The sequence below is a fragment of the Hippoglossus stenolepis genome, chromosome 19 (genome assembly GCF_022539355.2).
Source record: "Hippoglossus stenolepis isolate QCI-W04-F060 chromosome 19, HSTE1.2, whole genome shotgun sequence".
NCBI classification, from domain to species: domain Eukaryota; kingdom Metazoa; phylum Chordata; class Actinopteri; order Pleuronectiformes; family Pleuronectidae; genus Hippoglossus; species Hippoglossus stenolepis.
In genome coordinates this window covers 16,159,536-16,303,714 of record NC_061501.1, presented here as the reverse complement: position 1 = coordinate 16,303,714, position 144,179 = coordinate 16,159,536, and the positions used below count along the sequence as shown (strand labels likewise).

The 144,179-nt window shown below is 43.0% G+C and overlaps 1 protein-coding gene across 1 annotated transcript; it reads left to right on the top strand.

Moving 5' to 3' along the window:
- The first annotated feature begins 43,526 nt into the window (after positions 1 to 43,526).
- Positions 43,527 to 133,868, top strand: cdh7a (cadherin 7a). Its single transcript, XM_035142856.2, has 12 exons — positions 43,527 to 43,767; positions 48,655 to 49,252; positions 79,766 to 80,060; positions 90,267 to 90,386; positions 101,076 to 101,243; positions 103,033 to 103,220; positions 105,784 to 106,037; positions 107,033 to 107,169; positions 109,532 to 109,653; positions 121,959 to 122,076; positions 125,197 to 125,445; positions 132,545 to 133,868. The coding sequence occupies exons 2-12, from the start codon at positions 49,016 to 49,018 to the stop codon at positions 133,057 to 133,059; spliced, it is 2,403 nt and encodes an 800-aa protein (XP_034998747.1). The 5' UTR covers positions 43,527 to 43,767; positions 48,655 to 49,015; the 3' UTR covers positions 133,060 to 133,868.
- Positions 133,869 to 144,179: the final 10,311 nt, after the last annotated feature.

Here is a 144,179-nt window from a genome sequence, read left to right as displayed (position 1 = left end):
CCAATATCAGCAGGGATTTGACATCATGAGCTGTGTTCTTACTCTTCTAGTTCAAAGTCCAAATCCATTTCACTGTCTTTGATTCATTGCAAAAACTCCACCTGACAAGTTCACTTTTATTACAAGTATTTCAGACTTTAAATGAACTTCTCTCTGTAGCCTAAATGTCTTTCAGAGTTTCTACAGTGATATTTACTGAGTTTTACTCAGAAAAAGAAAAAAATCAATATCAAGTGTGGCTGCCTCCCAACGCAAATGCTGTAATGGGCACTGTCTCCTCCGCCATTAGGCCAAGTCAGTAATTTGTTGGTGTTTTGATTGCCCGACTGAAGCTGCAGTTTGAGTGCAGGTGATTTTCAGCTCCTCTCAGGTCCCGTCGGATCCAATCAGCATCTTGGACGACTCCCAGACCCGGAGCAGTCCCACCAAATAAATGCAACTCACTCAGCAGCGCATTCTCACATTTTGAGAGGCATGAATGATTAATAGTGCAGCATGTGACCAATTCATTAATTGACCGAGCATTTCAGCTCGACTCTCCATGCATCAGTGTTGCAGTTGTCTCTGCGTGGAGGCTGGTGACAAATAAGGAGCAACTCAGTTTGTGGAGCCTCCTCCATCATTTTTCGTTTCAGTGGTCGCGGGTAGTGTGCCGGTGGTTTTTTAAAGAGGGTGACGCGGCAAAACATAGAAGAGGTAGAGGGGTGGTGGCAGAGGAGGGAGCTCGCCATTGGTCAAAACGCAGGCTGTAGCATGTAGACGACAAAAACAAATTTCTTTAATTTCACCCATGTCGCATTCATTATCATCGAAGAGGCAGGATTCATGACTTATGCTGCAGCCAGCCACCAGGGGGTGTCCAGATGTTTTGGCTTCACTTTAGGGCATTGTCATGTCGTCCATCTTTATCATAGACTGAAAAATAAAGATGGACGAGTCTCCACTTCCTCTGGTTTAAAAAAAATTATGTGTTTTGACGCCGTTTGGAGCCGAAGTGATGGAGGAGCGGCGCCGCAGTGCATCACACGTACGTTCTCGACTAATGTAACAAATGAACCAGGGGCTCATCAAGATCCTTTGGCTTCACTTTTGAGGAGCTGTCATGTCGTCCATCTTTCTGTGCACGACCCCAAATAACAATTGGGCTTTGCTTATTTTCTAATCAATTGTTATATGGGCCATGCTGCAGTTATTGTGCAGGGATGAATCATTTTTAATAATATATGGAGGACGGAGGAAGTTGTCATTCGTCAAAACGTTCGTTAACAGAGGCTGCAGCATGGAAATACAAATAAAAGCATGAAAACAGAAAATGGATGCAATAATATGAGAAAAGGAAAATAATTTTCATTTACATTGAAAGTGCGGAAAGTGATAATATCTCATTCATGGTGGTAAGAACAGGCATTATATCAGATTCTGTAGATTTCTTTTGGGGAAAAACTACTCTGAGAGCTTTAGTCTATTATTCAATCATTCAATCTGTAAGAATGCTACATGATGCTACATGATTATAATAAACATATATATATATATATAGCAATCAATAGTGCAGAGTATATATATACTCTTAAATCGATAGTGCTGCGAGGAGAACAGAGCAGAGCAATGGTTTAAGACAGAGTTGCTGCTTGATTTCCTAATTGAACACAGAGAAAAGAGAGATAAAGCCCCCCACCCAGAAAAGCCCCCCAGGATATCCACTAAGAGCCCACCTTTTCTGCTTCACTAGAGCCAGAAACAAAGCACGATGCAGGAGACTGAGTCTGCAGATCCTGTGGGTCCGGCACAAAACCACAGCAAACAGCAATCGCCATAATCAAAATGGAAAAAGCACGAAGCCTTTAATTTGCAGTTATTACCATTAGCTGTCATCATTAGGTAACAGGGACCAGACGGTGATTTACATTCAGGACAACAACTCCGTAACTCCAGTTACATTAGACGTGAACTGTGGAGAATGTCTCTGGAGAATATGTCCGAGCATTTCCAGGTGAGACTCGTTCACAACAACAGTTGGGTAAAAAACATAGTGTGTTTATTTACAACACATTGGCAATGGTGACATCCTCGATCACCAACAGCTCTCCTATCGTGACGTCTTTCCAAATTGATGTTATCTTTGACATCTTCCACGTGTAGGTTTTTATCTTCTCCTCTTTTTTATCCTGAGACGTTTGTATAGATCCGGATATCCAGCCCGAGTCTATTGAAACTCGGGTCAGATTATTCTACCCTACGTGACTGTCTGTGCCTGTGATTGGGGAAAGACTTCAGTGTTACGCATCCGTCACATGTTGGAAATGTCACTTTTCCCTCCTGAATCCTCACATGGGCTCACTCAAAAAGTTTTCAGGACATTTTACGAGGCGGCTGGCAGAAGAAGGTCCGGGGAAATTTCCATAGCAACTGATTCTGACATTTCTGTTCTCACATCCAGCCCCTCCAGAAATGTCCGGACAATGTCTGGAGTTCAGTGCATGTTTGAAAGCAGCTCTTCACCCTTTCAGTGGTTTGCAGGGATCATTACCACAGAGCTCGACTTCCATTGCTTCCCCTGTCTGTGCTCTTCCCTCCGACTTTTCTTTGTCAGTCAGCTCGAGTCATGTTATGCAAAACATCTGATGCAAAGCCAAAGAAATTAGCTCGTCCTGGCCGGCGGCCATATTGACTCCCAGTCCCAGTTGTTTTTGATGCACTATTACGCTATTAAAAAAGTTGTGACACGTTTCATCAGGGCTGAACTTATGCGTTTGTACCCGGAGCCGATCGATGTCCATAACCCTCCTTGAGGAAATGAGGGAACAGTCCGGACACTAATGAAACCCGGAGCTGAAAGTTTTACGAGACGCGGCGTGTGAGTGGGTGTCTATCAGAAGCTGCTCACAAGCGGTTAATCAATAGGGATATTAACGTCAAACCCGCACACAGATATAGACAAAATCAATGGCGATAATCCTAAGTAATAGCTCTCGAAAGCCTTTCTTACATTATTCCAACAGATTTTTTTTGGTCCCTGCGAGGTTTCCCCTGACGTATTAATTGCTCGGCTAAGTGCTCCCTTTTCTGAGCACTTTGATTAATCTTCTTTGTCTTCTCTGTCCATCATTATTGATTTGTTAAACACACACTTAATCTTTGCTTTTTTAAAACCCCAGATTTAATTACATCTGCTGACGCCGGAGTTTTCGTCTAAGCGAGCACATTTTCTCGCCCCCCTCTCCGTCGGCGCGAACAACTTGTCACCTGTCCACACGTGTTACAGCCCCGGCAGTTCTTCTTTCCACTTAAGTGCGAGTGCAGCAGTATGTGCGTCGCATGTACGTGCATCCTCTCAGTAAATCCCCCCCCCCTCCTCCAGCTGTGTGCCGCCCCGCGATGTGCAGGTCGGGCAGGTCGGGCCGCTCGCTGGCTCCTCGGTGTCATTCGAGATGTTTGAGATGCGAGGACGAGGAATCGATAGCACTGCCTGCTGCCTGTGAAGGCATCAGCAATTAGCACTTACGGCTGTAGACCAGTGACAGATGGATCAAACAGCAGTGGGGGGGTTCGTATTAGCTGCTAATTTGACAAATAATGTGCAAAGAAGAACCGACCTCACCTTGCACTTTGAAACTTTTTAATTGACACCAAAAGATCTGGACTAATTAAATGCTGTCGAGGAGTTAAAGGGGGAAGTTACTTTCTAATATTTGTTACTGAAAAGCTACAATGAATTAAAACAGCTAATAATAACTGTGCAGCCAAACCTGATATCACTCTTATGATAGTTATGACACTATAGTAAAATCCTCTTAGACTGTTTTTAAAGAAGGACGACATGACAGCACCCCCAAAGTGAAGCCGAATAATCTAGATCGCCCCCTGGTGGCTGGCTGCAGGATAGGTCATAATCCCCACCTCCTCTATGATGGCATTAGGGACATGGAGAAAGGTTTATTATTCCTCAAATACATTTTTTCTCAAAGATGATTTGCGTATTTTCAGGTTTTTATCACACTGATGTTCGAGTGTTCACTTTTCTGCTAAGTTTGATTTTAATTTGTTATTTGATGTTATAATAATGGAGTGAAACGCTATGATTGACAAACCAGAGAATTATTTTTAAAAATAATAAAAAGGGGACACATGTTTTTTGGGGGGGTTTATTATTGTTGATGTGTTCTGAAAAGCTCAAGGGGGAAAGGCACGATTGCTCCAAAGTTTTATACAGTCCAGATTTTCGGATCCTCTTCTCTTCAATGAATCTGTCTCTGAATTTCAAAACCAGTCGGTCACCCAGAGATAATTCATATTTGGAATAATAAACATCGTGACGGTGCATTCACAGGGTCAGGGTCGGATTTTAGCTTTGTTATTTAAACCAATTCAATACGCCGTGACAAACCACGACATATACTTGGTGACAGACACAAATTATTTCATGTCACATTTTAATTTCCAATCCATTGTTGTGAAAGCCTTGACAACAGGAGAAGCAGGGAGCACCCGTTCATCCGTTCACCCGTTCACCTCTGGATGTGGTGGGTGGTCTGCTGCAGGGCCACCGGCGAGACCGTGTCACCCTGTGTCACCCATGTGTCACCCGACAGTCACCGCTTTCCCCCGACTCCGGAGAGGGAACGCAGCACGGGGTGGGGGGGAGGTTATTACGCACGGGGAGTGACCGCGGCTCGGCAGCGGGGCGACCCCCGAAGGCAAAGCATTCATGCATTTGAATAATCTACAGCACCAACTCACACATTTGCATATCTGGGCACTTCCAAGTCACAGGGGCACAGTGATTCACTTCCGGTGCCAGGCTGTGTTGTTACTAGTATGAAACAGGATGGGTATTAAGCTTGTTTGAATCCGAGGTCCCTCATGAATCTTGAAGGCCTCCGTGTAATAAAGAAAAAAAACCAGAAAGCGACGCCGCCAGACTGCGGAATTACTTTGCTGTTTCATTCCGAGACGTCAGAGACTGCTGGGAAGTTTTGTCCACGAGGAGTTACCTGGCTCGGCTCTAAATTGTGAGGAAGACTGACATGACTGTGAATTCAACAATTGCCAGTTAGAGTGTATAGAGAGGCGGTGTGGTGTGCAGTGAGGCAGCCCCTCCATGCTCGCTGCCTCTTACCCACCTCTCATGGATCCTGTAATGGATACAGCCTCTGAAGGATTTAGAGGATATCCAGCTACTCACCTGTTAAAACAGAGCGTGGATGTAAGTCTATCCACCGGCAAACTTTGACAACGCGCGTTTTTTCCGGCTGCAAGCAAATGATCTCTGGGTTTTTTTGTTGTCATACCACCGGTGCACGGCGCACGATAAAAAAAAAAATTATTAAATCTGTATTCACCTTTTGTGGTGTTTTGACTGCAGCTCTCTGCCGTGTATTCAACACATTTTCTTTAATGAATGTGGAGTGTGTCGGGCGCCGATACCCACCAGTGCACTGCTCTGAATCAACAGCAACACTGTGTAGCCGTGCACTCACCAGTGAGGTTAATGTGGGGATTGTCGAGGAAGAGGAGCACAGAGGAGCTGCAGGAATGAAAGATGTTCGTCTGCCAGTTTGTCACAAAAGCAGTGTGCTCCTGTGTGATAGACTGGCAGACCGTGCTCGCTCAGTATCCTTGGGAACACAGGCTACTGTCATACAGTCACTTTTTATTTTTTTTGGAGCAGCTCCTCTCATTTTCCTGAGCAGACGGAGAGAGAGGGGCTGGTTTCGGCGTCTCGGCGCAGACCCGGTTAAGTCTTGTTAGGCTGCTTGTGTCTGTGAAGGTTTATGGCCTGTGTCGAGCAGAGAGTCCACAATCAACTATCATGAAACAGAGGATAACAAGAAAATGTTTCACTGGATGGATCCACTCAGCGGCGTCTGAGTGTGTTTGAGGAGCCGCCTCGAAACTTTGGTATAATGACATGGAGGAAAGCGTCAGGAGGTGTGAACAGGAACTGGGCCACAGTTCCATGAGTGTAAAGACTCCACCTGCACATACGTGTGATTAGCAAACATCTCTGTGGAACCTTCAGCTTGCTTTACGCTCGCTGTTCCTGTCTTTGCACGTAGAGTCAGAAGTTACGTCTTTTCCTCGAGCACGCAGCGTTTCTTCGACTGGTTTTTGCACCTTCCAACTTTTTTTGACTTGCCTTGCGTGGCTTTCACAACATGGCCGAGCTGGAGGCCAGAGTCTGAGAATGGGTCCGTCTCTACGGAAATCTGTATGACCCCTAAATAATGAGCTTGCATAGAAATGGCTCCTGGGGGGAGACTGTTGGTAAAGACGAGACATTCTGCAGGAAACAAGTAAAACTTTTCTGTTTGAGTCTCTTCTTCTCGTTTGCATGTTTTCCGGCGGTTTTATTTTTCTCCACTGCAGCAAGATGTCAGTAGGAAAAAGGAAAAGACATATCCCAGAAAATGAACAGTCGGCAATGGATGTAAACGTACTCACAATCGTCCAATGTTAACATTCTTCTCTGATGATAGGTGTGTGTATCGGCCTCCGCTCGACTGGCTTCAGGCTCCTCATCGTTTAAGAACCTCGCTGCAGGGATTTGCTCCCGTTCGCACACAAGAGCATTTGTGAGGTCGACCGCCGAGGTCAGAGGTGGTTGATGAGGCCTGGTTTAGAGTCGGCGTTCCAGTTCATCCCAGAGGGGTCGGATGGGTTTGAGGTCAGGACTCTGGGTCAGACTCGTTCTTCCACACCAACCTGGGGAATCTGTTTCTTTATTGGCTCGGCTTTAAGCACAAAGGTTTTATCACAGAGGAATAAGAACATGTTCCTCAAACTGTTGACATAAAGAAGTTGGAAGCAGTTTTGTCTTAAAACATTAAACTGCCCTGGACCAAAAATACATAAATATACAGTATATATGCATAGACATCTTCTTTTCATTTTATAGTTGTAGAGTCATATATTTACACTTTAAAAGAGGAAGAAGAGGAAAAGAGGGAAATATAAATATATAAACAAACACACACATTTATAAATTGGTAAGAATGTGTTTTTTTCCCTTTCCCCTACTTCCTTCCTCTTCCTCCTCTTCGTCACCTCCCACACTCTTCCGTCTCTGTGGAACAAATATTCACTTCCTCACTCACACACACACTCACACACACACACACACACACACACACACACACACACACACACACACACACACACACACACACACACACACACACACACACACACGGATGATACCTGTCATTACAGATCAAAATAACATCGTTACGTCAAACTGAGGAAAAAAGAAAAAGTGAAAATAATCCGACAACACAACAACAAAGCTGCTGGTTTGTCAAAGACGGGAAGAGAAGGAGATGGAAATGATATCGTTGGGTAATTTTTTTTTTTTCTCCCTCGCTTTACAAGACATAACAAGACAGAAGAGACGTGATGAGACAAGACGGACAAGACCAGACAAATCGGGCAGATGGGACAGGCTGCACATTGTGTTTTCCTGAAGGATTATTAGAGGAGAAGGAACAGAGGAATAAAGGAGGGAGAGACATTGAGAATATTAGTTCTCTTTAGCAAACGGCCCCAACATGTTGACGGGATTGGTTTCTTGTGACATATGAATCCCTGGTTCTCTGAAAGCACGTGTTTTGAGACAATTGTCGCTACAAAGCAGTTTAGATAAGGAGGAAACACTCAGCCATGGCCTTGACTGCTTGTAATATGTCTCGTATCATGCAACGAAAAACATTATTCAGGCATGTTCAGATTGAAAAGTTTAAATTAAAGTATTGCACAATCCCTCCCCTGGTGCGTATAGTACTTTTTTTTATATTTATACTTGCACAAATACACCACAGCAAATTCCTTGTATGTGTAAAAACCTGCTTGGCAATAAAACCCGATTCTGATTCATTAAGACTCGTAAATGTGTAAATGATGAGGTTCAGTATTTCGTAGCCTCTTAAATTATTATTATTATTATATAAATTTTTTTCCACTTGTACTTCTCCTGTGCGGGAAAAATTTTAACTTACAGAGAAATTAAATAATTTAATATTAGTGTGAAAAACAGCTAAGAGAGAGAGAGAGAGAGAATAAAACTGTGTTGTCATATCTTGTAGAGCTGTTCACACACTTCGCCCACACAACACATCCCTCTGTAGCATCGTGGTTACAGTCTCCGTACAGAAAAAAAGAAAAGTACTGTAGCCGTAAAAACCTGACGGGTGCAGAGTAAATGTTCAGGTCACAGGTCGAACACAGAGCCAACAGGAGCAGGATGCTTCCCCAATAAACAGCTAATTTCTCTCAGTGGCCTGTTACTGTTGCTTGGATACTGTGTGATTCTAATTAGGAGTTGTGATACATATGCGCTCCTGTTAACCTCGCTTTCTCACACTTTCTACGCTATTTCAGTTCACCAGCCACATTCTGTGTAGTGATGGACACTACGGATAAAACTCACTTCCTCAAATCACTGCCTTAAACCTGTTTTTCTTGTGGAGAGAAGCTTAGTTTGTGGGTGGATCTGCGTTTAAGGGTCATGGACTCACAACCTCTCTGTAGATACCTATCTCCTGCTTGTTATTTTTCAGATTATGGCACCACATGATTATATAAAATCACCACGGTGCATTATCCAACCACTTTTTTTTGCAAACAATAAAACTCCTTTATATTTCCTGAAAGCCTGAATGGCACCTCTGGGACCTGAGCTCTTTTAGCAATTAGGAAAGCTGAACTCCACCAGAGTCTGCTCTTTGAATTAAGTCCCCCTCCCCTCTCCAGCAGGCCTCTCACTGGGCTGATCCTGCCGGCTAATTGGCCTCTGGGTTGATGTGCAGTGTTTACCAGCGATCCTCTGGGAGCCGGATGAACCGGCGGAGGAGAAGGGGTTCTGTGGTTCCCCTACCATCAGCCCCGGCTCACGGCATGGACCGCTAGTCCTTATTAATGTCCCCCCCGCAGCGTCTGGTCAGGACCCCGGGCTTTAGCCTTTCAGAAACTAGAAATACTTCTGGGTTCATGCTAGGTTACTTGAACAACAGTGCGCCGAGAAAATTGAAGTAAACAAGCAAAAAACTCTGAACCACTGATTGCAGACCTCAGAAAATGAATTATGTGAAAATTGTGTTTCTTTGTGTGTGATTGTAGAGTCATGAGAAATACGGCGAGTGTGGAGAGGAGGACAAACACATAGAACAGGCTTCAAGGTTTGAGAACAGGCGGTTACTTGCAATTAAGAAGAAAAGGCAAAGCGAATTGTAAAACACATTTCATACACGAGAGCAATTAAAATGGAATTCTTCATAAAAACATTACAAAGAAAAACAAGGCGTCATGCGATCTCTTTGCCTCAACTAGAGAGCAAACTATCGGTAGCTAAACGGTAAATAGGAGCAGAAATTAAATCTATTTAAGAAATGTATTCGGATAATTTCTGTCTAAAAACGATACTTTGTTCAGGAGGCAGTTTACTCTCCGGCAGTGGGCGGTTCAAGTTTAAGGTCCAAGTTATCTCTATTTCCAGGTCAGGTCCCGTCAAGATTGAACCGTGAAATACATTAAAATAACGTGGTTTTAAATGCTGCATGTCCCCCCCCCCTACTTTTAAAGAACTTAGATGAGATATATTTGTTGATAAAGTGTTGATTCTGAAGCACCTTGAGTTTCTGTGCGTGAGAACAATAAAGAGATTAAGGAGCAGAACCCTGAGTGGTTAGCAGACATCTGTTTTATTTTGTTTTTCTCACACACACACAACTCAAGGCTGAAGGATTGTACTTCGAACTACTACAATTTGTTTATACTTATTTGCACGAAGTGGGAAATCAACAAAAGAATTATGGAAAACATCCTTTGTCACGATGGAACAGAAAGTAGAGAAAACAACAACTCCCTGATCCGCACCCGCTCCAAAATGGAATGGATTCTTGTTTGACCTATTCCACATCCTTCCACCAAATGTCGTGGTATACCGTTCATTTCTTTTTCCGTAATCTTGCTCACAAACAAACAAACAAACAAACAAACAAAACACAACCTCCTCTGCAGATGTAATAAGGTTATACTACTTTTAAACAGCATTTCACATTTCAGATTTACCATCTTTAGCTTAATTTGTTGTGCAAAGAAAGTTGTCGGACAAGATTTTAGTCACAGTTAAACAATTTCAACAAGTTCAAACTCAACTCACGTTAGAAAATAACCTGCAACTACAATCACAACAATCCCACCGACCCTCAATGTCAAACCACAGCTTGTTTATTTCACAAGCTTTTGCAGGAAAATTTACTTTTTCCCATAATTTACAGACAACTCCCCGTTTTATTTTATTTTTTCCATTTTGACACAAGTGCTCGTTTCACAACATTTCAGTCGACCGGAGTCCAATTAAAGCAAACGCATTCTGATCAGTGTTTTTCTGTTTATTTGTCAACTTCTCAAGAAGGGGGGAAAATCTCCATCTGTTACACGGTGCTCCCGTCTCTTCTCAAACTGGTTCTGAGTGCAGCTACATTGTTAGCGGTTATGAATGGGACACACCGAGGGAGAGTTGTTGCTTTAGAGTCGCGCTGTCTGTAAATTAAGCAGACACTCGGTTTCAAACGGGCATTTGTTTCAATTATCTAGATGCAGCGAGAAGCTCTGTGCGACTCTGTGCTTTCCTGGAATCTTCTCTGATTGGACGGGAGGCCAGATGGGAAGCACGGCAAGCAGAGAGAGGGAGGGAGGGAGGGAGGGAGGGAGGGAGAGGGGGGAGAGGAGAGGGAGGGAGGGAGAGGAGAGGAGGAGAGTTGACAAATGTGCTCATGGTGTATGGCATTCAGAGCGGCTGAGACAAATCAATTACACATAAATGCCATGTGCACCAAAAGAATGCAAAGGCTTTGGAGTCACTTTGGAGTCAACTGAAGAGCCATCGAGTCTCAGTGACCTTGTTCTGAGTAAATATCTGAAAAGCACCAAACAATGATCATTGAATTTGAATTTCATGTTCACACTCCGTTATCATTCTGGGTCACACGGTGAAGTTGGTGGTCAATTCTTGCTCCAGAATTGGCGAATATACAGTATGTGCAAAAATCCTTCCTTAAAAACAACTCCACAGAAGAAAGTCTGCAAGTTATTGAGATTATGTGGAGAAATTTGGATTATAATTATAGCAGGAGTTCGGGATTCCACCTTTTAATAATGTCCTGTCTGAAACGTGACTGACAGGTGTTTCCTTTTGGATCAATTGTTTAAGCAACAAAAAGCTCTGAATCTTTACTCTTGGCCTGTGAAGACTGCATTTGTTAAAAAGTATAAACCAACATAAAGACTGTCAATGGGAGAGAAACTAACATTTTTAAGCTGAGAAAAGGGTTTAACCAATTCAGCAATTTGGGATATATCTTGAAACGGAAATAAACTACTGCTGCACTGAGCAAGAAATATTGAACAAGTTGGTAAAGGATAACAAACAACAGTTAAGGACAGAAAGCTGAGGCCTGAAAAAACCCCAAAACACCAGACAATGACATGTCCGTTAACCCAGGGCAGGGATGAAGGTATCACAATCCAATGCTGGAAGAAATCATCAGGAGAGATGAAAACCACGAGATACAAACCAGTCATCAGCTGTAAGAGAAATTGGAAGGTGAAGAGGGAAGTTGAAAAAGCTCTGGATCGAGATTTTACGGAGTGATGACACCAAGGTGATGGAAATAAAACGTGCGGTCGTGATCCAGAACATAGAAGCTCATCCGTGAAGCTCGGTGGAAATGGTGTCGAGACTCCAACCTTGAATGGCGAAGAGAAGAAAGACTGAAAGACTCTGGATGCTAATACCAGGAAATGATTGTACCAACGAATTCCAAAGTCTCGTCTCGTGTTTATTATTTGATCTTAAACCAATTCCAACCTTGCCATTCCAATAGTTTTTAAGAGGGCTCTATTTCAGCTCAAATACCAAATCCTTAACAGGCATAACTCTGTTTTCAGATTAAAGGTATGAGAGCAAGCTTCGGATGAATAAGAGCCGAGACCCATCCGCCTCAAAACGCTGAATTTGAGCTTTTCTTTCCTTGTTTGTGTGACAAGTGAGTCCACTTTCTTGTTGCTAATACCCAATTAGGGAGATGATTATTGATTGAGGTGTTGAAAGTTGACCGCTAATCTCCCTTCTCTCAGGATGAGGCGATCAATAGGTGAGTATAATGAGCAGCCCACTTTCCCAGTTCTAATAAATAGAATTGGATTTAGACGTGGAACATGTTTGTAACACAATGGTTTCGGGGCTTTGAGATGCAAATATCAAAGTATTCTTTTGTTTCATAAAAACTGGAATTCCAGGGAAGTACAGGAGAGAACGCGGGCCGTCATTTTTTTGTCAATGACACAGAAAAAGTTTAGCCGTTTGCTAATGTAGGTAAAAGTGCACTTATTTCTGCCAAAAGCCGTTTCACAGCCCTCTGTTGTGTTGCCTTAAAATATTCCATACATATCCATCAAGCCACCTCTTAAGTTTCAGTCCTGTGCTTATATTTAAATTTTCCAGACCCTCGGGTGCTTATAAACAAGCTGTGATTAACAACGGAGGTAAGCTGACGCCACCAATAGCTGCAGAACAGCATGATTGTGTCTAATTACTTCCAGAAGGCAATTTGCTCCCCTCCACTTTGTTTTGCCAACTTTGTTCTTATGAAAGTAGCTCATGGGTGTTTGTTGCTGACCCATCAAGGGCAGTTAAACAATCAGACGGAGCCATTGTGGGGCCGTTAGAGTCAGAGCGAGAATTTGCTTCTCAAGGACAATTCAATTGTTCTTGACATTTGGGTCCATTCTTTCCTTGATTGGAGTTAATTCTTAATTGAGGCATTTCTTGTGATTTGTATTTGCTGCTTTGTCTCCATGCCTTCATACCATGCTCTCGCTGTGTCCTGTGAAACACACTTTATATGCAACCCAGTCAACATCACCTGTTTTAATGCAGAGGGAATGTCATGTTTTCCCCCTGGTTGTCACTTCCCTGTGAAAAGATGCTACACTGCTCCATGATGCAGTCTCTGTGGGCCATGTTCTGTTTTCAGGCACAATATTAAAATGCAGGGAAACTTTAGGAAACATGGCACATAACCCGGCACACTGTGCTGCTAGATTTATTATGAAATACAGGATTGTGTGGCAGTTGCAAATATAAAAGTTATCCTCAGTTCATCTAATGATAAACAAAGGACAGATAGTGCATCGTGGCTTAACTGCTAAATGTTTAAAATAATAAAATTAGAACATTAGAATCTACTTTGGGTTTTTATTCACCAAACCAGATTAATAATAAAACGCAGAGTGCACAATAAATTGCGGAAAGCGTAAATATATTTCGCCATAGTGAAATATATGTTTTCCTTGAAACTGCACTCTACAAGATTTTATAACTCTGGATCAAATGACTGTGTTATATGAAGAGATGTCACTAGTAGTGACATGTTCACAGAGAATTATCACCCGCCTCTGCAAAAGCCTCTCAGCTCCACAGAGCTTCTTTAATTTTATGGCCTGCAACTCTGCTGTTTTGGTTCCACACGGCTCTTATCGAGCTCGTAGCTGGTGAACTCACTGCAGCTTTTAGCAGCTACAGAGTCAGTTGCTCTGGTCACAACTAAGAGGAGAGAGAGATTCTATTGTTGCTTCATGTCTCTGTTTGCTAAAAACTGTGATCAGGTCACTGTTGTGTTTTTAAGTTGTTGCACTGTCCAAAAGTGGTTAATAAAAGCAGCTTTAAATATATTTTGATACAGGCATTAAAAACCTCGTCTCCAATTCCTCCCGTTGTACAAAAACAAAGACAAAATTGAAGGTGTTATCATGTTGCCCTGGTTAGGAGAGTCTGCGAGTAGTGATGGTAGAGTGGAGCAGTTGTATCGAGGTCCCGACAAAACACACGCTATACCAATCGCAAGTCAGTCTGAGCTGTCAATCATGATGTTTCTTTAGCATAAAATAACTAAATTAAACCAAACCTATCGGAAAGACAACATATCGCCTACTTTGACTTTTTGGTTTAGCTCATTTTCCTTCCACTAACATGGAGGAGGCGAGGTTAATGAGTTATACTGCCGCCATCCACCAGGGGTGATCAAGATCAACTGACTTCACTTTTCGGGGAGCTGACACTTCATCCATCTTTATAAACAAGTAGGAATCCAAACGCTTCAAATCAAATCTTTGCCCCTCTCTTTTGATTTTGCAACCGAGAAAGGGACGTTAATAAAATATATTCAGATCTTCCTGCTGTAAACAAATACTTACAAGTCAACACTTTCATCTGGGTTAGCTTTGCACTTTCCCTCCCTTTAAAGTTTGGACTTTCATCACTTCCCGACATCAGTGGAGAGTCGTCCCAGGTACACTGCTGCAAAAACTTTGCCTGCTCATTTGCAAAGCTAGGTTAAGCTTATGTAAAAGAGATGCATTCCGAGTACGTCGGAGGCCCCGGAAACAAACATTTCCCCCTCCTCCCCTCCCCTTGACAGGCGAGTGACAGTTATTTAAATGCAAACTGTCATTAACAAACACAACCCTGCGCGACACCTGCTTTAATCACGGCAACAAAGGCACAGCGAGTGGCCGAGTAGGAGCCCCCTCTCTGTGTGATATTCAAATGACGGGGCGGTGCAACATACAAAAACAACAACATCAAAGAATAGGCTGTGCACGGAGAGAGAGATCTGCTGCACGATGTGCCTCCTACCACCGCTGTTAATCAGCTTCATTTTGAAAGTGATTAAAGTAAGACGGGCTGAGAGTCGCTAAATCGCTTAGCCTCAGAATTCGTGTGGAATTGTAGCGCTTTGCTTCAAGTCTGTTTTTTTAAGAAGAATAAAACACTTTCACATTTAATGCAACGTTCACAGTAGCTCTGGGTAAAAGATCATCTTATGGGCAGAGATATTACTTTGCATAAGCACTATAAATTCTATCTAACCTACAGATCTGCACTGATATTAGTCGTGTTAACTGGAAAACAGGAATAATGTAGTGTGGCGGAGTTAAAAGCCGCGTGTCCTGAAATACCATGTTTCTGCTGTGCCTTGGACTATGGCCTGATTCGTCTTGGTTGTGGTCCTGTCTTGGTCTTTGCTGTTGTTTTGCCTGGTCATAATTTAAATGAGGAAGTCACTGGCCTGTAACATCCTGCATGCCCGCCAAGGCCCGGGCACTTGTAACTAATGCATGGCATTTGTTTTGATTAGTTTTTGTCTTTTGTTTTTTCAGACCAACCATTGCAGAACATCCAGCTGCAGCAAATCCACTTCCTCTGTTCTCCCATTACTGCACACAGCCCTTTCGTTCAGGGTATTCTGTCATTCATGTATTCCTCGGTGGTTGTGGATCTATTGTACAAACACTGGCGCCGAAAAAAATCCAGTCACAAATAATCAAGGAAGTGACTAGATAACCATGTGTTTCTGTGTTTTGTCTTCCTCTCGTACGAGCACCTATTAAAAATGAACATTTGGATCATATAATCCACCGAATGGTACATTGTGTACAACATGTTGACAAAATCTCATTTCAATTTGTGCACATCTGGTGAGAAAATAAGGACAAAATATAACAAAAAAGTCCACTTTTGTTCTATTACCCCTCTTCCTAATGCATTTCTCCGAATAATAGAACCTGCATCTGCACCAGTCACACTCGTTCCCCATCAAATGCTATTTTGGTGCATTTAGTTACTACCCCTATAAATTTCAATTACTATGTTCACAAACCGCAGGCTACAGATGCAGGCTTTATATATGGAGCACGGATCCACAATTGTCTCGGCAGCTATGTGCCACATTAAATTCCGATGCGTCGCTGATTAGATTCATTCCGGAAGTGAATCGTGCATCTGTGCAGCAGATCCAGGAACAGGAGATGTGCGCCTGGCTGTCGGTTGTTTCACAACAACTTTGAAACCAACGTTACTGCGATTATTAGACATCTGGTACAAGTGCTGGGGAGAATAAATCAGGAGCCACTCTGACTAATCAAATATAACGACATAACCAGCGTACTGGATATAATTAATGGACGCGGCATATACTATATGTCTACTTCAATCTGCTGCCAATTGTGCACCATCAATTTAATTATATGCAACACATGTCTCGTACAGATATGTAGAAACCATGCACCGAGACTGATTACCAAAATACATGTACAAGTACTACAAGTACTACATCCTTCAGTTTAGCAAACAACTCAATGTAAACGTTAAATGGGTCAAGCTGGAAGCAGATTAATCGAATATGAGAAGAGCTTGATGTCTGTCTGTCTATCTATCTATCTATCTATCTATCTATCTATCTATCTATCTATCTATCTATCTATCTATCTATCTATCTATCTATCTATCTATCTATCTGTCTATCTATCTATCTATCTATCTATCTATCTATAAAACCTTTCACTTTCACGAGGCACACAGAGTTCAGGAGGTCATCTCCCTCGTTTTCTTCCTCATCCTCCTTCAGTTTCTGAAACGTCCTTCATTTAAAACCCATGTAAACACAGCTGCACACTTGAGGATAGTTTATTATCAAAATAATCTTAATACCAACGAGTGAGTCAGAGCCTCGTCCTCGAATCATATATATACCATGTTGCGTACTTGTACAAAATACATTTCCAACTCAGGCTCACGCTGCAAAATGTGTACTCCTTTCTCACCACATCCGTTTTGTTTTGTTTTTTAATCAATCAAGAGGATTGATTGATAAAAAAATTGTATATACATAAAATCATTGCTACTTAGTGAGTAGTTCTGCTGTTTTTAATGTTATAAAGAATCTTGCCTGAGGCCGTGAATAGCAGCTGAAACTACACTTTCACATGTTTGCTGAGAAAAAGGCTTCACACTGGAAGATTAGACCTTTGGCGTGCACAGAATGCCCGAGCCATGACAGTGAATGATGGCTTTTATTTAAAATCATAATGCTTTTAATAAATGAAGTACAGGGTGCAGTGGGAACTCGTAAGACGTGATTAAATACTCTGGTCCCTTGTTAATTAGATTCCTTCAGGTGTTAACTGCAAATGCCAACCCTCCCAAAACGCACCGGTGGCGAAGTCTGAGCGAAGATGGGCGGACTGTGAAGGGGCCAGCTGCCATGTCACGAGCAACATTTATTTTTTATATCGTCCCGCGGAGCTTATGAAGCCTTGATCAGATAAGGCTTTGGGGGCTTTCGCTTCCGGCAGATGTACAGAAAAATATCCACGAAGTCAATCCGGGTGACATTTAGGAAGAGAACCTTTAGAAGTCACTTTCATATCAAGCCATCGATCTGTGCTCTGAGATTAACATTTCGTGACATTGAGCGAGAATCTGCAGCTGGAAACTTCGCGACCATTGTCGTTTTTTTATTACTTCATTTGTGACAATCTCATCAGACTGACAACGCAGCCCATCAGCAGCTGAGAGGAAATCTCCAGGGCTTAAGGGGATCACTGCGTCTTTCTGCGGCAGCAACTAACTTACAATTACAAAGGAAGACGTAGAATCTGTGACGTGATACAAACCTGTAAATTAAGATTTAAGATCTAGACATATCATCCCCCCCCCCTTGGGTACCATGCTGGATGATTTGCTTTTTTCTATTTTTTTTATCTGTGCGTTTCCATTTGACTTTGACGTGCGTGTGTACCTCACAGAAAGCAGAAAAATCCAGCGGTTACATTGTGCTGAGCTTGGACACAGGCGTCTGTGGGTTCAGTTTCCCCTCCTGGGTGCACATGAAATAATAAATAGATGCGTTCTTTGGGCTGGAAAGCGTCAAGTGACTCTGAATATTGAATAACAGCTCCTGCGAGAAGGCAGCTATTTTTTGCTGACTTTCACACGTGTCGTATTCTAACGTGTTCAAATCCTCCTCGATGCTCTTTATCCTCAACAACACCATGAACTGTATTTAACTCTGCTCCTCTAAGCCCGTCCCCCCCCCCTTCACTAAACCCCTTTGCACCTGCTTGAATGTTTGCACCACATCCGGCGCGGTGAGTGACGGCGCCCGTCTCTGTACGTGATGGCGAGCGACAGCGCGGTGCAATGAGGCGCCTTCGTTTAACCACCACGGGCTGATATGAAAACCCGCGCTGATGCAGTTTATTGTGTGTTTTAATATTAATGTTAAATTAATATTATATTATATTAATGGCTGAGCTGGCGAGGCCTTAAGTGACTGAGACAGCTCGGGCTTCTGCACGAGTAACGCTGCAGTTTGACATAAGTGGTGAAACAGAGCGGAGCGACAAACATCAGCTGGTCACGCTGCCGAGATGGGAGACTGTCCAATAACATTTCTTCATATTGATAGATGGAATTCTTTCTTTTTTTTTGGTCGAGATAAGTAAGAGAAAGAACCTTGAACAACAAATATTTCCTTCGCAATAGAATTTTTCTTCTTCGTTCCTCTGATGGGTCCCTGGTCGCAAACAGCTGTGTTTGTTTCCTGTCCCGCACGCCGGTCCTTGGTGCTTCGTGAAAAACCAGTCAGATGCAGCTGCTGATTGCAGGGAAGTGCGGCTACGTGTTAAGCACCTCAGGGCTGAAAGGAAATAATAGATTTTTTTTTTGCCTACAAGGTTGGAGAGAGTGAACTTTGAAAGCCTACAGAGGCCCAGCTGTCGACCAATTAAGGCTCTTGATTTGTTTGTTTACAGTCGCCTTAAATCAGCGGGCAGAATGCTTCAACCTTTCAACCTCTTTGTGTGAAAGTCTTTACACAATCAGAACATATATACGTCCTTTACAAACTGCACAGAACACAGATATTCTAGCGCCTCGCTCGTCTCTTACCTCGAAAGCAAAGTGCGACTTCTAGTGAAACCCGAGGAAGTTGTTATCTCCTGTGACTTCTATTTATACTGTTTAGCAACATATATTATTAAGCATCAAAGGCTTTTGTCAGCTTATTTAAAATAACTTTAATCATCGCGTCGGGCTGCGCATTTCAATTATTTTTCGAGGGGTGAGAGCAAAGTGGGAGTTTTCTTGTCTGGAAACATAAAAGAAAAATATTAATAACTGTCTCACTATTGGTCACTTTGCATGCTGTTATGGGCTTTAAAAGGGTCCCTCTAGGAATGAGCTAAGCCAAATGCAGCGGTAAGCGGATAAACACATCTCTTCCAACAGAATTTACTGCACTGAGAGACTTCCTCTAAGTGCTGCAGGTGAGGAACCTTTTACCTTTTAAGTTTTCATTCTCTGTGATGGATCAGCCTGTAAAAAAACGATGATTCACACATGAGGTAGAGGCAGCCGGCTCAGTAGGAATCCGCTCATCCGTCTTTTCCCCTCCGCTTTGTTTGCTCTGCGGAGCAGGGTTGCGTCGGGCGGCTTCAGGAAGCAATCAAGCGCATATCAATGAAATGTTGGTTTTATCCAAGCTCCTCCATCCATCAAATTTCCCGCTGTGCAAATAGAGGGGGGAATAGAGCCGGCAGTTTAAATGACATAAGTACCTTTGAATCAAGCACTTCACCTAAATCCACCCTAAACCTCCACTGTTTAATCTGTACTGTAAAAGTGGAATATTCTGAATTCAGCAGATGATAAAACTGTTGCTCCCCAGTTGTACGAACACGTTGAATAAGTGTATCAGACGGTGAAGTAATTCAATTTACAATCCCTCCATTCGATTTTGGTCTAATTGACTTCAGGCCTCCACTTGTTGTTGTGTTTTCATTCTTCTACGGATCATGAGTTCGGCAGCTGCCACAAGTGAAGCCAACACATCTGGATCGGTGGCTGGCTGCTGTACAGGTGAAAAACCTACCTCCTCCATGTTAGCGAATGGGACATGGACCACCCTAAAAAGTCAAATTACATGTAGAATATTTCTTTTTAATCCTCCAGATAAGTTTTATATTACCTCCGCTTTATATGTTGTCATCTGTGCTTGTGTAACGCAAAGATTCCTGAACAGATTAGAATGAAACCTGGTGGACGGATGTGGAATGGGCCAGAGAGGAACCCATTAAGACGCCTGTATCTGGCTTCATTTTTTTGAATAGTGGGAGTAAGTGGGAGACACGTCGTCCATCTTTAACTACGGCCATCGGGATCAGCTGATAGGAACACATCAGGTCCGGTTTGCGTGCAGACTCTTCTCCAGCTCCACCAACACATGCTGTGTTTAAGTGCTGGTGGAAAACTGGGACATCTTGGCTTTTGGTGAATTCATGTGTGAAGTGGGAAAGACGGAAAGCATACATTTATTCATTTTATTATTATTTTATCGTCTGATACGTTTTTCCCCTCTCGAATCGGCAGTTTTTGGGCGCCACGCCAATCGCACTGTGTGAGCTTAGAAAGCGGAGTCCAGGAAAAAGAAGCGGGAGTGAAATGTGCGATCATTGTCGGAAGCCGTTACTTCGGGGACATCGAGCCAGATTTATGTGAGATGATTTAGGAGATGAAACCGGGATGTGCTACATTTTGGCGTGTACATATCCATTTATGTAATTAACTAGGAGTGCTCCTGTTAGCGAGGACGGTTAATAAGCTCCAGTGGGAACATGGGGAGGCAGGTGAACCCGTGGCCCTGGAGATGTTAAACACAGATGAATAGATGCCATAGCACACACACCGCCCAGTAAATCAGACAAAATGAGCAGTGGAACATGACTCAAATGGGCTTCACGGTGAAAACTCAATATCACATAAATGGACAGGCCTCTCATAGATATTGGAAACTTGTAACCTTGCCACCGCCGCCTCACCTTTTCTATTGCTCACACGCCCACCGCACATTTACAGGGCGTACCTTTCTCCGCGTCCATTCCAGCCCTCGAAACCTTCGCGTGTGCAGCGCGGTCATTACGGGCCGTCGGCTAAATGAATGTGTAAATGTAATAGCCGCGGTAACAAGATAGTGAAAACAATATATTATGTCGTCTGCGGTTTTTCCTGCCACGTAGCTGACCGCGTTATTCGGTGTTATGAGTCACGGAGGCTGCGGAGGTCAGAAACTGAAGGAGGAGGAGGAGGAGGAGGAGGAGGAAGAAAACGGAGAGGCAATGACCTCCTGAACTCAATGTTTCTTGTGAAAATGAAAGGTTTAATAGATAGATAGATAGATAGATAGATAGATAGATAGATAGATAGATAGATAGATAGATAGATAGATAGATAGATAGATAGATAGATAGATAGATAGATGGATGGATAGATAGATAGATAGATAGATAGATAGATAGATAGATAGATAGATAGATAGATAGATAGATAGATAGATAGATAGATAGATAGATAGATGGATAGATAGATAGATAGATATAGATGGATGGATAGATAGATAGATAGATAGATAGATAGATAGATAGATAGATAGATAGATAGATAGATAGATGGATGGATGGATGGATGGATAGATGGATGGATAGATGGATGGATGGATGGATGATGGATGGATAGATGGATAGATAGAAGGATAGTTAGACATCAAGGTTTTCTCATATTTGATTAATCTGCTTCCAGCATGACCCATTTCACGTGTGTTTCGTGGTATATTCCTCTGAGACTCTCGACAGTCCTTTGCTGTTGCTTCCAGCTTTTGAATGAATCTCAAATGGCTTCTCCTACATACATCAAGTTAATATTGTTTCTTTCTTACCTTTTTTCTTTCCTTGATATATTGAAATGCCAAGAAAGAGGTTCCTTAACAACTGGCCCTTTTACAGTCTGAGGAAATAAACATTTCTTTCCTGACGCTGGCTCAGTGTCGACCCTCAGTCTCTCGATATTATACATATAATACAATTTATTTCCCAAATACACTTTTAAGGAAACGTATTTACAGTTTTTCAATATAACAAGGAGACACTTTAAATGAATCCATCTGCAAAACTCTCAATGAAAATATATTCCATTCTGTTTTTCTGCTTTTCCTACATCCCCCCCCCCGCATTACAATATCCATTCATAGAGTAGGGACACAGTACGAGCCCTCAGTTCAGGTGAGGCAAAGACTTGTGGTAATAAAGTTGTAAAAAGGTCGTACAAGTCATAAACGTTACAGTCTGCAGAACATACACATTCATTTCATGAGGTTGGCAAACGTTCCAGTCTTCCCTCGACCCCGTGTCCTGGAAAGTATTATCCCAGCCGCGTGGTTATGTTTTCACCCCCGTCTGTTTGTTTGTTTCGTCTGCAGGATTACTCAAAAACTACCGGATGGACATCCATGAAACTTGGGGGGGAGGATGGGACATGAGCCAAGAAAGAAGCCACTCAATTTTGGCCGTGGACCCTGACAAAGTGGAATAATTCACGGATCTTGCTTTTAAAAATCAGGCATTTTGATGGGACTGGTATCTGTGAGTGTTTCAATTTGGTGCAGCTCCAAATAAATATCTAGGGGGCGGGAATTTGATGCTTCCTTTCTTTAACATTGTGAGACAGGTCCCCTGGTGGAAGTGTGTATGAGCCATTTGGGTAATTATATACATAAGGTTGCTTCCTTAGAGCTCAGTAATAAAAACTCTCAAGAAGCCTTCGCTTAAAATATACACAGCGCTGATGAGGATGATGCGCTCTGGTTTAATAACTTGCGGGCTTCTTGTGTTCTCTCCCAACCACAACACTGTCATATATCATTAGCAAGTTATTCTAAACACACATGCACCAGAGAGAATAGGGAATAATTAAGCTGTTTGATGCCAGAAATATCCATTTAGATTCATAAGGCAGAGAAAACAGAGCAGAGGATGTAAAGAGAGCTGAGATGAAACGCAGCGTGACTGGGACCAGCAGCACAGGTCAGATCCCACTGAATTAAACTGCACATTTCAAACTGGAGCTTTACATTCATTTTGTCAGACTTTATCCAACAGGTTTTTTAAAATTTTTTATTCTCCCTTTGAGAACGTGTTTGTTCATCGCTAATCGTTTAAGATAAACACCATACGGGGAAGCGTTACCCGTCCCAGAATGCACTGTGGATGACAACGTGTACTTCCAGCCGACCCCCGTGATTACAAAATAACGGCTTTAACTTCTCCAACGCAACAGTCCTCGTTTAAAGCGTTGAATAAAAATCCTGTAATAAACTCATAACAATGCACTTATTGGAAAAGTGCCGCCCATTTAAGTTGGCTCTAATTGCCCGGAGTTATGGCGTATCGGATGGAGGTCGAGAATAGCAGCACTTGGCACTTTTATGAAGTGGGATAGATAAGATGGGGAGTGTGGGAAAGAATGCTTTTCTTGTGGTGTTTTCTATTTTATGAGCTCTTCAGTAACTCTGGGGCCAGACATCCTGCAGCTCTGCCCTTTTACCTTGTCTCCTCAGTCCTGTGATTTAAATAATGAAAGTGCCGTGTTTTGCCTCCTGGCCGTGCTCCCGCGCGCCACATAGCTGCACACGAAGAGTGGCTTGGATCACCAGTCGCTGTCACAAAGGGCTTTACTGCACAGCGGAGATGACGATAGATTTTTCTTTTTCTATTTTTTTTTTGGAGCAATGTCACCTTGATGGCATCACAGGAGCGGGGGGTTTCTCCAGGAGTCGCCGCGTTGTGTGTCGAACGCTTTGATGTGGCGTGTCGTGTAAGGTGTCAGTTAACAATACGACTTCTGAGTGGTAGAAAAAAGAAATATATTCCCTAAACCTCAGGTGCACAGAGGGAAACTGCCGGCACTCATCCTTTAAGCAGCAGTCATATGAGACCCTCTCCCCGATGGCCATTAATGTAGAACAAGAAATATCTTCCAAGTTATGTGCTTTTATTTTGGGAACACAGGGCTGATTTGCATATCCTCCCGCTGCACAAGTCCCTTCGGTGGCGTTTAGATGATTTGCACGCCGATACATTTTCCCGCAGATTCATTGCACTTGCGTCGGGATTCAATAAAGCGAGGGTCCAGTTGCTTCTCCGGAACTCCTCAGCCCCCCCTCACTCCCCCTCCGTCCTTCAGACCGCGAGTCTCCGGGCTCTGCAGCGGTAATTAACAGCAGCGTTACATCTGGGGAGAGACTGCGAGCTATGTCAGAAAATTAGGCTGTGGAATAATGAGGGTTGAGGGACGTGCACTGTACCGCCGGTCTGTGGTGCCGCATTAAAAATCAAAGGACTTTCACAGCTAATTGGAGAGAGGGGTTAAACTGCTTGGCAGCCTCACCCCTGTCCCAACCCCTCCGCCCACAAACCCGCCCCTCGGAGATCACTGCCTCCCCTTCGTGTTTCATTTCCATACCAAAGCTAGGACTTATTTACGGGGGGACCGGCCGTGGTGAGACCCGGTTCAGAATAGCTCCGGCAGTGTAGCTCTGGCAGTGTGTGCCTCCAATTTAAATTACAGGAAATTACCTTTTTTTCTTCTCCTCCCTGGGACCGTGATAGGCCACCCAGCTGGCTTGTTTTCTTGTGAATGGTCACCAATTACCTCAATGTCCTCGCAATTGACCGTAAGATGCGGGCAGCACAAATCAATGCAATGTCCGAGCGGTACATTCACTCGCCCAAGTGAAATTAGCACAGCACGAAAGGGGGAGACTCCCTCCCTCTCCCGCCTCCCCCCCTCCTGGTTACGATGATGGTATCAGCAGCATGACACTGTATAATGAGCACAGCCGCGGTCCGCTGCTCAGAAGAATACAGTAAATACACAGCATTGTGTTGGGGCGTGTGCAGAGCAGCTGTGTGGTGCCCCTGTGGACGGCTGCACAGCGGCTAATTACAAGCCAGCACTTGTATTTATGTATATCTTTAAGGGGGAATCAAACCAAATTGTGTTCTTTGCTATTTAGAGTCAAGAGATAGAAAAATCAACAGTGCATGGAGTCGGTCGAGCAAGTGTTTGTTTTCCACATAGGCTGCATCCAGAAAATGGCGTTTATGTTAAATTATCTTGAAGAGCAAGCGATGTATTTTAATTATAGTGACGCCTTTAGCTCCACTAATAAGAGTTATGTTAAATAAACTAACATTAAAGGGGGTATGGCAGGATCGTTGACCACATTAATAGACCACTAATTAAGCATAATGGCTTTAGAATAATATGATAATTATACAATAACAAGTCATAAATATAATTTTAGCAGATGAAAAATTTTGATTTTTACTACAAGTGACGTGTAACGACTATAGACTCAATGTAAAGATGGACGACGTGTCCCCACTTCCTCCCACTGTATAAAAATATATCTGAAATACCCTGGATACTGGTGCCGCCTATTTTCATAGCATCAAATAACAAATTTAAACCTGAATTCTATTGATAAAATTATGGTTATTTTACAAATAATTCTCACATTTTGATATCCACTGTTGAATATTGATTAAACTGTGTAAAGTCAGTGAGGTAGTGCTAATAAACATTAACAAAAATGCCTATATATAATTATAATATGCTATAATATTGTTTCTGTAAAGCTTTTCTTGCTGAATTTATGAATTTCTCATCACATCACGTCTCTCAATCTGTGTCTCATGGCTCCATAATCTTAGCGACACTTATTCACTATATGTGCAGAAGATGATTTCACATCCATGAACAAAACAAATTCAAGGTTTTTCCTCTTCAGTTTCCTTTTTTGTCCCTGATACAAAAAGTACATTTTTTAAAAAAACGCTAGCATCTTCCTTTTTAAGTGCTAAAATAAAAACACATTCACACACGGAGTCAGTCTCCTTGTGTTTCACTTGACCTTATATGTTGTTGTGCTGTTTTTTCTCCGCTGCGGTTTCTACTGTTTTTTAATTCTTGTCTGTGTTCGGATGAGAGCTTCTGCTTGTCACTCTCAGTCATTTGGGTCCTGACAGATGGAAAAAAAGCAAATGAATTCAAGACTGAGGTTAGAATTTCAAGTGTTACCATCTTGGCTCGAGTGTTGTTGGAATCTGCAGATTTCATTGGAAATGCAGCCAGAGCTGGAAGAGGAACAAATCCTCTCAAAGGAACAGCAGACCTGTGTTTTCAAATACTCCACAACATAAAATAACATCAAAATGTGCATCAAAGTATAGAGAAATGAAAATGTGTGATATCTAAATGGATAGTTTCAGATATTTCTCACTCAGACTCACATGGTCGTACATAACAATGAGGTTTTCTGAGTTGGACAGTCGGCCTCTATAGTCTGACACTATTTTTGGACCCAACTTATAAGTGACTAAAGATAAATAATACTTACGAGCTGGAAAGATCTTCTACAACACGAAGATAACCGATTTTCTCTTCATTGCTTGTTTTGATGGGTTGAGTGAATGGCCGTGTTGTTACTCAAATCTTAACTCAAGCCTATGGTGGCCCTGAGAGTCAAAACACAATTTTCCTTGTTGGGTTTTGAGTTGTTCAGGGTTGGGTTTTTTTTTCTTCTATAATGTTGTTGTGTTTTGTGAAATGTGTTTTGAGCCTCAGGGCCACCATACAAACCAGACAGACGGTTCAATCCGCCAAACTTTCGATACTGTAACTAACGAATTTTACTAAAAACTTCTAGTGCAGCGTCTTTGTTCCCTGGACGACACATAATAACGTTAAGAATCCAATACTAAAGTCCACCATGATGAACTCGATACGCTCGAGTGAATCAACAACACATTTCACTTCCACTTATGTTAGACACACAAAGCTATTGTTATACAGTGTTTGCCCTCCATACACATCAAGATGCACATATGTAGATCAGGGAAATCAATTTCTAAAACCCCGCTCATGGTCATGGAGACTCCATCTGTGTCACTAATACCCAGCAGCTTATTTGAAATTGACCCTGTTGGTATTAGAGCTCAGAGTAGGTGGGTGGAGGAGATTTGGAGAATGTTGTCCCCTGGCTATAATTCCTACAGGCTACACAGGACTTTGACAACATCATTTCATATTCAGATAAATAAATATCCTGATGAATTAATCATTTTTTTATTAACAATCCTGTTTGTAGAGGAAGAACAAGCGAAAGCATGTTTTTAATGTACTAATTCGTCAGGTCTCTTTATTTAAAATGTCATAAGACTGTGATATCCGCCTGAGTTTAGGCGTCGTCCCTCTCGCCTCTGCTTCCTGATCGTGTTCCCAGTCCAGGTGATGCGGTTGATATGGGAGAGAGGCCACAGCTTTGTTCCATCCCCGAAGGGAAACTGTTGTACACGGGCTGCAGCTGCCGTCTTCTCCTGTTGCAGTCGATTAAGGCAGTCAGGCGTGCACCTTTATTTATTTATCTTTTCATCAAAAGTCTAATAGTTTTGCATGGATTTATCACCCATTTAAACATTCACATATCTCTCACATTGTCTAGGACAGTATTATGAACTGTGAATCCCAAAAGACAGAATATAAAACTAGCAATACTCCGAGCGGTGATTTCATCAAGGCCCTAAAGCCTTTTGCAGATTCCTTTAGAAATGAATAGAAAAATTACTATAAAATAATTATACAGAGCTTTACTTTTAGTCTTTCGTACGAAATGTAAACTCAGAGGCTCAAAACTTTTCCTTTTGAAACAGTGAGTCTCTTGTAATTGTGGCGATCGATTGCATGAAACTGCTCCGGGATACTGAGGCGTTTTCTACGATTGTGGCGCTGCAAGAAAAGTTACCAAATTTTCATCAATATTTCTATGTCAACAAAGGGGAAGCTCTTAGTGAACAGTCCTCAACAAGCAGTTATTTCTGAGCTCAATGTTTAACACGAAACACGAGTTTGTGGCTGAAACACGTCTAAGAGCAGAGAATACTGGACTCACATTCAGCGAGATGGACATAAACCCAACTTTTTAAAAAAATCCATATGTTCACGATAAAGGCAGCAGTTTGTTAAAGTTGACTATTTAGCTTGGTAAAGTCAAAATTAGGTCAACGAATCACTTACTCCAGGTTTAAATCAGTCAGTTGTTATTTTACAGGAACATGGAAAGACTAATGTCGCTCGAGACAATAACTTAAACCAGCAAATAGCCTCAACCAGGGGGCAACAGCTGGCTGTGCTTTATCTGAAGGTGAAACAACTGCACGCCAGCACCAATAACGCCTACAAATTATACATCATCCAAATATATCAGACAAGAACTGAAATGTAAAATGATAAAGTTGTGATTTCATGCATTGTTGCCGGCTGGAATGGGATTTCTTATCTCAACGCTAAGCTAACTTGTAACTTACCACGCAGCTCGTAGCGAGAAAGCAAATAAGTGTGTTTCACAAGATATCTAACTAATCCTTTAAGACTTTATGATATCTGTGCTTTGCATTGCTGTTGCTATCGGCTAATCCCATATGCATCCCCCCCAAACAGAAAATGATTTTGGGGTCAGGCGGCCCGGGCAGACAACAATCATGTGAAATTATCACAGAGGCCATCAGAGTTTGTTTGCGAGTGCAGAATCGAAAACCTAAGTAATTGAGTGTATGGTGGGCACTGGATTATTTTTTATATATTTTTTCATAAATCCATTAAAATAGAGTGAAAAATGAAAACATAAATATATAATAAAAAAGCCTGGGAGCATCTGCAGTGACTCAAATCTGCATTTTGTCTCAATAATGAAATTTGAAAGAAAGCCCTTGAGAGATTAGGGATTCCCCTTTGCCAACAGATGTTTGTGAAATGAAAGAGTTTCAGAGCGAGGAGGCCGGGAGAGGGGCGGAGAGGCAGGGCGAAGGAAACAGCCGACGTGTAATCTTGAGATGGAGGCAAAATGTTTGGATTCTCTCTGCATTTGCGCAGTGGGGCAAGAGGACAATGGGTGAGGCTGATTTCTACATTGTAAATGTATTAGAGTGCAATCCCCCTGCAGAGGAGTGCTGCATCAGGATCAGGACTTAAACAATGTCGCCTCGCCTTTATCTCGCCGCCACACTCTCCGACGGACTTGCTGGAATTGACTCGCAGTCTGTTATTCCCAAAAGCCTGAATCGCAAACAGCTCCCTCTCATTCAAGTGCAACTTCATTACCGCCTGAATTATGCTCAGATTGGAGTATATATTGCTTATGTGTCGCTTGCATCATAATTTTGTTTACATAGCGCCGTGGCAATCTGTGTCTGCAGCAATAAAAAGCGTGTAAATTGAACTTTATGAGAACCTTTGACAGACATCTTTGACCTTCAGCCGTGATAGAGCAGCTCGGGGAATCTGAGAAAGAAATTGCTTCAAGATGGCGAGATACAATCTTACATTTGCCCTCTGCACAAATTCAACTAAAAGAACACTTGTTAAAGACCTCCACTTTATTGGACCAAAGCTGTCACATCTGATAAAGCTCACTGTAACCAAGTGGGTGACCCAGGTACATCAGGGGAGACTGGGAGATTGGTTTGAGCCAAACTCCTGTGACACTGAAATACACCTTTCACTCTGGAGGGGGAAAAATATTAAAAAAAAGATGTCACACCTTCGAAAGGCAGCAAAACCACAACTTTAACAATATTATAGCTGGTAAAAGAAAATAAGCCCCGAATGAAAAGCGCCACTGCAATCTGGCCACAACATTCGCTGGAACACCTTGGACTTTAATGATGGCCATGAAAGCACAAATGAGCAAGTGAAGACTTCCAGTGTGGAATCACAAATGAACACATTAGCGTGTGCTGACACATGAGTCTTAATTGTTACCTCTGGCAAATGGGGACTTCACACGCGAGAACAAAAGCTCTCCTCCCAGCGCCCTGTTTGATGCAATGTGACGATGACCTTGCTGCAGTGCACCCTCCGCAAGATCCTTAAGAGTTTATCTTGACAGACTCCCAACGACTGTCTCTCAGGTGTCGCACTGATAGACCAATTCATTTAACTCTGTCACGATCCGGGGCTTTAGAGGCTGCCGCTTGATGAATCCCTATTGCTGCTCTGCCTGTCTGTTTGCACTCCTTGAGGCGAGCTACATTACTGTTTCAATAGCCTGTGGACTATTACCACATGAGAAACCGCTGCTATTTTCCCAGAGCGTGGTCCTTTGTGTCCTGTGTGGGATTCCATGGTAACGATAACAGTGTGCACTCGTGGTTAAATGGATCAGGTTCAGCTCGAGATCTGAGTGAGTTTTGTTCACATGTTCCATCACCAGATTAAACACAGAAACCTGAACAGTGTTTTATATCATTACATTATTTTACCTTATTGCATTAAACTGAATTATATATCCAGATCTTCTCTTCATATCTCTTCATAAACTGCATTAATAAAAAAAGGGCTTATTGGTTTCCGTGCTTATACGAGAAGATTTTTACTCTTATTCCTGTTTCCAAAACATAAAGCTACAGACAGGAAACTGCTAGCTTAGTATAGCATTAGCACAGTAATTATATTTTGTCTAGTTAATTGTACAAAATCCAGAATATTGAAATTACATATTTTTGTACAATATTAGTTTGGACCTGTTTCTGATCTTTGAGCAAAGCCAGCCGTCAATTATCTGAGTGTAGCGTAGATTGTTTGCTAGTGGAAACAGCTCTGCTACAGCCAGGCTTTCTCCAAACATAAAAAGATGAACCTGCTGTAACCTTAACTGAACAAAAGCCTAACCATTATAATGAGTTGGAAACAAGAGTTAAGTGTGTACTTTTGTATAATGCTAGGTTCGCTCCATTGTCTTTATACTAAGACGGCTACAATTAGCTTATGGTTTAGAATATAGAAGCAGTTGCGAGGGGAAACAAGTAGCCTGGCTTTTAGAAATATACCCATCTACCAGCACCTCTTCAATTAAAGAATTATGTATAATGAATCTGTCATTTTGTTCCATGTATTCTTGTTGGCACAGCGAGCTTTATACTTACCCCACAGACATAGAGAGTGGTATTGATCTCCTCATCCAACTCAACAAGCGAGCGTATTTTCCAAAATGTTGAATTATTCCCTCGGGTAATTACTCAATCTCCTGCCTTTTCTACTATCTGCACAACCTTACTGTGGCTGTGTGGAGGGGTGAGTGTGTGTGTGTGTGGAATACAGGAGCATGACGGAGGAGAAGAAAAAAAAGGCTTGGTCTTGTTTTTGAAAGATTCCTGTAGCAGAAAAAACATTAGCTGATAAGAATGATTAAATATCCACGTTGAAAGGTCAAACCCAACATGCTTACAGATTTGAATTCTGTTTGAAATGTAATTTTGCATCTTGTTGTACAGTCGCCTCTCACCACCCTCGATGCCCTTTGCACACCTGTGCAAAGAAAAGGCGTGAGAGCCATTTTCTCTTTTTAAATATAAGACACAGTGTGTATCTCCTGCCGTCCTTGAAGAATCCGGCATCTTTAAGTAAACACAAGGCTTATTCCACCACTGTAGTGCTAAGTGAGTCAGATGCAGTGAGGTAAATAAAGCACTACCTGATTTGTGCTTGCATGATGTGAAAACTTTAACGTCAGTATCAGTAGATGAGCGTTGGGGTAAACACATTATTGCATCGTAAGAAAGGATCCAAGAGAAATGGGAGACATAGAAAAATCTAAACTCTGGTATTTGTTTTCCTGTCAAACCAGGCAGTCGCTGCTGTTTCTGAGATTTTTCACTTTAATCTGCTGCCTGGTCTCACTCATAGACTGTATCTGGAGATGGATGGCATCCTGGCTGCCCATCCATGTTGGTAGAGGGGACATGGAACAAACCGAAAAGTCAAAATATACCTGTAAATTCAGTTTTTAGTAATTTGATGCTATACAAACAAGATGAAACGTCATGATTGACAGGTGACACAGGTCCATGTATTGACCGGACCTCGATCTTCTGGCTCTAAATAACGTCAACTGCACAAAATGGCGACACCCATATCCAGAATATATTTTCGCTTCACTTTCTGGACAGTTGGAGGAAGTGGAAACAATTGTTTCTTGTTGCGGCTGATTGGTGCAGAAGTACAGAAGCGTGAGAGAGTCAACTTTCCTCATTTTGTCCCCAGCCCTCTTGTAATACATCAACAAATCTCCACAAGTGGCTGCATCTGGCTGTGCACACTCATCTCTGAGCCGCCAGACCGCCTCATTTCCAGGCAGGGAGTGTGTGAACGGTGTGAGTGGTCCTGCCTGGTTCAGCAGTGGGCATGCGGGTGTTAGATGAGCCATTGATCCTCCGCAGCAGGATCTTCCACCAGGCGATTCCTCCGCTCGCACGGGCCCCTCCCCCACGCCATTGACTTTCCGCCATGACGTGCCGCTGTCACGGCAGGACCTGACATTTAATGATCCTCTGATGGAGTAATGTCACATTTATCACTTGCCAGCAGATGTGACGGGGCGGAATCTGAGGGGCAAGCATGGGCCGAAGCAAAAAAATATATATAAACAATATAATCCAGGAAGAGGAGCTGCACTCTGACTGACAGTGGAAGTAATGCAGGATTAAGTCCTGAAATGACTGTGGAGAAATGTCTCTTCTGCAGGCACCACAAACAGGACACATCTACCAGGGCAGGCAGGAGTTGCCTTGAATGGGGAAAAAGTCAAGGCCAGGTACTGGAAACTTGTCTTAAACTCTATGGTTATACTTTATTGATTTATTTAGTTTTTTGTCCTGCTGACAGCAACAATTGACTTCTCACCAAACACCTCCCAGGGACAATTGTCCAGTCATAGTTTAGCAGGTGAATGTCTTGAATATCCGATTGGTCGACTGGTGTTTTCGTTACTGCACAAACTCCAAACTTCCAAATGAAGAAGATGGTGATATTTGTGTCCTGGACATTTTGGCTTCATATCTGGATAGTAGGAGGAAGTGGGGATGTGTCAAATTTGTCTTGGTGTAGTTTCAGCCGGCAAAATCAACATTTGTCAATTTGATTAGAAACCTGCTTGTTGTCAAATGACCAATCGGTATCCACTGTCTCATTTTCTCTCTGCTGTAGATCTGCCATCATCACTGTAAACTTTATTTCAACAATAAAGGATTGTGTTTAGTGATCGGTGATTTCAGGTCAAAGTTACACAATTTTAAAATGAGTTTTCACTGTTTTGACAGCTCAGGACCAAGCATGGCAGTATTTACAGCCGGATCGAGCCTCTCACTTCTCTGCTGTCTACGGAAATAGTAAAAGAGGAGATATTCAATAATAGATGTTAGAGAGCTCTGCTAAAGAAGATATCCGTGTCCCTGTGTGAGATGGTTAAAAGTAAACAGCAGAAATATTCAACTGAGACAAACTGATGCTTTTCCTGAACTGTCCAAAAAAAATGCAGCTTTTGTTCCCGGCCTGCAGTCTTCTTCTGAATACCAGAAATGAAAGTCTTCTACTCTGTATCTTGAAGTGGTTTTACATACTATTTAGTGAGAACAAAAACATCCCAAGTGTGGCTTCGCCTCAAGCAAACACTCTGACTTACATCTAAAGGGAGAAATCTGCACTGTAAGTTAAAATAGTGACTCTGAGGTCGAATAATTAAGCGTCCCTCCGTGTGGCATATCGATGCGCACGGTTCTGCCTAATTTTGGGGTAAAAAAAAGAAAAACAATGTCGGAGGACACTGAAAGAGATGTGTTAATTTACAAAAGGCTTGAGGAAGAGTTAATTAAAGCGGCTGCGGGAATGGGCGAAAGTGCTGAGTCCTGGAGACACAAAATATTTATTCATCAGCCCATTAATGTTTAATTCCTTTTTTTTTCCTCCTCCTATTTTTAAAATGGAGTGAGAGCGAAGGGAAAAGCTTTGAACATTTGACCTTATATGTAAAAGTGTAGGGTGAGTCTGAGGCGCCTCGGGGATTGTCTTAATCATTAGGAACCAGCAGGAAGAAAAAAGAAAAGAACTCGCTCAATGCTCTGTCGGAGCAAGCTGCCATTTTATTCAAATCAGATTGTCGCTGCGTTCCACTGTTTCCCTTTTTTTCCTTTTTATAAAATTGTGTCCTCGCCGGTGAGAGAACGGATCGTTTGACCAGGTGACGGGAGAATCAATACTCTGCTCCAGACAAATGAAAACATGACAGATTCGAGTTTAAAGCAACACGCACTAAACATTCATTATGTCACACATAACACTTGACTGTGCCGCAGGTAGCGCCCCTTCACTCTGGCGAGATGTGTCTGATTAAAGGATGGGGGGGGGCCGGCTGAGGAGGAAACGGTTATGTTCTGGATTTGTCTGCAGCCTAATTATGTGGCAACAAACGAGTTGCCAATCATGAGAATATATTGTCTGGTTTTATCTCAGGAACTCATCAAGTCAACCCAATTAAAAGCTGCAATGAGAAAGACATCGGCAACAGGGCTCTCATTCAGTTAATTCATGATTGCCAATTAAAATAGAATAGCGTGCAAAGTTGTAAAGCTGTCAGGAGGGCCAAGCTAAATTACCCTTTTCCACTTTGAATGATGGACGCGTTCATTGCTCTCCTTTATCTTATTTATTCTCTGGGTAGAAGGGAGTGTGTGTGTGGGGGGGGGGTGGCGGTGGTGCTACTGCTGCTGCTGCTGGGGGGTGGGGTGGGGGTGGGGGTGGTGGTGGTGCTGGTGCTGGTGGTGACAAAAGCAGGGAACAGTTTAAAGAGTGCGCCGCTAATGAAGAAGGTTCCTCTTTTCGGATATCCGCCCGGCAGAAGATTGTTTTGCTTTTTCTCCGGGAAAAAAAAGTTAATTAAATCACCTACAGTTTGCCAGATCCGTGCAGACGGCACCAATTTGCTCAAACAATCACTTATAAAGCTGAAATCCGGAGAGTGAGATCACACCGCAAGTCAGCATTGTTGATATTGCTATAGGTGGCTATAGGTATTCATATTGTGTCACTCTGACAGCGGTATTTCCTCATTTCAAAGAAAAACGTACCATTTGTGTCAAAACACTGCTTTAGATTCCATTTCAAACGTGTCCCCAACAGTTAATGCGAAGGCAACTTATCCTGGTTGTGTCTTCTGCACCATTAGCTGCTGTTGCCATACTATTGATGGCCTAATTAAAATGTGTCAGGCTGAAATATGTCACTTTTTTTTTTTAAAGGCTGAAATTGATAGCTCACATTAATTTTCACTTTCTCAAAATGACCTTTAATTTCGCGTGCCAAATGCGGGCTTGTGTCTACACCGGCACACCCTCCCGTTCCCCGACGCTGGAACAATATGTCAAACCGTTTTGACAACACGTGGAAGAAGCCGAGCGTGATTCTGGGATTCCACATGAGAAAATGATATGTCAACACCTCCCTGTAGCCTAATGGTTTCCAACTTTTTTTTTCTTCCTCCTGTTAATAACTCATCACTCACAACCTCCCCTTTAAACCCCACTCCCAGTTTTCCCACCTTCTGCTCGTTTTTCCGTGGAGCCCAGTTTTTCTTATTTCCCCCCCTCGGGATTCTCTCTTTGTGAAAAGCAAAACAACTTTCACATCAGAAGTGTCACCCGCGCCGAGGTTCTCCTTGGAACTGGCAGGGGGAAAGCGATAGTTTCCATTTGGGCGCCAGCCGCCGAGAGTTTGTTCGCATCCTCAGAAGACGTGCACCGCGGGTCAAGCTCTTTGCAACAGATTAAAAGACAGTGTCACTGATGTCACCCGGCGAGGGAATCAATGGCACAGAGTAGGAAATGAAAGCTGTGACGGACGCGGACGACCACATCAGCTCCTGTCGCCATGTGTCCACCGAGCAGTCTCTTCATCCTGGCAGCTGCCGGGGCCTGAGGGGGGTCCTGTCAGCTGAAGCCAGTGTGGCCCCTGCACACCATGAACCATGGAAAACCCCTGAGGGACCTTTCTTGAAAAAGGCTTACAGGGCTTCAGACACTCACACCATCGGCTCAATCAACTTGTGCCGCTCTGTTCTGAGCTCTGCTGCCGCACCAGTGGAGAACTTTTCTCATTTCGAATGCGGCCTTGTCCTCACATGAGAAATCAAAGAGTTCGAAAGAGAGAGGAGAATGAAATTTAAGAGAGAAACAATGAACTGACGCGGAGCTATTTGGTGACTTGTGAGACTTTTTCTCTCCGGTCACATTGATAATCAACAGAGCTCGTTGTTGCTTAATCTTTATTTCACATACTGATTGCAGCCATTTTTCAGACAATGGATTTAATCACCATTTGTCATCCTCCTCCTTTTATTTTTTATTTCCCTCTGTCTTTTTCTCTGTGTGAGCGGAATCTCATTTAGACGCAGACATTTGTCGTCAGTCTCAAACTGACAATATAAAGCTTTTGATTCTGCAGCACATGATTGTTGACGGTAGCTGGAGGCTAAAGAAAGAAAACTCGCTAATCGTCAAACTTGATTGAAACGCGTTTTTGTGAATGTGAGGCTCGACTTTCCAACATAGACCAGAACATAGTTAGATTAACACAACGTTCATTCTTGCTCTGACACTTTTTGCACTAGTTAGATTTTCGGGAAATACTCTTGGAGATATCCAAAGCTTGAGATGCCCAAGTTAAGGCTACTGGTGAAGTGGGCCACGTGCTGGGTGTGTGGTAATGCTGGTAATGCTGGTAATGCTGGTAATGCTGGTAATGCTGGTAATGCTGGTAATGCTTGTTGCATCTTTCTTGAACAGCAAATGTGACCAGCAGTAACTAAGCTACGATGAGCAACACATCTGCAAAGTTTAATGTAGATAGGATGAGCATGGGATGACTGGGATTCTCAGTAACTCAATAACTATTAGGTTGAGGTGTTGAGCAAACAGTCACTCAAAGCCAGTGGCCACCGGGGAAACCAACAGTTTGAAAAGTTTTGACATTTTCATCCTCGATTCCCCGGCAACACAAAAATAACATCTTATGCTTTTCCTTTTCTTAAAGTTCATTCCATTACGAGATGACATTAGAAAAGAAGCATCATCCTAACAAAGTATTTCACAGCTCACACAAAGCCATTACTTTGTGTGCCTTCCTAAAACAATACCTTACTTTAAATTCCCGTCCCGTGTTCAGGAGATGATACGAGTCCTGTTCTGTTTGCCCTCCACCCATTGACTCAGCAACTGTTCTTGGCTCCTGCAATCCCATTCACATAAAGACACAAAGCAAATTTAATGGGGAGAGTAGAAATTCAGGGAGTTAATGAGACAGGAAGAGGATCTGCTCTGTTTTTCAGGGCTTTCACAGCACAGTATCTCTACTCAGTCAAACCAGCCCCTAACGCGGGCCTGTGTATCCACATCTGACACTTGTCGGTTGATTGAGCCCATTAGATTATCTCTGTTCATTTCCTTTTCCTTGAGATGGGGAAGTCACTCCTGTCACCGGCAGGACGGCTCTGGCACAATGGGCACAGCCGAGTTGGCTCGGCGGGTCTGTATTTGATTTTCGGGATCAGGGCGCTTCGCCTGATGCAAACGCCACCTGGGCTTTTTGGGTGAGCTGTGTTGTGTTCACCTGTGTCTTTCAAGAAAAAATAAAAAATGCGCCTCTTGTTTCCTTGTTACTTGGTGGCCAGGAAACACGGGGGCTTGTTGAAGCAAACAGAATGCAGATGCTTGTGGTGTGGGGAAAATGGGATGTGGAAAGAAGCGGCGAAAGCAGATGAAGGGATGTCGGATAACAAGCTCTTTGCCAGCCAGGCAACCATGAGTGCTATTGCTCTGCTGGAGTGAATGCAACAGGCCCTGTGTTTTTCAGCCTGACTACTGGAGCATGTGAACACACATCTCCTCCACCATGGGGACTGTCATGACAAAGCCAGTGCCTTTTCCTCCTTTTCTTCTTTCACTGTCTTTTTACTGTCCCTCCTCATCTGTGTCTCTGTCTCATCCCGTCCTCATCTCTGTCGTGTTTGTGCTCGCTCTCCACTGGCTCTTTCGTTATTTCTCTCCCGGTGTACATAACACAAGGTGACATTATTTCCCCTCTTTTTTTTTCAAAATGGAAAGAAAAGTATCTTGGTGATATGTTGTCAAGGCTGTCGAGGCTCGGAATATGTGCCACCTTTCAAGGAAGTCCTAATTGAAAAGCCTGACTGTGCAGGTACAACACATAAACTAGAGGTGAATACATGAATACAGATGTGATCCAGTGTGAAACCAGATTTCTTAAAACACTGAAGAAGAAACAAAACAATATTTTTGGTTTTTGGTAAATTCAACAAACTTAGTTTGATCCTTCGTAGATTGTGTAGCGGCTTTTGTCGACTTGGATCTACAGCAGTTATAACACACAATGGGGATTTTTCTTTTTCTTTCAAAGGAAGTTGTCGTCTCATTCTTTTCAACAAGGAAAGGCTGCGACCTTTGATAGCGAGTTGGCTTTGTGCGTTGTTCGTGTTTACAGATTAAGCTACAAAGGTGTAGCTGTGCTGCTTCCTGTCCCATCTGCTTTTTCCAACAAGCTATTAGTTTTGCCAGGTCAGACATTTTCATTGAGAAACGCAGCTCAGGGTATAGCAGCATTTGTATAGAGCCAAATCATAACATCAGCTCAAGGCAATTTATGTAGTGAAAGTTATAGAGAAATCCAACAGTTCTTAGATAGTGTTTAAGGTCAAACTGACAATTCATATCTAGTAATGGAATAACAAGACATTTTTAAAGCAAATCTTGTTTCTTATTTAGACATGTAGCAGAAATGTACTCTTGTCTTCAGGCAGCTGATGAACTTAACCCTAATATTTTGTATTTATTTTGAATATATTCTGTTTTTTAGTTATCTGCCATATGCGAAAATTTAATTTATGGTGCTCAGTCGGTAATGTACAGAGGATTTTTAGAGATGTCTGCCAGGGCAAAAAACTACATTATCAGAAGAGTGAGAATTAAATAAAACTGTCAAGTTTGGGCCAAAATGCTAAACAATCTGAAAATCTGTGTAAAGTAGCGTAAAGCAGAGGTGTTAATGCAAAGTTAATGACTTTGATTACTTCGTTGTGATGAAAAATATTGCTTATAATTGCTATCATGGCAAAAAGCTTTAAAAAGTTGAAAATACTTATTTACACATTTCTGAAACTCAAGTTACTTTAGCTAACCTTAGCAATCAATTGGCTATTTGTGCATCTGGCAACGTTAGCATCCACTTCACAGTCTCCGTCCACCTGAGGCCAGTATAATGTTCTGATTCCCTCCTTTCGCCATAAAAAGGTCAGACCCCTGTTCTGTTAAATGCTTCGCTGTGTTCACCAGCAGCTCACTAACGTTGTCTGTCTGCTGTTGTGTAGTTTACGAGAGCTGGATCTGTGTGCAGTGAGCTAAAATAAATTAAAAGATGAATTCTCAGGTCGTGTTTTAGATGCTTCAAATATTTCATATTATTTTGGGCGAGTGAGAGAGGAGATCCTTCACCTCCAGGCAGTTTGTATAGCAGTATGCAGCGTGATGGTGGCTATATTGACAAGGAGGATCTCTTCTGGCTGCCTCATTTCCCTTTTGTAGGGATTTTGTCGGTGCAGGACTGAGAGGGAAAGGAGAGCACAGCCCGAGCTGTCGCTGCTGCTCTCTCTCTCTCTCCCTCTCTCGCTCTGTGACACACAGACCGCTGAATGCTCGCAAGTCGGTGTGTCATTAGGATTCGGATCAGGATGCTGTCTCAGTCGACACAAACTGAGGTGAATGAACATGACTGTCTGCAGTGAGATGTTTCTCTTTCAGAACCTGCTGTGACACGTCTGGAGGGAAATTGCTGAGGATGACCTCTGTACTCGTCGGTTACCTATACACCTATTCTCAATCTCAAGTATTTACCCAGATTTCTTTTCCCCTTTAAGGCTCCTCTGTCTCTTTCTCTTCTCGAGGAGAAACGAACGCAGCCGCACTCCCGCGTGCGCTTTGCAGAGGTGATATTAGTGACGTTCGTATGAAAGACGCCACGAGTTCATGATAAACTCTCGGCAACATTGATTATTCACACGCGTGCAGAAGACTGCCCTTGAAGAGGGACTGTCTCTGCAGCGTTGGCAGCCAGTGTCACCAACCACCAAGTCATAATTTTGCCTGTGTGCAAAATTGCAGCTGCAAGCATGTCAACATTTCCAACACACCGTATATCAATGAGGATTAAGGCAGTTTATATATGGAGGGTGAATATGCAGCAGCCCCCTGCTCTGCAGTATCTCCTCGTAAAGGGGAAAAAAAACCCAAAAAAGGGAAGTAGAGTTGATAAAAACCTGTTACAGTAAATTATTTGAAGTCGAACCCTCTGGAAGACAAGTTCTAAGCTGCAACTCAGCAACATTGCCATTCCTCCCCCGTAATCTATTTAACCCTCCGGGGAACACGGGAGGTGTACGGGCTGAATTAGTGTAATCTGAACGAGGGGTTTCTGGAATATGGTGGATTCAAGCGATGAGGGACTGTATCCTCCTCCGGCTCCCGCGGCCCGGTGGACAATGAGGATATGACCATCTGAATCGATACAGCCAATCCACCATGATTAGGTCATCCATTAGTTCACTTGATCTTTCGACCCTCTTACATTGCATCTGATGAAAATGTAATCACTCAATACTTGCCGGATGATTAGTCCAAATCCCTGCTCTCGAAGTTGAAGAGAAGGAATGTTTTGATGCAGCGTATGCAAATAAGCCGGGGCTTTTGTATTTTGGTCATGGTGGCGGAGTCGGGGGGGACGTCAACTCCCCGGCCTTGTCCCTTGAACATCAAGGCCCCTCCGCTGCCTCTGATCCCCGGCTCTCTGCAGCCCTATGAACTCCATGTAGTGAAATGCATGTTCACACTCTGGGTGCAATGTGAAACCCACACAGGCTGAGCCTCGCTCGCACAAACACTGCTCCCGATGTGTCTGGAAACAACAAGAATCAATCAACAAAAAAGGTTTAAAATTAAAATAAGACAATCAAGACGGGCATCCTCACTGGTGTGCAAATGTCTCTGTACAATTACGGAGGGGAGAAGGACTCAGAGATGAATTAGAACAACCACCAAATGGAATTCAGTTTGAGGATAAATCAGCATCACACTGTCAAGATCACGGTGTGAAAAAGGTCACTCGCTTTGAATCACGGCTCCAGCAGCACTAAAGAGCCGAGGGCCGACGCGGCGTACAGTGAATCCTATTTTCATAAACCTTTAAAAAAAAACTTGAATCAAAGCGAATTAAAGTGCGATGATATTCTCCATGTTTCACCGTGGATTTTCTCATCTGCGTGCACATAATGAGAAGAAAGCGGATCGTGTGCGTGGCCATTTCATCATCATTCTCCTCGCCGTGTTTGTGAAGCGGTGCCAGACTCTGCTTAGCGCTCTGCTGTCTGAGCCGTGATGTTCCCAAAACCTGGCATGTGTTATGGTGGCCCTTTAGCTGTGAGCACAGCAAACGTGTTTTCTTTAAACGTCCACTGGGGAAATCGATACCTTGTTTAGGCCTGAAATTGGCCAGTCAATGTTACAATCATCTGTTTCCAATTACAGTGAGAGGCAGTAACTGGAATTATAATGTCAACTGTCTGGTAGCAGGTTAGAGACTGACCAGCCATTAACACCAGTGATCAATGCATCCACTTATGTTTCTGTTATGAGCATCAGTCCACGTTTATCTGTGTCTGTTTGTTCCAGCAGCACAATCCGACCAGGGGGAGCGTGTGCGGGAGCTGAGCCGCAGCAGACGGTGGCAGGAGTCGGGTTGTTCTTGGAGGTCATATTTCATTAATGAGCTGCTACACTCTCCCAGCACTATTTATTTTTTCCTTGTGAGTTTGTGAACAAAAAGGCCGCATCAAGTGGCGTGTCGCAGGGGAGCAGATAACTCTGTGGTGCTGAGGTGAGCGGAGGTCACAGCATCCTGATGGGGCAGGTGGTAAGGAGGTGTAATGGAGGCGCCGGCGGTTAAATGCCGGGGCCGTGTGGGATCCCGGAGGGAGCGGGATGCGGGCCCCATCACCTCGGGCATCTCCTGACCGCGCCTGATTGATGGGGGAAGCGCTGACGAGCCGAGCTCCCAATGTCACTCTCCAATTAAATAACTCTCAGCTCTGAACCGCTGCACACCCCTCCCACCTCCCATCCTCACTCCCCCTCTCCTCCAGCGATAAACCGCCCCCTTCTCCTCCCTCTCACCTCTCCCTCTATCATCACACAGCCACTCTCCCTCTGCACTCTGTCTCCACACATCCTTTAAGTTGACTTCTCAGTTACAGTCCAGCTTTACATGCTCTCCTCCCATTTATCTTGACATTACCGTGCCCCCCCTTTAGCTGCCTTTCCCTCTGCCTCCTCCAAAAAAAAGCCCTCCTCCCCTTTAATCCACTCCAGCGTGTTTATACCTGTGCATTGTCCAATGTCAGTAATTTCAGCTTTGCTAACTGCTCTTCCAGGCATGACAGACAGAGGCTGCTCTTTCTATTAGTTTGGTTCAGTGCTCCCTTTTCCTCGATGACAAAGCAGGGGAGACAAAAAGAGCAGCGGCGGTGTAATGTATTCTGTCTCCAAAAATGCAAAGAGCACGGAGCAAGATACAAAGACTGCATAATGCATTTGTGACTAATGGCCTGGTTTTGTGTTTAGAGGGAAATGCAACGTGAGAACAGGTGTAGAGACGAAGTGAAAACCACCTGCGCCGAGAAAACAAACAAACTGTTGAGCCTGACGAGGCTGCAGGAGAATCATCTTTGAGACACTGGTGCACACTGTGTGTTTTCTGTCACTAATTAGGGATGTAACTAATTCTGTTTGGTTTGGACGGTGTGTGTGAGTGTGGAGGTGCAGCCTCCTCCTGCTTTCTTCTGTCACCACAGGAGCTCGGTCTGCAGCTAATTGGGTGAACAACAAAAAAAAAAAGTCAGGGTAGAGAAATTGTGTTTTAAAAAGTTGTATTTGGAAAGTGTGACGTTTGTATTAAAAAGAACAATTTAAGGCAAATGTCAATGAAGGAGAAGAAACGTATGTACTTATGTATCTGCAAAAAACATCAAATGTGTTTTTTTAACATTTCCTTGATACCTTTTAGGATTTCATTCATTCTCAAGGTGAACGCAGGAGGAGGGTGTGTGTGTGTGTGTGTGTGTGTGTGTGGGGTAAGGGGGGGTGGTGATGGTGGTAAGTTCCTCTCATTGGTCGAAGGTGTGAAGTATTTTCCTATTGATTTCCCTTTCACCATCGAGCCTATATCGCTTTACAGTGCGCGTCGAGCCATCTGCTGCCAAAAAACTTGGCAGGTTTTGGACATTAAAAAAAAACAAAATTCGGCTCGTTCCCTCCTTGTGCCAAATACTCGGCGTGCGTGTGAGTTTCTGGCGCCTTGTCGTCGCCAACTTATTCTGGTCAAACTCTTTGGATCCCTCTCTCTCCCTCCTCTCTTCCTCTCTCCCTCCTTCTCTCTCTCCATCTCCGCTCCAGTCAGTGAGGGTTTGGCTCAGATGTGAAGCTTCTCCTCCTCCTGTCTCGTCCGGCGCCCCGCTCCTCGCTGCTGCTCCTCGCTGCTGCTGCCGCCGCCGCCCCCTCTTGTTCCCAGTGTAAAAGAGAGAGAGAGATAAATGCCCAAAACCCCGCAGCTGGGGTTCCCTGCACAGAGGCAGCACTGCGCAGGATGCACGGAGGAAAGAGAGGAGAGAGGGAGTGAGTGAGAGAGAGAGAGAGAGAGAGAGAGAGAGAGAGAGAGAGAGAGAGAGAGAGGGAGGGAAGGGAGAGGGAGAGGGAGGGAGAGGGAGAGAGAGGGAGGGAGAGGGAGAGAGAGAGAGAGAGAGGAGAGGGAGGGAGAGGGAGAGGGAGAGAGAGGGAGGGAGAGGGAGAGAGAGAGAGAGAGAGTCTGACTTGCCACATCCCAGCCAAGGGTGAAGCATTTTTACGCGCGATCCAGTGGCCGCTCTCCCGCAGCTCCGCTCCGCCATCAGGACTAATTTCATCAAGAAAAAACTTTCAAACTCTTTATTCTCACACGAGCTGCTTTTCTGCGATTTGGTGCGTGGGGGGGAAAAAGGCTCAACTTTTGCGACGCCAGACACCATCTGGTGAAGTTATTCCATCTTCCTCCTGGTGAGTGATTCCTCCGGAGTCCACGTCTCCCCCCCTCACTCCCACGCTGCGAATGTATGTCGTGTTTTTCTGTGCATTTCTGTCTCGTCCCGTCGCTTACTGTGTCATTAGTATTCCGTGGACACGGGTTTTCCTGCGGCGGTCGCTCACAGAGATGTTTACTGTCTGCTTTTTTTTTTCTTCTCCTTCCTCCTCCTGCTGCCCATCATGTGCGTATTTGTGCTCCTCCGCTCCATTCCTCTGAAGTTCCTCAGATGTTTAATCGATGGTATTTATTTAACATCATCAGGAAAAAACCCGTCTCCCGTCGATGCAGGAACAGGTGATGCCCCTGCGAACTTTGCTTTTTCTTTGCCTCGGGGGGTTCGTGCAGGTGTTGGCAGCTAATGCGCAGTGATGGATCGTTAGGAGGAGGGTGGAAGCAGCCAGGTCACATCAGTGCGCAGGGCCGACCCGGAGGGGAGCCTCCTCTGATTTACACTGCGAAGAGCCCACGATGCCAACGAGCCTCTGTGAGAAACCCTCTGCTCGTTATTATCATTTCTGGGAAGAAGTAGGGGGAACTGCACCCAGGGTAGAATGTGGATTTTCCAAAGTTGGATAATCTGCCCCCCCCACCTACCACCACATGTTCCAGGACACTAATATCTGCAGAGATAACATGTGGAAGCATCAGAGGATAAAACAAAATGCCACTATGGATCAATGCACAATGAATTATCTTTAAAATGGGATATTTAATGCAAGTATAAGTTTATTTTTTTTAGCAACATGCATGAAATAATTCAGGATCTCAGGCTGTGTGGAATACTTTATTTGTGCTGCTTGTATTTTCCAGCATGTGAAGCCCCGTGCTGACCACAGCGAATGGGATTCTTGATTCATCATCATGTTGCTGCAAGGACAGGAAAGAAGGAAACGATTTTGTATCCTAGTCCCAGTTTAAGGACTTTTTTAACAAATTCAACAACTCCTAAAAAAAATAGATCTTATTTAAATAGACATTTCTTTTGCTTTTATCACATGAAAATGAATTCAAATTGAAAAAAAAACACCTTTTTCATTTATCAGTCATCGATGGCAGACGGTGTTTCATTCTGCAATTCTCCAGTATTCTCATGCAAGATTTCACTTAAAAAAAAAAAAATTAATTTTCAGTTTGAAGCTGAGGAATCACCCGGATTTCTGCACAGATTGTTTTTTTCTCTGTCCTCCCTGCAGCGAGAGACACGTACACAGTGTCAGTCAGCTCCAGACCTAATAGTGAAGGATGCCAGATGAATTCAAATGACTGTGAGGTGAGGCATTAGGAATCTGTGAGTGGTGAGACCACCCTTCAACCGGAGGACTCGGGTTCAAGCGCCTGCGTCAGCAAGAAGGTGCATCGGCATGCAGCCCGAGTGTCCTTGAGCCAAACGCTCGCAAAACCGACCCTGTCTTGTTATTGGGGCTGTGTTCAGCAGTTGACCCCTGTGCTCTCATCTCCACAAACAAGGAGGGAAGGACCCAGAAAAATCAATTTCATAGTAATTGAAATGAAAACTGCTCACATGCCGTCTCTTTATTTGTAATTACAGACCTTCACATGTCAGTCAAATAGGATTCTGATTTACAGGCTGGTTTTTCTTCAGCAAATGATTCAAAATTGATTTTTTTTTTTTTTAATTCTATATACTTAAGTAACTCTATTAAACTGCCTTTACAAAGTGTCTCAGGACATAATTAACTTTATTCCACAGCACTTTGTGTTGTGCATTCTGGCCCACGGGTGTCTGTGCGTTCACAATGATCGAGGAGAATATGGATCAGAGGAAGCATGTGATTGGTTACTGAGCTCCGTGGCACTGGTAATCCTGTTGTGAGACTGGCAAATGGGATTAAGACAGCGTGTGTAAGAGAAACAGAACCCGGGGGATGACTGCGAGGCTTTACATCCACGGCTTTATCTCACTTTTTTCACTTCATTTAGCGTCATCACTTCGACGCTGGCCAACAAATGAGTCTGTGCTTCCCCACAGGATCCCCAACGTGGACTTTGACCGTTTTGAAAGACTCATATTCTTCCACCGAATCAGCCAAATGGAGATCTTTTTTTTTTGGGTGCAGATAAATGGATGTTTTCGGATGCACACCAGGGCTTTTTTTCTCCTTCTCTGCAGGGGTGAAAACCCACTGAAGCACTTAGTCCATTTGGCACCAAAACATTGCCAGTGCTTTAAGGCAGTGTGACCCACCGCAGCTTCTCCACAGAGGAGTGAAGCTGCCTTTAAATGAAGAATTATAGACTGTTTGACATTTGGTAGTAAAAGCACATTGCCTGTGTTTTCTCACATCTGTGCCAACTGGAGTTTGACCCCCCGTCTTTACATTTATTCCATGTATTTGGCTGCAGAGTCACTCGGCACACTCAGAGACATCAGGCCTGGTTTGAACTCACTGTACAGTAGAAAAACACAACTCCCACCAAGTGAGATAATTCATCCCGGTGAACAGGACGCCTTCATGTGTGTGTTTCTTCCTCTTTTGTTGTCGCTTTGTTGTGCTGGAGCATTACGCTAACGCTCCGCTCACTGTCAATCACCTGACAGTGACGGGAAGAAGAAACGGGGACGTGGTCTCGCTCCCGTCACATCTGTCTCTTTGTTTTTCCGGTGGAGCAGCTCATTTCAAGCCAGATATGACGCTGCACGTTTTTTAATTTGCGAAATGATAAACCGTTAAAATGCATTGAGAGAATGGACTTTTCTCTGCAGCAGGAACTGCCCAGTAATCAACTCCACAATAAATCAGCGAGAACTCATTCGATAAAAAGCCGGCATCTGCCTTACTGAGCACACGACTGCACCCACATCGACGTCAGTGTGATCTGAGCTGTCTCTGTGCTCGTAGTGTTCAGGCCTCATAGTGAAATGAGAGGCATTAACTCGGCCGCTTGTCTCAAACTGACCCTGAGTCCCCCGATGGGATCTCCTCTACCCACAATGCCACTGCTGCAACCTGCCTTCACAACTCGCGCTGCCCTGCAGCCACATCTGCTCCACTTTCCACCTCTACCATTAAATTGTCATGCAGAGGCTGTGACTTTGAATCTGTGTGTACATGTGTTTGTGCGCCTTCATGTGTTGCAGCAGCAAACGGTTAATTTTATCATCGATTAATCTAATGATTATCTTGAAAATGGTCAAAAAAATGTCATTACACCTTCTCAGAGGTTGAATTCACGTCTCGACACATTCAAATACCTCAAGATGTTTACTTCACGATCATGTAGGACAAAAAAAACCAGGAAATCTATTTTTGATTGTGAAAATGGTTGCAGGTTGTTTATCGACTAATTGATTCATTGACAAATCATTAATGCTCAAAGCCAAATCAGATCAGGATGAGTGTTAACAGCTTCATGGCCTCGTGGATAAAGTTGTGTTTGCTTTTCACGCCTTGACTGGAAATCTAAAAAAAGATGTCTTCATTAAGGATGTGAATATCAGAGCTGCAGATCATTTATCCGAAATAAATTCTCACATGATCAGGATGCTCACAAACATGTCTGCGGAGGTGACACTCATGCTGGTGTTATTCATCTCCATGTTAATTATCAGCACATGGCTTGAGGACTTTGCCACGGAGAAGCGCGGCAGAATCACTTTTCACAGGATGTGTGTGGATGTTTTTATGTTTTGCTGGGGGGGGGGGACTAATGGAGGGGCTTGCAAGAACGAGAAACTGTAGAATCTGTGTGGGAAGAAGCAGGTCACTGTATGCCAAAGCAATTACCTTCCTCGTCAAGGACCCTGCCAATACTCTGCGATGAGGGGGGGAGAGAGAGAGAGGTCAGCGAGGAAATAAATATACGAGCGGTCAAGCTCTCAGTTGTCTGCTTCCAGAAGAACCTCCGAAGTTTACATGGCGTTTGTGAGTCAGTATCGTCCCAAGGTAGCGCATAAATTTGCAAGCGAACTCTGTGCTTTCACAATCCTCCTCCAAGATATGTTTTCTTTTTTGAGGGAGTTTGTGGAAATCGTTGTCAAATTATACAGATAATACCAGAAATATTATGAAGCCTGTGCGATTGTTTAACCGCCGAAGACTGGCAGGATGTGTTGTGACATGACGAACATTATCTGTCAGGAGCTGATGCTTTTCTCCGCGTTGACAAGTCTCCATGTTCTGGCATCTCTGGGGGAACTGTCACAGCACGACGGGCGGCGGCGGGGAGACAGATCCCCCGCACGTGTTTTCGGGGGCCGGCGAACAAACTGCTCGGAGTAGAGGTCAGGAGCGCTCGGGCCATCATGCTGCTGACAGCTCAGATTTATTTTTAATCCCGGTGATGAGAAGTCGCCACACAGATCGCGTGGCCTGTTAGTGTTGAGTGGCGCGCCCTGCCACCGTTACGCCGTGATCTTATACAAAGAAAATGTGACAAACTAATGACCTTGGTGAGGTAAAGCCCAGATAATTGGGAACCAGCTTGAATGGCGTCGGATTGTTATTCCGTGCAGCCGCTGTTGTTCCGTCCGCCGTGAAATCTCTCTGCTTATGCTCATTTGAAAAGCCGGGTCATCTCCCCCTCCATCTTACCCTTATTAACATTTTGACCCTCACCCGATTCCTCCGTTGGCGTGTGTGTGGGCGAGCGTGTGTTCGTGAAGGACGCCATGTTGATTGTATTTATTGTCTATTCATTTTTGAACAATTTCCTTATGATTGGGGCAAAAGTGTCATTATGTCTGCAGGCGCATCACTTGATGTGCAAAGTGACAGCGGTCACACAGGAAATGTTGCTGACGGTACTTTCTCTCCTCTCTCCTCTATGTCTTTGTCTCACCCTGCCTCCCTCCCTCCCTCCCTCCCTCCCTCTTTCTCTCTATCTCTCTGTTCTGATAGGTGCCAATTATCCAGCCTCTGGGTTGAAGCCTCCCTGCTCGCCATTGACCCTGTTAGCCAGCTTTAATGTCAACTCCTTGGCTCCAAAGTGGAGGGAATTACCCCACTTTTAGTCTCCAATGAGGAAAAGAGAGGAGCAACACAGCAAAATGCAGAGCTTGACTCTTCTTCAACCCATTTGCTCTTTCCAGTGTCTGACTCCTGCTGCTTTCTGGTGAAATACAGGGTCGGGACTGTGTGGATAAAACCCTGAGGGTTTTGACATTTCAGCTTTTCTGCCCTTTTTTGTTGTTGTTGTTGTATTTTTTTTTTTCATCTCTTGCTCCCCTTCTGGCCTCAGTGCTTTTTGGAGGCGGCCCAGATGATGGGGTGGTGTAGCTCAGGCATATGCAGAGCCCTGGCTCTCCTGGCACTCCTGCTCCCCTTGCGGCAGAGGGGCTGCTGGGGGCTGGATCCCAGCTCTGGGGACCTGGAGAAGTCCCCGCACTCTGATCCAGACCCCTGGGAGGTCCTGCACAGGGACAAGCGCAGCTGGGTGTGGAACCAGTTCTTCGTATTGGAGGAGTTCACAGGGAATGAACCACTCTACGTTGGCAAGGTAAGTGATCTGTGCAGCTGTTAATGGGTCAGCATTGTTACTTACACAAGAGAGTGCATTCACTTGACTCAAACTCTCTCGCTTGTGATAAACTGATCCCTATTTTTGCAGGTTTCTGCACCTGTACACTACACATATCAATAACCTGGCACCATAATGACCTGCAGAATCTGGGACAGCAGAGTTTTACAGAGTATACATTCCCAGTGCCCTATATAATGTTAAACAAATGAAAAGACAAAATGCAGACCGTGTGGGAAGCTCTTCTGTCTTTTAATTCCAGCCAGACTGAAGTATGGGCTCCTACAGATGTGCAGTTTTACTTTAGAGGCCTGTGCGAGACATGACAAGGTAATTTGCATCCTAATCAGTATCCTTGCAGGAGTGGTGTATATATATTACTCCTCTGTGTCTTTGTACAGTAGGTGTTCTGCCAAGGTGCGAGCGGATCGAGCAAAGTAATGCGTGTTTTGGCAGGTGTGTAAGTGTGCAACCCTCCCAATGACATTTAAGGCAAGAGGCACAAATGGCATAGTTAACGTGAGGGGACACTGACAAAGTGACTAATCATGCATTAATGAGATATGGTAACGCTGCTGCTCTATTATATATACATCACATCGCCTCAGGTAAAGACCAATGGTGAAAGAAGTATGTAGATACTTTTATGAAGTAGATTCAATTACAATGATAATAAACAGTGGACCTACCCCCCTACCTCTTGCCCAATGTCAGCTGGGATCTGCTCCAGCTCCCCCATGACCCTCAAAGGATAAGTGGTATGGATGGAATGATGGATGGATGGATGAAAGTCGAAACAAGACAATGAAAATATAAAAAAGACGTTTCTCTAAAGCCTAAAAAATGTAAATATGTCCTTTAAATAAATACAATAAAGGTTAAAAACTGCATATATTTGCTCACATTATGTTATAAATGCAAAATGGAGTAAAAAAAAGTGTTGAAAAACAGATTTAAGAGAATCATTTTACAAAGTAAGGCAAGTTATCCAAAATAGTTGTTTTAAGAATTCAATTAAACATTAGTCACATATCACTAAACTACTTTAAAGACATTGAGGCAGTTTAATGTACAGCACTGCCTCATATCTTATATTTTAAGGTGTTTGAGAGTGAAGCTGCTTTGAGAAACGTTATAAACTGTGGAGTAGTTTAATCTAACACAAGTAACTGTAGCTGTCAAATAAATATAAAGCAGAATAAAATGGAAATACACAAATGAAATAAAGGATCCTCACGTATCTCAAAAAGACAGCACCTGAATAAATGTACTTAGTAACATCCCATTACTGGAAATAACCATGGCTGTCAATCAAATGTAGTTTAAAAAGTAAATTGTATGTTTCTTTCTGAAATGGAATAGAGTAGAATGAAATGAAATAAGTCAAGTAAAAAGCATTTCAAAATGTACTTCAATAACTGCCTTGAATAAATGTACTTCATTATATCCCAGTACTGGAAGTAACCAGGAAACCATCAATGGCAAATATGTGTAGTCTAGTATGTAAAAAGTACAATTTTACCTCATAAAAGAAGGTAAGAAAGAAGGGTTAGAGTACAAAATAACATAAATTCAAGTAAAATACAGGAACAAGTACCTTGAAACCTTAATAGTTATACTTGTTTCATTCCAGTACTGAAAAAAGTAAGACACTATAGATTAAAAATATATTTATCAGTTCAATAAAAAGACCATTAGCAGAAGTATAAAGACTCAAGTAAGATCCAGGAAGTACCTAAAAAAATCTACTGTAGAATAAATCAAATCAGATCCATAACTTCTATTGTTTCTACATCAAACCCTCACATCAAAGTTGCCTGTTGTACTGTTTGGTTTGGTGTGCACGGACATTTCAGCACCACGGTGTGAGTGGACAGCTCCTGCAGGAACGTGTGCGGTCCAGATGTGCGTCGGATCTCGTTCTCTAGATCCCCCGTTATCTCGGAGAATTTTCTGGTCTTATTATTAAATTAGTTTTCCGCCTTTCCGCTCATCTGCTGGATAATCATTCTCATCTGCATGTATTTGCCGGGTCTGCGCTCACAAGCCCATTTCCTTGCTGTCTCTGAACTGGATTATCGTCTCCAGCTGGAATTAGGATACATTCGACTGTCCCATTGTTCTCCTCTCTATTTTTGCCAGAGGGATTTTGGAGGAAAGCATCTAAATCAGAAGGAGCGTGTTTGTGACACTGCCGGAGTTCAGCGAAAGGTCATCTCTCGTACGAGCGTCCGCGGCATCTGAAAATGCTTTCGGACGTCTCTCTTATCTGAGTGGCCGGGGCAGAGCTTTGTTTTCTGTTTTTTTTGGCTTGTTAACATCTGAGCTGTGTTTTCTGATTGAAATGTTTTGTCCTTGTCCTGTGTTGCACATCTGAAAGTTAAAGACGAGAGGCCGCCACAGTGGAATCTCGAGTGCTTCTTTTCTTTTACACATGCTTGTGTCTGATTGGTTTTCTTGTTAGAAAATCCCACCGGACGTTGAAGAGGCTGATTACTTATTCATAGATGTGTAGAGATCTGCTTATCCTCATGGAATATACACAAACTCATTTGCTAGCCCCTTCTTTTATTTTCTCCATATGTTGTGAAGCCACTTCCCCGTTCACATGAACATATATATAATGGTGTATAATGTGCATCTCTTTTATTTTCCTTGGTATTTGAGGCTTTACAGTTGTAGCAGTAGCAGTTTCGTGGCAGACAAAGCAGCGGCCGTGTAAAAAGTCCGACCGGCTACATCCTTACATCTGACCTGCTGCACGGTCTGAGTCTAACCCTTTCAGAAGTCTGAAAAATCAGATTCATTTACTCCCCGCGGGCTGAGCAGGCTGCCTGGGAGCCTGAGAAGCTGTCACGTTATTTGTTCCCTTAGATCATAGTTGTCACACAGTGTGTGTGTTTGTTTGGTGTCACGAGGCCACGCCGCCGCTGTAAAAAAGAGTCTGGGCGGGCCACCCTGACCTCACGATTCAGTGTGAGCGACACGGAAGGTCCCTCCATGTCAAGACAATGACCTTACCAGAAATGAGTTCTGTACGTAGCTTCAGAAAAACAAAATAACACATCTAGTTCTTCATGCTCGGCTCTGTAATTTCTAGGAGGTTATTGGCAAATCCGCAGTGACATGACCGGTAATGTTATTTTGTCGGATGTATCCAGGTGACAAATATGACAAACAATAGGAATCTGTGTCCAAACAAAACCAAAAAAGCGGCTGCACAATTTGGTCATTTGTTTGGCTGCAAGCAAAGGGACATATGATACAGTCAGTGGGAAATGGGAAGTCATCACTTTGGCCCGGCTGCTCCTTTTGCATCTGCAGTCTGCTTGGCTTTAATGCATTCTGTCAGATTCTGAATTTCACAACCAAATGTCTCATTATCCTTTGGCACTCTGCCTCGGGTAAGTGAACTGGCCTGGAATCAGCTGCAGTCACATCGTGCTGGTGGAAACGTACATGTCAGAACCATCCCGCAGATTGGTGACCAGATATTTAAAGAAGAGGAAACGCTGGAGCCACTCGAGCACTTAACAGACGTGACGAGATTAACGATTTCTGCCGGGTGTTCACGAGACTCAATATCAAAAAGTGTTGAGATGCCGCGATCTGCTTTGTTAACGTAACAGCTCTCCTTGCTTTACATTGGAATATACATCTTCATCTTCTATCCAGTATCTGTTGGTGAAGCTGCAGCCACTTGCTCTCAGGCTCCTTTTTGTAAACAGATCTGTTTATTTTCAAGTGACTGCAGAAATTCACAGCGTCAGAGGCAGAGTGCTGCTTCACATCACAGGAGGAGCGAGCCCACAGACGCGGCCCTTATGCTGAATCTCGCTTATTTATAGAGATGTCATCAAAATTGGCAATCAGACTAACCATCCGGGTAATGGATTGACTTATGTCACCTTATAATTCAGGCTGCTTTCAGGGGCTATTAGCCCAGGCTCTCCTGCCACAGTCACAAAGGGATTTCTTCCAGTGCAAATAGAAGAACCTCGATGAGGAGCGAGGGAATGGAGAACAACTCTCGATGGAAGAATCTGTTATAGCGTTCTGTCAAATCTTCAAGTGTCTGAGACAGAGGAGTTGTCTGTGTTTGATCGTATTTATTGCCGCACTCATGAGATTGAGTTCTTGTGCATGATGAGTCATTTCTGACCTGGCAGCAAGAACCTGGAATTGTGCTTGACAGTAATTCAGTTTGATAATGAAACAATCGTCATCGTGGGCATCAGGGATAGTCCCGCGTATAATTACAATGGAGCAAACGTAGCGCCGGACCCTTTCATTTGCATTCTATTAGATGTTCACTGTCAAATGAGTTAGAATCACGGAGCGCGGGGCGTTGCTGCAAAGGTCAGCCTCCATAGCATCTGCTCGCACTAGCTGGTGCCACAAACACGTCGCACGCGCAGCTGGGGAGTGGTGAGAGCGGCACGCCGAGCCGGAGAGGAGGGTTATTCGAGCTGACGGGGGGGACATCATACACACGGTACCCAGGGACGAGAGCTCACAGAGGGGAGAGCTCGTGAGGCGTCCTGGGGGCCTCTGGGATGGTGGGAAAGCCTTTATTTGAGCCAGGGAATCAAAGCGGATGAAAACAGCAGCATGAAGTGGACCAGAGGGGAGTTATCAGCAGGGACAAGAGGAGAGGACAGAATATTGTTTGCACTCTATCAGGCTCACGTAAAGAGCCAGGGCCGGTGTCCACATCCACAGGTCAGTGGTTAGATAAAGTCTGGGACCGTGCAGGGTTGAGTCCAGTGAGGAGGTCGGGGCAAAGTCAAGACTGAGGCGTAAACTGAGGCTGATTCAAGACAAGGCATGAAAACTATTTGTCCTTGATACTGTAGATTTGAAGGGTTTCAACCATTGAATGTAAATGGAAATAAATAAAGCATCTCCACTTCCTCCCGCTGTAGCAAAAATATCCCAAATGGTGCAGCCATCTTGCAGTTCTATCTTCATTTGGAGCCAGAGTCTGTGAAGTGGAGTGAAGCTGGAATATTGAGTTCCCGCTGATGCATGGGCTCGACCAATCGGGAGTCGGTCTCAGCTGTCAATCATGAGGATTCACCACATTTCTATAGCGTCAAATAACCAATTAAAACCAAATATACCGGAATAATTTACACTTAAACTTATACATCAGTGTGATAAGTTCTGCCTAAAAGAACGGAAGCTAAATTAGATGTAGAAGGCAGGATTTATGACTCATACTGCAGCCAGTCACCAGGTGGCGCTCAAGACGATGTGGCTTCACTTTTGGCGAGCTGTCATCTCGTCCATTGGTTAAAACTAAATACGTAGGTCTGTTTATACATCTGTAATCTATCATTCGTATTGTCACTACTCTAATTAAACTCTCCTAAAGCCCATTCATCTGACCAACGCTGTTTTGGTGCCAGATTTGTCCAGTGAACTCCAAGTTTGCTGCTAAAGCTCCAAGTTGTTTAGTTCTGACATGTCAACATATCTGGTGTTTGCAAATGGAGCCGAGTCCCATCATCCGGCTTCGAGCTGCAGTCTGACAGGGTATGAAATGTAGAAAAGCTCCAATAAACAGAAAATCGCTTCTTATTTGGCCCCATGTCAATTGGGCTGAAACTGTTTATTGATTAATCCGTTAGCTGATTGACAAAAAATCCTTTGAGTCATTTGTCAGAGAGAAAAAGTCCCAATATTTACAGGACCCCGTTTCTGCAGTGGAACAAACTATAAACGGAGTTAAATGGGAGTTTATTGATTAAATACTGAATAAGTGGATTGAAAATATATATAAGTCAGTAATTAAATTACTATATCTACTGTCTTACATGTCACAAAGGTGGGAAAGCTTCTTTCACGTGCAAATACGGCGTCTAATTATCCTCAGGTAAGAAACACCCACGCAGTTGTTTTCAATAACAGCAGCTGATTAGACCTGCAGTCAGGTGGAAGTTGGGCGGAGCTGTGCAGGGAATTACGTGACGATACCGAACTAATTTTCACTAAGAAGAAACATCGAGGAGTAATTTGCCTCAACGCCTGCAAAAAAAATAAAATAAAAACTAACGGGGGAGTGAGGGAGATGTCAATCAAGCCCAGTGAGCAGACGCCTGTAAGTGGGAAGATTGTGAAGCGGCAGCGGCTTCCAGCTGCTTCAACACGTCAATTCAAAAGCCAATATTCCTCTAAATAAACTTTGGAGTTGATAAATCTGTAAACTAAGATGTTGTTCCTCAGATAAGAGTAAATAAAAAAAAAACCTGCAGCCCATTATTTTATATGTGGCGTTGGCGAGGAACAAAGAGATCCAGGACATTTCGGAGAAGAAAATAGTCTTGTTGAGTTGCTGTTTGTCGTTTTTTTTCTGCCGAACGTAACTTATTATTTACTCACTCTCCCCTTTTTGTCTCGTCCCTCGGCGAGGTTCTTCAAATTGATGTCGGTGTGATGATGGCTCGGTGAAAACCGACGTTGATCATTTTGGCGTTTTGGGGCGTTTAGTATAAAATAAACCTTCTTGTCTTGTAGCCAGTAATAGTCCAGCTTGATTAAATATTAAGGGACGTGGTGAGCAAAGGGAGCAGAGGAGCGGTTTGAAGTGGTGTATTTTATGTTTTTTTCTGTTTTCCTCTTTTATGTGCCGTGTTTTGTCTGAATATTTGGTTTGCCGACGTTTCTTGAAGTGCTGATGTACTGAATTTCCGGCATCCCCAACAGGTCTGACGCTGAATAATTCAGCAGAGGTCCTCAGCCCGTGCTGAGAGTATAGACATGCTATGAATACACACAAAAAAAGTTTAGTTTTCAGATCTGTCTATTTTTTCCTCTACAAAGTGGATAACAGGTGGCCTGGAGGCTATTGTGTTTGGCGTAACCGTGGTATCAAGCATTCCTCTGCACTCCAGTGAAGCATGGCGGGGCTCGACTGCACGCACTTCATGTTTAACAAAGAAGTTGGTTAAATGTCTGTCTCTCTGCTCCTCCTCAAAGCTTTTGTGGTGCAGAGAAGAAGAAGAAGGAAGTCTGTAGTGTAGTCGGAGGGAGAACGACGTGATGCTGTGTGAGAGGCCTGGGAGTGAGATGTCGGTCACGCATCTGTATGCAGAAGCTACTTCTCCTCAAAATCTAATGAGGCCTTATAGAAGGTTGCTCGTTTTTCACAGGCTAATTGCGTTTCACATGGATATCATGGATGGAAATGAGAGCAGTGTGATCTCAGTGTTTCTCAGACGAGCTTCCATGCAGCCTGATACACCGGCAGACAAGAGATTTGAGGTATTACAAATGTTTCCTTAAGATTACCAAGATATTGAGTTTCCCCCGTCTCTATTATTTCTCCTGTACTCCAGGTGCCTTCGGAGAGCAGCTCGTCGTGTCAAGTGTGTTTTGAGATTGATTCATTATGTATTACCCTCTGCCGCTCGTGGGACCCCGAGTTCAAAGTCTGTCAAAACACCATTGAATTTGATTCTAATAAACACTGAAGCTGCACAGTAATCTGATTATCCCCCACTTTCAGCGGTAGTCTCATTTCAGAAATATCCATCCGAGTGAGAGAGCAGGTTTCCTTTTTCAGGGAAGAATAATCTGGTTATCGTGGCTAAGTTTGTGAAGGTGAAACCTGATTACTTAACCACGTATAGTAAAACCACATCCTGGTTTCTTGGCATTGTTGCATGTAACTGTAATCATTTTGGAAAGCAACCACCGGGCCAATGGTTCCAGATCAGGAGGGGATTCTGTAGTAATCAGATAATGCATGAAAAGATTGTAGAGTTGTTCAGACAGTTGGAAAATACTTGTTTGCAATATTATTACATATTTGTGATTAGAAGGAAAATACATGCAACAAATTGGGGTGAGGTTGGTCTTAAAGCCGTGTTCCATTACACCTCGGAGCTCGGAATGAGTTAATAGTGTTCCAGTTGCACAGGAACAATGTTTACGTTAGCAGGCCAGCCATTGTTTGCAGTTCATAGCAATGTATTAGCGGCATTTCATGCACACAAAGTAAAACTTCCACAGACAGTAAGTGGACAGTTCTATGTCTTGGATTTCGAAGTCGTGGGTGGTGAGGTTCCTTCCTCCCACCTTCTGACTCGGAGGTCAGACTCTCTGAGCTCTGAGGTTTAACAGAAAGCATCACAAGTATACTTGTTGTCACAGCAACCAGTCGACACCATCAAGATTTGGTGAAATTTGGTTAAACAGAGCAAACAGAGATGTTTTAATATCCAGTAAAAATGGATTGGTTGAAATTGAAAATGTCAACCTCATGGTGGCACCACGGTAAATATCAAGGGGTTCCCTAAACACTTTGGGCTTCATGCTCATGATGCCCATGAATGTGTGAACGGAAAAGAAACTGGAAAATAATCCTTGGTTTAATATAAAAACCGGTGCAGATGAAGAGGGGCTTGAGCTCATCAGTGCTTTGAAGGTACATCAGACATAAAAGGTTGTGGAACTCTACACTCTCCTCTAATTGGCTCTAATTATTGGCTCTAACAAAGAGATAATTGTGATTTATCGCTGATTGTAAGTCAGAGTTGTAATATCCAGGCACTTGTTTACAGTAGAGCAGAGGGATGTTTTAATGTCGGTTTTTAGAAACGGGTAAAAGGGAAATACAAAAACGAATTATCCGACTTTCTCACCTTAACCTGATTACGATCAGTAATCTACTTTGTGTGTGTGTGTCCATGTAAACGCTCCAAATTGCAGTTCTGCTAAAGTAACCTGAAGCCTTCCCCCTCCGCTCCATCCATCCGCACATACTGCCCCACCCCCACGCTCTCCTCCATCCAGCGGATGAAGGGACCCTGATATGCTAAGACCGGGGATGCATCGGCCACCTCTCTCTGTAATTAAATTCAGTCATAATGAATCATAGCCCCTAATCCTAAAACCAGCTATATTTCCACAGGGAGGAGAAGTGACCTACATGTACTGGAATAGCTCCGAGTGTAGTAGTGCTACTACACATTTCCCTTCTTGGCATCTGCTCTTTAAGTATGATACACTAAACTCACTGTGAGCCGCGTGAATGGAAATGACTTCATTAAAGGTGCTGTTATCAAATCAGGTGGCAGCGTCAAAAGATCCACAGCAAGTCACGTGACAGTTTGTGAGTTTTTCTTAAAGATGTGGTCAAGTTCTTCCTGGTTTCAGATAATCAGTGTTGCCAGATGCACGATAATTATCGGATTTGTACGATAATTTTGCCCTTTTCGATGATTCATGATTGTTTCTGTAACTAAATCGCTTCGGAATCTCGACACAGCTTCGAAACGTATCGAGCGTCCCGTCCCTACTCTGGTCTCTTACGATAACATATGATAATTTGAAGCTTTGGGTTCGATACTCTAACGTTTCCCATCGGGCAACGCTGCAGATAATGTTTGTGGCCTGATTAGCAATGTGATGCAACAGCTCCTTGCTATGTGGAGAAGAATCTGGGCACAGTAACTCAACGCAATTAGAGTAGTGTATGAGCCAGTCATCGGGCTAATGTTGGTGATTCACCACGGTGCCTCTGTACCTTTGCTCCTGGAGGTGTATTTTATCATGTGCAGGCCGTGTTGGTTGCAGCCCAAGATGCTGTCACCGGTTCATTGTGTAAAAAACCCACTTGGCAGCAGCAGAACACAGAGATAATGCCTACTTTGTTTTTTCTGTTTTGATTGGCCACAGACAGAGAAGAAGTAGTGCACTGGGTTGCAATGCGGGGAAGACGGTTAATTACGATTTCTATCTTTGTTTCCTGCGTTTGAATTATTGTGTTGAATTCATTACAGTCTTTTTTTTATTTTACTTAATTGAACGTACTCACTAATTGCATCAGAGAATGGAAATTTCAGCTTTCAATTCAAGCTTTTATTCCGGTCTAATAATGGGCCTCGTCTATCAATCACATGCTGGAAAATAGATTTTTCATCAGGATCTTTTGGTAAATAAAATGTTCCCCTCTGCTGCACATGAATAACAAGACTAAGACTCAATTTATACCTGATATCAGCATGAACACATGTGTTTTTGCATAAAGACAGTCAATCAATGGCTCTTTGTGTTAACACTTTGTATAAATAAGCATTTTCACCCCCATCTTTGTGAAAATCTTAATATGCAAGGTAGTTACACTGTGTGTCCCAGATCAAGGGAAACAATAAATCCCCTTTTACAAAGGAAGACTTTCGAGCTACTTCCACTACTTGTTGAGTACTTACAGGCTTAACCGAGCAGGAGGAGGCTGCGTCGGGCGACCCTCCGATCTCCTGGGCCTGGTGTAAATGGGGTTTAAGGCCATGTTCAAGAGCACTGCGTGGAACAAAGTGCATTTATTTAAATGGAGCTGGTTTCAGGGTGGGGGGGGGGGCTCCTGCAACACAACGGAACACGTGCAAGCACAAATCCCTGATACTGTAATGTGAAAGTGTTTCTCCTGTTTACCTTGGTATTGCTGTGACACAGGTAGTTCCCAAATTGGTGCCAGATGTTGTAAAAATCCTTGTGTGTGAGCATTGCAAAGATTTAAATGTCTTAATCTGGAGTTCCTGGATCTGTAAACATTTACTTCTCTCAGCATAGCTTCAAACAACTTCTCCTTCTCCTCCTTATTTCAGCTTGGTAGCTTGCTCACATTTGCTAATTAGCACTGGAAGCAAAGTGAAGCTGAGGACATTGGGAATCCTGTTGGTTTTTGTAGGTTTCACTAAAGTTATCGATAACGTTTTTGTAATTCATGCTGTCGGGGGGCATGGAAGTCTGAACCAAATTTGATCCATTGTTGAGACAGTTAACTCAAAAGCACACATATTAACCTCATGGTGGCGCTAGAGACTGAGTCGGGGATCACTGAAGTCATCAGGATTTATCCTTTGATAACCAGAAATGTCATTTAGTAGATGTAGAGATGTTGGATCTTAAAACGCTGGTGGTGCTCGACGAATCATCACCATCGTGAATATCTGTCAAAATTTCAAGGCAGTTCATCCAGTTCTTCTTGAACTTCATGTTGGTGCTAAAGGGAAAGTGAAACGATCACTGATGTCATTAGGATTTATCCTGTGGGTACCATGAATGTCTGTTTAATGTTTGTGCTTATCTCTCTTGAAGATCTATAGATATTGCACAGAATAGGTGTGTTGGTGCTGGATGAAAAATCACTGGATCACCAAAATTATTAGGATTCAGCCTCTGGACATCATGAATATCTGTCAACATTTCACGGCAGCCCATCCACTAGATGAGAATTCAGAGGATGAATAGTAAGATTCATCCTCTGGGAACAATGAAAGTGAGCAAAATTCATTGCAGTCCCTTTAGTAGCTGTTGAGATATTTCCGTCTGGACCACATGACAGATCGACAGCTCCGTCCCTAGAGCCGGCTGCTAGCGTGGCTTAAAGTACACATCAATAAACCAAATGACTTTGGATCATGAAAATCCATCCAGGGAAGCAAGGTGCCATCATTTGGTTGGAAGGTATTTCATCCAAAACCCGAGCTTAACAGCCAGATAATCTAGTAAATGATCAGAATGTGACCTTTGCTGCTCTCTTTGCACATCTGAGCTACAGGCGGACTGTAAAAGCGGAATTATTCCATTCAGAACATTGATTTCTCTCATTACTGAAGCCACATGACTGATTTTCTAAATTTGATCCATTTAGGATCGGACTTTCAAGGCTTATTCCCCCAAAAAAACATAACCACGATAACTGTATTGAAAAGAGATGTTTGCTGATTCAATTTCTGTTTGTTTTTCAACTCTGGTTCCAGATATTCACTCAGTTTCAGACGAACATGGATGTCGGCTGGAACCCGAAAATATTTAGCTTTAGCTCAAATTTGTCTTTCCTTTCTCAGTCCTTGGTTTTAATGTCTCATTTAATGTCTCACTAAAACCGAGGACAAGTTCCGAGTTAAACATTTAAGGATGCCATTTGAATTTTTTCATTTAAATTGCTCACACATAATCAACGACAAACATGTGTGTGATTCGCCTCGTTTTTCTAACTTCCATTGAAATTGAACTTTCTAAAAAACACACGCTTAGCTCTGATTTCCCTCGGAGGGCTCGCACCCTCCAGCTAGTGGTCGGTCACGTCGAGCAGTTTGTACAGTGTGAAACAAAAAGGTGCAAGACAGATTGTTTTCTATCTATTCGGGCCAAATCTCGCTCTATTTCAGACCATTATTTCCCTGCCAGCGGATATCGCTTGACACAGCTGAAAACTCAGTTAATTTTAGTGGCTCCAGAGAAGTTTGAGAGGGTGTTTGTGAAGATATCTTGTTCTTGGAACCCGGCCCATTCATTTTCTATGGAGGAGATGAGTTCATAGGCTGACAGTGGTAAATTAAGCCGAGGGGCTAAGGCTATGCAAAGACTATGGGATGATTCAGAGATGGATTGGGCTATGATCTAAGGTTGTTATTGAATTTGGCTCCTGAATGAAGAATGGAGTCAGGAGAGTGATTTGCTCTTTTTCTTGGTGCGAGACTAAATATATTCACGACTGCGGGGATTGTGTACACATCAAAAGTCTTCCCTCCCAAAGGCCCTCTCATGTTGGGGTTTAATAAGGTATTTTATTGTTTGAAGTGGTACTGCTTGTTTGAGTTGTTTATAATCCCTTTGGATCCAAGCAGAATAGTTGAGTTAGTAGTGTAAAAAAAAGAGAGATGCCATTACCCTTTCTCTTTATGCTCTTTCTTGCCGGGAACCAGGCTTCAGTTCCATTTTCTGCACCAGGTGGGCTTTCTGAAATGTCTTTTTTCTCAAACAAAACAGGAAGGCTTGAGTCACAAGGTTAAGAACTCTTGTGAAATACTTCAATACCAGCGGAGGACAATGCGCATGTGAGCAGGTTCAGGTCTGCAGGCACTTCACACAGAGTGGAATGTAAATTGAACGGTGGAACAAGGTAGAGTTCCTTTCTTTCACGAGAGAGTCCGCGGAGGTCAACGTAATCAAGTCGTGAAACTCGGATCATACGACTGCAGTACTCGAACGTCTCGTTGTCGAGTGCTCGTTCCGCTGGATAGAATCAATACAACCAGTTTTCTCTTGTCCTTATGTGATGTCCAGACAATATGGAGAGAAGATGTTCTCAAGAAAAAAGAACAAGATGGAGTTTCCAGAGAATTGTTGTTGGCTCAAAAAAAAACAAGAATACAATTCGATTAGGCTGCGTAGTGTCATTAGAAGGTGACGGTAAAGGCTCAGTTATGATTGGCTGTAGTAAGCAACTAACCAAGAAGGCCGACTGCCAAATAACCTTGAAGAAGAAGAAAAGAGGGAGAGAGAGCAGAGGGCTTCAGGTTTATTCTTTTCAAATGGGCCTAGTTGTAATTATAGACGCCACAACAGCTTCTTCTTCTTCTTCCTCTTCCTCTTCCTCTTGCTCTTCATCTTATTGTTGTTCTTCCTTTTCTTCTTCTTTGTCGTCTTCGTCTCGTTGTTCTTGTTCTTCTTTGTGTTGTTGTTATTGAAGTTGTTCTTCTCCTCCTCCTCCTCCTCCTCCTCCTCCTCCTCCTCCTCCTCCTCCTCCTCCTCCTCCTCCTCCTCCTTGACAAACAGAGATCATGCATGTGAGTTAAACGTTTGTTACGTCAGCACTTATTTTGAAAAGTCTTTATCTCCCACTGCATCAACTCTTTTTAGAAAAAAGGCTAATAACACAACAAGTGGGTGTAAAACCTTTTTGTGTAATTGAGGAAGTTTATTTCGCTGCTTCCGTCGACCTTTGCTCATGCGATACTTCAAAATGCAAATAGAAATACGTTGCATATGTTGATGGGAACGATGTTATGGTCCAGGTCTCAAAGTGCAAATGCTTACGCCTGCAATGATAAATTCATTCACAAACAAATAATCTGCTAAAGAATCAGCATTTTCCATCCTCTCTCATATAAGTGCTTTACGTATTTTGCATACTAAACGTCTAATACAATATTCTGTTCAACACGTGTTGTAGTAAAACTAGTCTGCTCTTTTGAAATATACTGTCCTTCCTGAGAGACACTGATTTTTAGTGCGTGAATAACGAAAGGAAATTCGCCTCCCGAATTAGCACAGTAGGTTAAAGTTTGTTAATTTAATCACATCTGTCATGAGCCTGAAAATCACTATCTACCATCTCCACGGATATTAACACTGACAGGATTTAGCACAGAAATACTGCCCTTCAAATAAAAGTCGACGTGAGATTAAATTTACAGATTTATTTTTCTTTTCAAGACCTAAACTATAAATATTAACTGTCAAGAGAACTTCACGTGGACATAAATGAAATCAATGAACTAGAATGAAATGCACTGTCTTACTACAGTGTTGTGTTTACAGCGTCTCCGCCGACACGATGAAGACAGTGTCAGGTTTGAAGGAAAATCCGTGAGTGAAGAAGAGGAGGAGGACAAGGGCAGCTGAGATTAAATGGAAGAAGTCATTAACAGTACTTGCAAAGAACATTAATAATGGACGGGGGATAATGGACGATAGACACAGTGCCAGTGTATGCTTTACTTTGACCTCCACACTAAATGGCCGGCCTGTAAATGTGTTGGACAGTGACGTGCAAACATGTCGCACTTTTACCCTAATTCATTTGTATTAGTCAAACAGACGGAGGAGGTCATATAAATTATTAGGGACACAGTGATTTAGCAAAAGAAGCGCTTTGTCCTGGCTGTGTCCGGTGCTCAGACACCATGTCCTGTTCAGGCTGTTCTCTGTGGCCACAGAGTTTTATTATCTTGTGGGAATTTGGTCGCACTTATATTAACACACAAGTGAGCTGGCTCTCGTGCTGTGAGTTTGTCAGGTCGACTATAAACCAGGACCAAGCTTCTTTAGGTGTGAAAGAAAAATCTCTTACATATTTAATTTAATTTAGTTTAAGATGGTTTACTGAACAGGATTATATGGTTTAAACTTCAAGTAGTAATGTTACGAGTATAGAGTTGTAGTATTATTGGAAGAAATTCGTAGTTTGACAGGAATAATGTCTGTATATGATTGGAATAAAATTGTAATATGAGAATAAAGTAGTAGTATTATGAGAATAAAGTCCTAAAATTACGATACTAAAGAAGTTATATCTAAGTTATCAAAGATATCTTGAAGTATTGAGACTTTTCACATTAAATTGATGACGTCACTTTTTCTCATAATATTCTGCAATTATTCTCGAGACCTCCGAATTTATTTTTAATTAACATTAACAGGAAAAGAGCAGCAACCGATGTCCACACAGAATCATCACTTAGTCTGCTGGAGGTAAAAATATAAATATCTTTCCAGTTAGCGATGGGACGTTTGAATCCCCCTGTTTCCTGTGTGCAAGTCACGCAGCTCTGGTGTGATTCAGAGCCGCGGACCACAAGGAGTCGTGACATCCCCGCTTTGCCCAAACTTTAGCTGACTCTTCATCTCTTGGCCTCGGGGTCTCTTCAGCAGACGGTGGCACATACAGCGGATGTGTCATGCTCACCCTGCTGCTGTCTGTTGTACTTAGGGCAAAGGCACAGCGTCGGGGACAAACACATGGGTTTTCTCCACGAGCGGCAGACAAAATCAAAGTTGACTCCTTCTTGACAGTGAGATTCCCAAGTGTCATGTGAGCAGTCGATGGAGAACAGTGGCCCCTGATGCTGTATATTTACACACAGAGGAAACACATCTGCTGCAGGAAGATTCAGGGCGTCAGGGTTTCCTCGTCAGGGGAAACACGACATGATGGATAGATCTCACTCTGTCTCTCATAGACAAGGACAGTGGTTTGATTCAGTGACATTTTCTTAATGAATTTCTTGATTTCTATTTGTGTTTCTTTCATTTATAATTATTTATAATATATTGTTGGCTTAAATAACAAAATATCAAGCCTTACATTTCTTTGGCATAAGGGTTTGATAATGAAATCTTAGGAATCATATGGATGGATGGAGGAATAGATAGATAGATAGATAGATAGATAGATAGATAGATAGATAGATAGATAGATAGATAGATAGATAGATAGATAGATAGATAGATAGATAGATAGATAGATAGATAGATAGATAGATAGATAGATAGATAGATAGATAGATAGATAAAACACATGTATGTGTTTCGTTTTCAGCTTCCTCCATTTCAGTTAATTCCATGTTGTATATTGAAACTTTCAGAATAGTGGGATATGTATAATTACAACTTGGAAGTGGACAATTAGCCTAATTAACAGGTCAGAAACGTGTTACCATGATATTTCCCGACGTGACATGAACGCATCAACAGTCATCGCATTGCTTCTAGTGAAGTGGTCACACCCGCACGCCAACGTGTTCACGATTAGTGATTCATTCTCTAACGAAGAGGTAGTCGAGTGACGCGCTGAAGGACACCGTGTTAGCGTATCATCCCCGACAGATGTTTTTTAATCTTCCATTAGCACTTCTAATTGACAACTTCCTGAAAGTGTCTCGGTTCCATCTCCAGCCTTAAATCTCACCCTCTGTCCTTTTTTTTTTAGATTTACTGCACTGCTGATTTTCACATATCTGAGGGCGCCTGTGTCTCAGGTGATGTGACTGATATATTGTGCCATTAACACACCAGCGTCTGGCTTATCGGCCCAGGAGACGAGGGAAACTTGAGAGGCTCATCAGGAAACCTCTTCACGCTTTAGCTATGACTTTTACTAAAGGCCACTTTCAATAAATGTCAAGCTCCAAACATCGGTAAACAGTTTTAGCCCTGATCAAATTCCAGCGGGCCGGTATACACGGCGAGGTGCCGTATCTGCAGGATTACAAGGGTTCCACTTTGTAAATGGCACATTAAACAAATGGTGCATTTCCCACTGGTGACGGCAGTGTTTATTCCCACCGCTGAGGAGGTCTGCCCTTTCACTTCACGGCTCATCCGACCGCTGAACCCCCCCCCCTCGCCCCGTCCCCGTCGCTGATGTGGACTTTGTTTCGCTGTGGTTGCAGAGACCAGCTCGGGGAGGAAGGGGGAGCAGAAGACTCATAACTGATGAAATCTCTCTGTGGATCAAGCTTCCCCCGACACATCTCGTCTCCTCAAATTTTCCACCGAATTTAAAATGAAAACATTGCATCAGAATTATGAATGAGCACTTTTCTCCTCCTCCTCCCTTTGATGTGCACCTGAGATCCCACATCACAATAAAAGTCTTTTTTTCTTTCTCTTCCAAAACAGCTGGAAATACACTCACTTCATAATGTGTCTCATCCGATGTTACTGTTACAGTAGGATGTGGTATTGTATATTTACTATTGTAGTACAAGTCGTGGTTGTCGAGAATAATACGTCTCTTGCCATCAAATAAAGATCCAACAGGTTCAATATCAGATTAAAAAGTAAATAGTATGAAATACATTTGATCCGATTCTAAAAATACGTACAAAATACAGTATATTTGTAGAATAATCTGAAGGATTTGGTTAAATTTAATGAATCAGAAAATGCAATTATTATTAGTTTATTACAGGTCATTTCTATGTCAGTCAAAACAAATTATTATTATTATGTATTTGTTCTGTTGTTTTTATGCTGTGAAAGTGAATAATATTAGATTTTTATGCATTTATAATGTTGAGTATGTTTTAAAACTTGTCCCTGAAAGCACATTGAAATCCAGACTGGCTGGATTTCAATGTTTCGGCTTCATTAGAGAGCAGATATTTGAGAGCTGACAGTAAATGTCAGGAGACCGAAGGTAGATAACGTGCAATGACATTCCCCGGTCAGACACGGTGACAACATGGTGCTGCACCTGAAGGCCACATGGACCAGGACGTCCCCAAAGAAACAGTTTGGTCTGTTAAAAAGTGATAAATAGATAATAGATAATATCAGTCCCCTGTCCTGGAAAAGGTGGTGATTTATGGCGAAGATTTATAGGGTGGTTATCGTTCTCCTGATCCACATCTCCAATATTTGTATTGTTCATTGCCCTTGTCGGTCATCTTCATCCTCACATTGTAGGGGACTGGCGCCTGAGAACAGATTATTGATGCCACTGTCATCAGGCGGTCACCTCCGAGTGCTCCCAGCCATGAATACTCTTCACCGAACAGCTTTTTAATCAGAATAATGTGTGTCAGACACCGTGGAAACCTGTTCGCTGTGGAGAGTGCACGTGAAAACAAGAGGAAACAAACACAGGCAGCATGGTGCTTGTACTGTATGTGATTATTTTGCTGTTTGCAATTCCTTTTTTTTTTCACTCGATTAAACCCTTTGTCTGATTAAACTCACTCAGGACCATTTACAAAAATCTTTAACATGGCAGAGAGAAGAGAGATCAGATTTTTTAACAATGAACGGCAAATTAGAGGCAATAGAAATATGCAGAATTAGGCCGTAGAAGTTCGTGTTGGCAGCGTAACCGTGGACTTAAAGTCTCTCTTTCATGTTGTTACTGAGGGAAACTTCAAACCTGGCGATTTTCAGTCGAGTTCAGGTGCAGACAGGAACGTCTTTTTTTATTATTTCTCATTGGATTTAAGGACATTTAATCGTGATACAAAATATAATAGAAATAATGACGTCTGCAAATGTGAGTAAAAGTTAAATTGTGTCAAATTAACCAGATAAAAACTGTGTTTCAGATTTTATTGAGGAAAAAAGTAAGGGATCATAAATATTATTAAAATTCATCAGGAGGGGAACATGAATTTCTTTTTGAAATATCATGGAAGTCAATCCAGTACTTGGCAAGACTCATCCTCTGTGAATCATGAATGTATTCATCAAACGTTTTTGCCAATTCATCCAGTAGGTGATGAGATTTTTTTTGCATAATAAGTGAAAACTTTGACCTGCTGGTGGCGCTAAAGAAAAAGTCCGGAGAATAACTAAAATCATCAGGATTCTTGCACCGTGAATATCTGCAACACATTTCCAGAATAATGTGGATCCATCCTCTGCAGACAATGAATGTCTGAAGAACCTTTTCACATCAGCTGATGAGATATTTCAATCTGGACCGGGGGTCGAGTGGAATGACCAACATTTGCGATTCACAGAGTCATTCGCTGGAATGAGTGGACGTGTATTGGATGGATCTGTCATCCCCGCACAGATGAGCTCTGTGATTATTGCGGCGCTGTCCCGAAATCCCTTCCCACGCAGTTGCACACCACTTCACAGTTTAATTAACGTGGCTCTGACGACTCTCCGGAGTGCCGTGCGACCTCACATGCGATCTCCACAACCCCCGATCCACCTGCAGGGGTTTAAATGTCCGGGAACTCCCCGTGATGATCAGTCAAAAGAACTGATGACGCCCTTTAAGATGGCACGGAACACTAGAGCAGCAAATGCAAGCACGGAAAATATACAACATGATCCATATAACTGCAGTTATTTTAATTTTATCTGTAAAAGTGTCTCTGCAGTTTTTTTGCATCCAAAAAGCAGCTTTAAGGTGTTTCAACAAACTGCCAGGGCCTTTTTTTATGTGACAGCCAATGGGGAGCGGCTGCAAGAGATGGAAAGCAGCCACTTTGGAAGGGTCTTTCATCCCCGCTGGCAACGTGGGGAGCTTTTCTAAAGTTGTCGAATGTTTTAACTTTTTATGGGCGACCACACCGAGTGGACTGTGAACTGCTGTTTCTGTGAGCGGAGGAAGGAGTGTTATGGTTTTCACCTGACACAGTTGTCACATTACAGTAAGATCAAGGACGGGAAAAAACAAAGTGGAGGAGTTTAAAGTAGCTGCTGTGGCGCGGTGGCGCTGCGGTGGTTCTTTTGACTGTTCAACCCCTTTTGTGAGAAACCATTTCATCGTTTTTTACTATTTTATGATTGATAAAAAGTGGGTTTTTTTAAAGAGAGCCACAACAAAACAGGGTTAACCTTCCTCTGCCACATTCCTGAAGTGGAGGTGTCGTCCCTAAGCTCCAAAATAAAATTTTAATTCATGAAAAACTTCCATTAATATGAGAATGAATTGATTCATTTTGACCTGGGTGGAGAAATTTGAAATTTGATTAGATTTTTGCCTAATTGTAGTGTAGTGACTGTGCATAGAGGGAATAAGAGGGAGCTGGGTCTATAGAAACCTTCACTCTCTGGTTATAGATTTAATGTGGGATCACGACACGTCATAACATAAAAAAATGGATCAAATTCAGCCTGGAATAAATTATGATTTCCATCTTTATTACGTCACGAACATCGTAGGAACACCTTTGTCATTTTGTCTTTTATTTGGGTTAATTAAATTCATCTCTTTGCTCTGCTTCTCATATCCTGCAAATCTCAAACAAAACAGAATTTAAATTAGTTAAATATTTGCATTTTTACTTTATCGATGTTTGATTTACCAGTCAATTCACAGTTCTAATCACTGTCACATGTCACCAATTGATTATATGACTTTTCTAAAATGAGCTATTGCAAATTACAAGTTAAAAATTCTACAACCTTAACTCTACATGATACTCTAAATATTTATATCACTATAATCTACCTTCACATTGAATACATACTGATTCAAAACAATCCTGCTGGTTCTGAAGAACTATAATAACACAGTGATACAACCAGATGTGAAGCTGATAAATGGAAGCAGTCAAACGACTTAGAGTAACAGGTTTTGTAAGAAGGTGCTAATTTTACTGTGATATGAATTTTAAATTGAAACTATATGCAACAATGTTTTTATACTTTTACGTCCTTATCGTATTTTCCTTCACTTTAACCTTCAGATTATGAAAGACGACGTCTGGTATCGACACCTCATACGAAAACTTTGCTTCTCACAGTTCACGTGTTTTTTATTTAGATCCATCCTTCAATAGTCTGTCAGTTTAAACCTTTACTCACCTGCACATGAAAAACAAGGGTCCAACAACAACGGAATCAGATCTAAGGATCCTGTGTTTGTGACAACAGCACTTTGATTCCCTCCATATATTACTTTGAAAGAGACGCCTATTCCTGTCGGTTCATGGTTGTGTGTGTGTGATGAAGGCGGCAGGAAGCCAGACACACACAATACTTCTATCATCCTGAGGACTCTCATTGGTATAATGCATTCAGCCCCTAACCTTAACCATCACAACTGAGTGCCTGAAGGCGGATTCGTGCTTCTGCGTCAAAGCTTCGCCGTAGGTTCGTTCCTTTAACTCAATTGAAAAATGGCGGCGAGTCTGCCGGAGATGCGACGCTACCATGCCGACCAATCACAGCTCTTGTGCTTAAACCTGACTGTAACCCCAAACCCTAACAGCAAATCTCCCTCAACCAGCCCTTTGAAAAAGAGAAGACTGTCCAAAATGTACAAGACCAGAGAGACGGAGAGAGACACACAAAGCCACTGATGTGTGCAGCAGATCGACACGGAGGCAGAACAGGCAGCGCGGCCATAGACTGAAGGTCCGGTGCCACTCCGACATGTCTGTAATTAACATGTTTGTGTCGAGGGCCACTTCAGACGTCATTGTACTTCAATTAAAAGCTCTTAGGGCAGGAGATCACTTCAGATACTTCTCCTGGTGTGTGAGAGTGCAGCGTTTACATTGTTTTGTCAGGTTATACTGATAGACTTTAAATAGAGATGGACAGGAAAGAAATGTACAGAAATGAACAGACATCAGTGTGATAAGAACCACGTGAAACCTTTAAGAAGAGTGAATTTGATGTGTACTTTCTTGTGTCGTTCATGTGCCGTCTGCCGACATGGAGGAGGCAGGGCTTATGACCTATTCGGTTGTTATTTGGGGCTTCACTGGGGAGCTGTCATGTCGTCCATCTCTATATACAGTCCGTGGTACAACACTAAAGCATTCTTATTGGTGTGGCTGCGGCTGTTCCAGCATCCAGAAATTGAGGAGTGATACCTTTTTCTCATTTTGCCCTTTTTGTATGTCAGCCGTCTTTCAGTGGATCAACAGCCATTAATCATTCATCAAAAACACTGTCAGTTACTTCCTCTAAAAACTCAGCTGTGGTTCGGAACTGGAGCCGCTGGTTTTTTCTTTGGCTCTGTAACTTTGAGCAGCACAACACACACAGGCTGCCCCGTGGTTTCCTGTCAGGTCTGTCAGAGCCTCTTATGCACTGCAGGCTGCCGCTGGGTTTCTGGCTTAAAATGAACTCAGGCCAGTGCATGAACATGGTAACTTATACCTGCATTCATATTAGTTTATGATATAATGTGACAAACTTGACAGAAAATATAGAAATCCCTGTTTCTCCAATCGTGATGTATATATCATTTTTATTGACATAATAGTTTCTACCTGTTATTAAAGAGCCAATATCTCTTTGCTGTTATGATTCAACAGTTGCCGATATGAGCTCCCACAGCCTGACAGAAGAATTGTAGAGAAGACAGTCAGAAATCTGAAATAACAAAAACATTCCTGATATTGATTGAAAGCTGATTCTCTCATGTGAACAACCGCAACGTTAAAGAGGAAGAAGTGAAAATCTGCTGAAATCTGACGCTTATATTTTCTTATTTATCCCCCCAAAAAACTGTCTAACTGCAATCACACATCTCTTAAATCTATCAAACTGCTTTTTGGACTCGATATTTATCACCTAATTCTGGCTTCAGAACAGAATTCCGTCTTTGGGTTTTCAATAAAAACAACGTGTTGCTCCTGTTGCTGGTTAAAATAGATTTAACGTGAGCTTATATTTCAACCGCTGTCACTGCCAATGTGGCTGTGAACCGTGCTCACTATTTCTAACACTTTACCTTCACTTCAACGGCTTTTATTTCTGACACTTAAACTGACAACTCTCCACAGGGCCTGAGCTCTAACTAAAAAAAAACTAAAAAATTCAAATATTCCTACATCTCACATGATTTTTGCTGCTTTTACTTCTTACGACCGGCTGACGCCTCGACTGCTTTCACTGCATAAACATCCACCGACGCCTCGACTCGTTGAAGCGCTCCAGATGTAACTTGCAGCTCTCGTATGTTCACATGCAAAGAATTTGTATTATTACACGAATAGTTCAAATTAACAGATGATTAATGCTAGGACTGTAGTACAGTGAGAGACAGAGGGATGGATACTGAAATCCAGGGCTAAATTATTAAAGATGATAGTATTGATCAACTCTGACTCTCTAGAGAAAGTATATTTCCTACTTATTAGTTCTACATAAAGTTCACTAACTCGCTTTCTGATTAAAACGTTCATTTATGATGTATATTTGGTTTTCCCAATAGAGAGGAAAGAGTTCTCTCTCTCTCTTTCTCTCTGAGCCTGTGTGCGAGGGATGGGTGCAGCTCTGTCGCTCACACTGCAGCATCGTGCAGCTCACACACACACACACACACACACACACACACACACACACACACACACACACACACACACACACACACACACACACACACACACACACACACACTCTCTCTCTCTCTCAGACCCTGCCTGTAGTGACAATGGCAGAGAGAACTAAATGTCCTAAAGTTTGGTGACACTTCACGAGAGTCGATGCTGACAAGTGTAACAAGTCTTTTGCATCTCGGGACGGAAACACGCGAACACTCTGTCGAAACATTTAGAGAGAGTCCGTCTCACACGGGCAGAGACAGGCCCGGTTTTCAACTGCTCCTAGTTCATCTGTCATTCTTCCAGGTCTGTTATCAGCCTGCAGCCGCCACAGAAGAAACTACAAACATGGCTTCATGATAAAAAAAAGAATCATTAGCCTGACGATTGAATATGAAACGTCAGGAGCATCATTCAGATTATTCATGTGGAAGCTGCAAAGTGAAATCAAATTAGATGCTGTTAAAATGTTAATTTATTTTACATTTCATTGCTTACATTATATTCTATATTCATAATTTGTTGGAGACTGTTTATATTCAATACATATGAGAAAACAAAGCGATGTTAACTCTGACAAATTAACAGTAAATGGGTGATAACAGTACCATTAAAGTACTAGATCTTTAACCAGTATCAGTGAGAGTAGCAGTAATGGTAAAATCTTCATGATACTCATCCCTAGTAACACAAGGAACTTAGAAAAGTATCTTGCACCAAACATGAGCGAGTCAGAGCTTTTCCAAAAAAGGCAAAACTTGTGTCAGACCTGGATCTCTGAACAATGGAATAAGGTCACATAGTCTATTGAGTCCTTTGTTTCTCTGCCGTCACGTGCACCCACAGGGACATGTGCACCGGTTCCCCGGGGAAACCATGGCACCAGGAAGCACTGAGGGGAGAAAGAAAAAGCTCGTGGAGGGAGTTTGATGTTCTGCAGGGGAGACCCCAGGGGGTCCAGGCATTTATGTGGACATCAAATTTTGTCGCGGGTAATAATTCCCGATCGAGCGACGGTGGGATTTGCAGCGGCTCCACCTCGCAACTGACAGGACTTAAAGGATCTGCTGCTAATGTCCTGGTGCCAGATACCACAGGTCACACGCAGAGGTCGGGCAGAGTCCAAGCCTCGGTGGGTCGAGCAGTTTTTACCTTGACTCGTCGGTGTATGTCTTAATACCTGATTAAGTGTTGTCTCATACACTCAACCTGTCGTGGCATTAATCCAAACAAATACCATGATCTCATGCCACGTCCAGTGCTTTGTGTGTTTGTGCTCATACTGTATTTGTGCATAATTTATGTGTGATTGGACACTAATGAAAATCTGTGAAGCGCCAAATGCTTTACAAGCGATAAAATCTGAACATAATTCAAAATATACAAAAATACACAAATGCAGAACGTAAAGAGCAAACGAGACGATAGAGGAAATAAAGAGTGAATGTAATAATATATAGAAAACATGTCAAACGTGTGAGAATCGAACGTCATTTATGGAACTTGTGGCGAACGGGGATAAAACTGTGTGTGTACAGATCCCATGCATCTGCACACCGCTGCGTAATAGCGGCCGGTTTCTCCATGGTGATTGCTAATTCCCCACCTCCCAGCTTGAAATGAAAGAGGAGAGGCTGATGCCACTGAGCCGCTCTCAGAGCACAGCACCATGGCTACTCACCAGAACATGGCCGAGTGAATAGATGAAAAGCTGAGCGTGCCGGCAGCCGATGTCAGTGACAGCTGCACCGAAGCCCCCGTCTGCATTTTTAGCTCTTTTTTTTTTTTTGCAGAATGACCCGTCTTTGCTCCCCCTGCCCGCCTCCTTTATTTGAGCTTCACGTACGTGTTATTTAATGAGTCTGAGCTCCCTGCTGACTTTACATATGGCGCACATTAACCGTCCCATAATAACCTTCATTTACTGGCAGCTTTATGATTTCAGTGGGAATCATAAATTCACTGTAGTCTCTGATTTACACCTTCAGAAGGATTATTATGAGCAGGTTCATTGCAGGTAGGGAAAAGACTGGCGGTCCGAATCGATTCAACAAAAACAAAGAGCCTCCACACTTTTTAAATTTTAATTAAACAACGTTTCAGGTCCTTTCGTGGGTGGTTCTCTTTTAACCAGGAAAAAAAACTAAAATGTCTGTGTGCAGGCTCTTCTTTGTTTTGGTTTTTGTTGAACAGGTTCATCGTAGGTTACATCAATTTATCCGCGTGAAAGCATTTGCATTTTCTTCTTGAATTGTTCGTGCTGCACCACTTTGCCGGTACTGACCCTGTTCAGCTCCGCCGCTGCAGCTCCTCTGTGAACCATCTTGAGGGCGATTGTTGATTGAGGGCTCTTGAGCAGCGGCTGTGTTAGTGTACTCCGGCATCTCGGATTGCTGAAAGGTTGCCTGTAGGTATTAACGTTTGTATCCAGTCTGCATTGTGCACGGTCCATTGAATAGAAGAAATTTGAGAGAGAGAGAGAGACGCGTATACAAGAAGTAAAATGTGTGTTTTGGGGGGTTTCAGCCTTGTTATTGAAATGTGTTTGTTGTTTTATTTCAGGCCTCTGCGCTTCCTCTGAGTTGTACACAGCCGAGGCAAATGGGCGTAAAACGGGAACAAAAAACGAATTTCACACCATCCAGCACGGGTTTTCATGTCGAGCACAATGGTGAAAAAATGAAAATTCAAAAGCCAGAAGTACCTGAACACATTGTGCAGTAGTCGTGGTGACGGGACGAGAATGCATCAGTGGGTTGTTATGGGCTCTTTTATGCTTTTCACCCGTCTCTCTTGCTGCAAAGTAAACAAGCCGGCACCCAGCTAACAGGCGGCCCCCCCGGAGAACTGTCTGCACACAAAGTGACGATAAGTGTCAGCGCTGATTTCACAAGGTGAAATCCCCCCCCCACACCACACACACACACACACACCTTTACAGTCCCTGTGAGCGCTGTGTAGCGAGGTGCCGCACGCTGCGTTATGCTCACCTTAAGGGGAGCGGGGGGGAAAGAATTACTGACTATTTACATATTTGCAAGGGAAGCAAACTGTGGTGTTCGGCAATAAGTAATAAGAGTTGAAACTGGGAAATCACCTGGAAAAATGAGCAGTGACAGTTTTAAAATAGCTTAGATTAATGAGAGAGAGAGAGAAAACTATTTGACCAGGGTGTATTTTTAATCCCTGCCAAGCTATGCATATTTTATGTGGCGCTCAGTGTTGATGAGATATAGCGATAGAATATCTGAAGCCGCTTTACGCACTGCTGTGTGTCCTCCTGCAGGAGAGGGGGAAATGGAGCAAACCAAACAGTTCACTGAAAAGACCACATAGTGTGCCTGGCCCTTGACCCGCATTGCATGCTCTGTGGCCCCGTCAGCTTTGTCCTCCTTGTCCGTGGCATTTACCGGAAACAAACCGCCACGGATGGCTTCCCCGTGATTAAATGTTGACTCTCTCCACGGCTGACAATTCACCTCGAGTCGGCTCCTGACAGCAGGAGATGGTGAATAAACATGGCGAGCCCCATAAGAGGGGTGGCATATGCACGCCGGGGCTTCAGGACACAACCGGTGCAATCATCGTGGTTCTAACGTGGCATCCATCAGCCGGCTGATAGATTCCATTAATAAAAGAGCTTTGTTGTTGTTGTATCCTCTGTTCACTGTGTCCTCCTTCGGTTCTACCAATAAAATATTGACCTAATCATCCTCCACCCCCCTGCAGCGTGGACTCGGAACCTGAAATACCATTGTTATTTATCCCGTAATGAGATGTTGACATTTACAGATAAATTGAAGGAAGAGATTCAACAATAATCCTGCCTGACTACAAGGTTTTATAAAAAGAAAAAAACAGAAACGCTGTTCATTGCTCTGCAAAACAAACAAACAAGAGGGGACAGCACTTAATTGAAAAGCAGTGTAAACAATGTGCACAGGAAAAATCTAATCATGATTGAAAAATACTTTGAATACCGTCAATATTCTCGTGGCACAAAGCAATTCTGCACAGTGCCACACATTTACTGTACTTTCTGTCCTCGTAAGCGCCGGCTCAGCCGTGGTCAGGAAGTTAAAAATCATGAAGCGTCAAAGAGGTTCCTGGCAAACCGTCAGCTGACTCTGGAACGCAGGGGGCCGACCTTTGCCGTGACGGTTTTCATCAGCAGTAGTTAGCCGCTGAACTGAATTGGGCATCATGCAACGGCAGGAATACGGCAAAGAACTCCTGAACCCAAATTACATGCTGTTCATGAGAAGGACCTGTGTGCAGACTGGATCCAAGCCTCAGCCGTCTCCCCGGCAGAGGTTAGCCGTAGTTTAAAAAAGTGCCACTCTCCGGTGTCACTCAGAGTTCAGCCACAGAGCCTCGGGCTCCTTTAGGATACAGAGACCATTGTAGAGGAGTGTGGTTTTTGTCAGGCTCCTGGAACATGGAGTTTTCCTCAGAGTTTTCCATCCAGTTTGCATGTTTGTCGTTAACAAAGGTTTATCTTACTGTTTTCGAAGGGCTGCTGTTCCTGGAGCCATCAAAACCGATGCAATCGCTGTCTTCGTCTCTGTAGCTCTCATCATTTGGGACAGAAGTATATTCTATGTGAAACATTTCCTAGTGCAGCTCTGAGTCTGAATCTAAATCCCACCTGTGATACTCTGCAAAATCATTTTTGCCACGTTTTAAAAGCTTTGCCATTAAACCTTTGGCAAAATGTGGATGATAAAAGTTTGATGAGGATTCATTTTTACGTTTGCTTTCTTAGTGAAATATGTCTGAGCAGCAGTCAGGTGAAATACAGGTCAGTTAGGAGAGTTATCATTGTTTTAACGCTCTCTAGAGCCGGTATTTATTTGGTCGGTTCCGGGCTCCTGTAGAAACATGATGGTGAAACATGGCCGACTGCCTGGACAAGGACAAGCTCCCGATGTATAAATAATAGTCTGATTCTAACATAATGAACAGTTTCAGGCGATTATTCACTAATGAAAACATAATTATATATTAAATTCAGTTTCTCCACTAAATCCTTGACTCTAGTCATTAAATCACTGGATCACCCCTCTAACTTTGCCATGTTTGCACTGTGATCATCGGTGTTTGATTCGTTGTGGAAACCATTTGTCGCAGAGCAGGAGAAGCATCTGGCTCTGAAGGGACCGGCAGGTGGAACCATCTTAATATCACTGGTTTGCAGCTGAGAAGATTCGAAACATTTGGTAAATTGAGATCGTTATGGAAGTAAAGACGTCACGGCTCCATTATGCTGAACTTTTTCACACCAAATATTGAGAATCATGGGAGAAGAAATCTCCACTAAAAGCTTCCTCTGCATGCTTCGCCTTTAATTGAGGTGTTCTGTCATGTTGGAGGTGAGGAGAGAAGTACGCACTCTGCTAAACGCTGACGGTTAGAAAACGGCCCGTCTGTCCATTTTTTTAAATAGCCAACGACGACCTTCCTCTGAGACGTACGACGGTTTCAGTATTCACTTTCATGTTCAACACATTGAAGAGACTGATGGCCATCAGACAGCTTTGACTCCAAAAAGGATCAGTCAAGGTTGGTTACTTGTCGTGGTGGTTTTAATGCTCCGGGAAGCTTTGGAGTTTTTTCAAGGATTGTTTCCTCGCAGTCGTACTTTGAACAGGGGTCTTAAAGTCCTCTTTACACTCGTGACTCGTTTCCTCTGAGATTAAACCTGTCATAAACACTGGGTTGTTGTAGTGACTTCACAGACTCGCTGATAAAAATGCATCTTGTCTGACTTCCGTGTCGACCTGTATGCGTTTCTATGGATCATTGGAACAACGTCTATTAATATTTTTCGCCTAAAAACCTGACATTCATAGCGGTAACCCACATTCTTTGAATCTGGAAAACATTTGCTTTGACGATGTGAACTCATGTCCCACCAGTTTTAGAGAGAGATGATATATTTGGGCATCAAATAAAAGGCACTGATCTGACAGCACGGCTCCTGGAACACGATCTCAACTCGCGCTATTGATCCTGCGCAAACCTACAGAACACATCGCTGCAATCGGATAGTGGATAAACTCCACTTTCCCACTTGGCTTCTAATAGCAACCGGAGAGAACAGTAGAAAAATAATTGAGCTTTAATAAACAGACGTCATGTAATAGTGTGTGTGTCATTGAGTAACATTACACGTCAACTGCTTTTACACCAAAGGGCAGAAAATGGATGAAAGGAAGTGCAGCGTGGAACACTGAGCCCTCACTCACTCAGTGCTTCAGAAGAACTGGTTTGAATACTGGGTTCTTCGCCACAACACCTGACACCAGTATCATTCAAGCAAAGAGGTACATAAAGTCCCGGGTCCCGGCGCTGGGTCAGACGTACAGTATATCCTCCCAGTGCAGCTTTATGACGCACTCTTTCCGCGCTCTGCAGTAAAACGTTGGCAAAAAAAAATGTAAATTATGAATGTTTCCCGCGGACTCGTTTTACCTTGACATTAATAATTATGTATTTCTGGCCAGAAAAAAATGTGCAATAACATTCATCATTGTTTTTATTGATCCAAACACATTTTTTCTAACAGCTCCTTTATTTATTTTTAATGTGAGACAAGCTAGTTATTACTGTGGGTTTTTTTAAAGGGGGAGGAAATGGTTGGTTTGATCATTTTTAATGGCCAGTGCCTTAGTTAACAAATCACTGAGGCATTACACTAAGTGGCAGCATTTCACTTCGTTCCATTATTTGTTGCCAAATGCAAATCATGATGGGAATCGGTTACAGAATTCATTCGTGTCATTCGTGCACAAACGCTCTGATCTTTTGATCCAGCTCCGATGTTTGTCTAATACACACGATGTGTGTTTGCTTGTGTTGTTTTATGCATTTGGTGTAAATATTAAATATTTTACGCAGCATTTACATATTTTAGTAGCATTTAATGAGTTATTTATGTATTGTATTTAATAAGATAAGCGACATGATACATATTGCTGTGAAATTATTAATCTTTAAATTGGTGATGTGAATTAGCACAACCTTTCTAAATATATTCAGACTAAATATAAAAAGATAGGCACCATAACTGACCCCCAAAAGTGAAGCCATAGCATCTTGATCGCCCCCTGGTGGCTGGCTCCAGCTCTAATAGAGGATTTACTTTCCACCTTAATGCTGATGTTGTCTTTTCTTCCAACAGCTGCACTCGGATGTGGACAAAGGAGACAGCAAAGTGAAGTACGTGTTATCCGGCGAGGGAGCCGCCTCCATCTTCACCATCGACGAGAACACGGGAGACATCCATGCCACAAAGCGGCTCGATCGGGAGGCCCAGGCCTACTACACCCTCCAAGCTCAGGCTGTGGATCGAATCACTAATATACCCGTGGAACCGAGGTCTGAATTCGTGGTCAAGGTCCAGGACATCAACGACAACGAGCCGAAGTTCCTGGATGGACCGTACTTGGCAGGAGTACCTGAGATGTCACCCTTAGGTAGGTCTCCACATTCGTCTCAAATATAATCGCTTTTATTTCACATGCTCTCCTCCCCTGCACTTTGTCCTTCTTTTCAGCTTCCTCTCATACTTCTAAATTACTACGTTTTCTTTGACTTGCCCTCGCTCCAACATCTGCATTTGATTATTTTCCACCTCGCTGAATTTGTCTTCATCTCATTCGGTCTTTAGGTCATAGTCTAGGACGTTGGCTTTGTCAGACTGAGTACGTGCTAAATTAAGTGAAGCTCCTTGTCCATGAGCTCAACATCCATTGAGGTTGGACTTTCTCTTTGCCAAACTATTATCTATTCAGGTTGATTGATGTCTTTGTGCCTCAGCGATATGCTGATAAATAAGACTGCGGACGTCTCCCACCTTGAGGCCTTTGACCTTTTGAATACCTAAGATTTACGTTTTTAAAAAGCCTGATGATAAACAAGGATTGAGCTGCAAAGATGCCACTTTGAACTTTAAACAAAAAGAAAGGCAAATTCAGAACACTTAGAAATTCAAAGCACTTCAGGAAAAAAAATATTGTGAGTGAAAAGCTTAAAAACACAGAATGGAAGAAATCAAAGAAATTTTGTATTAAATGTTGACAACTCTCAAGTCTTCTGGAGTTACAGGCAGTGAAGTTGCTTCACCCCCACTGCCTCACATCTAGTGACGAGCAGACGAGGGGATGATAAGGCTGAAATATCCGGAAATCAGGAATTTATTTGGCTCTCAAAACATGAAGCAGGTTGTAAACATTAACGAGTCATTCATCAAGTTCAGTTATTAATTTGATTTATATAAAATGTAGACTTAACGATAACTGAAATGACTCACTTATGTGTATTCATATTTAGCAATAAGACATTTTTTTATCTGCCTGTTTTTACCGTAGCTCGTTAATTTTGTGAAACTGCGTTGGAAAGACTAAAGAAGGTTGTTTATCCTTTAAACTGTGCGATTGATTGATTAGTGTTTTATTCAAAGAAAGTCAAATGAGACTGAGGTACAGTTGCACTTTTAGCTAATTGCCACTTTCAGCTAATTGCCAAGTTTGGAAACTTATCGGTGAACACAACGTGCAGAGGCTAAAAGCTTTTGCAGGAATTTGGTCATAAGTATTAAAAAAATACAATTTCCCTCAGATATTTACGTCAAATTTACAAACATCAACCTTGTGGTGGCGATACAGTAAAGGTCCATTCGTCCTCTGAAGATTAGGTAAAGAATTGCACTGCAGTCCATCGAGTTCTACACATGTTTCCGTTACAGAAACCAGCAGCTTCTATGTTTTCTGTTGCCTTGTTAGCATTTATTACAGCAGATGTGTCTTTTATCCGTCTGTTTTAAATGCACTCCCGGAGGAGGACATCATATCCGACATATTTAAAAGCCTGCGTGGTCAAGATTTCCTCCAAGGTTTTGAACATGACATGCCGGAGCTCAGAATGTGAGCAAATGCAAATGAGCGACAACAACATCCCGAGGCCTTTCAACTTAGCAGGTGTGTTAGTAGCGCAGCTGCAGTGAGAAAGAGTGACCTCCATGTTGATAAGCCACGGTCTATGTGCACTTTACGTGATGCACACCCCAACACGCCACACAGACCGTTTCATCAGCACAACTTTGAAAACACAGAGGTAAAAATTCCACATTTTGGCCAACGTGAAATGGGAGGTGCCGAGCATGAAGTGCTTTGAATCTGCTGTTTCATGGTGGTGTTAGTCAGCCAGACGACTCGGTGTATTGTAATGGGAAGTCTGATGCATCTGAATTTACATATTTATCACCTCACATATGCCAGCGCAGTCCTCTAGGCTTAGAAGTGTTGATGAATGATGCATGTTTAAAAACTGAGTCAAGCAAACTTAGGGTCTGATTCAGCCTCGAAGGCCACGGGCATTCTTCCCACAAATTGGGCTCAGAGTTCATGCTCGCCACCACGTACACGTACCTGCCTGCTGAAGATGGCTCTGAAAAATGTCTGACACCGACACATACATTTCTATCCATCCATTATCTTGCCACTCCTCGGTGGCAGCAGAGGGAGCGGAGCAGCACAGACATACTTAACTTCCTCCAGCTTCTCTTAGGGGTTTCCGACGGCGCTTCAAGACGTGCTGGGAACTGTGGTCTAATCACAACTGAGCCGAGACTAATGGGATGGAGACAGAAATGAACTTGCACAGAAAAGGATTGATATGGTCTTCTCAATGGATTTATAAAAAAATAAAAAAATACAAGCATAAAGTTTGAGATCACGTCAAACCCGGAGCTGTTTGTGAACAATGAATCTCAGTTGTTTCCTCTTGGGTGCTTCAGGATATTGATTACTTCTCAAGACCTCCTCAGGTGTTGAATTCTCATAGAGAAAACACAGAGGCTCCTTGCATCCTTGCATCATCTGAGAGAATATTTCAAATATGCGATACAGATCCTCTACACAAACAAATATTAATATACGAGGCGGTGCGATCTGCAATCTCTGCAGTGTGTATAATAATTAATTATCAGAATTGGGGCCGAGCAACCAATTCCCTCAGGAAAGATTTTCTTCTCAAAGTTAGTCAAGTTAATTACACGATCTGCCAATCTTTATCAAAAATATGCCAGAGAAGGTACAACAGGCATGAGAGAATGTCTGTAAAGAGTAAATTATGAATATATATATGTATCTACACATGATATTGTTGCACCAGTCTATAGGGTAAACTGCAATGATAGTTTTTGGTCTTTTGAGTAAATCTATGATGCCTCCACATCCTCCAGTATTCATAAAAATGCTTTTACATATGTCAATGTCAGCGTTATCTAAAAGAGATTGAAAGGCTGGCTGTTGATGTGGTAACCAGGGAAACGTGGATATACAAGGAATATAAAGCAATAACTGATGCCTGTGGCCTCTCTGAAGCACTGGAAGCAACAGCCTTTGATAAAATATCCTCTTTTTCAGCTCCGACAGACTTTATAGTATCACATCCAGCAGATATGGAGTAACCTTTCTTTCGGACGGGGTCTGTCAGGCCACTTGACGTGAGGATGTCCACTCTCACTTCCTCTCTCCGTGTAGATCTGTCGTGGTCCCCGCTACCTCCTGAGGGAAATAACGTTCTCTAGCTGCTAAATGCTGCGCTGTGTCCACCATCCAGTTGTCTAACTTTGTGTGTCGGCTCAAATCAGCCGCCCACTGCAGTTGGACATGACACAATGGGAACTGTGAGAGTGAAGCGACACCCAAAACAATGCGGCTGTGGAAACTCTTCTAGAGCTCAACACCTTCTGAATCTGCTTCGGGAAGACTTAGGAAGGTTTATACTTTAAATTGTGCGATGGAATGATTAGTAATTTATATAGGAAAGACTTCAGCCATGGTTTGTAGCTAAGTGAGGATGAGGTACATTGATTGTATATAAAGATGGACGACATCTTGACTTCCTCTCACAATCCAGAAATGAAGCAGAAATATCCTGGATACGAAAGCTGCCATCTTGTGGATTTGGAGCCAGAGTCTGGCTAAACACTTGCACATATCAGTGTGATAAACCTAAAATGACAGAAACCATTTTTTAGATATATTTATTGGACTTTGACATTTTAGTTTGGTTTTCCAGTGCATGTTCACCATCTTAGTTCAGAATGTTAGCATGCTAATGTTTCCTCATTAGCAGTAAACACAAAGTTCAGGCTCTGACGTGTTTTGCAGGAATTTGGTCAGAATCACCGAGCTCTGGATCTGAATGCATTGTTTTCAATATGTATTCAAAGGGGCCGTTTTTAAGATGAAGCCGGGAGGTTGTTGCTCTTTAAATCTGCAATAACGTGTTGTTTTTTGGCCACTTTGTGTGTCAGCGGGAATCAGCCGCAGCTGGAAATGACACAATGAGCTGCGAGAGTGAAGCGAACCCGTAAAGAGACCCACAACAATGGGGCCATAAAAGCTCTCATGGAGCCGAGGGGCGCTGCGGCGTCAGGTGACAATTCTCTGTGGGTTAATTACTTTGTGTGACCCCCTTTTCACATATAGAGTGTGTGATCGATTTTTTAATTTATAATTTCTTTTATTACAGCTGGTTAGGTTTGCATCACTGTATGTACGACCATACATACACACACAGAGCTAAAAGACCTAACTCAAACATGCGAGGTACCATGACATTTAGTGAAAAACAAAGGTGTTTGTGGCTCTTTTAGAAGCTTCAAAGTCAAAATGAACATTTCAGCAGGCGTACAGGGGGAGTGGGAGTCGTTCCAAGGGAAGCAGTGCTTTGCTTACAACACAGGCGCGGAGATCTCTGAAGGATTACACAGCCGACTGTCAGCGGGGGGTACAGAGCTCAGGCTTAAGGAACCAGAGGATTAGAGTACAAGGGCTTGGAGTCTCGTGTCCAACCCGAGATAAGACAGCGAGTGGGTACAGAGGAGGATGCGTTCACACCACGAGCGCCGAGACGCAGGGTCACCCTCACCGCTTTATTTACTCCGCCAGCTCGGTGAAGGTCTTCATCACAAGTTGTGAGAACAACAGTGGGATAATGCATCGCCTCTCTTTGTAAATATCTGCTCAAAGCAATTATCAGTGCCGTAAAGAACAGGGAAGGGCCGAGCACCTCTTGTCCTCAATAATTCCTTTATAGATGTCTTTAAATCATTAATGGTCACAGCCCTGCTCGGCTGATGAATGGCTTCAATTTAGAGAAAATCATGAATTTAATTAATTAAAGTAATTAGAGACGGTGCTCGTCCATACACACGCAGACCTTATGGCCCGAGGATCTCTGAGGGCTTTTGTCTTAATCACGGCGGGGATGTCAAATAAAAGACAGGAGGGCTTGAGGACAGTTGGAGGTGTGACAATCGCGAGCCTTGGCTCAGTCCCGCTGCACAGCGACGGGCCAAAGGAGCAGTTTGAGGGCTCATTACAAGCAGAGAGAATGTAATGTCAACCCAAGGCCACAGCTCTTGAATTTACTACACACCAGTCCTATAGCCAGCTGTCATTGTTCCTGCCTAATTCATGAGAGCGGAGATCAAGGATACTCTTTCATTCTCGAGAAATTAAAGGTGCTCTGGATTAAGGGAAATTGCTCTAAGTTAGCGTCTGTGTTAAAGGTCCAGTGTGTAAGATTTAGGTGAAAGGGATTTATAGGCAGAAAATGACTATGAAATAACCCTTGTGATGTTTTCACCGGTGTGTTTTTATCTAAATTGTAGAAATTGTTGTTTTCTTTACCCTAGTATTTAATTACTTTATATTTTCAGGGACAAGTCCTCTCTATAGAGGCAGCCATGTTTTTTACAGTCGTCCAAACTGGACAAACTAAACATCTTTTGAGTTTTCATGACAACTGAAGGCTTCCACAGGTTCTCATGTTTGGAAGGAGAGGGTGAGGTGATGGGTATTCGGCTGCAACATGCAACTTCACCTCTAGATGTCACTAAATTCTACACACCGAACCTTTAAGTTAAATCTACTTGACACCGTGGGATATAAATATAGACATAACATATATCTTTATACACTTTATTAGGAACACTTGATCAATGTCATGTGAACAAATACAACAGCTCTTGCACATCTCGCTTAGTTTTTGGTGAAAGTTGGTTTTCTCGAAGACTAAATTATATTAAGAGTTGTTTCTAATTTTCTCTCGTCCCTGTAAAAAAATCTAAAAATGTTGTTGAAATTGGTGGAACAGGTGTATTTTGCAATGTTATCACATATGTAGAATACAGCAGGAAATTTCAAAGTGTAGTTATTAATTTTTGCTTTGTAGTTGCAAATGAATGTGAATTGAACTGAAGTGAATAATTCCTGCTTATCTGAAACAGCCGGTGTGAATGTGCATGAATAGAATCAACTTAATCAACGTTCCCTTGGTCGCACACCTCCGGAGAGGCCCAACACTCACTCAAATTACACACACACACATAGATATCAGTCTAAATGTCTTTTTTTTTTATCACAATCTATGATTTTATCTTGAAAATGGTAAAAGAAATGTCCGATCTCACCATGTTTGTGATTTAAAAACTCCTGGATTTGCCCCTTTGTCCGGATCTATGCCAAAATTGCGTAATCCTGCTGACAAACAAACCAACGTATAAATGTAACGTACATGATTTGGTTTCAAACTTGCACCTTCAAACTACAGGGATTTTGAGTCGATTAAAGCCCCCCCCCCGATAATCCAAGGAGAAATCTTGACTAGAGCCTTGGTCTGTACTGATGTTCTGCCTCTGTTTAGATTGTTGCTTCTTTTTGGCCCCAGGTTTAGAGAAATGCTGGATTGTCCTGATCCCAGCTGTAGTCACATGAAAAGATTGTTGCATTTCCACCTGCTGAAGAAGAAGGAGCCCTTCATTTGGAAACACATCCGGTTTGTATTAATGCGGGCCCCATTCCTCAAAACAATCACACTTGCATTGTGAGTGCTCACTCAGAAAGGCCTATTGGGCCTGACAGTCAGATGCAGCCTTGATACGCGAGTGGCTGAAGAATACCTGTCTCCCATTCAGATTAAGCACGCCACATTTATTTTCATTACTGGCAGATGACAGTTGCTCACCCAGGATACAGAACTGATTAGGAAACCTGTTTTGTACACAGCTGCCGGGGGATGAAAAAAATGCGGAGATCTGATCCATCACGTCAATGAGGACGGACAAACATCGAAGGGACGCCGACAGGGAAAATTGAGAAGCAGATGACAGCCTCGCGGAGCAGAAAGAATCTATTCAAATTTCAGATTGTTCATCAGTTTTTCCTCCTGACATCCGGCCCCCCCCCCCAGCTGGCATTACCTTTCATACACTCACATTATTGTTAGAACTGGGTGTTCGTGGGACCTGTGGGGAAAAGCTGCAAAATAAACCTTTCCCCAGTCCGGGTCCATATTGAATGTTAATTTACAGCCTCGTCCACTGCGCCTCGTGTGAAGTGATTTTAACTATCAACCTGTAGTGGAGATTTAGACTTTGCCCGAGTTCCCTCTCACACACTCCTCCTTTGACCTTGGCGTTTTAAACTACCTGTAATATAACCTGTCATGAGTAAGAGGTGACGATATAATCTAGGTGTCCTTCCACAACCGGCTCGGTGATAACTTCTCCAGCTTCACCGCCGTTTTTTATTTATTTTGCATTATATTGTTCACATCCAGGGCCAGAGACTGTTAATTCTGCTTTACGGCCATGAATGGAAGACTTTAATCTTCAATATCCGTGATCACTTCATTCTGTGAAAGCCTGTAAAATACTTCCCACAGTGTTTGCTTCGATCTGGAACGATCTACTTTAACTACATGTTGTAATTGTCCAGAATCTGCATCTTCTCTGTAATGGGCTAAATTACGAAGTTCAGTCTGTCTGACGTTAGCAAGTGCGAACTGTCGAGGGGTGAAAAGTTCGCAAAGTAGCGTTCGGAAGGATGCAGGAGTTGCTATGGCGATATAAAGCGTTAACTGACCCAGAGAGAAGATCTGACAAATGAGAAACGGAAGCTGAAACCCCAGTTTGCGATTGGTCTATTGACTCGTCTGATGGCCAAATGAAGTGACGGTTATGTTTTCTATCTGTGTTTGGTGTTTTAAACTACCTGTAATATAACCTGTCATGACTAAGAGGTGATGATATAATCCCTCCCCGTCCCCATTGTTCACATCCAGGGCCGGAGCCTGTTAATTCTGCTTTACGGCCAGAGCGAAGGACTTTAATCTTCAATATCCGTGATCACTTCATTCTGTGAAAGCCTGTAAAATACATCTGACGTTGGAAAGTCACATTTTTATTACGGTGTTTTCTTCAACTTAAAATATCACCGACTTGTAAGACTTGTCAGAGGCAACAATACGAGCTGAAGCTAAGCCAGATACAATATGTGCCGCGAGCCATTAAAGTGAATTATTCAGTCATAAGCCAGTTATTCATCGAACCATCTGGAAAAGACCCACTCAAGGCAAATGGTGTTTCTTCGTTTTCAAGGTTATTTCAACAATGTCCATTGTTGGTGATTTCACTGCTGCCAAGTGTGAGACGACTTTCGGCGTCGGCTTTAAGAACCGTCACTGACGCACCGTCTGCCAGAGAAAAACTGCCTCCGCCATAACGGTTGTTTGTGATCATTTAACAATTTATTACATGGCTTTTCCCTCCATTATCAAATGAGCCCGGTCGGAGCAACAAGGCTCATTTGTACCGTAATGAATGACCTATTGGACTTGATTGGCAATGATTGTCGCTGATTATGTTTTTCTCTGTGAAATCTTCAAACGCTTCTGCGCGTTACCTTTCGAGCCACGGCTGTCAGCTCAAGTCACGTCAGCCACGTGCAGTTGGTGCGTTTGAAAGAGGCAGAGGAGTCATGTCTGACGCCTTCGTCTCCGTCTCCGAGGAAGAACAGAACTCGTCCACATGCAGAAACAACCGTCGTCAGCGAAAGTTCTCGGTCCAGTTTAAAAGCAAATGTCCTCCTTTCAGCTGGAGGGAGGTTTTGGGATATGGGGGAAACTACTGGACACAAAATTAAACTTTATATTTTGAGTTTCATAACTTCACCTGCAGCACAGCATGATGTCAGTTTGTCCCTGAGAATAATATGACTCAGTATGAAATAATATATATGACTGTATGGAAATAAGCAATTCAATGGAAACTAAAGCTTAAAATAAATTAAATTTTTGAATAAATGAATAACATTTTACATTTATTATATTTAATTATTATTATATCAACATATAATTTAAAAGAGGAGCCAAACTTTAAAATCCAATAAATTAATGTTTTTTTCCTACATTATTTAGATTTTACCTTCTAAGAAATTAAAACAGCTTTTGATGTTGTGGCTGTCTACTGGTTTCAAATTATATACATATATTATAAATGTCTTACTTTGATAAATAAGGGCTTTTCAATTAAAGGTGTATTTTCAAGTTTTGAGACGTCTTTCAAAATCCCATAATCCACCATGTAGGTATGTGTTGTGTTTTCAGATGTGTAAATTAAGGATTCATTCAGGATTCTCCTTTATTTATGGTTCTATATTAATTTCATGGTTATCACATCATTTTTCTACGTATAATTTCCACGGTTTTTTGCTTAAATTTAATTTCACTCATCCACAAAGCAGGACATTTTATTTATTCAAGGAGAACACTCCATTAAAGCAGCTGATTTGCTCTTCGCTGGCACCAGAACGTAACAGAGCTTCCTTAACAAACAACACTTGAGGTGTTTGTGCAACAACACGGCGAAACCTGCCTCTCGCCTTCAGATATCATTTTGTTTTCATGGTTACAGTTTCTCTTCTGCAGATCGACATCTTCTCCGGTCGCAGTTTGCGGATGCTCAGTCCACAAACTGGACCCGGCCATCTGTTCACGTTAACTAAGATTTTAACGAGAAAACAGTCGGGGTTGTTTCCAAAAACAAAAGAGGGAAGTGAGGAGAAAAACAATGTTTACGCAACCGTGTCTGAATATAAAGCTTTGTATCATAAGTTTTATTGAGCTCAGTTATGACACAAGGATGCAGCGTCCTCACGAAGGAGAATTTCCAACTCTTTGACTCCGAATCCAGAAATAGTTGCAGTATCGGACTCAGTAACGATATGAGATGCGTAATAATTCCGCATTATTTATTTTCAGTGGGGTTGAAGTGTCTCTTTAGCGTGCACAGATGAGCTGTAGGAGCCATTTGGCAGCTGAATCCGAATCAACAGATTGAAGTTACTGGAGAAAAAGCGATGCTGCTCACTGATCTGTAAAGAGAAATGTGAACAATGGCAGCGAAATGATCTCTAAAGGCTGCGAGTAGCTCTTGAATCCTGCGGCAGAGCCGGCGCACGCGGTGGCAACAGCTGAAAGTGTTATTTGTTCTGCGGCGTTCGAGGCCGAGAGCCAGCGCGCGGCACATGTCAGATCTTTTGGTGCCGCAGAAAAACTGCTTTAAACTCAGAGATTAGGTATAAGAGTTATACTCGGTGCAAATAAAGTAAACACAAGTCGAAACAAAGGCAGACTAATGACTAATGAGGTTATTTACTGCCTCAGAAGCTGCATTTTCACAGCTTGGCTCCCTTTCTTTTCTCCTTGCTGGTGGAATTTGTCACACGCTCCGTTGACACGATGACTGTTTCCACATTTAGCTCCGTTTGACCTGGCTCCTGGATGTTGTCTTGGAAACTAATGAAAGGCTGCGTGTCTGCCCACAGGAACCATGGTGGTGCAAGTGGCAGCCACAGATGCAGATGACCCGACGTACGGGAACAGCGCCAGGGTGGTGTACAGCATCGTCCACGGACAGCCCTACTTCTCCGTGGAGCCCAAAACAGGTGGGTGCGACAATTTTCAGTGATAGTGCATTAATGCAAAAAGTGTTGAAACAGGTGGTGATGATGGTAAAGATGTGGCATTTAACCAACACACGATTTTGGTTATTTCACTTGAGATGTTTTGGTATTTGTGTTTTTGTTTGTGCTCGTTTCACTGATTCAACAGTTGCTGGGTTGTGTCATTTTTCAACTTTAACTTAAATGTATGTTTTTTCAGCCATTGATATTTAGTGTTATTGAGAAATGCTTAAAATTATAACCAGCTATTAAGCATTGATCTCTATCGATGCAACATAACCACATATAATCAATCAATCAATCAAACTTTATTTGTATAATTCATACAGGAAGGTTCAGAATTCACTGATGAGACAGGAATGAGACACAAATCATTAAACTGTTGACGTTGAGATTCCATGAAATAGATTTTAAAAGCCATAATATCTATAAAAAGTTATATTTTAAAAAGGTGTGATGAATAGAAGAAATTAAAGTTTTAAGATTTAAGATACAGTTGAATAAATTGTTATATAATGAAATCATGTCTATCAACCATATCTAACCAGAAGCCAGAATAAAGAGAGAACTGTAATTTGTAGCTCATAGTGGGAAATACTCCTGACTGAGGGAAAGTGCTGAAATAAGCTGCAGATAAGATTTGAGTCTGTTGACTCGAGAGCTGTTGTATCTTTATAACTGCGGCAGAAGTCCTCGCTACATCTTCATCGCTGGCTCATTAGCCACTGCCCTGCCGAGGCTCAGCTACTTCATGCAAAGCACTCTCGCTAGAAAACAGAAAAACATGGGCCATCCATCCCGGAATATCAGACTTCATCCTCTGCTTGGAAAGCATTGCGTGCGCCCACGCTGGGATTTCCTGAATGTATCTGATTCATGAGCTGATGAAAGCCTCTGCAGTGCAGGGATTTACTATATGTTCATCATCGCACGATATATTAGAGGCACGCTCGATGATAGAACCTCCACGGTGACCTGCTGGGGTCACTGTAAACATTTGGCGAGGCTAACCACTGGAAGAAAATGGAGCATTGAAGGGAAATGGATGTATATAAGAAAGGACCTCACTTCACACTGTTTGGATATTAAGGATATGGTGTGTGTCTAAGGAGGAAATGATGTGAGCATTAACATCTCAGCCCATTTGGCTGTGAAGCCTGCACAGTACCACAGAATGTCTATGTTGTTTTTCCCCTTTCCAGAGACCTTCGACTAATGAAGCCTCCCGCTGCAGCTTTCATCAGGGAACATTTCTATGTTTCCATGTTTTGGGGCGAACATTTACATGGTTGATACGCTCTAAATGACAGATCCACTGGGAGCATCTCTGAGGCTGTACATCTTTGATTTTTACTGAAGGATTCCTCACGCTTCCTCAGAAGATAAAACTTCTGTGAGCCAATTAATGTGATAGAATGCTGTGATCACCTTCTCTGAGATGAGTTTGGTTTAGAATCGTCAGTGTTTGTCCTCAGTTACTTTTCTGTGGTGAATTCAACCGGTGATCGAGTTTATACACATTTAACTAGTCCCTTGAGTAACTTATTAAAATATTTGTACTTAAAATGTCCTTTTGCCCGTCTTCAATGACATGAAGCTGATAGTACATTTAATGATATCACAGAAACGTCTCTTTTCCCTGACTCTACATATTCATTGTGTTTGCACACGTGGATTTCTCTCCACAAGGACATGGAGTCACCAGCCAGTGGGGACAAGTAGCTGCTATTGGGGTAAAAGGGGAATCAGGCTCCTTGTGTATTTGAATAGCTCTTAATAAATCCTTCAAACCTTTGTAATTAAAAACCTTAAAAACTTATCATCTTTTTTTGTATTCACCTACACCTTCAATGTGAAGTTCAAGACAAACCGCATTAGTATTCAATCGTTTTTTACTCGGAACATAAATGCACTCACAAAAATTAACAAGGTTATTTTAAAACGGAACAAGTTTTCAATCCCATGTCTTTATACTGTGCTTTCGCAATAGAGAGTAAAACGCACAGTGTAAATATTAGAGTATAGATATTTCATTAATTCGTTCATTCAGCCCATAAACGTCTTTTTCATGCTAACTGCTAAATCTTGGTACTGGTGTTTTCCAAAGGAATATTCTGTCTGTACATTCGGTTCAATTCTAAATGTGTTTAATACTCAATTACTTTGCTTACATATTTTAAACACTTGGGACGACTCTTTGTTTGAAAGGACACACATAAAGAAGAATCAATAATCAAGTTCAGAACTATAAATCAAAGATAACTGTCAACTATTCGATATTCGATAAACCTTCAACAATAAAAGCAGCGGAAACCAGCCGTGAACACACTTCTGACATTTCATCACTTTATGTTGATGTGGCTCACTTTTTAACAGTCGTCTTTTCCCGGGGTCACAAAACCCGGTTCAATGGAAATGTGCAGTTTTTTGGTCATTAATTGCTGGTTTGATTCCTCGCTCCGCCCGCCCACTTTTCCTTGAGCAAGACACCGAGACCTTAATTGCTCCCAATGTGTACGAAGGGGAAAAGTCGGCCTCTGAAAAGAAGGTTCGTCTGCTCAGTGATTTTTACGTTTAAGTGTCGAAAGTTGCTTAGTGTAGCTTTAATCATAAAACTTTAAGCACACGGATAAATCCCACATCGGTGCTCTTTCTGTGGGACAATGGCTGGTTTATTAACCTGTCACACACACACACACACACACACACACACACACACACACACAGAGCTAAATGTGCACCCAGATATAGCCCTTGGGCCCCTGCCAGAGCCTCGGCCGTGAGCTGCCCATCTCTCCCCCGACCACGACTGATTATACTCGGCTCTCTCTCTCCATCCGAGTAGAAGACGACTTGGATCTCGTGGATTTACAAAAATGCCGTATCGGTTTGAATTGAACAGCTGGGATGGCCGTCGGAGAGGCGGGACTCCCTGGGAGACTTGACTCAGCGAAGCGTGACGACGTCCTCTCTTGTTTGACAGGGGAAACGTTACTACTACACCGAATGTAAAGAAATAAGAAATAGAGCTCATAGAGCATTAACTTGAGTGTCAATGGGGAAATCCTGCAGGATTTTACAGCAGCATTGTTACTGTCCCGGAGCCTCTTTTGGTTTATAGAAGTTTATTAATGATTCCCCCCCACCCCACACCGCTCCCAGAAAAGGCACAACCGTAATTGAGAGAAATATTAGAAAGTGTCCACTCAGTTACCTTCGTCTTCATCTTCATTTAGTTACCTTTCAAGAAGAGCTGCCTTGGGGAAATAAAAATTTATGCTACTGAAAATGCTCGGCTGGTTTCCTGTAAAAACCAAGATCCTGTAGTGTCATTAACTTTTAACACAGCGGCACCGTTTATAAACTCACCACTGACTTATTTCACCTGAAAACACAGTATATATTGGATTCGTGGTGGTATAGGTAAAACACAGTAATTCCTGCCACTTCTTATTTTACTTCATTCAGTATTTAGCATCCAGCAGAAATTGAACTGGTGCAGAATCAGTGGGAATCTGACCACCTGCCTGTGGGCGTTCAATGATCTTTTAACAAAGTTTGAATGAACACTCAAACCCATCATCGGTGGCCAATTACAGCGAGAGCAGGCATTTACTTAAGTGACGTTCAAACAGCACGTCCGCGCCATAAAGACCCCATTACTCCCATATCATGTTTTTTTTCCCGAGACTCATTCAACTCAATGACCCGCGCGGTGACGTGTTTTTCATTAAGCTAAGTGGATTCTTTAAATCCCAAGGTTTATATTTCAAAAGCTTTAATAGGTTATAATTGCTGACTGTAAGTGGCCTGTGTTCTCTCGCAGTCGATTGTGCTAACCAGAGTTAATCTCTACGACCTGGACTAATGTACACTCTGCATACTGGGAGGCAACGAGGATGAGATGTGGGAGAAGTCATCAGATAACACCAGTGGGGCCTTTATTCTGTTTTAAATTGAGCGTTCACTACGACATCTTTAGATTTCTTTGTGTACTTGATTAAATAATAATATTTAAAGGTCGGATACGGACACTTTTCTGTAGTTTTTTTTACAGTCAGTCAATCTGAAGAGAGCCTCAGAGCCTCTGTTGTCTTTGCCTCCACTAAAGAGCCGGATTAACATTTACTAAACAAGTGGTAATTACAGAAGAGAACTAGATTATCACTCAGTCGATCGCCCACTTCTGCAAACTCTGCCCCTAAACTCTGCACTAAAATCCATCAAATTCATTTGGACATGGTTCTAAAACTATTGAAGATTCACCTAAACTCTTGATTCTTTACTGAATCCATTATCTCCGCTACACATCCAAGGTAGTTACAGGTTTTCAAGCTCCATTTGTTACCACGTAGCGGCGGAAAAAAAATCCTACAGCCGTGTGAAATGACATTTAAATCCACTAGTTCAGGAGTTTTATTTGGATCCGCATCAAATTACACACACTCATAGACACCAGTGTCCTAAATATGACAGATTTATTTCTCAAGGTCCTGAAATATTCCCTGGGAAATCAGTGTAAATGAAAAATAAACCTTTTCCATGTGTTGAAGAAAGTTAAAGGCAGCAATGAGGACGAGTTTCCTGCCTCATTCTTCTACCAAGTTTTCGTGGTAATCCGTCCGGTATTTTCTGCGTAATCCTGCAAACTAACAAGCAACCAAACAAAACCAAATGCCAGTGACAACATTTACTCCCTGGCAGTGGCAGTGATGTCAGTTACACAATAGTTTGCGAGCATTAGCCACCACAGGCTACTGGCCATAATACTGTTGAATCAGAGAACTGAGTCTGAGAGCATTTCAATGCTGAGTTTATTTTTTTTTTTTCCAAGAGGAGGAGGATTGTGTTATTTCTGTCCCTCTGATACTCGTCCTCTTTAAATGGAAATACATTCCACAGGTGTTAAATACTGTGTCCGCCCTCAGTGCTGGCTGTGAAAGGAGCCACATTGTTTGTGTTAACCGTTTGCTGTTAACATATTGTCAATACCGAGCGACTCACGGAATAGAGACACTGGCTGTTGGACCCCGGCCCTGGATTGAGTGTTGTGGGATGAGCGCTGCGCTTCTGTCCCTGCACGTTACTAATTAGTCCCATTTGCAGCACACGCCTGGGCCATAGCAGAGAGTGACTTTGACAAAGTGCCTGGGCTGAAATACACTCTAAGCTGCACACTGCAATACTGCACTGGCGATTAAGTGGCAAGAGGGCTGATGGTCAGAGGGGGAGGAGAACGCGTCTGACCCAGTGTTGGGTGGGTAGCATCCTGGCTCTCTCTCGCCTTTACTCTGGTTCTTAATCCCAAATTGAATCTACAAGGTGCCCTTGGGAAAAGTACTTAATCCTGAACAGCTCCAGTAACTTCCGAGCAATGCATACCGTCGGCAAAAATACATAAGTTGCAGCGCCTAAAGGTGTTCGGCTAAGCCACATGTTGTAATATATATTGATTGATAGCGTGTCGTTTGGTTTGAAGGTGAAGCAGAAATGCTAATGCTGTTGAGGACCGCGTTCTAATTGATGGCAGGCTCAAGGAGGATTGAACAGCTGCTTTCAGCTCCGTACATCTCGGCGATGTGGCGTCTCCTCTTAGAGACAATTATCCACGCACAGTAACGCCGTGGAGCTGCATGCTAACAAACCTCGATGGCAGGATTAACAAAAGAAAGAATTTAGTTGGTCGGAAATGCCAAGTACCTGAGTGAGAGGATAAATTACATTCTGAAGGGCGGGGGAGGGGGGTGTTCAAGATGTGACACAGCTTGCCTCTCAAGGCGACAGGAGAATATGACAGGTGGTCAGGTGATGGAGGGATGAGCGGACGGAGCTTTGTCTGGACTCGAGAATCTAATTAAACTGAAAGCGCTTGAATAATGAAGGAAAAGGCCACGGAACAATCACTGTGTACTCAATGGCCGCCTCCGGCCCGTCACACGTGAGACTTGGACTTTCTGAGGTGCAGAGGCGAGCGGCCCGGCTGTGATCAGCATGTGATTAAGATATTAGCGTGGCCTTTTTAGAATCACGTGCGCTTTTTCTTTGCCTTCAATTTTTAAGCTGGGTGTCGTTCAGGGGGGGGCGGGGGGGCTGTGTGCGAGACGCTGTTGTTGTGGCGCCCGCACTAAATCGAGAGCATTACAGCTGAAGGCTAGATATAAATCTGGCTGCCTCCTGCTGTTCAGACAGGTAATATAGAGAGAGGGGGCATTTTTTCATTCTAATCACAAACACAACAGGCTCGGGTGTGTGTGCACCGACGAACACGCTTCCTTTCAACTTAGTATTACAAATTATAGCTGTTTATGTTCTATATGCCGGTTGAATTGCGTCTGCACTGAAGCCTCATGGGGTCCTTTCATATATCTAGGCTAGGTTCTACCAATCATCTATATACACGCACATATATACACATTTATAGACCCTCACACCCCCATAATGTGCAGTGTGGTGACCGATGTGACCCGTGATTAGAGCGTGATCCTTAGAATGTCACTCGGTCATAAACCACCTGTGCCGGGGGTTTTATTCCCTGTTTGTGTGGCCTGTTTTTTTGTGTTATGGGATCTATTCCTTGTAAGTGGACCGCCTGAGGCTCCGGCAAATCACCCGCCGCACCCTTCATGTTTGAGTGTTCATCACCTTCATCAGCACCTCTCATAGCTGCACGCCGAGCCAGAGGGTTTCCTCCCAACGTCTGCACCCTTTATTCCGTCTTCCCCGAGACAAATGTCAACTATCTGGGCTTTAGCAGGGAGCGTGGCCCACCCGTCTGCCGCCAGTGTTGTGGAGACAGCTAGATAAATGCATGGCTACAATGCGTCTGGCTTGCACCGGAGGCGAGGAGTCACAGCGCAGAGGCGAGGGCTGCGCCGTTACACCGACAGAAGGATTTTAATCATCGCCTCTCCCCAGGAATGACACCAGCGCCGCACGGGGTAACAGAGATAGAGAGCGAGGGGGCTGGCACCCAGCAGACAAACAACAGCCTTGCAACATCGCCGGGTGGATTAGCAGCAGCGCTCTGTGAGAAGTGTGCGCTCCTGGCCAGACGGGAACAGAAACATGTCGCTGTTTTTCCTCTTTTCTTTGTGTTTTTTTCTTTTTGTCTGTGCTAGAATCAGGATTCATGGCATCATTAACCACAACCAATATCTCTCAGGCGCCAACACACCAAGCTGATATTAAATAAGTATATCAGTTGTGTTGTTAAGCCTATCTACGGTTTAGTGGGAGCAGCCTTTTGTTTCACTGCCGGCTGCACAAACTTAACATCTTTTTGTTTCACCTTTCAGGAGCCATGCTTTGCCGCTGTCATTATAATCCAACCATTACCCAGCTTCCTCCTCAGCCTTTACTTCCCCCGAATGTTAAATGAAGCCTCTTTCAAGTGTAGACATCCATGCTCCGTCCCCGTGGTGATGTTGCATGGAGTTGAGAACAGAAAAAGTTTTGTTCTGTTTGTGTCTACCAAGCATTAAGGGAGCCTTGGCGGACTGACGGCTTAAAGTAGCCCTTTCTGAAGCAACGTGGTAAACAGGGTTCACAGGTGTCACGGCAGCAGGCACCAGAGCAGTGGTGGTGCTCTTTAATTGGCTATAAGCTTGCACCGTGGAGGAGGCAACAGAGAAGTGATGAATGGATGGATGAAGGAAGGATGTCAGGGCTAAACGGAGCAGACGGGCAAATATCCACCGACAGATGCTGAAATTGTCTGTGTTTCAGCATCGTGACGTGTTTTGACTTTGTCGGCCGCCGTGTTTTCCCTCTGCTGCCTGAGAACGTCCCCACTGTTCGTTATTTGAAGCAGGGACTGAAATGGCAGGTCTGGTAGGGCAACAGCGAAAGATTATTGCTTTATTGACCACAGCCGTCCCACTGTCGGGGACTTTAGATAAAAGAAGTGGACAGCTCACTGTAATTTAGCTAACTGAGCCATTTAGTTAGAGCACTCTTTAACAGTTCTCAGCCAGAGGGGCTGTAATGACATTAATAAAAGATGGCAGAGAGAGAAAATGAAACACCAAAATGGAATTGTTTGTTTTCAAGTACAGTGAAATTGACGGTCAGGAGGCGTCTTCATTATTCTCCAGATGTCTTTATCTCGATTTGTTTGTTCTTTTGTTCCTGGATTTAATTGTGAATTCTACGTGTGTGTGTGTGTGTCTTTGTTTTCCAGGTACTACTAATGTTGTGGGGACTTCAGTTCGTTTACACAGTCACATTATGGGGACTTGTCTTCCTTATGGGGACAAAAAGCAAGTCCCCATAACGTAAATCATAAAATGTTGAGGTGAAGATATCTTCGTGTGATAAGAACTGCCTAACTTGACAGGGACCATATTTGACAAACGTTTATTTGACGTCTACTTTGACTTTTTCAGTTTGGTCCGTGTCCCGTCCACTCACATGGAGGAGGCAGGGTTTACGACTGGGAACTGTCATGTCGTCCATCTTTATTTAAAGTCAATGGTTGTGGGTTGGAGGGTTCGAGAAGGTGAATGAGACTGTTTCAAAACAGTTTATCAACTGAAAAACTTGTCATCGTTGGGTGATGATTGGAAAATGTCCGGTCAAGCAAGGTTCCGTGATGTGTAGACTAGAGTCATTTGAGGTTTTCAATAACGTCGATGAATTCAGCTTTGATTAAAAACAAGGTTTAATCTAATTCATATAAGAATCCAAACGTTTGTGGTAATTCTACGTCCGAAAACAACAAAGTCAAGGCCGCAGAGGACTGAGAAATCTACAACACTCGTCATTACAAATTAAGTATAATGTTTTTTTTTATTTCCCTTTCTTGTGGGATTGGACCTAAATTACATGTCAAACTTCTGTGTAATTTAAAGGATCAAGAGAAATTCTTCAGGTGCAAAACTGGAAGCATGAGTTCCCCCCTTTTGATCTGCTTCATCAGGCTGTGAATACGATAAAGCCACGAAAAAAATGTTTCATTTATTCAGGAGCCATGTGCGGCGGCTTTGTGAGGCTTTTAATGAGTAATCTTCCGTGTTCTGTGGGAATCTTTAATAAGTGCCATTTAATGAATGAAACACATTGTGTGGCAAGTCATTAACTCTGAAAGCAACAGTGATTGCTTTTGAAGGATTAGGGAATTTTTCTTTGCATTTCAATGCGCGGCGTTAATTTTTTTTTTAAGGAAATATCATGTTTGTAGTCAAGAGATAAAGTTGAGATTCAAAATAAATGTCATTAATGAAAAGATTTCCCCCGACAAGCGGGTTTAGTATTTTGTGCATGTGTACGAAGAACACGGCTGAACGCTGGCTGGTGTATTTGGCAGCTCAGGTGGAGACAGCTCCAGACAAATGCCAGTCATTTGATGTCGGCGTTGTCACATCTCTGATCCTCCTCTGATACAGATCAACCGTGACAGGGGGACTGACAGATGACACCTCGCTTGGCGGCGAAAATATCCTCCTGCTTGTGCTCTTTTTCTCTGACATTGTCTTCACATTAACCTCATCATATGTCAGACTGCTAAACTGTGTGGAGTGACAGCACATTGCAGGGCACACCAATCACTATTCATTGCTGCTGTGTAAATAGCCCCCCCCCCAGCCATTATGGACATCCCCCATTAACCCCCGAGTCATGTTTTCTTATAATTGCCACTTGAGGGGTCTTCGTGAACAGGTTGTTCCCGGTCAGAATTCATATTGATGAATATGAATAATCTCCCAGTACTTACTACTGGTCAGCCAGCTAATGTGTGTATTTGGCTGGAGGCCTCGTGTCTTTGAGAACATGATATCTCAAGAACACCTTAAAGGGATAGTTCACCCAAAAATGAAGATTCAACCCTCCGGACACTTGGATGACACCACACGAGCAGCATGGAGGCATGTTGTGTTTCTTCTGTTGTTTTATTACGTCTGAAGATCGCTCACTAATCAGCTGTCAACGGTCAAGGTCATGGTGGCCTTACAAATTACAATTTTTGCATTGTTGTCTTAAGAATGGCTCGAGAGAAACCTTTCAAATATGGCACTAATGTTCACTAACTGAATAGATTCGACTGGTCATTGGTCAAAAGGTCTTGTTCTCCCATGTTTCTGGCTTCTCGGACATGATATCTCAAACCTGCCTTCAGGGGATTTCTTCAAATTATGACCAGTTTTCCCCTGGACTCCAAAAAGAAGCATTTAGATTTCAGAGTTTAAAGGTTTGGATAATGTTGACTCGGCACAGGCTGATGAAGGCGTACAACCACAGGGTGATAATACTAGTCGTTTGATCCTGTTCTAAATATTCTCTGTTTTGCTTTTGTATTAGAAAACCAACAGTGAGCTAGAGACATTTAAAGCTCTGCTGTGGAATAAAAGTTCAGACAACAATGAGTCTTATTGATAGAAGTTAAACTAGCAAAATGCATATGAAAACAAGTGGGAACATAACTTATTTATGAAACATTTTTTTCTTTGGACCCCAGGAGGGGCTTCTGCAGTTGACGGTGGATTTGTTGAAATTTGGAACAATAGAAATTACTATTTGATTAAAAACAATGTGTTGAGTCATCTGTGAGCTCAGAGAGAAAACTGGGTGGTAAAGAAAGAAGAGTGAGTAGCTTGGTCTTTTAATGGATGTAAATCTGACAATGGTTTAAAACCCCTAAAGCCTCTCCTTCTCCTTCTGTGCCTCTCTGCTCAGGGGTCATCAGAACAGCTCTGCCCAACATGGACCGGGAGACGAGGGACCAGTACGTGCTCGTCATCCAGGCCAAAGACATGGTCGGCCAGATGGGAGGCCTCTCCGGCACGACCTCCGTCACCGTCACGCTCACAGACGTCAACGACAACCCGCCTCGCTTCACTCACAGTGAGTCTCCAGCCATGATTGTCCCTGTAGGGTCAATTAAACTTGTCATAGCTGCTCAGCGATCGGAAAATAAAACCAGCAGCTCTTTGCTTCATTTGCAGTGTTTTTTGTTTTGGTTCCAGCTGAACTGGATCTTTAAAGAGTGAAAAACACTTGAACCCAGAGAAGCCAAACGAGGGAACGGCTACAATGAATTCACTGAGAAGACTCGGCTGCTATGTTCCGCCCTCAAAAAGAAGTCATTGGAAAATATGATTGTATCTGAAACAACACTGTAGAATCATTTTCCTTTTAATCTGCGATAGAATAAAGTTAAACAGAAAATACTCGTTAACAGAAGCAAAACGCACTCACATACGTTCCCTAACCCCGTTCCCCGTTTCTCTCTATAACTTCCCTGGATTTGTGTTTTCGACTTTGTGTTTGGACTTTTTTTACGACCAAATTAAAAAAAGTGCCGTCCTGCAAGGTGTGCACCACCCTGCTTTGCTCTTCATCAGAGCCGGGGGGCTGCTTCGGCCTTGGATACCAGGATCAATCAGGCTCCGTTTTTTGTTGTCAGCCTATTTCACGGGCCACTAATGGGTTCCAGGACGAGCTTTAGGATTCAAAGGCATGCGGTGCTTCTCATGATAATCCGAAGCGCCGGCAATCGGTTTACTGCTGATAGCCCCGGCCACCGTCTGGGTGGTGCACTCACCGCTGGACTGCCGTGAAGCCGAGTCAATTTGCCGGCCCCCGGGAGGAAAGACAGGTTCAAGCTCGCACAACAAGTCATCAATGGCATTTTAACCCGGTGTTGTCACTCTGCGAAGAAGTTTTGGGTTTTGGCTCCCGCTGTCGCACTGGAGGGGTCATGGGTCAGAATCGATAGACCATTATGGAGCATCAGAGCTGATAGAGTCCAGGAGCTATAGCTGTAGTCCTCTGAAGAGACGAGGGGAGAGGAGCCAAGGTTAGATGCATGAGAGGACAGGCTGAGGGGGTGTGTGAGTGTGTGTGTGTGTGTGTGTGTGTGTGTGTGTGTGTGTGTGTGTGTGTGTGTGTGTGCACGGGGGCAAAACGGAGGGAGGAAAGCAATTTTTTGGTCTTTTAAAGAGCTGCTATTCCACGGCAAATTAAAAAGCCATTATAAAGATTACATGGCGGCAAACAATGTCAGGCAGATTAGCATTTAGACAGTGGCTGAGGGAGACACTGTGAGGAACACAGAAAGGTCTGGTAATGAGCTCTACCATGGTGATTGGGAGATTATGATTATGAATATGATTCCCTGCTTTATTCTTATAAGAGTACTTTAAATCCCAAGGGTCAGACAAAAGCTCTGGAAACACAATGGAGAGGTTCGGAGTAATAGAATCTTCGAGTGGACATTTCATCCTCTGAAAGGTACTGAAAGGATCTTACTGTTACTCCTGGTAATTTTCTTTCGCACATTTTCTCTTTTTTTTCGGTTGAAGGGATAACCCATTACATCCAGACTGCACTTTTTGAAGTTCTGCAGTTAGCTGTATGTGCCCGTCCAGCTGATTCCAGCTTTAAAAGTTGCAGAAACTGGAGTTCTCCATTGCATTCCCCACTGCCTGTGCTGCAGAATGAAGTGAAGGCAAAACCCTTTATCCCACGTGTGTCACCGGCCGCCCGTGTTATGCAACATGAATTTGAGGAGCCACGCGACCAAATCAAAGCTGAAAGGGTGTAAAAGAGAATCTGAGCCGCCTGAAGGTGAGCTGGTGAGTGAAATAAGCACATCCATTACCAACATCCGCTCCTGTCCATTCTTTTCCAGAGAGCTATCAGTACTCGGTGCCGGAGTCACTGCCGGTGCAATCTGTGGTGGCGAGGATCAAGGCGGCGGACGCGGACATAGGCTCCAACGCCGAGATGGACTACCGGATCATGGACGGAGACGGGCCCGGCACGTTCAACATAACAACAGACGACGACACACAGGACGGGGTGATCGTCCTGCTAAAGGTGAGACATGAACCACAATCTGCCTTTCATGAAATAACAGAAAACACTCAGTCAGACTGTGAATGGAGCCTCTGGTGAATATTTTTGTTAGAAGCTGGAACCTTTGTACCGTGACTCTCTGCCTGTATTTGGCTCTGAAGCCTCTTTTCTGCAAGTCAGTGAGACGTAGGAAAAAATGTTCAGGCTGTTGGATAGAGCCCTGTACGGAGCAGCTGCTATGACATTGAGTGTTACTAGAAATGTAGATTGGAGCCGTGTGATGACTGTTAACGATGTAGTAGTGTATCTAGGCCTGGGCAATAAAACAATATTGATAATTATTGCATTATAAATGTCATCAACAAGCAAAATGACAAAATTCCAATATAAATTGATATGTTGCCTGTTGTGCAAACACATAGAAGAAGAGTTTAAAACCACAATCTTCACTCAGGAGTAAAAAACTAGTCTTTAAAATATAATAATTATCTGACATTTATTGCGATAATTATTGATATCAAATGGGATTTAAAGATAATTATCGAATCCAATGAAAAGCCCTGAAACCAACAATGAATTGATCGCACTGACTAATATTCCCTGTGAACCTAGAACCTAATATACTGTGGCTTATTCTTCTGAGCCGTGAACCTCCTTTGTTGTCCAGGAACCATTAAAAAGACATCAGCGAGCCACACAGCTCCACTCTCTGACATTTAACTTTATTACTCTGATCATGGGCTCTGGAGTTTTTGTATGAAACCACGTTTTAATTCACTAGATCTGGATTTTTCATCTGGATCTTCGCCAAACTGCACAAGACTCATAGATACCAGTCGCCTAAATACCTCCGATTCAGTCTTTAATCAAGATCCATGAATTATTCTCGGAGAAATCACTGAAAATATTGCAAAGTGCCTCATCTTGCAATGTTAAAGAAAGTGGAAAAAGGAATCCTGGATCCGCCCCCTGTTCCGAATCTGCATCAAACTTTATAGAGTTTCACATAAAATTGGTTGAGTGGTTTTTGTGACGTCCTGCTAACTAACAAACGCTGATAAAACCCTCTTGTGCAGAGGAAATGATATATCTGTGGACATTCATCTTCAATAAGAACTAATGGAGCTAAGAGCCACAGACAAGATGGTCACGTTATTGCTTTTGGTTCCTGCAGCGTTTCCCTCAGAATTAATTCAACCTCTGGTGGAAATAATACATCATCGTTAATGCAATTTCTTATAATCAGGAATTATCCAAAAAAACAAACATTGCAACCGTTTCACAAATGTTTGATCCGGTGAGATCTGTGGGCTGCAGGCTGCATAATGCTTGTTTACTGGAGGACATCAGTGGAGCTGCCTCTCCCAGTTTCCCTCTCTCCTCTTCATCTGTCTCCCTGTGTTTCAAAGTGTCTCCTGCACCTTCGGATTAAGTGATGATCACTAATGACAAATCAACAGTGACCATCTCCAGCAGCTTGGACAGAAGTAGTGCTGTCACCGGAAAGGTTCGGCACCCCAGCGGCTCCGAACACGCCGCTATCTACCGAACCAACAGACAGCGCAGAGATCACAGCGGTGATTGATGACGGGAACAGAGAGACTCTAATACTCCTCTCACCGAGGGAACCGAGATGCTATAAATAATGTCATTGACATCCGCCCACATAAATAAATAAAACTTCTCAAGTTGAATGTGTAACAAAGCCACTGATTCATTTATACGGGGGAAATTTGTTGCGCATTCTTGCCTCATTTTCAGATGCTTCGGAGCTCGCACTTCACATTCGAGGGTGTCGGAAGATTTGAAACGGTCTCCGCAGGCCACGTGGATGTGACAGTACATTGCTGCAGCTCTTTTGGGGGCGGCAGACGGGGAGAGAGAGAGAGAGAGAGAGAGAGAGAGAGAGAGAGAGAGAGAGAGAGAGAGAGAGAGAGAGAGAGAGAGAGAGAGAGAGAGAGAGAGAGAGAGAGAGAGAGAGAGAGAGAGAGTGTCGGGCCCAAGCAGAACTCGTCAGATGGGCCATTTTGATCCTCTGTTTGTTTTGCAGCAAACTCAGACAATTACAACATCGGGGGGAGAGAGAGTCGCTGACGATGAAAGTGTCAAATCAATGGTGTCCTGAAGTATATTATGTGTTGCAATGGGGAGTTCGATAATCCAGACAAAATGACAAAATGTCTCAAAAGCGTTCATTTCACAACACTTTTCACAATGTGCCGTGACACTCTTCAAATCAATGTAATTGCCTTCAGAGCTCAAAATATAACCCGTCAGAGAGCGACTCTGTTTCAGCCATTTGAGATTGTAATGGGTGTTTAGAGGCTAGATCCTTAATTGGGATCAATAGCTCAGCTTTTTATTGATGATGCACTGATTTACATACTGGTTAAAAAAGGTAAAAACCACTAACCTGCCTTAACATTTGGCTTTTGTCCGAAATGGGAATGAATACAATAGGCTTTTATTAAAGTAATAATACATACATATATACATATAGAAATTGGTCCTTCACCCTTGGCTGCCTGACATCTTATTTTGAAAATGAAGATCACGTTGCATATTCTTCCTCTGTCTCCTCCAGCCTCTGGACTACGAGACGAAGAGCAGCTTCTCTCTGAGAGTCGAAGCCACGAACAGGAACATTGACTCCAACTTCTTGACCTCGGGCCCGTTCAGCGACACCACATCGGTCAAAGTGACGGTGGAGGACGTGAACGAGCCGCCCGTCTTCTCCTCGCCGCTCAGCAAGATGGTCATTTCGGAGGACGCCAAAGTGGGCACCTCAATCGGGAGGGTGTCCGCCCACGATCCAGACACCTCCAACAGCGCCATCAGGTACCGACGATTCACTCGCATGCTATTCTTTAAACTCACAATTAACTTTGAATTTCCCAAAGAATTCTGATAAAGCCAAAGTAAAGAAGACTAATTAGTTAATCCAGTCAACTGCTCCACGTTATCTGCAATCACAAGGAATCTGAGGACCCTCGAAAAAGTCCCCATGCGGCTTTCACAAAAAACAGAGGCCAGATGGTGGGAGGGCCAAGGAGTGCAGCATTTGCAAAAGTGAAATGCCATCTTGAACACGAGAAGGGCATTCCTGCAGGAGGGTCAAGGCTCGACACTTGTGCCGTGGCATTCATTACTCAAAACAAGCACTCGCGTTACCAATCTGTGCCGTGTCCCACTCAAGATCCCACCTCTTCTGCATTAATTGAATGCACATTGTACGGCATTCATGCTCGGCCTGTTTGGATTGTTACTAATCTTAATCAGAAAATCTAATTACTGCACCATTGTAGCTGTAAATTGCCTCTTTTTTGCTCCTGTGACTGTTATCAGCCGAGGCAAGATATTGCACTACATCTGTTGAAATTAAAATTATTGTGGAACTAATGCAGCCACAAGAGTCAAATTACATTGCAATAATACCCTTTGGATGTAGGCTAATTGAAGTTGTAATTTCCTCTCGTTGCTGCGTATTGAAAGGGTTTGATCAGTGTTGTGTGCTGAGGGACGAGTAGACAGCCTTCAGTTTTATCGAAATTTAATAAGGTTTCTTGGTATAAAGTTCCAAGTTCCTGTTGCAATACCTGAAATTCAAGTGCACTTTTTGATAAAAAAGGAAAATTGTACACGTTATATAAAGCGTGAGCTCAATCCATTGATTGATTAAAGTTGGTAATGCATCAACAGAAGGTGCTGCAGGATGATGGAACCAAACTACAATCATCTTTCGTCGCACGTAGAAGAAACACTACAACGTCTGGATCGATACCACTTTCCCAAAGCAGCATTTAAAAGTATACCGGCCGTGTGTTTGTGTCCAGGTACTCCATCGACAGGAACACGGACTTGGAGCGCTTCTTCAACGTGGACGCCCTGAGTGGGATCATCAGCACGGCCAAGCCCCTGGACCGCGAGGCCAACTCGGTCCACAACCTCACCATCTTCGCCATTGAGAGTCGTGAGTTTACCTGAAGCAAACAGTCGTCAGAGCTAACGGTTCACTGAAGCCCTCTGAAGAAACATCAACCTTTAATTAGGCTTTTTTTAGCAAAAGTAAAAGTGTAAGGAAGGGATATAACTTTTTGCAATCTATTCAAAAAGACGTAGAGAAATAACAAGACAGAGAATATACAGTGCAGGGGGAGGCAGAAAATAATGTTAACATTTCACAAAAATACCACGGACAGAGTTTGCAAATTAACAATAATATGTTTATTAAAAACAAAAGCAGTGATATTAGCATCAATATAGAAGCAAAAGATGTGCGTATGATTTAGTGTAATTGTGCAAATGCAACATGCTTCACGCCTGAGCTTGTTTATGTGCATCTGCTCTAATTTAAGCTATTAGCTGCAATTCACACTATTTCATTAACTAACAACACTGTTGACATAAATAAGAAGAAAACAATATAGATTTCTCCGTATGTGGAAGCTGGTTTCGAATCTTTCCTGGATTTGGGGAAGTTTAAACCACGACAATCTGCAGCTAACATTGTTTGATATGCTCACTCACTAAATACATTGATTATTCCTTATTTTAAAAGTCTTCTTTGCTCTTGTAACATTAAATATTGTTTGAAACTACAAACTGTTTTATTTTACATCATAAAGCAAAGCAGGTCTAAACACCAATAGGCTCCAAGCAATACGTCGTTTGTCATGTTTTCTACACATTGATATAGAGTTTCTTTTGCCTTTTAGCTTTAACCTCAACTTTAAACATAGTAATCAGCAAGTCTATTATAAAAATGTCACTTTAAAACAAGTCAGCTGGAAACATACAAAATTGGGAGTTTTCATGAACTCACTCCAGTTGCTAACTAGAAATGTGAAGGCTGCTTTATCTTTGTGCTAAATCCAAACACCCGTTGTTTAGATAAAGACTCTGGTAAATCTGCAGAACATCCATTTAGTGTTTTAGTTCGTAACCTGTGTAAATACACGAAACCTCCGATCCTCTCTGTGCTCACATCCTCTTCATAACATCCCGTACCTTCCTCTGCTGCGGACGACACAATCGTTGGGGTCGTGTCGGGCTGTCGGGGAATGTTAATTCACGCACGGGGCGGTCGCTTTGACCTCCATGTCGCTTTGAGCCGCGGGGACGAGATGCTGACTAAGGGTGGGCGATCTCACCCACGGGTGAACTATGTTAATGTGATGTGAAGAAGTCCCGCGTGCCTTTTTTCTTTTTTTTTGTTCATCTCTCGATGCCTCCAAGGACGCGAGTGCCTTTCTTTACTCTCTCTCTCTCTCTCTCAGCATTCCTATCGTTTCACCACCGTCACGCAATCGACAACAATCATCTGCACCCGATCTGCCGAGCAGTTCTCGACAGCTGCATCACATCAGTATAAGTTACAGAAAGACAAGCGGCCTGTCAGCTCGGCACTTCCTCTGCTTTCACGTCTTCTGACTGAGCACAGTGTGAAAAAGGGTATTCATCGTTTTTTCTTCTTCTCATCACTCTTCGCTTCAAAGACGTGTTTTTATTTACATCTAAGGACACATAGACACACCGCGCGGTTGATTCCCGAGTGTGAGCTCTCGCCTGATATAGCAACAAAGAGAAGGCAGCATGTAATAATAGCCGTATGAAATGTCACGACGGTCCCTCACGCATGAGGAACTGGCTCCTGACACATAGTGACGCCCAGCCGCTGTTTTCAGCCGGGAACATCTTCGAGTTCGTGGACTGGCAGCAACGTTCGCTGCCCCGTACGCCTCATGACAGTATTTATAGTAAATGGGTTCTTTTGTAACTCAAGAGGGTGCAGGGACTCTTCGGGTTGAGGGATGTTGTGCATTTCAGCTGCAGTCACTCACATTTCATCCGCCCGGCCCGGACCACGCCAATGACAACAAGTCTGTGGCCCGAGGCTCCGCGCGTCCTTTTTATCACCATCAAATCAGCCGGGCCGAATGTCAGCGCGTCATCTCTGGCTGGCATGGAGGCGACGCCAGGCTAAATCATCATCTTGCACTCAGACGCAGCCATTTAGCCATCAGAGCATGTCAGGCAGACAGAGGCGCGAAGCCCACTGATTGCCCACGCAGCCCCCCCCCCTGACAACAAGCCTGCATCGAGTGTAATCACTTTGGCTTCTCCAAAGCAAAGAGGACACCAGCTGCTGGAAGCACACGCTGCATATTTCATCACAGCAGCTCTTTTCCCCCCCCTCCTCCTTTGCGATTAATAAAAAAACATGAGAAAGATTAATATTCAATAATTCGGTCAAATGCATCAAGGATAAGTTGAGGGGGGAAAATTTACTGCGAATTAAACGAGGACTCTTCTTCTCTCCTTCTCTTTTTCAGAGGACCCGACCCAAATCGGAAAAGGCCTCACTCTCATCACAGTCATGGACATAAATGATAACGCACCGGTCTTTGCCATCGACTATGAAACCATCCTCTGTGAAAACGCGATGCCAGGACAGGTAAGGCCCAGAAATGTCTCTGCAGTTGATCCAGCTCGCCTTCGTTTTTTTTTTTTATCCACTCCCCACACTCGCTTGAAGTTTGGCCTCGCAGAGACAGCCCGCTGACTCTCAAAGCCATTAAAAGTCTTTCTTGTTCCTCAAAACAAGTCCACTGTGCACACATCCTCTCCACAGCTCCGGGTCATCCCAGGGAAACGGCATCATTAGGATGAGACACATCCTTAAGATTTAATAGCAGGTATTGTAGGTGTTATTGTTCATTAGCGGTGTTGCTCTCATTCCATACTGTCAAAGCCAACTGAATTAATGACAGTGCTTGACTCTGCCCGCGGTCCTAATCCGCAATAATATCACAGCGTAATGTGATATCTCATGCTGGGACGGAGGAGTGATCTGCCACGGTATGACTTTCCGTGCGGAAGCCCTTTTGTAATTAGACCATCAACCGCACAAGGGCACGAGGGCACGAGGGCAGAGAAATGCATCACGGTATCGTGAAAAGGGGAACGTGGGAGATTTTCAGAGAATGGAGGTTTTGCAGGAGAAGAATCTTCTCATATTCCCCGTGTTGAGCATTTGGCCTCATTGTTGCTAAATGACTTGTGCGTCTGCGGCGGCGATTCGTCTGCTCGTGGCATTTGGAAAATACAATCAGAGGCGAGGGTAAAGGAGGCGTGTAGACCTGAATAAGTACAATTGATCAGAATGATGCATTGTTTCGGAAATGGCTATTAGGCCCTTTTTAAATATCTTATTTGCATTCGCGTTTCGGAGTTTGCCGCTGAGCTCACGGTTGGGTGAACAAAAATAGCAAATGATTCCATTTGCGAAACTGAAAGATAATATTTCATGTGTGCATTTGTTTTTGTTTTTTCATGTGTGCGTTGTGCTTGACCACGATGTGGCTGTTGTTTCAATGAGGTTGTTCTGAACAGGTCGTTGTTTGCTGGGGGATGTTCATTATTTCTCTCATTTCACTTTTGTTAAAATCACAAAATAACAGAAGTAAAGTTCACCATCTACAATTCAACCTACCTCGAGGTATTTTGAAACATTGCTAAATGTAAATTGAATTCATCACAGTTTAGCCTGGGGGCCAGATCATTTTGTGGAATAAACATCAACTCTATATTAGTAGTTATTGAAGAATCTACCAGAGCTGAATGTCTATTTTTGGTTCATGATCCCGCCACTTATCCTCACTAGAAGATTGTCGCCCAGTGACACTGAATTCAGAGCAACTCCAGCAACTATCAATCGCCCGTCAATACGCCCTGACTTTCACATTCAGCACATCATTTGTACATTTCTCTGCACCGGCGCCTGATAAATTATGGCACCGCGACTATGACAATACTGAAACAAAGTCATTCCCCAGCAATCAAACCGGCCCCCAGGACACAGTAACAGCCGTGGCCCATGACAGCATCATCAGCAGGAAAAGGTACAGCAAATCTGTAATTACTCAGCTGAAGCAGACAGATTGCTTACTCAATGCCAGCCATAGCTGAGCCCCCACCATCAAGTGTAGCTAGGAGCTACTCTGCTGTAAAGTGCCGAGCCGGTGGTGACGGAGACCTGTATCTTCATCCACCCAGCGAGCTGACGAGCTGCATTCAAATTCTATATAGTCTGTAAGTGGTGCAGTCGTAAATGTGCTGCTGCAGCTCGAAGCCTCGGCCAGTATACAAAGCACTGTGTGTGTAAAGTAAATACAAAGTTAAACTTGAGTGAAAAATGTGATTAATGCGTGATTACAAAGCCAGCTCGCTGGCAAGTTAACTTCAGTTATAAATAAAAAAAACATTCAGTGTTCTTTGTCATTTCACGTTTTTAAATCTAAACTAAAATGAAATTTGTTTACTTTTAGATCATGGCATTCTGCATGTGAAATGCTCAAAGCTTATCTGACAAATATCATGAAATCCCATGTGACAATATTCACATTTCGAATTTATGTTTCACATGTGCAACGTCATATTTTACAACTGACTTGATTTTTCACCAATTCCACTTGCTACACAATCACAGCTTCCATTCCAATGCAGTCGTCTGTTGGGGCAACAATGAAGTGCACCGGTGGGACGCTGCACGTTCGGACTGAATAATGAAGACAGGCAAAATGAAAATTTCATGATGAAATTTACACCCAAAAATACACACAGAGCAAAAAGAGGGGAAGAGGGCGGTTGACATTTGAATGTGAAAACACCGTTTGAATCCCAACGAGGTGCCGGCTGTCTGTTAGCAGGCGGACTGGGTGGACTGGGTACCTGTCGGATGTGCGCTCCACCGCCCTCCTGATTCCTGATTAATTAAAATGCTCCTGTTGTGTTTGTGTGTCTGGTGGTAGAGCAGCGAACTGTTGGCTCTACTCGCTGCCTCTCCTGCACCGTGAGCTTTGCTCGAAAAACCTCCGGCCGCCCACCGGCTGTCACGCCCATTGGCTTATTCACAGCTGCGACAAAGATGAAATAATATTTGCCAGTTGGGATCGGAGTTGACTCTGCGGCTCTGTAGGACAGATTAACAGGGAGCGCACGGATGGAGCAACCTGCCATTTTTCAGGCCTAATTAAGGGCGTCTCGTGGCACCGGCTCTCTCCAGAGAGGCCACTTGTTACGGATCACCGGTGCGTCTGTCTTCTGCCATAATATTAACTGATATTATGATGGGGGTGGAGGGGGGCAGGGGCAGTGGGAATGGTGTGGTGGGTCATGTTGTACAATCACTTCAGTGTAACCATTACATACATGAGTGGACTTGGCATTCTGCTGCCCCCATCTGCTCCCCTGCCCCTCCCTGCTCCCCCAGCCTCCCCGAGGAGGCTCAGCAGCCACGAGACACGCGTGAACGCTGGTTAGCCCCAGAACACAGGTTTTTTTCTAAGTGAGAGAGGTGAAGTGGGGACAAAGACAAAGGTGCATGCCATTGTTCTAACAGCAACAGGAATTTCTCAGTATTTTCATTAGACTCATTTGCCGCCGCGGTCGGCAGTTAGGGCTTCGGCGGCGGCGGCGGCTGTGAGACTCGGCTCACGGAGGCAATTAAGGTGCGGAGCGCTCAGTTCCTGATGGCTGCAATTTGCGTCAGATGTGGCGCTCCTGCTGTGAGTCATAACTCTCAGTCCAGTCTGAACACACGGACATGATACACATAGTTTTAGATGCAATGAGATCCCAGTAATATCATTATCTGTGATGTCTACTCTGAATAAACATCCATACATTAGATTTATAGAAACAAGATGCTCCTTATGAATCCAGAACTCTCCTGAGGATTTCTTCACTATCACATTAATCCACTGGTGGAATTTTAATGGAGCACAATTTGCCAAAGCGGCACAACTTCCCCAAATATTATGAGAACTATTCTTCCTATAAACTGAAGTTATAAGAGAGATTATCACTGAAGAAGTTTACACCTTCACGTCTGACCCCAGGTTCATGTCTGTGCTACATTGTTTACATTTGATGACTGTTGTATGACATGTGTACGTCCTGTCGTCATCACGTGTGTGAGCTGTGTCAACCTGGTCTTGTACCTGCACATCGATCGGTTTGTAGACGAACATGCATCTGACGTTAGCGTGTTTTCATTCAGCTATATCGTATTTGCTTACTGTTACTTTTCTGGATAAAGTGCATTTAAGAAAGTTGCTGAGTCTGTATTATCATCATGGTTTAACTATCGGAAAAGTGAACGTCCTTGTCGTTCAAAACATTTTATCATCGGAGGCGAAGACAGCAAAAGATTCTGCGAGCAGCTTTTCTGCTTCTCTTTCTTCTTCTGTTGTTTAATGTCGTCTGAACTTCCTGCAACTGGTCTGAAAGTCTGAACTGTCTCACACTGCAAATGAAACAAGTCTGAAGGTCTCCTCCAAATAAATAAATAAATAAATAAACACATTTGTGTGAAAGCCCTCGAAGATAAGGAATATTTATAAGCACCTAAAATACCCTTTAATGCTAAATATTATGATACAAATATTTTTAAATCACTTGAAATAAAAATGTCCAAACAACACACTTCTTGATTTACTGGATAATTGAATTCAAATATAGATATTTAAAAACCTGTTGACACACAAACATCAAATCATTTTAACTCGCAGCGCTGGAAGCTGGGTGTTTGAAAACCTCTGGTCATGAGCATTTCTGGTGTCGTCTCTTCCCCCCCGATCAAAACCACTTCACCTGCCACTTCTTACACGACCGCCCCCAGTGTCACATCGATCACTTAAATAAAAAACACATCCTCGCCCCCTTCCAGCTGAATAAACATCCATAAATCTGCTTCCCAGAACTTCCCTGAGTTTCAGCACATTTTTTAATATTTCACCAGTATCAAAGTAACCCGGTGATATCCATCTGTACACCCACGTGTGCACTGCAAACATGAACTGCTAATAGCTCATTCAGCATAGTTATTCATTATATTTCTGCTATTTCTCCCCTTTCCTGATCAAACCTGCAGTAATTACCGCCTCTTACCCGCTGCCTTGGCCCTCGCATCAATCACACACAACAAAAACACAACTTCACACCACCAGTCCGTCGTTAGAGGTGTTTCATCAGGGTGGGAGATATAAACAGATATGTCAAAGTGCAAGGGACGCGGAAAAAACAACCGTCTGCGCTATAAAAAGATGGAACACGGGGGCAAAAATTCATCTCGGATCTCGCCGGGACGTCGCTTCAGCCTCGGCACTTCCGGCGCGTTGGGATCACGCCAACGGACATGAATCTCGGCAGAAGATTCAGATAATCGATGATGAAACGAGAGAGTGGGCTTAGGAACGGATGAGATTGAAAAGATGACATTTGTTGAATGGCATTAGGATCTGTGTGTGTGTGTGTGTGTGTGTGTGTGTGTGTGTGTGTGTGTGTGTGTGTGTGTGTGTGTGTGTGTGTGTGTGTGTGTGTGCGTGTGTGTGAGTGAGCGGGTGCTGATGTGGGTGCTGAGGCTCCGTCAGTGAACAGTTCCGGGTGTCACACGCTGCTGACGTCTGGGGCGTCGATATCTTATGAAGCCGCAGCCGCCGCCGCCGCCACCAGCGGAGAGTGAGGGGTGTGAAAACCGCAGGGCCGCCATTTCCTCCGTCAACACAACCCCTGGTGACAGCTGTCACGTCGCCATGGCAACGAGTGCCACCTATGCAATGCTTATTTATACTCTGGGTTCAAGTTTCAAGTGTCTGGTGTGATCTGGTTGTGTGAGTCATTTACCAGCAGGGCTCCATGGGGGCTTAAGTGAAAGACTCATATCCCCGTTCACAATAATCAATGATAACTACACCTTATACGTCACTATAGCAACTGGCCTTTACGTTGTGAAAGTCCTGTCAGTTTCATTTCTCCACAGAGGAAGTTAACTCAGACTCAACGACTCTGCTCCACGAGCAGAAACTCAGAGACGGTGGAATAGATTCTAACGTGTTTACTCTGCCGCCGTCAAACAGAGGAAGGTGTTTTATTCAAGCTTGTTATCGCTGCGATCTCCTCGCACGTGCTCACTAAAGTCTCAGTCTGGACCCGGCTTATTAGCAGACATTACTTTCTTCATCACATCGGCCACAAAGTGAATGAATCCCGACGACTGGACTGGAGCCTTCAATCAAAAAAAGTTCAGACACTTTGAAGTCAAAAAGGATTTTTTCTGAAGTTAAACTTAAAGCCCTTATCTTGGGATGGATTTAGTTTTTAAAAAATGATATTAATATAATACTTGCATTTTGGGCTGCTGCGGCTCAGGAGGTAAAGAGGGTCGGTGGTTCGAATCCCTGCCTCCTCTATTCGGGCAAGATATTGAACCACAAATTGCCTCTGACACTTCTGCCAACAGTGTGTGAATGGTCCAACATCCAAAAATGTCTAAATGTTTTTAATTTAAGGTAAAAAAACATTATCATAATAAGAATAATGATAATAATCATCATCATAACAATACTAATTAAAATGATATTAAGAAGATTTCGCTCTGTTTTATCGTCAACTTTTAGATACTTTACTTTTTCTTATACTTCAGTCGGTATTTTAGAACTATTGATATTCAATAGCCGGACCTTTCCTTCGTTCAATAGAATATAACAAAGTTATCATTTTAGATAATTAGATAAAGAACTTGAGTGTGATCTGTTCCTAATGAACCTGCCATCATGATGCAGTGATGTATGATAAACATTGAGACTGAAGCATTCACCACAAATAGAGACGTGTTGATGGCTGTTTTTTCAGGTGTCACCTTCCAAGTCATGTTCACGTCGTTATTCATCACTTCGTTAGTAGAGCAACTGTCACTTCTCATCTCACGTGTTTGCTGATGTGTGCGTGGTGAAACTTGACATGTGTTAGTTTGTTAAAGTTTGTAAAGCTCTTTATAAAACATCCGTCTGCGGAGAGCTGAGATATTTTTGTGGAATTTTCCAGTGGGGCTGTTATGTGAGAACAAAAAATATCTGAGTCAGTCGCTCTGGACTTTATCCTTCAGACGTCTAGTAAACTGTCTGGAAGAAGGTGGAGCGAGTCTGTGTGAGAATACAGCAGCGGCGAGCGAGTGGGTCGTGTTGTTGACGTTTCTAACAGACGTGAAAGGAGACAGATATCTCAGCGTCACGCTTGTAGAAGACGCAGACGACGATGTCAACGTAGAAGGACAAGATTTCAGGGCTTTTGGGGACAAGGCCCGATGCCGGTGTTGAACAAAAACAATGATTTCCACAGCTGAGTTTATACATCATGTCCCCTAATTTTCTCCATATTTTCCCAGAGTTCATATCTGCAAACGAAACCTATCTATCCATCTGTTTGTTTGTCTGTCTGTGTGAAACCGTTGTTGTGCCGTATGTTGTTGGACGGTGGTTCGATTCCAACCATCTGTGGTCGTATGTTGAACAGGATTTGGAAAAAAGGAAAAGAAATGTGTTTCTGCACCACAACTATATTCATTTTATTTTGTAGAACATTCATTTAATTGGTTAATTTAATTTTTTTGTATGTTGCAAATGACTCTCACGGTAAATGAGTGTTCTCCCAGTTATTTTGTGATTTATTATGTCAGGAGACAGAGCTCTGGACCTTTATTCCACCGAACCACTGCTGCTCACGATAGAGGTTTTTAAGGAGCATATTTAAATCGAATTACAACTCGACACGTTCATATTTTTACATCACTGATAAGTGCTTTAAGTAATAAATAGAACATCTATGGTAACAATGTGATGTTTTATTGAAAAGAAAAACAGCCACGAGCCGAAGTTGTGCTTTAACAGAAAGATCATTTAGTTAAATTGAGCTTTAGATTTTAATGTGAAAGGCTGTATTGGATTTTATTGTCTTTTCTTAGCCTCTCCTGCAGAACGATTAGTATTCCTGCCTTCGAAATGCTGCTGGCAGAGTCGCTGCAATTCCATCAGTGCATCTGTCCCTGCATAGTTTATGCATCGTGCTGCTGTTGAGCTTTATGAGAGTTTCCGGCTGAGTCAGAAAACTTTTCGATTTCCTGCCTGCAAGTGGCCACACAGAGAGCAACACAATATACATATACATACGTGCTGATCCCCTTCTTTAAGTTCCTGTGAGTATGTCCTGCTCCCCATTTAATGCTTGAACTGTCCTGTCAATACAAAGTTCGGCAAAGTATGTATGAAAAAGGAGGATTCAACAGTCATCAATAGTCAATTATTCATTCATCGTCACCAAGGTGCATTGTGGGAGTATTTATGACCCAGGTGGATGCTGTCAAAATTGTCCCTATCCCACAATGCATTGTGTTATCTCTCTCTACCTCACACAGATGCACAAATACAATAGTTTCATCAATACAAAAAGATTTTCATTGTTTATCAGTTGAACTTGTCATGATTGGTTCAGTAGAAATATTCATCGTGTCACAAGGGGTCGCCGGCACAGGCCTCTGAGCAGCGGAGCAATTAATTCAATTTGAGGGGGGGGGGGGCCAACCCAGATAGCATACAGATGTGGGCCACTTCAGGCAGTGATGCGACACTTCTGGCCCCCGACAAAAAAGATGTGACCCCTAAAATTGCCCAAACAAATGCAGTGCACTAGACGAGGTGTAATCTGGATGTGAACCTGAAGTGGCTCGTGTGGTGAATATGGCCAAGAGCACAAAACAAACTCGGGGCCACCTTTGGCACCTTTGGTTGACTTGTGGCCCAGATCTGGCAAAACAGGAGCGGACCGCCCAAGTGCCATCGTTCCATCGAAATGTTGCTATTTGGGAAGTGATGGTTTTTACTGCCCCACTTTGTGTCTAAATTAAACAATCAGGTGATTCCCATGTCCTCCACGTACATAGAACAAATCAACAGCTAACTTGAAGGGCACTCTGTGACAGCATTTCTCCGCCAAGGATAACGCCCTATATCTCCCAATGAAAAACAAGATCCAGCCCCTTAATTGAATCTGCCCTAAAAGTTAATGAGTTCTCCTTTGGGCCACGCCCCCTCTCTTCTAGCAAGTTTCAATAAAATCGGTTCTGCAGTGTTTGAGTAACTCTGAAGATAAACAGACAGATAAATGTGACTTATTTTCAAATACCAGAATGCATTGCAGCTACGCTCTCTCCTTTCATCCAGCTTTTCATTACTTGTATTATTCTCTCATCTTCTCACATGACAGACGCAGGTTTCTCAGTGAGGGCTGGTTTTTCTTACCGAGGGCTCGTCCTCGAACAAAATGGCCCTTTTAAGACTCGAGGAGCAACCTTCTGAGTGCTGCATTAAAACAGTCCTTGATTTGAGATAACGTAGGTTAAAACCGTCTGCTGTTGAAGTTGTGATTATTCATTCCTGCATCACATTACAGCAAGTGGTGCTGTGAGAAGATCTACAACCGGAACCCGTGTGAAATGAGCAGTTAACGGTGGAATCAGATTCATTCATTCAAACTGTTTGAAGATTCTTGGTGAGTGTTCAGCAAACATTGTTTTGTCAGGTTAAGTTAAACAGACCTTTAAAGCCACAAGGTTAAAAGTTAAAGGTTAAAAGTTTTGCCTTAAAAACACCGGACATTTTAACTTTAAAAGATTTTACAGTTTGAGGTAGAAACTTTTTGAGTGTCCCTTTTTTATTTCTAACTATATATTCATATTTATCATATCATAAAACCAATAATAGTAGCACAGGAATAGTGTAGAAAAAAACACTCAGATAAACACAACATCATGTCGGAGGTCACAGGCCCTTTGTTGTGAATGTGAATGTTTCTTTAGCAGCAGTTCGTGTTTTTCTATCTAATTTACTCTGAACTTTGAATCAAAACTCTTCTAATCAATACATCTATATCAACTCTAAATACTCAGCACCAGTGAGTGTGTATGTGTGTGTGCGTTGCTCTGTTGTTTGCACATTCTCCTCCTCCTTCACCAAAGCCACAAATAGAGACACCTTTGTCCTTTTATATCCGCTCTGATCTGACGTGCAGCCATGTGTAAACTGGAAAAAAAAGACTCAATTCCGTGATTCATAGGCCTCCTCAGTCTTGCCTTCCGACAGGCACCAGTCTGCTGCGGCTTGCTAATGTCTTTCAGCCGGAATTTATGTCTACATCCATGCCTCTCTCCTCCTGTCTCCTACTCAACCCATTAGAGAATTCCCCAGCAAAGGTTCTGTGGAACGCCTTGCATCAGAGCCACACTAATGAAAGGCATTATACATTACAAAGTGTTTGATTTAAGGATGATTTACAGTTCTCTCGCTCGGCGGCGAAGGAATGGAAACCTTCCCCGAGATAAGCTCCGGAGCCATCTGCAAAATTCAAAGGACATCAAAGGGTTCAAATAGTGTGTAGGATTCATCATCGGTGTGCGAGCCACAGAGAAAGGTTTCTATCAGATGTGAGATTTCCATAACAGAGTGAGAGGCATGTGAGATATTATGATCCCGCAATCAATGGTTGGCTTTTCATGCTATGCAGCCGAGCATGCACACGCTGCATGTTTAGGTGAGAGGCGGCGGCGGCGGCGTCTACCTGTCACCGATCTGACGCCAACACAAACATCACTTCTGTCCGCGTACACACGAGATACCCCGCGTGTTTCCGGATAACCTTTTTTTTCCGCGCTCCCTGGATTAATTTCCCCCTTGCGCTGCAGAACCAAACAGTTGTGATTGTTTTATTTTCTGCTGATGAAAGGAGCAACTATTTTAATTTTGTTAGGAAACACGGTAAAATATTCATGAATTTTCACCCCGCCTGCCAGTTTCAATAATTGGCAGGATGTCGTTTGCCACCTACACCAAACCCCTAATACCTGACAGCTTGTAACCAGCAGCATTTAATCACAGCTGACAACTGATAATCCACGTCTCAGCGCTGATAGATCACTGGTGGGGGGGTTCTTCCTCTTCGCCCTCCCTCTTTCTCCTCATTTAAATTTTGTTTTTGTCTTGATGTCGGAGCTGTTCGGTGCTGGGATATGTGATAATTTAGTGTGAATTGCTTTTAAGAATCTCTTGGATCCCGTCCACGGGCGCGGGTTGTCGCAGGGTTGAGTTTGGAGATTGTCTACAAAGGATCCAGGAGGCTTGATCGAAATTCACAAGGACACTCCTGCAGTAACACCCACTTTGATGGCCGTCGCGGTGGCTATCATTTGTCGTCCATATGGCGTGTGTGTGTGTGTGATTCGCTGCTCCTGTACACCGCGTACCCAGTGAGATCTCTGCTTTTTTTTTTCTTCAAGTTCTGCCGCTTGGATGCTGAAATTAAAGCTCAGCGGGCGTCTGTTTTTTTTTTTCTTTTTCTTTTGCTGAAAACAGATAACTTGATTTTCAGATAACATGTTTGTATGAATAAAAAATCATTACGGCACATGCTGGTGGGTGCAAATAAATTGGTTTTATTTGGTAATTTGATTTCCTGCATTATTTAGATTTGTCAACACTGCTCTATAATGAAGGGGGTGAGATTCTGTTTAGTCCTCGAGTTCTGAGGCGGAATAAAATGGGCAGAAGCAAATAGAATTCACTTGTTTAACTCACACATATAAATGCGTGTCTTGCATCGCCCGGAGCCACAGCCGTCCTTATCATGAGTCATTTTCATACTTGCAATAATAAAGAAGAAATGCCTGCCTGGATAACATATTTATTTTGAACAGTGTCAGCGCAACATCCTTCTGACTGACCTGACACTGACTTCACTTTTCACACGGGCAACGCGGCTCTGATTGGATTTTAGATTGAAGAAGAATACGTGGAATACGTGCATCTACTGTTTAATGGTCATCACAACACATTTTATCACTCAGTACAGGCTGACACTGATTAATTATGATTTAATAAAGCAGATTTCGCTCTGATTACTGGAGGCTTTGCAAATTCTGCCCAATAGGTTTGTCCAGATTCAAGTGTATATGCCACAAAAAGTATTTTATTTATCTCAATTGTCTTTTAAAGAAATAATTTTTCATAATACTTATGTAAAATGCTATATTTCTTGAGGTTTACACTCTAAAACCCAAGATATAAGCATTCAAAGATTGTTAATAGTCCACTTTTGCTGGGAATGAAAATCATTACCAGATGTGCATAAATGAAGCTCATCTATCTTAATATTCCAGAAATCTCTGTCTGAATGTGGCCAATTTATCTCAGGAACCGTTCATGTTATCAGCTTCACTCTCGGTGTGCGTGTTGTCAAAGGCTGGAGGAAGTGCAGTTTTGAATTTGGTGGGATTTGGACATGAGACAAGTTCAATATTAATTAAATTACTGCAGGTTGCTTTTCCAGTTCCAGAAACAGAACTGCACCCTGCATCACCAGAGGCCGAACAGCAGGCAGGTTTAGAACGGGCATTGCACCAAACGTTGAGAAAAGTAAAACAGGATTTTTTTTTTTATTCGTTTATTTTCTGGTTTCTATATAAAAGAGTTAATATTAAACGTTCTCACTCAATGCTTTTATGAGAATAACTGCTTGACAATCATTTGCTCTCCCAAAGCAAACACTTTGTCCCTGAGAGGTTTCCAAGCTCCTGCCAAACGAGCACTTACTGTATTTAAGAGCTAAACGACAGGAAATCACAGCCAAACATTATAAAGGAAATATCTTTCCATCAATCAGAATACGAGCTCATTTTCTCCAGTTTACTGACCTGGCCTTTTAAGAATGATTTCTTGATGTAAATCTATGACAACAGTGCTTCTCCTCAAACCCGATCCCACATGGGACGATAAAAGCTGCACACAAGCTTCAGTTAACACCTAATCAACCGGTGACGTCTGATAAAGACCAGGAAGGAAACTGATCTTGTGTTTATGCTCCTGTTGTCTTCAGGTGATCCAGACCATCAGTGCGGTGGATAAGGACGAACCTCTGAGCGGACACCGCTTCTACTTCGCCCTCGCTGCACCTGTTGCCGGAAACCTCAACTTCACTCTGCGAGATAACAAAGGTGCGACAGCCTCTTTGTTATTACCTCCAGGCGGCCGTGTCGAACCATTATTCTGTGATTATATGTGTGGAAGTGTCTCTCAGCGAAATTCAAACAGAAATCTGTAGGTGTCGGTTATTTGAAGGTCCTGATCACAACATATTCGGTTCACTTTCATCAAAAAAAAGGGCCCTAGGAGGTAATAAAAAGTTTTATATTTGATTCACCAAAGTCTTAAATATTTCTCTTGTCTACCATAGGCAGCAGCGTCAGGTATGAAATGATTTTGCAATTGATTGTGGACAAGTGAAATAGTTTCAACAATTTTCAATGCTTTTCTGTTCCATCAGAACCTTTTTATGATGCTTATGGGTCCAAGTTTTGTTGAATACTGAAATTAAATCCTGAAAAATGTAACATAACAATGAATCTTTCATAGGCATATTGTCAATTTTGGTTATCTGACATACAACAGTGGAGAAGGAATTACTGAGGTCTTATTTAAGTAAATGCAGCAATACGACAAAGCAGAAATGAATCTCTATGAACAGATTCCACATGTGATTTTGCAGAATCTGTAGGTGAGGTAACATTTTGTGGCTGGTTTCCTGTTTCTAGTTGGACCTCTCAGGTTTGAGATAACTTGAGATTTACCAGAAACCCCGAAAGTCAGTATGTCCACGTTCTTGTCGAAAGCTCCAGGTATCAGATCAGTCCCTGCTGCAGCTAAATCAAAATCTCCCCTGAGTAAATTGAGTGTGTACAAGGTGCTGGTCAAGTTGGGTACGGTGTATTTCCTGCGTACTTCCCTCGAGCAGAGCCTGGCAGCAAAACAACTTTGGCACTTTGGCCATTTCTCTTTCCTGGACACAATCTACTCAGCGATCCGACTCTGGAGAAGCCACACGGAGCAACCGGTGCCCCCCGGCTCACCCCGGTTGTGCCAAATGAAACCATAATTCTGCTGTGACAATGCCCTCTGTATCACCCCCCTTTTTTTTTTTCCGGTAATTGTTCATCACAGCTGAATGCAAAAACAAACTTTCCTCTGCAAACTGGAGTACATCTGAGATAACTCATTTTGTGCCGTGTTCTGCTCAGTGCAGAGATCACAGAACAACCGAGATGAACTGAAAAACGCCTTTGTCCTGTAATGATTTGCTCACCACCTACACACAAAGCAATGGGCGGATGAAGGAAATTAGCCGCCGGTATAGGAAAAGTTCAGCGTTCATTGGCATATCCTGTAGCTTTTAAGACAAAAGAAAATTGTGCCTGACTCCATCATCACTAACTAACACGAAGCCCCTGCTGCTTTAAAAAGGTGCAGAGCTGATTTGCTCTCTGAAGTAATGCCCTGTGTGCCCTGAGTTATTTATCTTTCACATATGTGGGAGCTCGGCTCAGGCTGAAACATTATAGTTCAGCAGCAGCAGCAGCAGCAGCAGCCGGGTTCTCCCACTGTAATCTGTGCAAGTGCAGACCTGTGTTACATGAGGAACCGGATGTTTGAGGGAACCTCTCAGCAGATTAACATCAGGACGACAGTTTACGATTTGACGTGTGGAGAGTTTCTCTGTGACCATTCACTTCCCTGTGTTTACCTTGATCACACTGAGACCGAGTGGTAAAGGAACAGTTCAAGGCAGTTTAGATTTTAACCTATTTCAATAATTACCTTCGCCAAGGAGGTTATGTTTTTAATTTGACTCTCTGGACAGATTCATTTCCAATTAAAGTTTGGCGTGTATCCAGAGAAATGGGCGGATCAGAGAATTTTGCACTTTGAGATCTGACCGTCTGCATGGACGGTAAAAACTTTATGGTTGTTAATGTGAGCGAACACCTGGGAAATAGTGCTGCACACAGCCATACCATGCAGGAACAGAGCAAAACAGAAAGATAGAAATCTCCTATGTTATTATGACAGGTGTTAAAACCTTTTATTAGCCTTATGTTTGTCTATTATTTAGCAGCATTACACAAAACATACTGGACGTGTTACCATGCAGGGTAGAGGAAGGATGTCGTACAGGTTGGGAAAGAACCTGATAAATTCTGGTGTGGAATCACGTTCTGTAACATTATGACATTTTTTTAAATGTTTTGTGACATTTTTACCAATTTCCCAAAGAATAATAATAAATGTCCCATGTTTAGATGACTGTTATCTATGAATTTGTACAATTTTGTGTGGCTTGATTTGATTGATTTTCAGGGGACTGTTGGAGGTATATATTCTCCTTTGTGTTATTCTAGTTTTCCCGTTAGGTTTAGAGGATCCTTGGCACAAAAGCCTGCGACCAGAGGAGCGGGAGGCAATTATAGCATTAGTATGAATTATTCAGCAGCCACATCAGATTGAATTCAGATGCTTAAATACTTTTGCTATGTTGCTCAATGTCTCAAAGTCCTATTTTCACGTGCACTGTATTTGTTTGCTGCCCGGCTGCACATAAATATCCCTCGAAGACAAAGTGCACAACCGAATGTTTCACACTGAGTACAAGATCATATTAATTTACCATTATAAGTGTTTTATGTTGAAACCCTTCACAGTTGTTAACAGCCAAATGTGTTTTTTCTTTGCCCCATAAGAACATTTTGCTGATTTTACTAATGTGGCGTTGACAAAAGAAGCCAGCTCTGTATTTTATTCTCACCTTGTTCTCAGCATTCCGAGAGCAATCTTGTCCTTCAGGGCAAAATCTACATTTCAGTCATGACTGCTCAATGTGAAAGTGCATCGATGTAGATGTGATGAAATAGCTTTTTTTTTTTGTCGAAGCAGCTGTAACGGCACATTATTGTCTCGTTGTCTCTGAGACGCTAACATTTCATATATGATCTAACCATCGAACCAAAGCTGGTATTAACAGGTGGTCAAGACCAGGGAGAGATGCCACAGTGTCTCGTGTAATGAGTTGTGTTAATGACACCATCTGTTGGTGTTTCTGCTTCTACTGTAAAACCAGTTCAAACTGCACAACCGAAGGACAGAAATCATTACAGAACAGAAGTTGCACCTCCTGCTCGTCAAAAGTACACGGATCATTGTTCAGTTGAATTCAAAGAAGTGGTTATGAAAGATAAATCCCGTCGTCGTCTATTCACACGTGTGACTGATGCTCTGTTCTGCAGACAACACGGCGTCCGTCCTGACGAAGCGAGCAGGCTTCAGGAGGCGGGAGCAGGCCGTCTATCGGCTGCCCGTGCTGATCGTGGACAGCGGCAGCCCCGCCCTCAGCAGCACCAACACGCTCTCGGTGCGGGTGTGCGACTGCGACTCTGACGGCGTGGCCCTGTCCTGTGGAGCTGTGGCGTACACGGCGACTGGCCTGAGCACCGGCGCCCTCCTGGCTATTTTAGGCTGCATCATCACACTGCTGGGTAAGATCCATATGACCTCAGTGTCCATGTAACAACTTCTGATATTTGTTTCTTTAAGGTGTGACGCTCAGAGTCGTGAGTGTCATTTTGTAGAAGGACATTGATGACGCAGTTTTTACAACCTGGATTTTATTTGTGCAGCTTTAGTCCCTGTTCCTGTGAGATATGACGATTTATTTCACATTTTTACAGTGGTTATATGTATATAACCACATATAACTGAGGATATGTTTACAACGTGTGTGATCAAGGTGTTGTTAAAGTATTTAAATCTAGAAACGTCTGCAAAAGTATAAAACTAATATGCATAAAAGTTCAAAAGTCCGTAAATCATCTGAAAAATGTACTTAAAGTAAAACTTCTCAGTATGCACGTCCTCACATCTCAATTAACACCGAACGATTAAAATGAAATGGCCTCAGCTCATTAATTACCATCACTACAGTGCACATATAGGTAGATGGCAGCAGCATATTAAAGCAGAAAAGCTGCAGCTGAGCAATAACACAAGCTGCTAATGGCTCCTGATGTTTCCAGGCTCACAGACACAGACTGAGCAGAGACACGGCGTCGGCTGTCGAAGGACATATTAGCACAAACGGCAAATATTTATCTCGGTGAAGTGAAGCGGTGATCCGCAGGAGCTCGGTGAAGAGTAAAACCTTTGGGGAGAGTCACTGCAGTCACCAGCTTCTGACAACAGAGCAGAAGAGCTAAACTTTTAAATTGAAATGTGTGTTTGTGGCCGAGCCAATTAGCCGTAACGGCTAATATGATAAATGACAAGCGAGCCGAGGCGGTGAACGCAGGGAAGTAGCAGCAGAAAGTACAACGCAAATACGTTTCAGCCTCCACCACAGAGCTGCTGTGAGTTGTTGTGGCTGAAGTGTTAGAATATGAGCTTTTGAATATAATAAATCATCAGCAGCGTTTTATTTGGGAAAGTAAGTTTGTATTGCAGCAGCAGTGTGACAGTAGCACATCAGCAGAGTGGGACTGACGTCCACAGCTTTAATAAAACTGTTTATTATAAAAGGTGAGTTGGAAACGAGTAGAACATTTCAGTAGTGAAAAGTAAATCTGTTTTGTTTCAAACTTCTGTGTTTGAGACCCAAAGAGTATGTTTATATTTTTCGGAGGATTAAAGAAAAGCCTTAAAATTGTTGTCGCAAACTTTTGTATTTTGCTTCTTTACTTTTCCCATTAATCACCTTCTAAACTCCCCATATTAACTCTTTTATTATTCTTTGCTAAAGTGCTGATTTAACTTTTCAAACTTTCAGTTTATGCTTCTGCTGCTGACACTTTTTGTACTTCCTTACTTAAGTAGGATGTAAACACAGAACTTTTACTCAGACTATTTTTTATGAACAGACGTATCTCAAGCTTTGAATATAGTGGCATCCATTGCTTTTGTTGTTGTTGTATATTTCATGGCTGCAGCGAGGAGGTACAACACACAGTTCAGATCTAAGTTCAGATCTAAATGGAAGTGATTCAAATCTACAACCCAACAGGATAAAAGCCTGTTCACCTCAGTGTCTCACGGCCCATTCAGCCTCTGCTCAGGCGGCCGAGCGTCTGAGAGAAGCTTTGCTGAACCAGGGCTGCATCTCGAGGTCTCGCACAGGTCAAACCCTGGGGGGGGGAGATATCTTCCCCTCGTACTTCCTCGTGCATGTGACCTGGGTCAGCTCGCTCTGAAACGCAGCAGAAGTAAAGTAAAATGCCTCTGAAATCCTGCCAACACGATCAATTAATAACAGTCCTCAATCTGGCTCCTGGGGGGGGGGGCAGGGGTATTGGTTGTATTTTTATTTTGTGCAGCTGCTGGATTGTAAAACTCATTCTGTGTTTTTTTTTTTTTATTTCTCCAAAAAAAGAACTGGTTCACCCATCGTCTGTAAACAAAAGCATCTCCACTTCCTCTCAATGTACATTCATCCGTTATCCAGTCAGTCCCGGCTGAGGTTTCACCCATTTTTATACCATCAAATGACTAATTAAAAAGCTTCATATGTATTTTGGCTTTTTAGCTTGGTCCCTGTCCCATCCACTAACATGGAGGAGGCTGGGTTTATGACCTATACTGCAGCCAGCCACCAGGGGTATCAAGATGATTTGGCTTCCCTTTTTTTAGGAGCCGTCATGTTCTTCATCTTTCGTCGATGGGTCAACATAAAAATCAACACACGTCTTTCTTTTCGATTTTGTCTTTTGCAAACTACTCACAGTTTATCTTTAAGTCTCCTGCAACTTTAAAAAAAAGAAAAAATAACCTTCTATTGCCAATTATGAGTATGTGTCATTCATGTGACAGTCATCCTGCATTCCTGCACACTACGGAGAAAAACAGAGCGCAGAGCCATGGAGTGCAGTTTTATTGCGAGAAGCCAGAGCCTGAAGACAGCCTGACTCACTGATGAGGTTTTGGGGTTTTAGGTTGTTTTCTCTTCTCGGGGAGCAAAGTTTATTTTATTAACTTCATTATAACATTTCATGGAGGTCATGGTAGTGATGCACCGGGGAGGAATAACGGCCTTTCAAGGATGGACGCCACATGTTAAGATGTTAGGAAAGACGCTTGTAAACGTGGGGATTCATTAGCACAGCCTTAAAGACGCTGCAGCATTGAGCCGTCACCTCCGGGCTACATTACCGCTCATGAAAACCCACAGACAAAGCATTACCCCATCGAGTCATAGTTTAACGCCCAGGCGATCTTCATTGAGGAGGATCTGAGCAACACGGTGACGACTTCTTTGATGGGGTCAAACTTTGCTTTTCGCTCCGCTCCCCTTGAAGTTTGCCTTCCCTTTCATTTGCGACAGAGTCCACTTTTGGTGATAAATGAAACTTCAAAAGACCAACAGGGGGAAAATACGTGGCCGCGGGAACCCTGAACCCGCCTCCGCTAATGAAAGCTGGCTCTATTCTGCTCGGCACAGCCTCAGGCCACGGGCTTAGAACTAATGGCCTCCAGTTTAATATACCTCCACGTTGCCTTGTCTGCGTGTTTGTGTCCTCAGCTGTCCCCATCACTCTGCTTTGCTCAATTGGATCAGCCTCTGCTTTTCTCTGCTCCTTCTTTTGTGCATATTCTCCCTCTCTCTCTCCCTCAGGAGCCCCCCCCCCGTTGTATTAACAGCCTGTGTGCGACCGCTCGGCCTGTTCCCTTTATTCTGATCCACTGTGATGGTCTTCCATCAAGACCCCTTTCAATCCGTGGGTAGCAATTGAGGCTGTGATAGCGTGTGATTGTCTTGTTTTGGATGAGACGCGAGCCGGAGTACGACCCGCGCTGCGTCTCGCTGCCGGCGTCCTCAGGTGCTGTCAGTCTCAGATATGCCCCCCCCTCACACACACACACACACACACACACACACTTTCCCTCACTCCATCAATCTCCCTCATCAGGTGAGAGGAACACACACTCCCACCGGCGGCACTGATTCCAGCTATCTGTCATGTTGCTCATGGAGAACTCTTCAGAGTGCCACACCCCCACTTGTCTTAGTATTCATCAGTTGTGTCTGAGACCTTCAGTCCCCGCGGCTGGAGCGACGTGCACACTCTCCACCTGCCTGCCGTTAAAAAACCCCACCGAGCTGTGCATGTTAGCGTTGGCTCCAACATGCTCATAAGCTAAGTGGTCATTAATCACGGGTTGATATTTTTAGATTTAATTACAGAGCGTGTCCTCTACTCCAGAAAATGCCTGAGCACGAGTGACTTTTTTTTTTTTTTCCTTCTCCTCAAATGTCATTTAAAAACCTGATGCAGTCACTTTTGGATGATGCATCAAAAATACCGAGATGATCGTCATCTTGTTAAAATCCAGTGGCTCTTTCCCCCAGAGCAGGTTAGATATTCGCTCAATTCTCCAGAGGGCCAATTAGGACATTACGTATATCTCTCCAAATCTCCAGACAGTTATTTCTGCCTGAGTACTGCTCATCAGACTCATTCTATAAATCACCCCGTCCATTCATCTGTCTCCTATTTTACTGTCTCCTGCGTTAGCCCGGCTGTCTGTGTCTTTATTTATGTGTCTCTACTCAGACAGCAGACGATTTTCCTCCTCAGATCTGACTGTCTCGCTGTAAAGCTGCAATCGGCCGCATCAGGTTTGCGTGTCGAGCGCCGTGTGTTGAATTATTCGCCGTCACCGCAGCCGGTTGATGTGCTAAAAATACAGAAAGAGAAGAAAAGAGAATCGGCCTTTTTGTTTTTTAACTGCACGAGACAATTAAGAGCAAATTTGTCTCGGTAATGACAATCAGGGAAAAGAGAACTATTGTAAAGCAATCGGGCGAAAACTGCAGAAAATGTTGATTAGACAGTAAACAGGGACATAAACTAGACAAATACACAGTTAACGCTGCGACAGACAACATCAGCAGCAACAAAGACGCCATAACAGCCACTTGAGTCAGGAGACAAACATACAGCTGCTCTGATGAAGAATCAAATGTTGGCAGCAGCATGGAGGTTCTGATTGTTTCTCTGTCCTTCATTTGGCTGCACTTTGTCCTCCACGCACCGGAGTGATATCCGTCATGTTGTGGAGGAGGCATCTTCATTTATCTAGGACATTTCTCTCTCTCTCTCTCTCTCTCTCTCTCGCTCTCTCTCTCATCCTCCTTCCAGTCTCTAAGATCGTAAGTTTAGTCGTTGCACTCTGGGGTCTTCGTTTCTGGCACGTGTTTTAGTAACAGGTGCAAACGATCCAATACTCCAGGGTTGAAAAAGAAAAGCAAAGTGTCGCACGCTGAGCAGACAGCACCTCGCACATAAAGGCTACTGGCTCCCGCCCGCCGAAAATCTGCCAATTACAGGAATCAATTCGAAAAACAAAAGCGATGCAGAGCTCGTTTCAGTCATAAACATAAATAATAACTATGCCAATATTTCACTTTATATAAAAGGGACCACAAGGGACATTTATTTTAGAAAATCAGGTAGTTACACTACTCAGCCAATGCAATTCAAAGGTAAAAAGCTAAAAGAATATCACAACTTTATAAAGACAAATTTTCTATCTACAAGAAAATAATGTAAGGAAAACACATCCAGGTTAGACGTGTTCACAACAACAGGAACATGTCGGCGACTTTCAGGTGAGGGGTGGAGTCTGGACATGACGGATACATTTTACTGGAATTTCGTCGTCTTTTCAAGTTGGCGTCTTCGTCAGCGTCTTTCTGGAAAATGTCTGGAGTTCAGTGCAGGTCTGAAATCAGCTTTAGAGAATAGAGAGACTATATTAAAATGGGGAAGTGGGTGACAAAGTGTAAAAAGTGCAACTGTGTGCACATAATATCCTAAATCCTGACTGATGCTTGAAAGCACACAACACCAACGTGTTTCCTGCAGAGAAATACCCGAATCTCTTAAAACCAAAAAGAAAAATAACCAAAGCCGTTGGAAATTTGGCAGAAAATTGTGTTTATGTGGAACCGGCTATCGCTCATACCAACAGATGATTGACAAAACAGTTTTTTTTTTAAAAAAGCTTTTCAACACAATCTCTCTCAGAGGAATTAGTATTCACAAATAAAACTTCCTCCCATGTCCCACGGCGCCACAGCAGCTGATTAAGACTTCGCTTAGAAACGGCACAGTGGCACAAAGACTTAGGAGGTGTGTGGGTGAATAATCAGTCCCAGTCACCAGAATCATACAGCGCACGGACAAATGCTCTTAATTAGAAAGTGCATTCGCCGATGCATGCTGGGAAGGAAAGGGCAGCACAGAAACGTGGCCTCGTTCACAATTTAATTGTGAAGTTGGGGGGGGGGTCATTTATACAAATCAATTACAGCAAAAAGCCTTCGTACCGACAACCCGATCTTCTGCTCGTCTGTTTTTCATTTCGCGCACATGATCGGGAAGTGAGTAATGAAGAACGGGACCCCCCCGTTCGTATCGCGGCTGTGTGTTTGCTAAACTGCCGGGGCTGGAAAATCATTTCTAACAGGATCCTCGGCACCTGGCACGGATCGACCATTTGTATGCTCGGCCATCCACCTGCTCATCTCGGTCGGACGTGATTGGATGTTGGCCCGTTTCCAGGCTGTCACGCACCGCGGCTGCCTTCTAGGCATTAAACCCTAAAGAGCTTTGCTGGAAAGCACCGAGAATATTCTGTTTCACTGTGTCACTTTGTAATTCACTTTGTAGGAGCCTCGCTGAATCGAGAGAAGAAAAAAAATGAATTTAGACCGAGTTGAGTTTCCAGAATCATAGGAAACAATCTTCCGCAGAAATATTTGTTGCCCCGTGTGGAGGAGACGGATCGTGTCAGGGTTATTAGTATTGTTTTTTCAATCGAGGGACAAACTGTCGAGCGGTGATGCTGCTGTTGAAGGGTCGGTCAGCGAATAGCCAACAGAGATTCGCTCATTCATCTCCTGCAGCCCTTTTCCATGTGACACTCTCCTCCCGTCCAACTCCTCCATTTGCTCCCTTATTAGAGAGTGTGAGTGGTGTTTTGAATTTGGTTCCCGTGCCTCTTCCTCTGCAGCAGTAGCTCAACGGCATGACGGAAAAAAGAAATATGGGCCCACGGAACGATATTTCACTGGCACCAGCTTGACATTGATGGATAGAGGATCATTAGACATTTGCCAGTTTGCTTGGGCGTAGAGTTATTTTCAGCAATAATATATGGGAGAGGGAGCCCGGGCTGGAGGAGGGCGTCTGCTAAGATCTCCGAGGGCCACGGATTCCAGGCTGGTGGAGTCTGGAAGCAGAATGTAGGTGGTGGAAGCCACAGAGGGGCAACATAGATTACATTGGGAGTTTAGTTTAGTAAACTCTGACAGGATTTGCAAAGCAGTGTCACTGGATTCACAGAGCAGTGGTTTCCCAGCTACATGGACTCCAGGAATCCATCATCCACAAATAATCTCAACAGTTAATCCACAACTTTTCTGCAAACTGTTTCTTACTCTTTCTTATTATACTATAACGTTCTTTTGATGTTTTTGATGACTTTGCTTATTGTTTATTGTTTTAAAGCCACGTACTTTGCAGTGGACTGACGCAGAAAGTGTGGTCAGTGGATATTGACTCACGTCTCTCCCTTTCTCCGCAGTCATGGTCCTGCTCATTGTGACGATGCGTCGGAGGAAGAAGGAGCCTCTGATCCTCGAGGAGGAGCGGGACATCAGGGAGAACATCGTCCGCTACGACGACGAGGGCGGCGGGGAGGAGGACACGGAGGCCTTCGACATGGTCACCCTGCGGAACCTGAACGTCATCAGGGACCCCAGTGTACGGAGAGACGTCACGCCGGACACACCGACCTTCTTCCATTACTCATCAGCCTCTCGCCCGTCCTATAAATCCCTGCCAGACAATGTGGTGTTCCGAGAGTTTATCTGGGAGCGGCTCAAGGATGCTGACGTGGACCCGTCGGCTCCCCCGTACGACTCCCTGCAGACATATGCTTTTGAAGGCAGCGGCTCGGTAGCGGAGTCACTGAGCTCGCTGGAGTCACTAAGTACAGACTCAGACCAGAACTATGACTATCTCAGCAACTGGGGGCCGCGCTTCAAAAAGCTGGCCGACCTGTACGGCAACAGCGACGGCACCAGTGTCTTCTCATAGCCCCTAAATGTCTCTCTTAACATTCAAATAAGAGTAATTTATCGTCGGAGAAAATATTTGTCTGCCTTAGCGCGCCGGAGGAAAAGATTCAAAGACAAAACAGAGAGAGAGAGAGAGACTGAGAGGTCAACACTTCAAAGGTTTTGGGTTTGTTTACCTCCCTCCACGGACTTTGAGGAGTGTGCCATGGTGCGGTTTGACACAGACTTCAAAAGTGGAAACGTTGTGTGCAAAGAGACATTCAAGGTTTCAGGTTTTGGGCTGGAGTCCAACCACTGACTGCAGAATGCATACATGTTGGAGTATTTATACGAGGAGGCAGCAGTCCTGTCATTCCAGCGATGGGCACGGGGCCCAGCACTCTTGCTTTGATGCATTCCTTTGCTATCTTTGTGCTTAAAAAAAAGAAAGAAAAACATAGAAGTTTCTCGTGAAATGTCCCCGGCGACTCATCGCGAGTCACTTGACTGTTCATTATGATATTTCACAATGATTTCTATGTTTTTTTAACTTCTGTTTGTGTTGGGGCAGGGTGTCGAGGGGCTGTTTTCACTCACATTACTCACGGACTCAGTCACACCTCTGTATGAAAAGTGCAACATAAAGTATAAACCAGTAGTAGATGTGCTAACGAAGTGATGTGAAGACAGACGTTGTGCAAATAATAAAAAGAAGGAGACTCTTTGTTCGGATCGATGTCTCCGCTGGGTGAAACAGGAAAGCGTATGATTTCTCTTATTCTCCTAACAATACATTTTGCAGATATTGCAATGTAGTGTTTGTCTAGAGTCTGTTTTTTCTTCTTCCTATTGCCAATGTATGATTTTCTGCTTTTGTAGGAGGTGGGGTGGGGGGTGGGGGAGGTAGGGAGGAGGGGCGGGTGGGGGGGTCATGCTTGATTGCGAAATTCATGCCGCCTCGATTCTCGTAAAAAAAAAACAACATTGTTTCCGTCCTCACCCGGGTGAAGTCGCAGTTTGTAAGTAAATTAAATTTTGCTTCTGTAGTTTGCAGAGTCCAACATATATTGTCATTCAGAAATGAAGCCGATAATGTTCACCGGCGGCGAGGGGACACACTGTATGATAATCATGTTGTGCCATTTCTTTCCCTGGCTTAAATGAATTCTGTTGAAAATTGGGTGTGGACATGTACAACCCGATATGTGTTATTATTTATTTTGAAGAGGCAGAAATATGTGCAAATGATGTTTTTATCCTTTTCCTGAAAATAAAATTGACATTCAGTTCCTTAAGAGACGGAAGGTATTTCTTTCAGTTCCCGACACCGACCACGGGGAGAGAGGTAAGTAAATAAAGAGGTTCTTTCTGACCATATACTACAAGCAGCATCTGACAGTAATGATCGATGGTTTCACAACGCGCTGCTTTGTTCTCGACTCAGGGAACTCAAGGAACCAGTGAGGGGGTTGGAATGGGAGGAGGAGGAGAGAAAAATCATTTTCTTTTTTTTCATATTTCTTTTTGATGAGGCTTTTGTAGTTGAAAGGCCTGATGGAGACAAAGCGCTGACGCTCCGCAGAGGCATGTGTGATGACTTTGAGGCTCACCATCAGCCGTCTGAGGACGTTTTCACAGTTTATCCGGCGCTGCGTCGTGCGCTCAGAACAAAGCTCATAGGTGTGTTCGCGTGTTGTGGTGATGACTCACTCAGAGCAACATGTACGTAGTGAGGAATGAGAAAGACACGTCGACGTTAAGACTTCAGGCGACGCATCGGAGATCAAAACTCAAACATTCACTTTCTGAATCACATCTTATATTTATGTTTGTGTCACTATGAAATTCTGTTGATTAAAAAGTCTTATTTTGACTTACAAACAACTAAGTATGTAAAAGAATGTTAATTAAGAAATTAGCAGAATCCGTCTTAAAATCAAACCATGTGTGATATAAGTGTAATTGCAAATTAAAACTTACTTGTGTGATTAAAATCCCCCGAAACAAACACAAAGTTACATATTTATGACTATTGAATTAGGTATTGCTTTATTTCTTTAAATCTTCCTATAATTAATATTTGATTAGTGTTACAATACCGTTAACATGGCCTAAAAGTGAAAATTATGTGTAATCTGAGTGTAGTTACAGACGTTTTCAGACCAGATCAACAACACAACGACAAATGGTAAAACAGACACAACTGAATTAAAAGGCTGATGATGCAACAGTGAATCTTGTACTTTTAAGTAAGTGTTAAATAAATGTTAGTAGTAGTATTTGGTTCGGTTGACAATATGACATAATAAAGAATTTCTAAAAGCGATATATCTTTACTCTGTGTAGATATTTGAACGTTGAAAATTAAGAGAAAATCAGGTAAATACTAAATAAAAGTTTTAAAAAATAACTACCTTCAATGACTTTCGCTTAAATTTTCTCTGTTGTTGTTTGACCGACTCTCTGTTTAATGAAAGAGTCCGTACGCAAGAAATAAAACGATATTTGTTGGGAGGCGACTGTGATCTGTGTCAGTGACGGTTTTGTTTTAAGTTTAGTTAAAAAGTAGACGACCTGCGTCTGTTGCTGTCGCTGCATTTCGACGGCACTCAGAGACGCTCAGTGATGCAAGAGACTGCAAGGAACTTGTTATGCGTCTTTGCTTGGTAAATACGGCGTCTCCTTACAGGTATTGACACAGTTTCCACAGCTTTGAACCGGGCAAAGACAAAACATCAGAGATTTTTTTTATATGAGTGCGTAAGAAGTAACCAAGTTCACCGTGTGTTCTCATTATGGGGCAGTTAACAAACATGGTGTCGTTTCTTAAAACTTCAGGGGTCAGCGTAGGTGAAGAATCTTTTTAAAACCACAACAACACTCGTCTGAGCCGGATGGAGCAAGAAGGAGGGTCGTGGTGAATATAAGGAGATAAAAAGTTCCACAACCCTAAACCTAAACACAACCGTAAACACAACCCTAACAAACCTCAAGAGAAACCCGTCAAATGCAGAAATGCAGCATAAATGAAAACAAAAACAAATATGAAGAACACAAGCAACAACTAACAGGAACCTTGCTTATAGTGGCTAATGTTAGAAATTGTGCCTATGATACTACTCTGTTAATAATTAATTATTACTTATATCTGAGATTATTTGAGCTTTATGACAGTTTCTTTTTATCTCGTAAGTAACGGTACGTCATTTAAATGCTTAGTTGTCTTTAACCAAAGCATCATCTCATTTCTTGTGGCTGCCACTCAGAAGTCAGTCAAAGTTACAATCTTGTTTTAAAACTTACATGGAGTAGAAACCTGCTCTTTAAAATGAGAGCCACTGTAAAGTTTCAAAAGTGACATTGTCTCACCGAAAAACTTCTAAATCCCAAAAAGTTGTAACTCAAAGAGAATCCTCCTCGTTCTCCTCTGCAGAGTTTTCTGAAGAAGGAGGGCGAGTTAACCCAGGATGGGTTTTAGTGATGATATAGCAAGAGACACTTTGTAGATTAGAGATCATGAGATCTCCGTTATCTCCGGAGATGGAGACAGACAGATGTGATGTAAACTCCGGTGCTGATAGAGGCTGATACGAGCAGATGTTGATTTTGATTGACCAGCTATCAATCAAAATCAGCAGCGATCGTCTTAAACGCCGGGCGCCCGGGGGAACTTAATAAGCAATCAGGGAATCCTCTGCTATCAGGGGCTCAATCTGGACCCGGGTTGATTATTCGTGTTGGCCCCGGCGCCTCGGCGAGGGAGAACCCCCGGGCAACTGCAGACACTTCACTCAATTCTTATCATAACCATGCATCATCAACAAATTGCCCTGACAAAGAGGTGCCCATTCTCCGAGAGTCTCGGCGAGATGATCAGGAACACGCTCCTCCTCAGATTGTCCTCTGGAACACGGCTGATAGAGTCTGACCTCATGGCCGCTCGTTAGAGAATCGTTCTCTGCAGTCGCCTTTCGTGCAACCCGCAGGTGTCTGAGAGCGTTTATCATATAATTACTCTTCTCTAATAAACTCCTCTATTAATGTTTGTACTTTCATAGTTTTCGTAGTTTTCTAGATTAAATGATGACTTTGTTTGCATTATATTCCAGAAAATAATTAATCGTAATAATGGGGTTAACAGAGGTATAGTTAATCATGAGAAGAATTTACCATATATATTAAGGTAAAAGAAATTGGTTAGGGTCATTTCTCACGTAATCTTGGTTCCAATTGATTTCAAACGTGAACATTTTAAATAACGTCCTTGAAAAATCGCATTTCCACAACATCCAAAAACCTTAGAAAGGCAAATTATGAAAATTATTGTTTTACCACAACGATCGAAAAGACCAAAACCTTAGACAAACAAATTATTCTTGGTCTTTAAAAAAAAAAATCAATTATTAACAGACCTGTGCAGAGTTCAAGAAACAAACCAATAAGTCTTTTGTACTTGAATGTATTTATGTAATTTTATTGATTTCTCTCATTACTTATAAACCTCTACAATCTAGAGGTTTTTAATGATATTTCATGATTACCTGACTTACTTTAAAAGTTATGCTGCAAAACTATGATAGCAAAACGAACATGTTCATCAATTAACCTCCTGTTTCCGTAGTGATACACGTTTCAGAAATGATGTTTCGATGACGACAATTACTTCTTAGGTTTATATTTCAGTCGGGGGTTTCAGAAATCCACCTCAAGAGCAAGATGTTATTCTCTCTCGCTCTGTGGCTGAGAAATGAGTTGAGAGCTAAGCTCTGAGCCAACTGGGGACTAAGTCCTCGCATATTCATGCGTGTAGGTGAATATTTATTTCTGCGATTAACCAGCATGGAACAAAACTCCAAAGAAAGCCTGTCTCCGTTTTTCTTCTCGCAGAGAACAAAAATAAAAAATAAATAATCCCCTGGTCGTCCGTGCTGGGGAGCCGGTTGGTGGCAGAGAAACGGGGCCCCTGCTGCGGCATCGGCTGGACGACTCCTCACTGGTCCTTTGAAAAAGAGAAAAGGAGGCAAAGGAAGATCAAAGGCCATCGCAGCTCCATGTTTTATTCTCTGTCTCTCTCAGTAGCGCTCACAGCTCGCCCGCCTTCAGCAAGAGAAATGTCAGACCTTAGGTTTGTGTACTCTATAGTTCCACCAAAATTAGACTGGTCCCAGACCTGGGCAATATAAATAATTCTCTTGAGAGGTATGTGTGTGAGTGGGTGTGCAGCAACAGCTCGAGCGCCTGGGGAACCCGAGCGGTGGAAAAGTAGGTCAAAGTGGTGCGATTAGGGTAATAGGGTGTAGAAGAGGAGAAATTTAGGAAAATAACTGGAAAATAACTCGAAATTGATCCGTCATCGTTGCATCAATATCCAGACGAAGTGGGACAGAGTTGTAAAAAGGGCGAGTGCACGAGAAATAAACGTGTAATTTGATCATCAGGTTAAGTGGAGGCTGTCTTAGAAAGGTCAACGACAACACCACAGGTTTTTACACAGCTTCATACGAATTCATCTGCACATTGAAACAGCTTCACACATCATCGGTAAACAGTCATTAAAGCAACAGTGAGTAACTGTTCCGAGCAGCAGCAGCAGCGCCCTCTGCTGCCATACGTGGGGATTGATTCTGTTGGGCTACGTGGCCGAGCGAAGTGGTTGTTTCACTCTGGATAATCTCCTGCTGTCTTCTGACATCACTCAGAAGTTATCCAGAGTTTTTACTACGGGGAATGTACGCAACAATTGACTCAGACATTTGGGATCTCACGTGCAGACCCTCCGGAGAACGTTGGGAGATTATCCGGAGTTCAGTGCATGTCTGAAATCAGTTCCACAACTTTCACAGGAGATCGTACCCGTTCACCAAAGTTACATATGAGGAAGAACAGACGAAAAATACAGAGGAAACATTCTCTCTGTTGCAGGTCAGTGAACCATCAAAGGGATTTTGAAGCTGCTGTTTTAAAGTTTTAAGTTACATAGTTTTGCTTTAAAGGGGCCGAGTGTAGCTGTTTATTTACCAATCTAACAGAACGTTGCGAGTTTAGCATCAAACTAAATCTCTTTGCGCATCAAAAGCCGCCTCCAGCTGTGGAAAGTAACGTCTTAGCTAACGTGTCTTCTCTTCGACAGACTCGCTCGCCCGGCAAGAAAAACTACATCTCGCACCTTTAAATGATGCATGGCTCGATTTCAACGACACTATTTCTCGGTCAAGTGATTCAATTTTAGATTATAACGGAAAACCTAAAAAGACCCAATTTATTAGTTATATATATAATAGTTTTTTCGGTTTTATTTTTCCACTTCAACCCTTTTCAGAGAGATTGCGCTTTGAAATAAGAAAGTAGGACCTTATTGCATCATCGAAATTCCATTGCTTTGGAAAGTTACAGAAGAAAATATTTTTGCGAGCAAAGTCTCGAAATGGAATCGGAAAGTGCAGAAACCACACTTTTCATTCACGTTGGGTCATTTCCCCGACGGAAACATTCGACCACTCGGAGCATCGCCACAATGATGAATTACAGTGATTAGAAAATGATACAGTGAAGCCCTCTCCACTGATGATTGGCAAAAACATGTCAGGGCAACATCAGCATTAATGAGCCATAATCGACGCAGGCCTAATTAGCGGCGGTTTGTACTCTTATGTAGGTTTGTCATCATTAACCAAGCCTGGTGCGATGTAGCAGTGAATGTGTGGGTGGCATAAGTGTTTGTTGATCGTGTCGACATGGAAAATAGTTACATGCAACAACGGGCCGCGGAGGAGGGGGTGTTTCTGTGGACCTACATGTGCCACCAGGAGGGGCTTCAGGGCTAATTAGCTCTCGAAAGACGCCGGAAACTGTCAAGAAAAAAGAAAACATGCATATTTAAATAAACAAGATTTACTGTAGGTGTTTTTTTTTAAAGTGAATCATACATTTAAATGAGGATGACTAATAAATCATCTATAAATGGGACTGTTACAACCCATCAGCAGAGGTTGAGCAGCACTTCTGTGCATTTTTAAAATCTTTAAAAGTTCGACCCCTTTCCGCGGAAGATTCATTTCTGATCTCGATGTTTGTCTGACGTCATTAATGAAAATATTCATCCATCATTTCTTCTGACATCCGCCCCATTTGCATATTTTTGCATGAAGCAACTGCGCAAACAGCCGAGTCCGCTGCTTAATAATTCACCTGCTGTTTTCCTTCGCCATTGTCATTTCAAGGTGTGAGCATGCCGGGTTTATTTTTCTAATAAAACCGAATGGCACAATGAGAGGATGGAATTATCCTGGTTGTATTTAATTGAGTTTGACCAGGTCCCTGCTCAGTGTCGGTCTAATCTCCCCGCAGCACTGTAGTCTCTCTCCCGGGGAGACAGGGGAGCCCGATAAACTTTGAAGCTTGTGCTGAGAACCTGCTCGCTGCTCCCTCTGCATTATTCATGACGCGGGGACTAGAGCATCTTCAAATGGCCTGTCATTTCCTTTTACCCTCCATCACAATGGCCATATGCTGCACACACTAGAGGAAGGAATGGGTGGAAAAGCAATCTGCAGCTAAGCCTGGCCAAACAGGAACACGTACATACTAACAGATACAGGTAAAACCACACAGGGGGATACTGTACGTACAAGTGGGAAAAGCTGTTGCGGCGCATTTCAATCTTGTGCCATTCACAACTCACCTCCTCCCACTGCCTCCACCCCACACGGCGTCTGCTGCTAAAGTAAACACGGCGATATCCCTGCACGCCTGCCAAACGGGAGTCTGCATCAGTGGCGGGGAAGTTACGAAAAGGACAAACAAAGGGAACAATCAAAAAGTTTGCGGCGATATTTTTTGAAAGACGCGTGCGGGTTCTGTGGCATTTTTTTCCGGAGAGATAATTGTTCTCACAGGAAAGGAAAGATCTCTCTCGCAGTGAGGTGCAGTTAATGTTTTTTTTCTCCTTTCCCTCCGCTGCTAAACAAAGTGCGGAGGCGTAGTCATTGTTCAAGTATGAGCTGCATGGTCTTCAGTTCCTTGATTCTTCTCTCAGATCCCTGACATTTTGTCAGCCACCCCTGAGTCCTTCCCCGCCACTGTTCCACACGTTGTTTGTATTTACAGAGTTTGTTTGCGTGACAAAACCGCACAAGGCCCCACGTCCCTCGGAGGTAATTGGGATTGCCGTCATTTGGCCTCCCTAATGTCTGCCATTCAGCATTAACATATCATTAGCTCTTTCTGGGACCGTTCACTCAGAAAATTAGAGGCCTCCGAGGACCCCCGGGCTCCGTCAGTACGGCAGAACCGGCTGACACCTTCGAGCCGTCGTTCTCAGGAGAGAGAGGCGCAGAATGAAGATAAGGCGCGGGTAAGTTGTTTCAGGTGGTTGTTGATGATATTTAATTTGTAAAACTCTGTATTTCTGTCCTCAGTTGATGGAATGTAATTCACAGAGAACATAATTGACGCTCCTCTCGCTGACCTTCACCTTGAAGCAGAAAGATGCCGCTGACAGATCGCGGAACGTGACAAAATTGCATATACGGTTCCCGGGGGCTGACGTGGATTCTCCTAAAATAACATCGGCCTTAGAGTGATTCATTAAATGCTACTGTAAAGACTCTGCCCTTGTTGAGAGCTGGAGATGAACTGCACTGCCTTGATACCGAATGACAAAACACCTGGACAGCTCCTGCTCGGTGATGGAACTGCTCCAGCACTTAGTCTCAGTAAATAGCTTGTTGTGACACCTGCGATGGCGCCAAGTCAAACCAGCTTTCATTGTTGTCTCACACACTAAAGAGGTGGCTGCTGTAAAGTCAAGCTTCAGGTAATTACAGGTTTAAATTAAAACCTGAAAGAAGTGAAAACGTGCATTGACACCAATAACTGTCTGGCAGGAAGATGGTGGATCAGGATGTTCATGTAAATACATTCATGACACGTCCATGTAGTTTAGTCAATTTCATCTTGTTTTATCCTGTACATAAAAATATATTAATAGCAGTGTTCGACATTAAGTAAATGGGTTTTCCCCTTGTAGAGAATTACGAAATTATACTTTATATATAAAGTACTACAAACCTAGTATTGAATAGACATATGCAGTTTTGTTGATGTATTAAATATTTCACTGGACAAACATGTGATCAATGCAGGATGAATCAGGATTTCTTCAAAAAATCATTAATTCAAATATTTGTTATGATCAAAGTATAGCAGTTGGAATTATCATCTGATTAACCTGTCAATCATCAGATTATCAGTTATCAATAACAAGTTCCAGACAGTAAATACGAGGACTTGTTCTCATTATGTCACTGTTTTATATTTATATGAATCAATAACACAAATCCAAATAGACTTATTTGGGATATAGGAGTAAAACAAGCATAGAAATTCAGTTACAGATATAGAATTTGTGAAAGTTCATTGTATTTAACAAGATTTGCAACAGAACTGTCATTTTTGTTGTGGAAAATCACCATAAAATTATAAAAAGTCATGAAATATCATAATAAATGAATAATTGGTTTGAGCTTTTAAAGCGGGCCCAGTATGATATTGCTTGAGTTCCATTAAAGTCCTGTTCATTAATTGGTGAAATGTTGTACAAAGGAATATACAATATATGGAAAATCTATTCAATTTCAAGGACGTTACGTTTTCACCCATTTGTCTGCTTGTTTGTCAGTGATTTCCATGAAACTTAATAATAATAGTCATAATAATAATGGCTTGCATTTATATTGCGCCTTTCACGGGACCCAAGGACGCTTCATGTCTGAGTACAAAACAGAAGAGAGAGAACTTAGTGGAAAGTTTGGTCAGAGAACAGAAAAGAGTCAACTCCATTTTGGTATTAATCTGGAAAACGAGGCGGATCCAGGACTTTTCTTTAACATCAAGAAATAACAGTGTTTTTCTGACAATTAACCAATTTCCCAGGGAATAACTCTGTGTGAACGGTAAAAAATATCTGGCATAGTTATTAAACTGTGTGTAATTCAGCATGACTTGGTTCAATCTAAGGCGGCTGCTGTTTTAGTTTATATAATACAACGTTTATTACATTGTATTAAAGCTGTTATCTTCAACACAATCAGAAGAAAAGTCCGAGCTTCTTAAATCAATCAATTTATAAAACTCTCCTCAGCGCTGCCTCGTCGCTCGGCGGCTAAATAAAGCTCTGAGCGGGGGACTCGTTTGTGCTCCGGAGGGCAGAATCAACACATGCGAGACAGTGGGTAAACATTTCCCGTGGACGGCCATTAGAAAGCCACTGTACAGTGGTAAAGGCTGTCTAATCCCTGCTGGTTTGTTTCAAATCCAGCAGACAGAAGGAAGCTCATCCAATTCCCTGCATCCTGCAGGACACAGATCTGCATTTCCTCTGCACTTTGATGAAACAGCAGCCAAGCTGTCCGCCTCCATTAACAGCCCCTCTGATTTTACACCGTGCCCTGACAACTCTCTGTGTGAGTGTGTGTGTGTATAATAAATATCTTTGAGTGCATGTGTCTGTGATGTGTGTCTTGGGATGTGTATGTTTATGCTACTTTACAGCGAGGAGCTGGAGGTAAAGCTTCATGACCGGTCTGGGTTTATTTTTAGAAAGTATGTGCAGCTTTAAATCTGTTTATGATGATAGTACTCACAGAAATATGATATATATAAAGCTGCAGTAAACCCAACATATTTATATTACAGGGTTGGAACCGGACTTTCCTCTTAAATCTGAGGCTGGTTTGTTTTCCTTTTCTTTACTGTATTTTTATTGTAAGCGCAACATGTGTGACCTTCAAATACCAGTGTTGTTATTTCCAGGTTGGGATTCAAGTAAAAACCATCATTTGTCAGCATTATATGTCAGAGCAGAGTTTTTTTAAACCATTTTCATTCAATTTGCATGCACGGGGTCCAGGGGTTATTATACCTATCACTTACCCACTTCAAATGAATGATAATACACTGTAATTAGTCCATTTCCATGCTTTCAGGTACCTACACACAGCACATCCATCCAAATTGCTTCCACTTATATGAGAGTCTTTCTCTTTTTTGCTGAATTCCGGAGAAAATCGGTCATTAAACAAGAACAAACTCACAGTGAGATGGCAGCGTTTTAGCCTGGGAATCCTGCGGCAGCTAAAGAAAGAAGCTTAACTACCTGCA

What these genes read in the sequence shown, in the direction of transcription:
- cdh7a (XM_035142856.2), top strand. Translation starts at nt 49,016, where the DNA reads ATGATGGGGTGGTGTAGCTCAGGCATATGCAGAGCCCTGGCTCTCCTG. An exon ending in CCCGCCTCGCTTCACTCACA is followed by an intron (nt 101,244 to 103,032) that starts GTGAGTCTCCAG and finishes ATTCTTTTCCAG; the next exon opens with AGAGCTATCAGTACTCGGTG. An exon ending in ACCTCCAACAGCGCCATCAG is followed by an intron (nt 106,038 to 107,032) that starts GTACCGACGATT and finishes GTTTGTGTCCAG; the next exon opens with GTACTCCATCGACAGGAACA.